This window comes from Planococcus citri, chromosome 2 (assembly GCF_950023065.1).
Source record: "Planococcus citri chromosome 2, ihPlaCitr1.1, whole genome shotgun sequence".
NCBI classification, from domain to species: domain Eukaryota; kingdom Metazoa; phylum Arthropoda; class Insecta; order Hemiptera; family Pseudococcidae; genus Planococcus; species Planococcus citri.
In genome coordinates, this window is record NC_088678.1 from 58452940 (window position 1) to 58593961 (window position 141022).

General features: G+C 33.5%; 17 protein-coding genes across 30 annotated transcripts in view; 8 read left to right on the top strand and 9 right to left on the bottom strand.

The window, feature by feature from the left end:
* Positions 1–782: 782 nt before the first annotated feature.
* On the bottom strand, positions 783–5766 carry LOC135836721 (uncharacterized). 2 transcript variants are annotated; one of them, XM_065351719.1, is made up of 5 exons: positions 5464–5766; positions 5221–5361; positions 5023–5143; positions 4683–4806; positions 783–4571 (listed from the first exon to the last, which is right to left on the bottom strand). In XM_065351719.1, exon 5 carries the CDS (start codon positions 4400–4402, stop codon positions 1082–1084), a length of 3321 nt encoding a protein of 1106 aa, XP_065207791.1. In that variant the 5' UTR covers positions 4403–4571; positions 4683–4806; positions 5023–5143; positions 5221–5361; positions 5464–5766; the 3' UTR covers positions 783–1081. The 2 variants fall into 2 exon arrangements, with proteins under 2 accessions (XP_065207791.1, XP_065207792.1); XM_065351720.1 differs by having other exon boundaries at positions 5217–5361.
* A 2387-nt stretch (positions 5767–8153) lies between these two features.
* Positions 8154–70789, top strand: LOC135836723 (G-protein coupled receptor dmsr-1-like). 2 transcript variants are annotated; one of them, XM_065351721.1, is made up of 3 exons: positions 8154–8559; positions 68639–69217; positions 70043–70789. In XM_065351721.1, the coding sequence occupies exons 2-3, from the start codon at positions 68646–68648 to the stop codon at positions 70716–70718; spliced, it is 1248 nt and encodes a 415-aa protein (XP_065207793.1). In that variant the 5' UTR covers positions 8154–8559; positions 68639–68645; the 3' UTR covers positions 70719–70789. The 2 variants fall into 2 exon arrangements, with proteins under 2 accessions (XP_065207793.1, XP_065207794.1); XM_065351722.1 differs by having other exon boundaries at positions 8154–8255.
* A 30-nt stretch (positions 70790–70819) lies between these two features.
* LOC135836724 (DNA replication complex GINS protein PSF1-like) lies at positions 70820–72163 on the bottom strand. Its single transcript, XM_065351724.1, has 6 exons — positions 71954–72163; positions 71812–71876; positions 71640–71735; positions 71338–71428; positions 71147–71263; positions 70820–71074 (listed from the first exon to the last, which is right to left on the bottom strand). Exons 1-6 carry the CDS (start codon positions 72026–72028, stop codon positions 70928–70930), a joined length of 591 nt encoding a protein of 196 aa, XP_065207796.1. The 5' UTR covers positions 72029–72163; the 3' UTR covers positions 70820–70927.
* Positions 72164–72661: 498 nt separating this feature from the next.
* On the bottom strand, positions 72662–77634 carry LOC135836734 (NF-kappa-B inhibitor alpha-like). 3 transcript variants are annotated; one of them, XM_065351740.1, is made up of 7 exons: positions 77429–77634; positions 74492–74912; positions 74306–74411; positions 73979–74231; positions 73694–73782; positions 73330–73603; positions 72662–73241 (listed from the first exon to the last, which is right to left on the bottom strand). In XM_065351740.1, the coding sequence occupies exons 1-7, from the start codon at positions 77454–77456 to the stop codon at positions 73192–73194; spliced, it is 1221 nt and encodes a 406-aa protein (XP_065207812.1). In that variant the 5' UTR covers positions 77457–77634; the 3' UTR covers positions 72662–73191. The 3 variants fall into 3 exon arrangements, with proteins under 3 accessions (XP_065207812.1, XP_065207813.1, XP_065207811.1); XM_065351741.1 differs by lacking the exon at positions 77429–77634 and adding an exon at positions 77218–77362; XM_065351739.1 differs by lacking the exon at positions 77429–77634 and having other exon boundaries at positions 74492–75228.
* An 11257-nt stretch (positions 77635–88891) lies between these two features.
* On the top strand, positions 88892–93512 carry LOC135836728 (protein arginine N-methyltransferase 9-like). The gene is made up of 7 exons (XM_065351731.1): positions 88892–89231; positions 89299–89425; positions 90324–90560; positions 90641–90808; positions 91032–92216; positions 92460–92610; positions 92697–93512. Exons 1-7 carry the CDS (start codon positions 89066–89068, stop codon positions 93078–93080), a joined length of 2418 nt encoding a protein of 805 aa, XP_065207803.1. The 5' UTR covers positions 88892–89065; the 3' UTR covers positions 93081–93512.
* On the bottom strand, positions 93180–96239 carry LOC135836736 (serine hydrolase-like protein). 2 transcript variants are annotated; one of them, XM_065351743.1, is made up of 2 exons: positions 95988–96236; positions 93180–94641 (listed from the first exon to the last, which is right to left on the bottom strand). In XM_065351743.1, exons 1-2 carry the CDS (start codon positions 96052–96054, stop codon positions 93764–93766), a joined length of 945 nt encoding a protein of 314 aa, XP_065207815.1. In that variant the 5' UTR covers positions 96055–96236; the 3' UTR covers positions 93180–93763. The 2 variants fall into 2 exon arrangements, with proteins under 2 accessions (XP_065207815.1, XP_065207816.1); XM_065351744.1 differs by lacking the exon at positions 93180–94641 and adding an exon at positions 94765–95818 and having other exon boundaries at positions 95988–96239.
* A 309-nt stretch (positions 96240–96548) lies between these two features.
* Positions 96549–98201, top strand: Hyls1 (Hyls1 centriolar and ciliogenesis associated). Its single transcript, XM_065351746.1, has 7 exons — positions 96549–96776; positions 96847–96969; positions 97032–97109; positions 97181–97273; positions 97356–97478; positions 97557–97715; positions 97806–98201. The coding sequence occupies exons 1-7, from the start codon at positions 96680–96682 to the stop codon at positions 97811–97813; spliced, it is 681 nt and encodes a 226-aa protein (XP_065207818.1). The 5' UTR covers positions 96549–96679; the 3' UTR covers positions 97814–98201.
* A 137-nt stretch (positions 98202–98338) lies between these two features.
* Positions 98339–106585, bottom strand: emb (exportin-1 emb). 3 transcript variants are annotated; one of them, XM_065351728.1, is made up of 20 exons: positions 106439–106576; positions 105653–105791; positions 105372–105507; positions 105130–105304; positions 104938–105044; positions 104633–104863; positions 104304–104552; positions 104077–104232; positions 103796–103993; positions 103472–103714; positions 103161–103395; positions 102214–102377; positions 102004–102138; positions 101301–101591; positions 100967–101215; positions 100759–100884; positions 100557–100683; positions 100194–100447; positions 99945–100114; positions 98339–99858 (listed from the first exon to the last, which is right to left on the bottom strand). In XM_065351728.1, exons 3-19 carry the CDS (start codon positions 105480–105482, stop codon positions 99968–99970), a joined length of 3198 nt encoding a protein of 1065 aa, XP_065207800.1. In that variant the 5' UTR covers positions 105483–105507; positions 105653–105791; positions 106439–106576; the 3' UTR covers positions 98339–99858; positions 99945–99967. The 3 variants fall into 3 exon arrangements, with proteins under 3 accessions (XP_065207800.1, XP_065207801.1, XP_065207802.1); XM_065351729.1 differs by having other exon boundaries at positions 105653–105786; positions 106439–106494; XM_065351730.1 differs by lacking the exon at positions 105653–105791 and having other exon boundaries at positions 106439–106585.
* Positions 106586–107766: 1181 nt separating this feature from the next.
* On the top strand, positions 107767–110577 carry LOC135836732 (inner centromere protein-like). 2 transcript variants are annotated; one of them, XM_065351736.1, is made up of 10 exons: positions 107767–107984; positions 108063–108195; positions 108316–108425; positions 108507–108642; positions 108713–108899; positions 108969–109107; positions 109188–109375; positions 109446–109695; positions 109770–109878; positions 109955–110577. In XM_065351736.1, exons 1-10 carry the CDS (start codon positions 107895–107897, stop codon positions 110152–110154), a joined length of 1542 nt encoding a protein of 513 aa, XP_065207808.1. In that variant the 5' UTR covers positions 107767–107894; the 3' UTR covers positions 110155–110577. The 2 variants fall into 2 exon arrangements, with proteins under 2 accessions (XP_065207808.1, XP_065207807.1); XM_065351735.1 differs by having other exon boundaries at positions 107771–107984; positions 108966–109107.
* Stip1 (Stress-induced phosphoprotein 1) lies at positions 110578–114164 on the bottom strand. The gene is made up of 11 exons (XM_065351734.1): positions 113922–114164; positions 113637–113849; positions 113254–113555; positions 112977–113163; positions 112771–112897; positions 112561–112703; positions 111705–111882; positions 111470–111631; positions 111283–111386; positions 111040–111203; positions 110578–110964 (listed from the first exon to the last, which is right to left on the bottom strand). The coding sequence occupies exons 1-11, from the start codon at positions 113928–113930 to the stop codon at positions 110892–110894; spliced, it is 1662 nt and encodes a 553-aa protein (XP_065207806.1). The 5' UTR covers positions 113931–114164; the 3' UTR covers positions 110578–110891.
* A 209-nt stretch (positions 114165–114373) lies between these two features.
* On the top strand, positions 114374–121337 carry Rab3-GAP (Rab3 GTPase activating protein). 2 transcript variants are annotated; one of them, XM_065351726.1, is made up of 25 exons: positions 114374–114549; positions 114665–114870; positions 115057–115158; positions 115225–115303; positions 115376–115505; positions 115581–115782; positions 115860–116025; positions 116089–116250; positions 116325–116402; positions 116475–116603; positions 116672–116986; positions 117062–117297; positions 117381–117529; positions 117603–117813; positions 117892–118101; positions 118167–118292; positions 118381–118504; positions 118569–118660; positions 118730–119107; positions 119180–119361; positions 119432–119668; positions 119741–119902; positions 119974–120126; positions 120195–120338; positions 120417–121337. In XM_065351726.1, exons 2-25 carry the CDS (start codon positions 114801–114803, stop codon positions 120573–120575), a joined length of 3996 nt encoding a protein of 1331 aa, XP_065207798.1. In that variant the 5' UTR covers positions 114374–114549; positions 114665–114800; the 3' UTR covers positions 120576–121337. The 2 variants fall into 2 exon arrangements, with proteins under 2 accessions (XP_065207798.1, XP_065207797.1); XM_065351725.1 differs by having other exon boundaries at positions 114375–114549; positions 118378–118504.
* LOC135836735 (transcription termination factor 4, mitochondrial-like) lies at positions 121315–122632 on the bottom strand. Its single transcript, XM_065351742.1, has one exon. The coding sequence runs from the start codon at positions 122373–122375 to the stop codon at positions 121371–121373; it is 1005 nt and encodes a 334-aa protein (XP_065207814.1). The 5' UTR covers positions 122376–122632; the 3' UTR covers positions 121315–121370.
* Positions 122633–123120: 488 nt separating this feature from the next.
* On the top strand, positions 123121–128225 carry LOC135836726 (tyrosine-protein phosphatase non-receptor type 23-like). Its single transcript, XM_065351727.1, has 12 exons — positions 123121–123577; positions 123666–123868; positions 123946–124123; positions 124198–124342; positions 124419–124528; positions 124604–124789; positions 124890–125131; positions 125203–125335; positions 125409–125543; positions 125616–125853; positions 125941–126137; positions 126206–128225. Exons 1-12 carry the CDS (start codon positions 123488–123490, stop codon positions 128177–128179), a joined length of 3831 nt encoding a protein of 1276 aa, XP_065207799.1. The 5' UTR covers positions 123121–123487; the 3' UTR covers positions 128180–128225.
* Positions 128226–130161: 1936 nt separating this feature from the next.
* LOC135836733 (uridine 5'-monophosphate synthase-like) lies at positions 130162–132663 on the top strand. Its single transcript, XM_065351738.1, has 7 exons — positions 130162–130575; positions 130661–130921; positions 131231–131353; positions 131428–131533; positions 131618–131897; positions 131978–132183; positions 132266–132663. The coding sequence occupies exons 1-7, from the start codon at positions 130435–130437 to the stop codon at positions 132553–132555; spliced, it is 1407 nt and encodes a 468-aa protein (XP_065207810.1). The 5' UTR covers positions 130162–130434; the 3' UTR covers positions 132556–132663.
* A 2-nt stretch (positions 132664–132665) lies between these two features.
* On the bottom strand, positions 132666–137168 carry LOC135836730 (uncharacterized). Its single transcript, XM_065351733.1, has 10 exons — positions 136775–137168; positions 136258–136414; positions 135702–135925; positions 135224–135474; positions 134901–135118; positions 134645–134800; positions 134206–134440; positions 133915–134127; positions 133587–133836; positions 132666–133517 (listed from the first exon to the last, which is right to left on the bottom strand). Exons 2-10 carry the CDS (start codon positions 136361–136363, stop codon positions 132771–132773), a joined length of 2400 nt encoding a protein of 799 aa, XP_065207805.1. The 5' UTR covers positions 136364–136414; positions 136775–137168; the 3' UTR covers positions 132666–132770.
* A 594-nt stretch (positions 137169–137762) lies between these two features.
* On the bottom strand, positions 137763–139498 carry inc (BTB/POZ domain-containing protein inc). The gene is made up of 5 exons (XM_065351747.1): positions 139214–139498; positions 138923–139031; positions 138651–138841; positions 138451–138576; positions 137763–138375 (listed from the first exon to the last, which is right to left on the bottom strand). Exons 1-5 carry the CDS (start codon positions 139394–139396, stop codon positions 138346–138348), a joined length of 639 nt encoding a protein of 212 aa, XP_065207819.1. The 5' UTR covers positions 139397–139498; the 3' UTR covers positions 137763–138345.
* Positions 139499–140520: 1022 nt separating this feature from the next.
* Positions 140521–141022, top strand: part of CadN (Cadherin-N) — a 108598-nt gene continuing 108096 nt past the window's right edge. For all 5 annotated transcript variants that reach the window (XM_065351753.1, XM_065351751.1, XM_065351754.1 and 2 more), the window contains exon 1: positions 140521–141022. This exon is cut by the window's right edge and continues 32 nt beyond it. The gene's annotated coding sequence lies outside the window, so the exon portion shown is untranslated.

Here is a 141022-nt window from a genome sequence, read left to right on the forward strand (position 1 = left end):
CAGATGAGGGGTGTAACAGGGTACAATGAGACAGCTGATTTGAAAAGCGGAGATGGAATAGACTGGGGGTATAGCAGGGTACAATGAGCGGCAGGTGTTTTGCAAGTCCCCTTTCTCCTTTTTTAGGAATTTATGCATTAAAATAATGAACTAAAATTGCAATTACTCAGCAATTACCCATCCGAATTGAATGAAAAATAATCTATTCCCTCCGCCTTAATGATTCTCAAATGGTGTCCAATAGGTACAAAAAACAGTTGGATAGTTTAAGAGAACATTCATGTATAATGAAATTTCATTTCTCAAAGCGAAACCAATAGTGTGCTACGCACACTAATTATTCAATATTTCTTTTGAAAATGCTACGATGAAATTATTTTTCAACCCAAACGATTTGAATCAGTTTCCAATCGGTTTGGTGGGTCAAAAATGGGGTATATCCCAAATTTCAGATTTCTAGGTCAATTTAGTACAATTTTGATTTTATTCTTATTTTCGGCCTGATTTTGATTTTCAAAAATCTCTCCCCCACCCTCCCCCCAAGGAAAAATTGCACTTTGGAACTTGAAATTTTAACTGGCGATGTTCATTACTCGTATTTTGCATGCTTTTTCGGTCTGGCATTTTGTTCAGTTCAAAAATTGTCATGCGAGTTGGATACTTCCCTCATATGACGAAAAATTTATCCTCAAAGATAGCGGTTCATTTTCTCTCTAAATAAATTAGATACTATACAATTTTCATCAGTGAAAACTTTCTTCCATCTGAAATAAAACAAATGGTTCCAATTTCAATCGATTTATTGAAAATTCAAAAAAAAAAACAACAACAAACAACGAAACGAGTAACAAAAATAGGAAGTTTTGAAATTTACATAATTATTTACAAATACACTATGAAAATAAAACAAGGGTAGGCAAATCAAAAATAATTTGATCAGAACAGAAAAAAACCTTCATTTTCGTACATTTCAGATGTTTGATACTTCAATTTTAAATAGCAATTCCTCTAAAACCAAAAAATAACACGAGCGTTCTACCAAAGAAATTTCCAAACCTAAATTATCACAGCTTGAAAACGATCATTTACCTAAAAACTGCATATCTTGAATCACTTTTAATTTATCAAATCCATAAATTACGTCTACTATTTCATCAATATGATTCATATCAATTCCGACCATTTTATCGTATATTTTAGACAAACTCTCATCAAATGCTCCTTCTAAATAGTGTCTATCTTCCAATTCACTGACAATTTTCAAAAGATTATGCAACCCAGTCAAAATACTTCCTCGAATCAAATCTTTCTTCAGATGATAAGATCCGCATTTCTTCACATTATTACTTAAGCAACACATCAACGAAACCAGTAATTGATTTTCAGACAGAATAAGATTTTTAGACTTGAGCTCTGGTAAATCATTGATAATTTCAACTGCAAATCTGATATTAACGTCGGGTTTCACCAGATTCTGTTCATTTCCAAGGATGAGAATTCGATTTTGCAGATTATTGACGAGATCTTTAAATATATTAACCTGTTTTAAGTCGAATTGGTCATTTTGAAGAACATTCAAATCAGATATCGTTCTGTATATTCTTGAAATATCCTGGAGGGTGTGATTATTATACGAAGCATCCAGACTAGAAATACTGACAAGGAAATTCTTCAGCCGGTTCTGTTCATCCGGCGTCCATTTGTCTTTACTCAGAATTTTCAGTTCTGAAAAAGCATAGAATATTTCAGCGACGCTTCGAGATTCAAACTCGCCGCATATTTCGGTCCCTTTTTTGGCAAGTTTGATAATGAAATGTTTGAAGTTTTTCGACTGATTATCGTTCCATTTCTGGTCATCAAAAATATTCAATTTACATAACGAGCTCAAACTGCTGGAAACGTGTTGAGGAATAAATTCATCAACAATAGCACTTCCACGAGTGATTGAATTTACGATAAAATCTGCAGCTGCTGGAATGTTATCAATATTCAACTTGGATAGAGCATTCAAGCTATTAGCGACCTCTTGTGAATCGAATTCACCAGAATTTGAATTCCCTTGTTTGACCAGTGCTGCAATAAATTCTGTAGCTCCTTCTAATTCATTGACCTTCCACTTAGAAAGAGCATTTAAGCTATTACTAACATTCTGGCAATCGAATCTGGTGATCATTGAATTCCCACGTTCAATTAAACGAACGATGAATTCTTCACTTCCTTGAAGTTCGTTGATTTTCCACTTGGACAACGCATTCAAGATATTTGCAATCTCTTGAGCATTGAATTTGTCAATTGAAAAATTCCCCTGCTTCAGTAGCTCGATGATAAACTCTTTGGCACCTTCAAATTCGTAGATATTTAATTTACTGAGAGCGTTCAAGCTGCTGGCAATGCCTTGCGAGTTGAATGTATTCATCAACGAACGACCGCGTTTTATTAATCGAGTAATAAATTCCCTGGTTTCTTTTAATTCATCGATATCCCATTTTGAAAGAGCATTTAAGCAATTACTAACGTTTTGGGAATCGAATCTCGTGATCGTTGAATTCCCACGTTTAATTAAACGAACGATGAATTCTCTACTTCCTTTCAGCTCGTTGATTTCCCACTTGGACAACGCATTCAAGATATTTGCAGTCTCTTGAGCATTGAATTTGTCAATTGAAGAATTTCCTCGCTTCAGTAGCTCGATGATAAATTCTTCGGCTCCTTCAAATTCGTCGATATTTAATTTACTGAGAGCGTTGAAGCTGTTGGCAATACATTGCGAATTGAATCTATTGATTAACAAAAATCCACGTTTTATTAATCGAGTAATAAATTCCCTGGTTCCTTCAAATTCGTCGGTATTCCATTTCGATAGAGCATTTAAGGAGCTAGAAATACTCAGCGAGTCGAATGTATCAGCAGTTAGAATTCCACATCTGACCAATTGAACGATGAAATGTTTACTACCGTCCAACTCGTGAATATTCCATTTGGACAATGCGTTTAAACTATTGGAGATCTCTTGAGAATTAAAACCACCGGCTGTCGAACTTCCTCGTTTTATTAAAGAAACGATGAACTCTTTGGAACCTTGTAATTCATCAATATTCCATTTGCAAAACGCATTTAAACAATTACTGATACCTTGGCAAGTAAATGTATCAATGATAGAGTTTCCATTTTTGATTAACGAAACAATAAAACCTCTAGCTTCTTGAATCTCGTCGACGTTCCACTTGGACAAAGCGTTCAAACTGTGCGCAATCTCCATTGAATTGAATTTATTCGCTAACGAAGTTCCTTGTTTCATTAAGTAAATTATGAACTCCTTGGATCCTCGCAATTCTTCGGCATCCCATTTAGACATTGCGTTCAAGGTTCTGGCAATACTCAAAGGAGTAAATCTATCACCAGTTGAACTTCTTCGTCCAAACAGCAGTATGATGAATTCTCTGGCACCTTCGAAATCGTCTATATTCCACCCAGATAAAGCACTCAGGCTCTTTGAAACAGCTAAAGAATTGAACTGATTAATAATTTTGATGCCTTCTTGTACCAAGCGACTGATGAATTCCTTGGATCCTTTTAATTCGTTAATGTTCCATTTCGATAGAGCGCTAAGACAATCAGTGATACGTTGAGAATCAAGTTGATCAGCTGTTTCATTCTCCAGTATCCACGTTCCTCGACATATCAAACCGCTAATCAGAGATCCAAATAAATCAACCTTGGATATTTCCTGGTTACTAATTTGAACAGAACCTTTCCATACATTGCTATTCAGCACATTCCATTTGGATAACGCTTTCAAACTGATAGCAACGTGCCAGAAGCTAAATTTAGAAGAAGCTCGACTATTTGGATCTAATAACCGGTCTCCTTTGTCAGCCAATTTAACGATTAACTGCTTGAAATTTTCTCGATATTCGATATTCCATTCAGAACTAAAAATACTGTATTTTAATAAACTATTAAACGTGCCGGAAATTCCACTAGCTTCAATTCGGCCCAAAGAATCGAAACGTAAGAGCCATTCTCGCACCAAATCGCCAACTTCCTCGGTCGAGTTTTTTTCTGTAAATTTTAACTGCTTGGAGAAATCAGCGTGTGTTCTGAAGTCGGCGATTTTCGTATGCACATAACGTAATTCCTTGGAAAAATTAGCGCAATTTGATAAGGTAAGAAACGCCTGTTTTACATTGGAATTACGACTATAACGAACTCGTTTTGGAAAATCAACACTATCTTGTACGTCAGACAGTGCTGTTATCATTGTTTCTTGCACGTAATACGATGATTTTTTTGAGAAGTAATTACGACCTCGAAGATAAGGAAACAACTTCATTGTGCTACCTTCACGGAAGTAATATAACTGCTTCGACAGATGTGTGTGGCCTTTACAGATGGAAAACATTTTCACAGCTTGTTGAACTTGGTAACACCTCTCGACCAACGAAATCTCAGCAAGCGTTCAAATTCTTCATCCACAGTAATGAAAACTTATCAACTTAGGTCGATTATGACAAGATCAACAGCATCGCTTCGCTTTCTCCTTGTTATGAACAATACACTGTAAGAGATTCCTGTAAAATTGGGTATTCAAAATAATGAAATGCGTTAACACAGAATAATTAATTTTCATACAATATGCATGGTATTGGTAAAAATGATTTTCAATGTACAATTCCACTCACCAATTTGAGTTTTCTTCGAGTTAAGAGGCAAATGTGGAATTATATATCTTGCTTTCTTGATGTATAAAACACACTGAAGGTTTCAAAGTACAGCACCATTTGCTACACACGTCTATAAAAATTTCTGAAACAGTAAAACACAAAGCAATAAAATCAAATTCAACTACATACGTATAAGAATAGTCGGATGATTTAAATCACCCCGAAGCATGAATACCGAAGTTCACAAGCATAGCTTGTTTATTATTACGGATATTTGAAAGCATTTTCACAAATACAAAGTAATGATGTAATAATATGAACAATATACCTAGAAAATTATCTAAGTATTCAATAATACCTGCTAGTGAACAAGATTTTTTTATTGTAACTTCGGTCTTCGATTATTTATCGTAGGATAGTAAAAACTGAATTACACAAGATGCTGCTGAATTTAGTTTTAGGTAACTACTGAAGCAAAGCTGGAAAAAAAATATACGTAGTTAATGATTGCATTTGAACATCTGTGATGACATTTTCATGATGAATACCTACTCACAAATTGGAACATAATGAACGACGACAACTTCTAGATAGATAAAGTAGCTCGTGACTCGTGATCTAAGGAAGAAACTATCGAAAATACAATCACCGTTAGTATCAATCTTAGAGCTCACGAGTAGTCTGCGATCGAATTCAGCTGCAATAGAAACAGATTTCAGCAATCACTCAATCATATAGTCATTCAAGTAATGGATACATGTATGTTAATAACTGTGCATTTTACTCGAACAACACTTACTCGTCAGTTATTACTTTCGAACATTTTATCTGATGTATCTGATGCATCTGATGATATTCTTCATGAAGCAAGGTCGGTTCATTATCATTACCGGCATAGGTAAAGTGAGCTAATTAATATTGCTGCTAAGCTTGAATGCGATGATTTGGCTGAGTGGAAACTAGAAAGCTGCAGAGCTCCACTATTATTAATCAAACTGATTTGAAAAGCAAAAGTTTAAAGGTTTAAAGCTTATCAAATAATTAACAACTTTGATATTATAAGTCCTCAGAAAACGTTCGAAATTTCAACAGCACAATATGTGACAAGATGTGGATGAAGGTGGGATGAAGATGTCTTCACGCACCTGATTGGTTAGTGATAATGAAAAAATGACAATGACCAATCAGATGAAAGATTCGAAGACGAAAAATTTCATTTTAATTAAATTGATCATCTTCATTCTTCATCTTCAATCTTCATCTGTTCATCTCAATCTCAAATCTTCGTCTTCATAACCTCGAAGACGAGTCACTCAAACGAGATTGAAATGGAATATCATTCTAAATCGATAAAGATCAGTATAAACAGGTACCACTGAAATAATAGTAAAAAATTACCAAAAACTAGGACAAATTTAGTAAAATTGAGTGAAATTTGGGCAAAAATTAGTTGAAATTTAAAACTTCTTATATGAAATGATTATAAAGTACCTAATAATGCAAGAACTATTTCGAATTTCGATCAAAAAATTAACAAATCATCATTCCTGATCACGTCGTTCTGGCGAATTTCCGAAAAAATGTCTCAATCAAACATACGTCTTACTTCACAAAACCGTCTTAAGAGTCGCGAATTTCTATCAAATTAACGTTGTTTTCAACTTTTTTATGTGATGGGTGGATCAGATCGAAAAAATAAACCAGTACCCAACGCAACGTTTCAAAATTAGTATAATATCAAATATGACACTCAAATAGGTATTAAATTTTTTTGCATTTCGATCAAGAGTGAGGGCCGTAGTATCCGTTGAGCGTGTCGAGATTTCATTTTAAATATGACTCATTGTCAGTTTAATGAGTAAAAAAAGGGAGGCAGATAAAACGAGGCGAGTACTCCCTGCAATTGGTTTTAAACTTTGAACGGTCAAGATCAGTTTTGAGCAGTTTCACTAGAATGACGAAGGAATCCTCTAAAAGAAAAAAAAATTGGCGAAATCAAAGAATCTTGGTTCAAGACTCAAGCTTACACACGGTATAGGTCGAAATCAGTCGAAATTACACAAATACGGCGGACTAGTTATGCAAATTTATTAACATGCAGGGAAATCATGCGTCGGGTCGGCGCGAAATTACGGCAAACTGGGTATGCAAATTAATTAACGTGTTGGCAAACCATACCAATAGGAGGTACATGTTGCTCTTCAAATCAAGGAATTCACCAAGTCACTATCCATATCACTCCTCACGTAGGTATAGGTAAGCATTCATTTCAATTTTTGATATCATAGGTAAGGAAAGAAAGTTGATTAGAATGAAATGTAGGTACCTATCTAACAATAATTTTTACACAAAATTTATTTCAAAATAGAAACGACTGAAATCAAACTATTTTCTAGTACATATAATGGTCCCAATACAATTTACGTTCAAATACAATGCCACATCACTTAAACTTTTCAACGAGTTGAATAAATTGCCGAACTATCGCTGTAAATACACACTCGTCGAATATCCCAAATCTCTCGATACTACTTAATTAGATTTGACCCATCTTCACTCCACCGAGGAATAGCCATTTCAGTAGGTAATGTTGATTACCTAATCTATAAAACGCCTCTTCTGAAATTTTGGTCACCTTTAAATAAATTTATTAACGTTCATGATCATCAAAATAATACAAACTGAAATGAAACGTTTTGTCATTCGTAGATCATTCAATTAATTCTTTTCGAGTAAATCTACAAGGGAAAAAATAAATTTAGCTGTAAACCTTATGAAAAAATTTTTCGGGAATAGTTAAGGTTAAAAGTTTTTTTTTCACGTTGATGATTGATTCGTAAAGGTTACGGTTACAAATTTTCTGATACATTTTTTTGATTATTGAATTTCAAAATGGTTAAACGATGTTTACCTTTTTCCGGTTATTCCCAAAACACGGTTAAGGTTACATTACCGGTTAACAGCCCTGCTATTTTCTATCTTATTTTACAAATAGAATAGAACCTTCATTAATTAATTTTGAAGTTGAATTGAACGGATGACTTCGAATAATATAGGCTATCGTCGAGCCTCTCTTTCCCAAAATATTATAACGTCAACTTTGATATTTAATTAACGCTTTCCATTTGCATGATTCCGTTCTCTAAAAGCGAGCACGCATCTATTTTCACAGCATATTGGCGGTGTGGAAAAACATTTTTCAAACCTCAACCGGCGAAAGTTTATTCAATAACCAAAGTAAACTGTACGAAATACGATAACCGGCATTCTATTAATTAAAAATATGGTTTTTCGTGGGCAAATCTTGCCTAAAAAAAAAAAAAAATGAAAAATAAACGCTGCTCTCGCCGATAATTTTTTTCTAAACGAGAGCGACGTACTGGAAGGATATTTCGACGAAAATAAATCACAAACGGGATGAATACAAAACCGCGTGAGAAAAGGAAAAGTGTGAGGGTCAAACGGGAAAGTCAGTAAGAGAGTCAGAAATGCGAAGTTTTGTTACACAGCTTGTTGGTGAGTATCATGTTTCACTTCGCTAAGTTCAGACTTTCACAATGGGCTGTTTAATTTCGCAAAATCAACAGTTCGGTGAGTTTTAAAAATTTTACACTTTTTTTTTCTTTTTTTAAATCGCTGCTAAAATGAACGCGATTACGTATTTTTCCGCGTTCTTTTTAAATAGTGCGTTTTTTACTTGTTTTTTATTCGCGCGTTTTATTATTTCGAGTCACATGTTGGATGTCATTATTCGTGAAGTATACATTATTTACATTACGTACAAAAATGTTAACCACGTGATTTTTTGATGAAAAAAATTTATCCAGCGTCGAATTTAATCGAGATATTTATTCGTTCGCCGAATGAAGAAAGATTTACTCGTATTTTTTATATGGTAATTTTTATGTTTTATATTTTTCTACTTTTAAATTTGAATATTTTTGCATGAAAAATTGATACGCGGATTCGATTAGATTTTTTCAAATCCATATGCTTGAAAAAAAGCTTTAGCCTACCAGTTGATTTAAAATTATTATAATAATTTTTTTTTTAATATTTAATTTTAAAATTTTACGTTTAAAGTTGAACTATAGGCGAAGTTTAAATTTCAACACCGAAAAAGACACCTGTTATGTTGAAATGATTTATTTTTTATTTTTTATTTTTATACTTAAAAAAGCACTTTGGACAATACTTTAAAAACATTTTCCTCGATGTTAAGGAACAATGAAAAACGAAAAATTAGGAATTTTACAAGAAATTTACCACCTTTGTATAAAGTTCTTCCTCCGGAGTGATTATTTAATATATTTACTCGCACGGAAAAGGCGCAACAATTTATCGCTACAATCAAATTTTAACCTGAGTGCTTTCGTTTTCAATTATTACGTTCATCGTCGTAACTTTCATTTTCTAATTTATTTCCAACTTAGAAAATACTTAATGAGAGAAGATTTCGCCATCAAAGAAGAAATATTCGCGAAGTAGGTAATTACTAAAAAATGATTTAATATTTCATCGCCCACGAAAAATGAAATTAAAGATAATCGAAAACGTAGGTAGGTAGGTTGGTAATCAATTTCCAACATTTTATTCGTGTTTATAAAAATTCGGCATTGTTTTTGAACCCGTATTAATACTCGGTTAATATTTACTTTTGATACAAGAGGCGAAAATAGGTTATAAAAATACATCTTGCGATGAAATTTTTGTTTAAGTATAGGTACATACTATAAAAGGCAACTCTCTGCTACGTTAATGGTTTTAGGTAACTATATGGTAAAATTTACCTTATTCGTTACCTATTCACTTTTGTTATAACGTTTCGCGTGATGGATAAAACAATTCGTTATGTAAATTTGTCAGCCTTTCAGGACAAATAAAAACATAAAACATGTCACTTTTTTCTACCAACAAAATAACCAACCATAAACGTTCTATAAATTTACGTAATCCAAAAAATTTTACTGTAGATCTAGATTTTTCCATATTTCCATAAGTACCTACCTATGATGGGTATAAGTGTCATTGTACCTCTACCTACACTGTACTCGCAAGTCTTTTATAAAGTTTATTCCAACTTTCGATAAACACGAGTAATTAAGTATTCGCAGATGTGAAAGAAAAGACCCGTATAAAAATAAACCAAAAAAATTCCAAGTCAAGAGTTGAAATTCAATTACGAAATTCATTAAATTCACGTTTTAAAAAAAAAAAACTTAACCTTCCAACACGTTGTTGTACTCGTGTTTCCCAGTCCCACTTCATTAAAATTTAAAAAGTATCTCCAAAGTTGAAAGATTCTAAAAGTAGTTGATTTTTTTTATTGAAAATTCTAAAAAAAGAAATAAAATCGCAATATTTTTGAATAATTTCGTATTCTCGACAATTCTTTTCGTTTTTTCAATCGATCTACATGGGAATTTTTCTAAGACTTCTTTCAGAGGTGTTTTTTTTTCGAGTTGAAACGTCACGTGTTCTTACTCAGGCCATAGGCATTCGTTCGATTGGCTAAGTTATTAGAATGTTTGCAAAATGTTTATTTAGGTACTTAAAGAATAACAAAAGACGGATTTCTTCGCTAGAAGCGTCAAACGCTCAATGCATCGTGCGTCAAAAGTAATCATACAAAGGGTTTTTAAATTTGAAAAAAAAACTATACCTACATTATTCGATGGTTTTTCAACTTCACATGTGTTAGTGTTAGATTAGTTTTGCGAGTCTAAATTTTTCGAATAAGTTATGAAATGTCAAAAAAGCTACCTACATTTTTTTTCGTGTACTGTCAATCACCCCAACTTCGGACACTTAATTTTTTTCAAATTTACCGACGGTGAAAGATAATCTGACATAAAAGTATAAAGTAAAAGTAAACACGTTTTCTGATAGCTTGGATTATGGGCTTTCTCTGTGATGCAAAAAGTTTTCATTTTATGTCACCGTTTACAATGATTTTTCTAAACGCTACGAATTCAAGTCCGATTAAAAATTCATCTACGGATCGTGGCCAAACAGTTTGAAAACAAAGAAAATAAATTTTATCAGAAAGTGATTCTCAATCACTCAATGTAGGAAAAATTATTCCGTACATTTTTGCTAACTTAGTTTATAGGTAGTTAGGTACCTATTCAAATTCATAAACCGTAAAAACGAAAACTTCCTCCTCATTTCAGAATATTATGGGCTTTAGCTACAGGGTGCCCAGAAATATCGTGAATCCCTAAAAAAGTTTTCTGCTAAATGTTTCGGTTGGTCACAGTGAATGATAATAATGATACATATTTAGCGCATGATTGGTTGTGAGACTGAAATGATAACATTCCACCAATCATAATGCATCTATTTCGCATTGCCAACATATATTTTTAATAAAAAACTTTCTTAGGGGTTCACGATATTTCTGGACACCCTGTACCTACTACATAATGTACATTGAATGATTTACTGATAGATACTTACTTACTTACCATGTCTTCTACTCATCCGTAAATCTTGATTTTGACCAGGAAACATTTTGTAGAATAAATTCTACATTTTAATTAATACTTACATTTTATTCGATTGATAACTTGATAAGAAACGAAACAGGGATGGCAAAACCAAAGGAATAAGACGTAAAGGTTTATTATGTATTAGGTATACCTATTTCAACATTTCTTAAACATCTTTTCGTGCATTTTTCGATTCAATTTCACTAAGTTTTCAATACTTTTTGTTGATTTTAATGCATTTCTTCAGTGTTCTTGCAACATTTTAACATGTTTTCAACACTTTTTCGAGCATTTGTGGCGAATTTTATTGAAATTTCACTTCTTTTTCTTAGTGAAATAATTTTAATGCTTTTTTTAAAAAATGTTTTCACACATTAATTCAGTTTTACAGCATTTTTGCATCTTTCAACAAGTTTATAAATAATTTTTTTCATAACTGAATTTTCACCTTTTTTTGTAATCCTCCAAGATGTCAACGGTTTTTTGAATGTTTTTACTTGATTTTAATACGTTTATAACGTTTTCTCGGGCATTTTTGGCAAATTAAAAAAAAAATTTCATTATCATCAAGTGATGATGTTTCGTGCAATTCTTGCTAAATTTTTCTGTAATTTTACTGAAATTTTATCACTTTTTGGTAATGTTTGATGATTTTAATGTTCTGTCGAGAGTTTTTTTCACCTCATTTCAATAGGTGGTCAACACTTTTTCTTGAATTTTTTGCAAAAATCAAACTTTTATAACTTTGGTATTTTTGATGTTTTCGCATTTTTGGCAAATTTTACCAGCACTTTGTTACTTTCTGATAGTTTTTACGGTTTTCTGAGTGTTCATTACACCATTCTAACACGTTTTTTAGCCTTTTTTTCATGCATTTTTATCGAAGGAGGAGTATCGATAAGGCCATTTTTTGGCACCAGACTGTTATCGACTGAACCACTCTTAAAATGTTGTAATAAATGCCCCAAATACAAATCCGCAGTTAATTAACCCAAAATGATCATTTTTTGGGCTCCAGTGGTCCCCAAAGTGACGAATTGAAAAAGAATTTTTGGAACTACTGAGTATTACTTTCAAAAACTTTTTTAGCCTAAAATATCTGCTTGAACCTGGTAAACATTATACGAGGCAATTTTTCTATTTTCGATCTTCGGGGGTAGAAATTATGGGGGTTTAATTTTTGGAAAATTTTAGAACCACCATTTTGAACCTACCCCTTTGAACCCCGCTAAAAATCTTTTTACAGTTTATTAGTGTTCAAAAGACCTCCATCCTACCAAATTTTGAGCTCAATAAAATTTTGCGCTGGTGCTGGTACTAAAAAATCCGATTTTCCAATTTTTCGTAATTTGGATATTTTGGGAACCCCTGGAAAACTGGAAACCTGCGATTTGCGCCAAACGTAACATTTTGGAACATATATTCAATTACCAAGGTGAAAAAGTTCAATTAAGCTTCCTGTATATTCGTAATTTTGAACCCTTTGTTTAGCCCCCTACTTTGGGCACCCCTAAAAAAGGCGTTTATGCATATTTTTTCAAATAAATTGAAGAATTTCCATTTGAAACACACTAGCAAGTGCTCGATCATTTTTCATTCAATTTTTCCTGTAACTTTCATAATTGAGGTTTTTTGGGTGAAATTATGAGATTTTACTTCATTGAAATCGTGAAAACGTGACTTCAACGTTTTTTTGGAAGAGTAAATATCTCAGAATTCGGCACAAAAGGGCTCAAATATGAAAGTTACAGAAAAAATCAATTGGAAAATTATCAGACACTTGCTAGTGTTTCAAATGTAAATTCTTCAATTTATTTGAAAAAAACATGCATAAACGCCATTTTTAGGGGTGCTCAAAGTGGGGGGGGGCTAAACAAAGGGTTCAGAATTACGAATATACACTATACAGGGAGCTCAATTGAACTTTTTCACTTTGATAATTGAATATATGTTCCAAAACGTTACGCTTGGCGCAAATCGCAGGTTTCCAGTTTTCCAGGAGTTTCCAAAATATCCAAATTACGAAAAATTGGAAAATTGGATTTTTTAGTACCAGCACCAGTGCAAAATTTTATTAAGCTCAAAATTTGGTAGGATGGAGGTCTTTTGAATACTAATAAACTGTAAAAAGCTTTTTAGCAGGGTTCAAAGGGGTAGGATCAAAATGGTGATTCCAAAATTTTCCAAAAATTAAAACTCCCTTTTTGAAAATAATACTCAGCGGTTCCAAAAATTCTTTTTTATTCGCCACTTTGGGGACCTCTGGAGCCCAAAAAAAATGATAATTTTGGGTTAACTAACCACGGATTCGTATTTGGGAGATTTATTACAACATTTTAAGAGTGGTTCAGTCGATAACTGCCTGGTGCCAAAAAATGGCCTTATCGATACTCCTCCTTTCACTTCACTAATACCTATTTCACAACCTTTTTTTGGTAATTTTTAGTTGTTTTAATACTTTTTTTCGATGGTTCTTTCAGTAGATATTTATGATGATATTTTCTGAGAATTCTTGGGTAAATCACCTCCATAAAAAAAATCCATATATTTTTGTTTAACCTTCAAACTCACATTTTTAAAAATTATTTTCAAGTTGGGATTTTTAGAAGTATGCAGTACTTTATCTACCGCTAAATCATAAAATACATCTGAATTTTTGAGAACTCTCCAACCAATCATAATCCAAGCTGTTGAAAAAAACACATCCACCGAAAAAACCGAGTGAGTCCATCGGGAGGTTAAAAAACTCATATTTCAACACCGACTCGATAGTTTGTAACATTTAAAATTTTGAGTCAAACTCTCCCATCTCCCCCGCAGCACAGTATATCTATTGGGTTTGAGGTCAAAAATAACCTATCAACACTCTAAACGATACCTTCAGAAAATTCTCAGCCTTACCATAGGTAAGGTACATTAAAATCCACAACATTTCACCGAACAATACCACGAAAAAATCAAGCCATCGCAGTATGCAATTTACAATACTTCGTTGTACTCGTACATATGACCTTTCAATATTCTTCGACGACGTTAAAAAGAGCTTTTGAAAATTGTCGTCCGGCGGCGCGGCGAAATAAATTATCCAGAAAAAGTAATAAATCTACCCACACAATATGTTTCCAAACGCCACATCTTTCAGTGGTAAATTTTTTCATTCGTTTTAGAGATTTTGACATCCTACACTGTAAAATACCTACTTTCATCTTGAAATTAATAAAAAGAGAAAATAGGTAATTCAATCGCACGTGGACAAACCAAAGTATAGTACCCAGCTAACGAGTAGGTATACCATACAAATAGTACTGTGCATTACACACAACTCACAAGTACATAAATATTCTCAACATCTAATTTGAAAATTTTTTAACTCAACGTAGAGGTAGGTACCTACTGTATTTTTATATCTCGAGGGACCATTTCACCTTACAGTATAATATAAACATAATTTACATGATAACCCTTTGAATACCAGTATACCTATGTTTCTTTCTTGAAAAAGACAAGACCGTTGTATAAGTTTATGCAAAATTACTGCACTATAATACTAATACCTACGCGAGTATTATTAATTAAAATTTACAAACGCCACGTATATCTAACGAGCTTAAGAATGCGCGTATTCGCATATACGAATACGATGAGCATATCTATAATAAATTACAAAAGGTGAATATTCTGATGATTTAATGTACTGCAAAATGATAATCTGCTGTTGCGTTGCACAGGGATAATTTCACTCCAACATACGATAGCGATACCTACCGATACACATGCGATTAATATGTACACAGCTCGATAACGATGAGAAAACTTCGCCAACTTAAGCTTCTCTCTAGTCGAATACATTATAAAAGTTTGTTCTCAAGTGTTGACATTTTGACATAATTATGAAAAAAAAAGCTAGCAAAATGGTGAAAAGTCGCGATGCATCAGCGTAAACATGGGCGAATGTAAAGAGAGCATAATGCTTTCAAATATCCAAAGAGAGCGATGGTAGGGGGTAAGAGAGTAGGTACCTGCGTTCTTTTATGAAACAACACACGATTTTACGCGAATGTATAAGTATGTTCGCACATGAATATATACTTTACTTAACACAATATACTTACCTACTCTCAGAAATACTAAAAAAGAACGAAACAAAAATCAATACTTTTTAGCAAAAATTGTTCTTATTTTTATATCGCATTACATTGGAAAATGATACTTTTCGCCGAGAAATATTCCTACCTATTTTCGAAGTTTACATAGGTACCTACAGGTGCACTTAAAAAGCGTGTGCAAGTTATTATACCTACAATGTACCTAGTCGATAAGCGACTGGACGCCCTGGACGCAATAAGTACATGTTACAAAAAACATCTGAATTTTTCTCACTGCTATAGAATCCATAAAGAATATAACGACGACGAACGTACATATAGCGAGTGTTTCATGAAAAATACTAAACCAAACGGTAGAAGAAAAATTCATTAATTAAGGATTTACTTAAACATGTTCTCAGTAATGTACATGGTGGTTCGTCGTTGCTTTTTTTTTTTATATACACGAAGAGGATTATTAATTCTGTATATAGGGTATCTATGCGCGGATACGAAACAAAGCAGCCAGCGGTTTTATACGTCTTATATGATGGCAGGAATTTTTTCAACAAATGCCATAAAGAGATTACGAATAATGATAAAGGCTAGAGAATTGCCGAAACAAACCAATACTGGATGAAATTATATAGCCGAGAACGAGTCCTTAGAGTAAGTGTTATTATTGTGCATCCAATAAAGAGCACCGATGTATAAAAAAATAACGCACTGGAATTTTTTTCTCGCTGTTATCACGCCGATGATCGCTGAAGTAAATAGTTTTTCTGCAGGCTAAATAACACGAGGTATTGCTAAAAATTCACTTATATCCAGCAAATATTTTTGTCTATGTGAAATCAAACTGAGGGTATATTTATAACCCACGACATACCGTAGTTGATGATGATGAGCATGTCTCGATTGATTAAAATTTCAAACATAGGCCTTATTACAAATTATTGCTTCAGGAGAAACATCAGATTAAAATTTTGAAAATTTACAGCACGTGTAATACTGCTGTCTCAAAGGTTACACTCTAAAGCTGCTCACCTTCGAGATAAAAAATGAACAAATTTTTCATTTTGTTTTCCTAAAACGAAAAAATATTTCATCATTATCACTATTATGTCTCCTTTTTGTGATGGAGGGAAGCAAATAAATATTGAAAATAGAAAAATTTCGATTTAAACGTCCATCTGATACAATTCTTTAGTACTTAGGTACAGTGATTTTTCAATTTGAATACCTCGAAATCAGATGGCATATCAATTCTACAGATCGGTTAAAAGTAAAAAGTTTAGTTTTTTAGGAGATTAATCTTCACAAAAATTGAATCTACTTTTAAAATACTTTTACACTCAAGACGGATCATTTTGAATAAAAAGATGCAGTTTTTGAGAATTTGTTCCAATTTTTTTTTGCCTTATTTTGAATTGATTTTTGTTACTGAAAATATCGACGATCTGAGTAGGTAACTATTCACTATTTTTCACTACCTACTTAGTTTCTTTTTCTTTGATTTCTTCTCGATTTCCCTCAATTTTTGGTGAATTTTAGCACTTTTAAAAACTTTTAAACTCATTTGCACTATACCATAATTATTTTACAATATTTTGTTGGTAATAAATTAATTAAAGTCGACTAGTTGTCTACCTGTTGTGATAAATGCTGCCATTTTTGTCAATTTTTCGTTCAATTTTTAGAAATCTTGCTGTAGTCTTTCTTATTTGACGACATTTCGACAGTACCTACCTATTTAAGCGCTATCAAACGCGTTTTAAGTGCTATATAAAAAAGCAATAAAAAGAAAAACCTAAGAAAAAAGCAAAAAAAGTCGTAGCAGTCTGCCGCTACGTAAGAGCCCAATTTTTGTGCCAGAAACATTGAGGACTCTTGAACTACACGCACCCTCGCTTCGCTCGTGTTTGGGGTCTCCCAACACCCCCTTGGGCTTCACCCAACTCTCTTATTCCCCCTTGAACAAACCTTTTTTGACCCTGAAACGAGTCAAATAGGGTTGGAAGGCTGAAACCTGCAAAAGGCACTTGGGGTACATTCTCCCATTGTACTGTTAAAATTTGGACCCTCTAGATCAATTTGAAGAAGCTACAGGGTGTTCTAAAAGTTGAAAAAAAAACTTGAAAATACATAGCTGAAAAATCCACTTTTCTCGCCCTGGAGAGTGGTCAAATGGGTTTGGAAGGCTGAAACCGGCAAAAGGCACTTGTGGTACATCCTTCCGATGTACTGTGAAACTTTGGACCCTCCAGGTCAATTTGGAGCGGCTGTAGGCTTTCCTAAAGGTCGAAAAACATGTAAAATGACCAAAAAATCCACCTTTTTAACCGTGGAGAGGTGTCAAATAGGGTTAGAAAGTTGAAATCTGCAAAATGCACTTTTGGTATACGCTCTCAATGTACTGTGGAAATTTGGACGTTTTAGGTCAATTTAAAGGAGCTACAGGGTGTTCTAAAAGTTGAAAAAAAAACTTGAAAATAGCTGAAGATATAACTTTCATTCAAAGGTCAATTTGGAAGGGCTGTAGGCTTTCTTAAAGGTCGAAAACACGTACAATAGCCAAAAAATCCACTTTTTTGACCCTGGAAAGAAGTCAAATAGGGTTAGAAGGTTGGAACTCGCCAAAGGAACTCAAGTAGCATCATCCCATTGTATGCTGGACATTGGGACTCCCTAGGGTAATTTTAAGAGTGAGGTGGGGTCAAAATAGGGTCAAAATCAGGTTTTTTCCAACCTTAACATTGAGTGGGGATGACATAGGAATCTGAAATTTGGATATGTTGTTTACAATAGCGATACTCACCAATGGTATGAATTTGGACCATTTTCATCAATTTGGGGCCAAATTATGCTTCTCCAAAAAAATGACCTTTCTGTAATTTTCAACTTTGATCCTTCAAACTGCAGGGGTCAATTGTAGCTTCCAAGAGAACCCCATTCTCTAAGTTTGACTTTATTTGATCAATTAGAACAGGCTCCAGGTCATAAAACGTAAAAATCACCATTGTGCTGAAACTTATAAATTAAAAACTGCTGGTCTACCGCAAATAGCTCATTTTTTTCAAAAATTTGGCTAAAAAAGTGCTATCAAATCCTACCATGTTATGTTTCATATCAAAATTAAGGTTTTTTCAAACCCAGTAGGATACCTTAAGGCTTAATACGTACAACTAGAACCAAAATTAACTAAAAGAAGAAAATGAAAAAAAAAAGAAAAAAAGAACTAAAACTAAAACTGAAACTAGAAATTAAAAAAAAAGAAAACATAAAAACTGAAAATTGAAAAATTGAAAATTGAAACTGTTATAGTTTTTTGTCCCTTGTTTTTTTAAACATAATTTATGTTTTGAAATTATTATTATTATTATTATTATTATCTACCTTAATTTCACAAGATTTTTGCAATATTCGTGATTTATTTTTTATTTTCGATGTGCTCTTATCAGTAAAAGTGTCGTGTGCCCTGTATACTCCGATTCAAGGCTTAAGATCTCAAGTTTCCTTGTACCGATTTTTATTCGGATTGTTTTATTGAGTTAGTTATGACTTACAGTTTCCGGCTTAAATAGTTAAATGGCTAATTTTTGTTTTGTTCGTGAGAAATATTCATTATTTCGTGTGTCAAATATCTCGGACATTGAGTTGTAGCTGTTGTTGGATAGCAGACAGTTTGGAACCAGTTGTGACGTCATCCAGACTTGCGCCTGGTATTGAGTTCTCCCAGCAGGTTCGCTACCTATAGTGTTGTATGTTCTGCATAACCTGATAATGGCAGGAACTGATAAGTGTGTCATTTGTAATGAACTTCTTGGCAAAGTAATATGCCTTTGTACCTTATGTGCTGGCCAAAGTCATCCAGCTTGTAATGATGGTATGGCTGACGAGTCCTGGAAGTGTAAACCCAAGCAACAAAGAGCTACCTGGAGGTGTGTTCCGTGTAGGAAGGAACGTAATTCTGATAGTCCTGAGGAGGGTCATTTATTCAAAAAGCCACGTAATTCTTCTCGCAGTCGTTCGAGCTCAAGATCACGTCGTAATTCTATTAGCAGTCAGAATGGTGTTTCCGAACTTGAGACTGTACACAATATTGATCTGAACGGACCTATATCATTGAAGAGTATCCAGATTCTGTTGAGTGGTGCCCTTAACCCAATCCAAGATAGGTTGAAGAATCTAGAGACTAGTGTCCGCCAAGTCTCAGAAATTGGCATTAAATTGGACAAAGCTTTGAATGAGGTCGGTGAACTGAGGACCAAGGTTGGGGATTGTGATAATAGGACAACGCAATGCGAGCTGAAGATAAAAGCACTGACAGACCCTGATGGAGGCCTTGTATCTCGAGTTGAGCAGCTAGAGTCGAAAGTATTGGCTGATCCTGCGGATCTTGGTCCTGTTGCCGCTGGGTTGGCTGACAAACTTGAGACAGCTGAAAAGTATAGCAGACGGAACAATATTGTGATCTCTGGTGTTCCTGTGTGTGCTGATGAAGATATTATGAAGGTGTCTCTGGACTTTTGTGCCAAGGTTGGTGTTGAATTGAGTGCAGCTGACATCGATGCCTGCCATAGACTGCCATCAAATACTTCCAACAAGTCCATCATAATCAAATTTGTCAACCGTCATCGTCGTGATCGCGTTATTCGGCAGGCAAAACGTGCCAAGCTTGATGCTTCTAGTTTCGGTGGTGATTCTAACATCAAGATTTATGCAAACGATGACTTGACCAGGCATGCTGGCATGATTTTGCGCGAGGCAAAGAAACTGAGGCAGTGTGGCTTCTTCTTAATGCAGAGAAACGGTAGTATTTTTTGTAGAAAGGGGAGAGACGGGGATTCTGTTGAGCTGAAGTCTATTGAGCAGGTAAGAAAACTATTGGAGGGTGCTAACAGTACCTGGAGATGTTTCTTTCCGAGTGTCTTCAAGTTTTATGTGATATAAATTAGCTCAATTACGTTTTCCTGATATTTATATTATGTGTACCTTATTATTTATTATGTATTTATTTATTTATTTATTTATTTTTTTTTTTACTCATTAATTTTTTCAATTTACTATGCCAGCTAATAATTGTATAAATATTTTTTCTTCTAATGTAAGATCGCTTAGAGCTCACTTTGATGATCTTTGTAGGCAGTTGGATGGGTGTGGCTGTAAATTTGACTTGTTGGCGTTGTCTGAGACCTGGATTTCCCAAGATGAGGTGGCGAGATACAGTCTACTGGGGTATAAGACCTACTTGGAGACTAGAACTGTAGGAAGATCTGGTGGAGTGGCTCTTTATGTCAGAGAAACGCTGAATGCTACTGTTGTTCCTGTTGGGCCGTCTACTTTTAATGCATTGAAATGTGATATTGATTGTGGTGATGGTGGGAAAATTTCTGTAATTGTTGTTTATAGATTCTGTACAAGCTCTATGACCACCTTTCTTTTTGAATTTGAGGAACTGTTGAAAGGACTCTCTGATAGGATTGTCATAGTTGGAGATTTCAATATTAATGTTAGCCCCAGTGGAGGATCCTACATGTGTGATGATTACTTAGATCTGTTATCCAGCTATGCATTTAAACAACTAGTTTCTGAGCCTACTCGAATTGGACCAGGAGTTTCCTCTTGCTTAGATCATGTGAATGTGAGAGGTCTTCATTTGCCTTCAGAGGAGAGTATACATGTTGAGTACTCAGTAGTTGAAGTTGATTACTCAGACCATCATGCTGTTTGTGTTTCTATTGGCTTGTCAGGGGTGCATGAGATGTTGGGGTGGAGTAAAACCTATATGGATAATCGAATGTTAAGTGAGGAATTGAATGCTGTTGATTGGCTTAGTTTAATCTCTGGGTTGTCTACTGCCTCTGCTTTTCAATGTTTTGTTGATAAGGTGGGGTTTTGTATAAAAAAAGCTACAAAGAAGTGTAATAGGTTCAGAGGTCAGACAAAAAGAAACCAATGGGCCTCCTATGACCTGGTTAGGACTGCAAGGAAGAAGAAGGAGTTATACAGTTTACTGTGTAAATATCCTGGGAACTTGGAGCTTAAAGAGAATTATCAGCTGATTTCAAAACAAGTCAAAGTATTGTCTAGGAGGGATAAGACTAGGTTTTTTGATGACCAACTGAATCAGTGTGAGACTGCTAAAGCTTACTGGAATTGCTTAAATAGACTCTCTGGGAGAGTCAATAAGGGCATTGATAGGATTGATATTGAGGGAGTGCCATGTTTGACTAACTGCAGTGATAGTTCTATTAGAATTGCGGAGGAGTTTACTAAGAAGTTTTGTAATAGTACTATTTGTGATTTGGGGCTAGATTGTAGTGGAGATTTGTGATTTGGGGCTAGATTGTAGTGGAGATAGCTTTCCCGAACAAAGTTTGGCCAATTCTTTTGCTTTTCCTGATATAACTGAATGTGAGGTTCGTAAGGAGGCTTTGAAACTATCTTCTAGTCCTTCTTGTGGTGTTGATGGTATTTCCTCTACTATTATTAGGAATAATATAGATACCCTTGCTGAACCACTTGCTGTACTAATGAATAGTTCTGTCACTTCTGGTACCTTTCCTGATTGTCTTAAAATGGCTATAGTTGTTCCTGTATTCAAAAGTGGATCTAGGTATCATGCTGGGAATTATAGGCCTATTTCCTTATTGTCTACTGTATCTAAACTCTTTGAAGGTGTTATAAAAGCCAGGCTCTTGAAATATTTTGTTAAATTTGGTGTTTTTTCTGATAGGCAGTATGGATTCTTGGCTGGTAGGTCAACTGAGTTAGCAGTCTCAGACCTGGTTACTGAGATTACTGGTGCGCTGGAAAAGGGATTTTGTACTGCAGCTGCTTTCCTAGATGTGAGAAAAGCTTTTGATTCAGTTAGGCATAACATCTTAATTGCTAAACTGCAGAATTTGGGAATCAGGGGTTTTATGGCAGATTGGTTTTCTTCCTATCTAAATGGTAGGAAACAGTCAGTGAAAATTGGTAATTACCTAGGTCCATGGACAGAGGTTTTGTTTGGTGTGCCTCAGGGCAGTGTGCTAGGACCTATCCTCTTCCTGGTGTACATAAATGATCTCCTGAGACTTCCTATGTCCAGCACTCTTTATTCCTTTGCAGACGACCTAGCAATGGTTATTTATTCTAGACTCCCTCAGTCAATGAAAGTCAATTTAGAGTCTGATCTTGCATGTGTTGGTGCATGGTTGAGGCAGCATGGTCTACAGTTGAATTCGGATAAATCAAAGGTTATGTTTTTCTCATATAAACTAGTTTATGACTGGCGTTTTAGTGTGATAATACACTCATGTTTAGATTCTACCAGTGGCTGTAATTGTCCTTGCCTAGAGATTGTCACCCAGTAAGCATTGGAATGTCACAGTGACATCACATAATATCACTGCGGAGATGTGTAATATCACTTTGTGATGTCTCTGAGATTAACTGGTGATATAAAATGTACCCATCAAAATGGTCTCACAGACATCACTCAGAAGGGCCCAGTGACATTTTTTAATGTCACAGAATGTCACAGATATGTCACCAGGAAATGTCTCTGCAATATTGATGTAAATATTTCTAAAATATTCCCATCGAATGTCGTTGAAATACCAATTATTGGAGTTCATTTGAATTGTGAAAATAATAAGATGTATTTTCTGCAAAAATATTCTCTTCTCTCAACTCCTGAAGTTTGGAGTTGAGATTTGAGGCTGTTGACTCCGCCACATTCGGCAAAGTCTCCAGCGCCCATCATTAATGAGGGTAAAGTCGCATGAGGCAGTATCTTTCTTATATACTAATTGTCAACATACTTTATCTGTGAGAAGTAAAAATGGTATAGTTTGAGGCAGAAATGTCACTGTAATATCTTTTAGTGATATCATCAAAGTTATATTTTTGAGACATTGCAGCCAAATATTTCTTTTTCCATTCCAAAGCAATGTCGCAAAAATGTCACAGAAATATTACTTTGTAATGTCCTATACACATCACAAAATTACATCACTGTGATATTAATGTCACAGCATGCTTACTGGGCAGAGACTATAAATATTTAGGCATTTTTATTGATGATGGTTTATCATGGAGGGCTCAGAGTCGTTATTTACAGAGTAGGCTTAGAAGTTTAAACTACTTACTGTATTATTTGGCCAAGTTTGTGGTGGGGCTCCACTTACGTAGGTTTTATGTAGCAATATATGAGTCAGTCTTGAGGTATGGCCTAGCTATATGGGGTGGATGTGCTGACTATTTCACTGAACCAGTTATAGTTCTCCAGAAGAGGGCAGTTCGCTGTGCTGCTGGTCTTGACTGGGATGCTCCATCTGCACTGGCCTTTAGTCAGTTGCATTTGCTTAATTTTGAAAAATTATATTCTCTAGAGCTAGGCTGTGGATTCCGTAGGTATGGTAAGGGTGTCCAACAACCACCCAATTGGAAAAAATATCACTCTCGCATACAGTTTGGGTTCAAGTCTATTTCATTTTATCTTAGTTTGCCAGAGTCTGTTAGGTTGTCCTCTAGGTGTAGGTTTAGGAAGGCTCTAAGGCTGTGGTTGCTTGGTGACAACATTGATCCAGAGTGAGTTTGACCTGCCTCTTCAGTACAGCCGCACCTTGTCCACTGTCTCTTAGATTTCAATTCTGTTTTTTTTTTTGCTCTCTTTTTTAGACTCTCGGTTTATTTTATTTGATAGTGTATTTATTCATTTGTTTTAGTACCTGTGTCAACTTCAGCTCATCTCTTGGTGGGGAGGGGGGTAGTAAATATTTCTCGTTTTTTTTTCTTTTTTATTTTTGTATTTTTCATTCTTTTGTTGTATTTTGTTCTTCTTGCTGATGCTCTGCATTATTTTCTCTCGCTCTTTATGATTATGTGATATTATTATTGTTACTTTTTTATTTGTTATTAATAGTAATCCGGCACTCCACTCGCCTATAGGCATAGGGGTGTCGTCAAGCATATGCGTGATAAAAATCTTGTTTATTATTACTCAAATAAATTTCAAATTTTTAATGTGCAAAAAGTTTTTGAATTTTTGTATATATTTGGAACTAATTTCTGCAATTTTCACCAATTTTTTACCCAAAAAAGCGCTAATAACGACGAAAAAAAACAAAATGAGCAACATTTTTGCTACCTATCATAAAAATCCTAGCTCTAATTGTTATAAACAATTTTTACAATACCTATTTTGATTTTTGAGCAAGTTTCAGGGACATGATTTTATTCTTTTTCAACAATATTTCATCTTTAATAATTTTTTTAAAACAATTCATATCAATTTAAGTTTTTTTTCCGAATTGTTTTGAAAAACATGTATTTAATTTTCGTGCTCTTCTATCATTTATTTTTGTAATGCCTACCTGTAATCACTGTTTTAAATTTAAGATGAGAAATGCCATTTTGTTTGCAAAAACTTGATTTCATTGTGTGTTATTTTCAAAGGCAAACAAATGGCAGTGACACGAATATACTTATGAATTCAGATGCAGAATTAAATGGAATTCATTAAACGTAATCTCTCGTGGAAAAATTTGCATTAACAAAAAAAGTAGGTAACTCTGCATACAAATTAACATGGAAGCTACAATTTTAATTAAATCAAAAAATGGATATTTTGTACACGATAGCTGATATGCCATCACATATCAATAGGTTTTAATCTTCTAATGTAGGTAAATTATATTTATTTTTTACGAAGGGAATACTTGGCCACCCACTATAACTAACTACTACTTAAAATAACCCATCCTAATAAATTTTCTGCACATAATATTTTGTTTCGTTTCGTTATATAAGTTCATAATAATAAATTACGAGTTTGTAAACAATGTGATGCTGAAACGAACAGCATGTTTTTCATCGTTCAATGTAACCGGGGTATCTAATAAAGGGGATTTTAAAAGAAATTAACTACGTATCAAGTCGAATTATTTACCTAGTTTCTTTATGAAACTATGAAAATTCGAGTATGGAATTTTTAGTGAACTGTGTACGAGAAATTTATAGGTTTCATTTTTGAAATTTCGAAAAATCGAGTAAATGAATGTATAAAAAGTTTAAACTTTTCGTAAAAATTACCTGCCACTTGAAGAAAAAAAAAGTTACGTCATCTACTTAGACACTCACCAAATTTTATACGAAAAATTTCGTTATTCTTTCAATAAAAAATCATCGTCAATTCAAAAATTTGGAATACCTACAAAATTTGTTTCGAATAGACTTGAATTTGAAATATATTATGTATCCAATAACGAACGATAAACGAGATAGCATAATTCGTTAGCTTTGTTCCATGGCATACACGTGCCAGATAAGAATAAGTACCTATTTTCAATTTTTGATGAACGCAAAATCTGATTCGTATTTATACGTTTGTTTACTTTAGGAATGTATTCATTAATTTGAACCGTATAGAATTTCATTTCGATTGCGTGAAAATCATTTAAACACATTTTCAGTATAATCTTCGTTTCAGGCCTAAATATGTACTTAATTTAAAATTACGTATACGATATTCGAACTTGGAAACGCGGCTCCAACTCCAAATTTCGTAAACATTATAAATTCTAACTCAGCAAGTTTCAAGTTTGCCTATACGAGCAATACATTATATCTACTGCAGTGCAATATAAAATAAATACAAAATATACGCGAAACCAAAATAAACGCGGATATATTAATTTATTTGATTAAAATCCAACATTGTCGAGCGGATTCTGGGGCAAAAAATTAATATATAAAAAAAGGTAGGTAGCTTCGTTCATCCGAGCAACTCAGCTAAAAGAATCAAGAAGAATTGGTCGTTGTCAATATAAAAAAAATGAGATTCCATTGTTCGGTATCCTGCTGTTTTAAAATTAGGTAACTTATTGTCCGGTAATAGTTTTACAAAAAGTGGGCAGCGGACATTTCAGCAACAACGTTTATTGTAGGTACGTTCACTCTGGTAAAATGCATTTTTCAAAATGAACAACCACGTAGGTAGTTCTAGCGTACCTGTACATGAGGAAAAAAGATTTGTGTGGACGTGCTTTACATTATAAAATGGTTTGGTAAATTCCACGGCACATTCAACTTGAATTAAGGGTTACAAATGTTACACGACGTTGTCGTTGTCGTATAAAAAAATTTATAATTCGATTACTCGCCGGCAAAGAAAGGCTTTTACCTTTTATTTATTTTCATTTAAAAATTTCTTGCCTGATATATGTACGAGTAGGTATTTTAGAGATTAAATAAAACGTTAATACCTAGGTATATACCTACGTACCACGTACCTATAGCTCCTTAAGTAAAGAACAAATTCTATACAAACCACGAAAAACAATGAGTCGGAATTCATTTTTGAATAATGTAAAGTGTTATTTCTCCAAAAAGTACCTACACATTTGTACACATTTGGTTTCTTGTCTGCACGTATGAGATATGTCAAAAACATTGCTAAAAAATACAAAATTACACGAATTGCGGCACGTTTTTTTTTTCAGTTTACGTGTTAAGATATAAGTTTATTATATGCTATAATACTCGGCCATGGTAAACATTTTTCAAGTGCTATAAAAAGACACGAGTTTATAATTTTTGGGGGAAAAAAAGAAAAGAAAAGAAACTATAACGTGTTTCATCAAATCGTCTCTGGTATACGCGAACTTCAGCACACCGTCTACTTAGGTACTTGTATTATAGGTACCTATAGTTTAATTAATTAATATTTTCACCACGATGTCGCGTTTCTTTTCGTGTTTAATTTAATAGTTTTCGGTTTATCCCTCTTGAACATGAAATATAAACATTTTTTTTCGTCCGGTTTTCCTTTGTTAATGATACAGTCGCAGTTTTTTTTCCTACACCAAACAAAACGTATATTTAAAAATTGTTTTCTATTATAACATTTGCAAAATACCTTTACTTGGCATAGTAAAAAAAAGTATATAGAAAATAACACGTTTTTGTAATTTAATTTCGTGTACACAAGACGATCGTTAATTGTATTTCCTGTTCGTTTTGCAAATTACACTTGTCGTTTTTGCAAAATGAAAGTAACTAAGTAGGTAAGTAACGAAATCACCAGCTACAAGGCGGGTACACGTTACACAATATTAAGTAGATATCGGGCATTGGAAAATGATAAAAATTCTTATTCGCCATTTTGGAATACAGCAATGTTTTCAATTCAATTCGCAAATGTGCACTAAATGCTGAATCGAATAAATAAAGATCTAATAATAGCGAGTAATAATGTATTCGATGAATTTGGATTCCTGTCTGAATTCATTCGAGTTGTTTACTTTCTGGGTTTTATTGAAAAATATACCTACCTACCTACACGTAGGTAATATCGGATTCGGAGAGCGGAAATAAAATGAGAGTTAACTCGATTTAAAACGATAGTGAAAATGTTTTTACTCTGGAAAATAATGCGTATTCGAGTGAGTATTACATCGAATAACGAAAAATTATAAGAAACTTTCATCTTTTATTTTTCGTTAACTCGTATACTTTTTCAGTTATTCTACGCAGATATTTTTCATATATCGAGAGATATCGAAAAGTTGATCGCTATGTTTTACGTTTCCGTGTTTCTTTAATAAAAATTACTTTTTTTTTGCCTGCTTTTAGAGGTCGGAATATCAATACAAATTTCAGAAAATGGTTGATAGATAAGAAAATGGAGTTTTAGCAAAAAGCATTAGGTACCTATCTGCAACAAGAATACTTTTCGCAGGTATAGGTACTTTACGACACGTCTGAACCACGACAAAGACAAAATCTTGGCAATTTTCGTAAAGCTATTTGAAAAAGAGAATTGTTAATGAAAGAATTACCTAAAACCTAATCTTGTTCACAATTTATGAGGCTATGCCCTATGGTGTGTGAGGTTCAAAAATATAAATGAAATAAATGATACAACGACTTTGGTAATATTTAGGGGGTTTTCAAATGTCACATTTTGTGTAGATTAAAGTAGGTACCTTAGGTAAAAATATTTCTCAACGATGAATTAAAAATGGTAAAATAAACAGATGACTTTTGATAGGTACTCAAATGGTTTCCCATTATTCAACTTTATATTAATTTATGTACTCGAATCTAATCTAAGTTCTTGAAACTCAAAAGGCTCAACGTGTTTTTTCTTGATGTTTAAGGGTAAGGGCACCAACTATGGACCAGTCCGCAATATGGACCAGCGCCCGAAAAAACTGTTTTGAGACACTGAAATTTTTTTTTAGTGTGTTGTACAACTTTTGTTAAAATATATAATACATGTGGTGCAATTTTCTAAATGGTATTGACGTTTATACCTAATATCAAAAAAGGATGTAGTTTCTGCTGGACTGGAGTGATCAGTTTTTGTAAAAATGAGTGTGTGTACTAACATTTTTGGTGCAAAGTTTTCTTTATGGAGTGCGCTAGTATGGAGCACCTGTGATATTGAATTTTTTACTCATTTTCATCATTTCTTACAGCCGATGAAAAGGGGAATGCTGAAATAGTATATTACACAACGAGGGCTGAAAAAGTGATTTTTGACGAGGGTGAGGTTTGTGACCCGAACGAAGTGAGGGGAACAACTCACACGAGTTCAAAATCACTTTTTCTCCGAGTTTAGTGAAGTAATTTTTCCTGAACGAAGGTGGAAAGTACTTATTTTTACATCCGAGCGATCATCGCGAGGTTGGAAAAGTAGTACTTTTCAGCCCTAGATAGGAAAATACTTTTTTTTGTTCATTTCTACAAATAAATATGATGTTTTGAAACATAAAAATATGTTAATTTTGAAATACTTTAGGTGGTCCATAATTATTAGGCGTCCAAAATTTTGAACTGTTATTTTGACACTCGTCATTCAACAATTGAAGGGCTCAGTTCCAAGTCGGCCTAAGTCCATTTTTTCCGTTTCGAAAAAAACGCAAATAACTGTTTTTCTCGCCCTTCCGCTTCAATAATAAATGATGTGATTATATGGTTGTGAAGCTTGATGTTTCTGCTTTAAAGTACCATATTGGTATTTTTTTAATTTTGAGTATTTTCAGCTCCAGAGCACGTCAAAGAGTCAGAAAAAGTGGACTTAGGCCACTTTGGAATTATCTGATGTTAAAAATTTCGAAAAAGAGCTGAAAAATTCACGAATCATTAATTTAATACATTTCTGAAACAATTTCATTCAAAGCACCTATTTGTACATAGCATGATGAATAATACATGTGAAAACGCCTTCACTCGAAAATCGTTGAAAAACTTCTGAAAAACCGCACTTGTATACAAATATTCGTTAAAAATGTATGATTTAAGGTAGAGTGGGGTAATTGCAAAAACGGGGTAATTGCAAAATTGTGACCTCATGCAAACAAATATCAATTTTCTGGTTGTGCCAACTAGGGGGTGTCGAAGCAACGACCTTTACCGACATATTCACCTGGTCACAACTCGCGGGGTTCAACTTGTCGCTCAGTAGCAAACACTTTTATCAAAGCATGTTGAAACCACTCATAAGTAAAGTGAAAGGTGTTTTTTAAAAAAATGCATGTGAAATAGAAAAAACTGTCGATTTATCTGGAATTTTCGTGATTTAGGGTCATGAAGGAATGAAGTTTAAGGTAAGATATCGGAATTTGAATTCTTTTTTTCATTTTGGCCGTAAACTGCGTTTTTGCAATTACCCCAGAAAAAATCGACTCGGGGTAATTGCAAAAAACGATTTTTTTTTTCATTTTTGCACTTACCACAAATATTTTTTTGCTCCAAATAACTTGAAAATGGTTCGAAATAACAAAAAAAATAAACTTCCACGGTCACATGATGAGTTACATGTTAGAGAAGTGATTAACAGTTTTACTGAATTTTTAAATTATTGCTCCTTTTTGATGTTCTACTGATATATTTGACGAAAAATGTATTTCTATGACGAGTTTTTTACATAAAAAACATCAGAAATGACCAATAGTTGATTTTTTGTTCATTTTAACGAGTTTTTAAAAAAATAATTTTTCAACATTTTTTCACTCTTCTAAATTTTTTTTTGGGAAGTGGAAAACTTATCAAATTTTTCACCGAATCAAGACCACGAATACATCAACAGTTAGCAAATGACACGTAGAATACAGTGAGTGTGTTGAAAATGAAAGAAAATACAAAAATAAAAAATATATTGCCCACTGGCCACTTTTGCATTTACCCCAACATGGGGCAAATGCAAAAGTCGATTTTCAAATTTTAAAATTGCAATTTTCTCCACGATTTGTGGACCAAATTGTACCAAAATTTTACCATTGATAGAGAACCCCCTGAAGTATATGTGGTACAAATTTCAGCTTCATCCGTGCAATAGTCTTCTCACAGCGCCCTCTCAAAGTGTCACTAATCAAAAAGTGCTTTGCAATTACCCCACTCTCCACTTTGGAAGTTTGGAATAATCAGTTTTTTTTTCGAACCGGAAACAGCGCTCCTGAGCGAAAAAAGTAACGCCAGGGGTTGGGACAAGGTGGTAAAGGTGTTAACCGACCTGTACCACCAGATGGCGCTGCTAACTCAAAAATGATAAAAATGGACTTAGGCTTAGGCCGACTTGGAACTGAGCCCTTCAATTTAAAAAATATATTCAAAATTAACCTGCACTGCTTAGAATACGTTTTTTTTGTTCGGTGTAGTGGGTTGAGCCACGGCTTTCTGAATAAGAGGTCGTGGGTAGTGTTGGCCTGAGAATATTCTCAATGCGCATAATCTGAGAATATTTGCGAATATTCGCAAATATTCTCAAATGCCTGGAGAATATTCTCTCAAAAAAATAAAAATCATTACTTTTTTCAAAAAATTTGAAGATTTTTCTACAATTTTCCACAATTTAGGTACAAGTTTTACATCTACTTTTCTTCATAAATTTCCAATTTTCCTTAATAATTTGAAACCTTTTCAATGGAAATTTGGAAAGTTTCTGATTATCTCTAAACTAAGCAATAATGTTCTAATTTTTTGAAAAGAATCTGCGGAATATGCGCATATTCTTGCGCATGCGCAAGCAAAAAAAAAATATTCGCGAATTTGCCCAACACTAGTCGTGGGTTCAACCTTCAAATCCCGCTAGAGACGCAGGCATTAACGTGTAATGTATACATTGTAGTGCATTTAACATCTATTACACGTTAAGCTCCGAGCACCAGAACAGCAGAGGCAGCAGAAATGCACGCAATCTGTTGCTGGTATCAAAAAACTGTAACTGGTTGAGTGACTATAGGTAGCAGTGATTATGGAACTCAGGGTTGTAAAAACCCGGCTAGTCAGCTAGTGATGTATGAGCTACTTTGTAGATAGCGTAGAAAGCAATGGGAAACTACATATTAGGAAACTACTATTCGGACTGGGCACTCACATAGAGGCGCTAGTGAGCTGGCCAGAATGTCATTTTTCAGACAGGGCTTTCTTATCAGCGTTTACGAAAGCATTAATTTCAAGTGTTAAAACTGAAAAATTAATTTGATGTACCATTATTTTCACGATTATTATTGCATATTATTAATCATGACCGAATCATATTTTCATTTTTAACTCGTAAATCCAACGTTTTGGTAAAATACAATTGATACAAAAGGGTTAAGAAAAAAGCCCTGTCTGAACTCTAGAACAATGGGCACACTAGCGCCATCTATGTGATAGACCGGTCAACTGGTCCAAATGTGAAAGACTGAAAGCTCAAAATAATGTCGATTCCCTAGAATAATGGCAGTGGCAATAGGCATTCGACTCACCCTGTTAGGGAACCACAAAACTGTGATTTCCAATGTCCTGTAAAGGACAAGGAACCACGACGACGACGACGACGACAAATAAATAATATGACGTTTTGAAAAATGTGAAAGTATGTTTATTTTAAGATTTTATAGGTGGTCTATATTAGGCATCCAAAATTTCGAACTGTCGTTTTGACACTCATCACTCAACAATAAAAAAAACATGCTTAAAGTTGACCTTCACCCCTGAAGTTTTGTACAGTGTTAGTGGAAGGATAGAACTTCATTTTAAGCCTTTGTGCAGGTTTCTACCCCCTATAGTTTTCAAATGGCAATACACCAAAAAAAATTGGTCCATATTTGGTGCCTCTGGCTCTACCCTTACACATGAAATGACACAACTTACTGATAACAAAAACTTACCCCTCTCCCCCAAGGCCCCAAAATTATAGGTCCAAGAATAAGGAAAGGCGGTAATGAGCCCAAATGGGAGAAAATTTCCTTATAAGTATCAAAATTGAAAAATTAATTAGCTATAGAAAAATTTGCGTTTGAGTTTAGTATTGTTCCAATACAAACAATGCAAAATGAAAACTTTTCTCATGCTCCGTTGAAATAATGGCTCAAACGCCCATTTTTACCCATGATTATTCAATTTCTCAATTTTGACGGGGAGAAAATAAAAAACGTAGAGAATAAAGAATCAAATCTTTAAAAAAAGCTGATTTTCTCGTTAGTAGGTAAATGTGGGTAGATATAAATAAACACTTTTTATTCAATTTTCAAACATATAGCATCAAGTTTGCAAACTTATTATCTTTCAATCGTCTCTGACTTCGCGTAGGAATACTTATGAAAAGTAAGAACCTATTCTTAAATTAAAAATCCGACTTTTCGGGAATACAATAAGCAGGTACTTATTTACTTATATACTCAAGTAGCTATACTTACCTTACCCTCAAAAGTCGTAGATAGTTGAGTACATCATTATCGTGAATCGTTAAAAATTGTAGGTATCTACCAAATTCTCAACACGTGTGACATCTGTATACTTATACAGGGTGTTCCAGAATAACCTTTCACTTTTGTTTTATTAGTAGCTCTGAGAGAAAAATGGTTACGGAAATTTTTTTATAACCAAAATGAAGTAGAAATGTGCCGTTTTTAGACCATATATTTGAGTTTTCATTATAAATTAAGTTTTAAAAATTATTCCACCAAGATGTTTTCCATCATTTTTGACACAATCGACCAAACGTTTTTTAAAATTATTGAACACTTTGTTGAGCATTTCTCTTCTAATCAGTCTTGATTCACGAATAATATTATCTAGGAGCTGTTTCAGAGTCCTAGGATCATCTTGATATACTTTTGACTTGAGGTAACCCCATAAAAAAAAATCACATGCTGAAAAATCAGGGGATCGAGGTGGCCATGAAATTTCTGTGTTCAGCGAAATTATTCGATGACCAAAATGCTCACGCAATAAAGAAATCGTGTCCGTTGCGGAATGACAGGTAGCGCCATCCTGTTGGAACCAAGTAACTCTATACTTGTGTCTGCGTTTCAATTCAGGAATGAGAAACTCGTTTAACATTTTGCGATACCTCTCACCGTTCACCGTTTCATCAAACACATACGGTCCCACTATACCGAATTTAGCCACGCCCATCCAAACAGTCAACTTAGCGGAGTGTAGAGGTTTCTCGTGTATTATCATCGGATTCTCTGTCGACCAGTAGCGCATATTTTGTTTATTCACATCACCGTTTAGATAAAAATGAGCTTCATCAGTAAAGAGTAACGAGTTCAATGGAATCTCACCAGTATCAATTCTTGTAAGCATATCCTCGGCAAATGATTTTCTTCTCACAAAATCAGTTTTTTGTAACTTTTGAATGATTAAAATCTTATATGGATGGAAACTGAGGTCTTCAGATAAAATTCGTTGCAGAGAAGTTGGTTTGATTTTTAAATTTAACGCTCGTTTACGTATTGAAGTGGTAGGGGTAGTCTGTACTGAATGCCTTACTCGGTCCGTTGTTTCTGGCGTTCTTACTGATCTTTTCCGACCTGTAGGCTTATTTTTACAAGCATGAGCGGTTTTCTCGAAGTTTTTTACCCATAATTTCACTGTTGGCCTCGATGGCACTTCACTTTTACTGGTAAGTTTAAAATGTTTGCGGAAGGCACGAATTGCACTAATGTAAGAGTCATTATTTTTGAAAAAGGCCTTTACAATAAAAGCGCGCTGCACAGCCGTCCACTTCTCCATGGTAAAAAATTAATACTGAAACATAATTCGGCATGTGTTGGCTACCTGGAACCGCTTTTACCATTCCCCTAACACCATTTGAACGCAGATCAGTGCTCACCAAAATGTGAAAGGTTATTCTGGAACACCCTGTACCTCACAATTCACACTTTCGAGAAAAGGAAAACGATACGATTCCTTTTCGAATATAAAATAAGTAGGTAGGTAGTAGGTACCTACCTGAAAGAAAAGAAATATTTCGTAGCAAACAATAAAGCGAATAGAATACACCTTTATTAATAAATTTTGTAGAGTGGAACAATCTTGTTATGGGTATACAGCTACCACATCCTTTAGAAAAATTCTAGATTTCTAGCATCATTTCGCTTTTGAAATAGTGAAAAAAATCGCGTCGTTATTACGTAACAAACGAATGGAAAATTGGAAAAGATAGTTTGGCTATTGTCAATTTCTGTAAATTTGTGTTTGATGAAAATTCCTTCGCTGTTGATATGCGGTACCTACAATATATATGTCAGCGAGAAAATTCTTCGCAGTAGAAATAGGATAAAATGAGTTTTTTTTTTTTGAACTCGACGAAAGTTACAAAAACACGGTACCAACCTACTACGTTAGATGATCTATGCCTTATAAATTAAACGAAAAAAAAAAAAAATCATTTCTGTGTAATAAGATGCCATAAAGAAAATCATATTCGTGTTTTCCCATGAAATTTATACAGTCAATTCGAATTGTTGAATGAAAAGTCTTGTTTCAGTTCACAAATAAGTAAGTAAATAATGTACTATCGACAAAATACCTACAAACATTTTCACTTTTTCGTGTAGGCATCTACATGCTTCGCCTAGTATCTTATAGTAAAGTATAACATTTGTAACGGCCTAATGCAACGTGTAGGGTAAATCTAAACCTATTGAATCCGTAGAACGCGGTCACAGTTAAAAGGAAAACAATAATTAATCAGAAATGCCTATCCTCAAATGGTTTAGGATATAACACGATATTATCATTAACATTTGGACTTATAATGAAAATTAACGAGCCGGTTAGTTTTTTCTTCGTAAAGAGGGAACTTTTAATTCGAGCCTAATGAAATCACTTAAACTGTTTGACTTCATTAAACGTTTGGTCTTTATTTTTCTTAATCAGTGACTTGGAAAAGCGTATAAACGAGTAAGATGATGGTTTTTAAAAGGATCTCGTGGTTTTTACAAGAAATCCGAGATTAAAACCACGCTCATTATGTACCTTTAGGTACGTTAGGTACCTAGATAAACATTCAACGACAAAATAGGAAGCTCATATCACGCGATGTTGAGTGCAGCAAAGCAAAACAATTACTCGAATATGAAAATCGGACGCGTAGGCGTAAAAGTAGGTTTTGCCTTTTGAGACTTTTTTGTAATGGAATATCTTCATCGAAGATGAATAACTATCGTGCTTGACCAATACTGTAGTTGAGTTTTACAAATCAACTTACAAGTTTTATTGAAGAAAAAGTTTGTCAAAGATGTGATAAGTGAATCAAACTGATGATCTAATCATTCTGCGTTTAATTTCGACTGTTTACGTAAAATATGTACTAGGTATGTAGACACATACCTACTCACCTATATTGTTAGGTACGCAAATTAAAAATTTCCTCATACACAACGTTTCCGGGTTTTAATTACTTTACGAACTTCGTCAAGACATCAAGGTTAATTCTGAACTTCTTCGATTCTACCGTTCACCTCAAAAGAAAGCTGCAGTGGATGACGACAATAAGTAAACTAGGAGATAATTTATTACAAGGACGAACTAGATAGACCAAGAATTGAATTCTCAAATGCTTGTAGATACTTACAAGTAAAACAATTATATTAGATTAAGGGATGCAAGAGTAAACACTTGATGATTGATAAGGTCCCAAAATAGGTTTGCATCCGAATTCATTTTTAGACCAAGTTTATTCTATCGCCAAATCGATTGTTATACTATCCCACTCCCACAACCGAATGAACTTTTCAAATTAACAAATCAAATTATCTTTATGGCTGGTTATCGGATTGCATAAGAGTACCGGAGGTCGTGAATAGAAAAAAAAGGGTGCCAAACGTTGTAATAATAACAATACCGTATATTTTAACGTCGTCGGTAATTTTTCACGCGAAGTTTACAAATGTGGTCAACATAATTGAACGAATATTGATTCGCGGAAATTCGCTATTGCTTGTAAACAATTTCACCAGCAAGTAAATATACCTATACGAGTAAGCTCGGAAAATCTATCGGAAAACCGAATGGTATAAAAAGTAAACACACGGAGTGAACGTTAAAGGTTTCTGGTTAAGTATACGAAGATTAATTTTCATTATTTTCATCATTCTATATATATCTATAATACACGGTTTAACTAAACAAAATAAAAACATTTAGACGTGTATATTCTGTACTGTACCACAAGTTTTTCCGGTATATAAATAAAAGATACTTACATGTACCTACCTTATAGTGAGCGTCGAGTAATTCTTGAATGTTTCTAATCGTTTCAATATATCTTATCTGTGTGAAGATACAACTGTGGAATAAATCACCATCAGCATTTTTACTATGAGTAAATCTTCATTTGATGAAGGTTTTCTGTCGCGAATTGGAACACCTTTTCATGTCGATTCGATTTCACGAAGAACACCGCTCCTTATTCAGGTCGAAATCTAAACGCTTGCGAGATTGTTGAATACGATGAATAGAAAAAACACTTCTTCAAAACACTGAAATAGAAAAGGTTTATGAAGAATAGTTTACAATTTAAACCAGAAAAAAATTTCCAAAGATCCAAGACAATTGATAACTTTGAATAATTAGAACAAAATATTCAATTTTCAAATTAGTCGAATATGTAATTAATAGGTAAGTGATGCAACTGATAAAGGATTTGAGCTTCACAATTTCCAAAGTCAAAGAAGCTAGCATGGAAATCCAAAAATAATAAATTTTGATAAACCTGAAAGACCATTTCGACCAATCAGGATTCAGAATAGAAACGACAATTTTTATTACAAGAAAAATGAGATAGACAAAAGATGATTTAAAAATGGTAGTAAAGTAATACCGTATTGAAGAAATTATATTTTTTGATTTTGATAATTCAACCAATCAGAACGCAGCGTTTGAGAAATTTGGTTTTCTCACGTAAGTAAATGATGTGAATACAAGAGTTACATAATTTAACTTGTATTCATTTATTCATTTCATTCAAAAGAAAACCAAATTAAATTTCTCAAACGCTGCGTTCTGATTGGTTGAATTATCAAAATCAAAAAATATGATTTCTTCAATACGGTATTACTTTACCACCGACTATAATTTTCATGTACCCATGTCCAATGCCCACTTTTTTCGTAATCTACGTGAACTTTTGCAAAAAGTTGAACTTTGAATTATTACGTAGTAGTAGGTACCAACTCATTTAGAAAAAGTGTACAAAAAACACCACCGATAAATTTTAGATTATTATCTACATGATTTTTTTCATAGTCTTTATCCATAAATAGAAGGTTTTTCAATACATTATAGCTTTTAATAATGTTTTATTTATTGTTTTAATAACTCGTAGCGTAAAAGCTTTGAAATAAATCTCTTTTATATTACTTTCTGTTAGGTATATTGTTATATAGGAACGTTTTATTTAGACAAATTATTGTTCACAAACGAAACCTTAACCATTATAACCATTAATTGAACAAAGTAAGGGATTTCTCATTTTTTTGGTTTTCCATTTCTATGTTTCCAGTTTTCCACATAATGCTATCAGTTTCATTTCCTACAAGTTGAGTATCGGGATTGAAAATTGAGGTGAATTTTACTATTCCAAAGAAATTCAAAGCGTAATTAATATTTCACATTATTCCAAACGAATTCTACATAAGTGTACTGAAGATTCCAAAAAATAAACTCAACACCAATAAAAATATAGGTACAGCAGAAATTTTATTCATCATCTAAGTTTGGATCCATTTGCCTCATATTTTTATATTTTCCTGTTTCAAGTGGTATAAGACATATAAGTACCTAATCAAAATTTTAAAAAAATTTTAATAATCCTCAATTCGCGATGCGTTAATCGCAAGACGACAATTTAAAAATTAGCTTAAGAGAAAAAAAGTTCATTTTATGTAAAAAATAATTAATTTGAAAAACTTAATTGTCATTTCGAAGAAACTTTTTAAGAGAAAGATAATTTGTGACAAGCAAATGGTAATCATTTGGGAATAGGTAACTTCACTCTTGTAAAATATCCATAAAAATTGGAGATGATTTTCAACGAGAGAGTGATTTGGTTTATGACTGCGCTTATTAGTTATTTTATTCTTATTTGTTGGAATTTCAATGTCGCAGGAGTGATTCCATCATTAGCCTATAGGTACATACAATATAATCTCACGATTAATTCCTTAACTTGCGAGTTGAAGAATTCATACAAAATCTCGCAGTTAGCTCGAAGTAAATGGAGCAGATTACGACGATTTCGTACTTCGATAATTTCTTTCGAACAGAAATGTTTTAGAAAGTTAAATGTACGGACCACATGTTGGATAATGTTTCTGGTCCATTTTGCATGAAGAATTGCGATACAAAGGATTTCATTCGGCGTAAACTACCTACGTACGTATTACGTAAGTTGTATGTGGGATGCGATGTTCAGCGAGAAAATGTCAATTGATTTGTACAAATTGGAAAGGTCTTGATAACGTCATTTATTTGAAATAATTTCAATGGGTAGTAGTTCTTCTGTGCTTATACACTTTCAAATTACATTGATTTTTCTTCGTCTTTTTCAATTTTACAGTCACGCACGCTGAATTAACTCTAAACAGGTGGTTCGGTTCAGCTGATCAGATTTATCATTTAGGGCGCGGCGATGATTCTTTTATTCTTTACAAAACTTTCTCACTGAACTCGACTCATTCATTTTTTGGAGTTCTGAAGAAGTTTACTAATTACTATCACATTCACAATTCAAAAACATCTTCCGGGATAATTGAAATCCTGTAATTTAATTTTTCCTACTGTGTTCTGAAGATCACGAAACCAAAAACGTGCTTATTTGGATATCAAAAGTCATGAAAATAAGGTTGTTTTGTTTTACATTATTTTTGACCAATCAAAAACTAAGATTCGTTATACTCATTTGTAATTGGCTAAAAGTTATTCAAAGCAAAAGAACGTTAATTTCATTACATTTCCGATTAGGATAGCAATTGTTTTTATTCATTATTTATTATTATACTGAGTTTTGATGTCTGAAGGAGCTGGACAGTGGACAAGTTTTCATCCAATGTTCTTTTCTCACCTAGTTTGATTTTGACCAATGCTGACTTGGGGGGGGGCAGGAATTTGAAACCATGTGTTCTGAAGGTCACAAAACCAAAAACGTGCTTATTTGGATATTAAAAGTCATGAAAATAAGGTTGTTTTGTTTTCCATTATTTTTGACCAATCAAAACTAAGATTCGTTATACTCATTTGTAATTGGCTAAAAATTATTCAAAGCAAAAGAACGTTAATTTCATTACATTTCCGATTAGGATAGCATTGTTTTTATTCATTTATATTATTATTATTTTGAATTTTGAAATCTGAAGGAGCTGGGCAAGTTTTCATACAATTTTCTTTTCTCGCCAGTCGCCAACGCCAATTTTGATTTTGACCAATAGTCCAATACTGATGTTTTGGGAGGGGGGGGGGACAAGAAGTTGAAACAATTTAAAAACAGCTTTCCCTACTGTGTTCTGAAGATCACAAAACCAAAAACGTGCTTATTTAGATATCAAAAGTCATGAAAATAAGATTGTTTTATTTTACATTATTTTGACCAATCAAAACAAAGATTCGTTATACTCATTTGTAATTGGCTAAAAATTATTCAAAGCAAAAGAACGTTAATATCATAACATTTCCGATTAAGATAGCATTGCTTTTATTCAAAGCCTGAATGGAGCTGGACAAGACTTTCATCCAATTTTCTTTTCTCGCCAGTCGCCAACGCCAATTTTGATTTTGACCAATACTGATGTTGGGGGGGGGGGGGGGCAGGAAGTTGAAATTGAAAAAAGCTACGTTACTAAAAAAAAAAACTGAGAAATAGGCTATAGAATTCGGAGGTGTTGAGTTTGCGGCGTTCGAGTAAAATGACTGGCAAATCAATAAAACGAATCAACTGCAAGCAACCCAAAAAAAAACAGACATGCTGGAGAATTAAATAAACGAATAACTCGATCAATAAAATTTTCAGTCATTTTCAGACGAATCAACAACTCTGGGTAGCTATTCCCGAAATTTCGGTATGCGTGATAAGCGAGTTATAAGAGTTTCAAAACGGTTAACAAACGCAGTTACCACAATTACGGATCGGTAACATGTCGGTAACTTACTTACGTTAACTCCAAAGTTAAGCTAAAAAACAGACAAAAAACTAATGGTTGCAGTCTTGGAGATGTAGGTAAATGAAGTTTCTTTATTGCTTCATTTTGTTTTAATTGCGAGTTTTCAACTATTTTGATTAAAATGTAATTTTGCTATGGCACCTAAAGTATTAGCAAATGATGAAAATACAAAATACGGATTAAAAATGTTAGTTCAATTTAAAAATATGAAAATAGTTTATGACAGTGCGAGTAGTGTCCATTCCATTATTCCGAAAACTTGTGGCTACTCATCAGTTAATGTCCAACGTTACGCGTGATAGTACGGTGATAGTAAAAAAAAATTCCGCACGTTATTTGCGGAACTTAACCATCATAACTGGCTTATCACGCTTACCGAAATTTGAGGAATAGCTACCCTGGTATGGAAATTTTTTTACTGGGTGTAACTTCTGGTATACTTTTTTGAACACCCGGCACAATTCCGGGTACACGATATCGTCTGTTTGGCGCAATTGTAGGGTTCCCCCTTAAAAGGTTATAAGTAATACGCAGTTCTTATCAAAACAAAACTTGTTATTTATTGTTTATAACGATATTTCATGTAGCGGTGAAAAATATTATATTCTTTTAAAAATCAATTCATATTTTTCGGAAAACATTCAAAAAATACGCGATGTTTTGTGGTTGTATCAAATAAAAACTCTCGAATATCTTTTTAAAAAAGTTTCTTTTGTTGAGTCTCGTTTCTTCTATAACGCCTGATAGAGCTAAAATACGTTACTTTGGGAGAAAAAAATCTCATAATATGAGATACTTACACAGTATATATACTTCTACCTACTTATACGTAGTGTTGGAGTGTAAATAATTTAATAACATGGCGTGATGTTAAATTTAAAGACGAGAGAGAAAAACAACTCTAATATAACTTTGTGTGAAATCTTGATATCTTCAATTTTGATGAGATATCGCTGAAATCCTCAATGTATTTCGCAACGCTAGATAGTTTTTTAGTCGTTTTCACAGATTACGTGCGATGATACAAAAGTCAGTCGAAGTTTTGTACTTTGCTCTGTTTTGAATATATATATCCCTTAAGCGATGACTTATTTTTATGCTGACATCGCTGAGGAAACCTCCGGGTCAAACCCGGAGGTTTCCTCAGTGATGTCAGCACGTAAACTTAATGTACTGACATCACTGAGGAAACCTCCGGGTTAGGTTAAGTTAACAAGTAAAATTAAAATACTGACATCACTGAGGAAACCTCCGGGTGCTGACATGGACCCGGAGGTTTCCTCAGTGAAGTCAGTACCCGGAGGTTTCCTCAGTGATGTCAGTTCTCGAGGGATATACGATAGCGATCACGTCAATCTAATTTAACTAGGGATTCGTCAACGTGTACACATGTTCCCCATGGTCTCGTGGGATACGCCGCGCCGCGTTTAATTATTCTCTCATCGTGTGCAGAATCAGTACCGAAAAAAAGGAAATTGGAGGGCGGTAATTACACGAAGATAGATAACTTTCCGTCGTGTACCGTTTACTCCTTACTTTAAGCTTCTTATGCATGCAGTCTTTTTCGTTATTTACGCGAATAACACGAAAGACAAACATTTTTAAGGCTTTCATCGTATCAGCCTATATCAACTTACTTTCACTAGCAACTCGCAAGATGAAAGTCTAAAATTGAAAGTCGCTTTGAAGTCATTTCTGTGTTAAAAAGACTCCTTACGAATAAATAAACCTTTTTAAATCGTACAATTTCACGTTTCGCTGCACATGTAAGTAATACCGAATATCTTATCTTAAAATACACAAAATCAAGTTAGCAGGTAGGTACCTACCTACTTCTCACTATATAGGTAAGAATTTTTCTACTTTGAACGAGCACGAGTGTACCTTTACCTATACAGAGACAGACCCGCATAGCAAGACTAGAGGTATAGGTATACAGACGAATATACAGCAAAGGATTAAAAAAATCGTAAAAAGTTTAACCTACATATATACACGGAACACTATTTATAAAACGGAAATTTGAATTCTTTCTATCATTCGAACTAAACAACTTTTAAGCCTAATTTTATAACATCTTGCAGCATTAGAGGAAATAGGCATTTGACGATAAGTTGCCGAAATTGATCGTTCGCCTATCCGGAAAGTAAACGCGACTTCGTTTCAATTTAGAATTGCAAATTGTTTAAGTTGCTCGGTATGCGCACGATACTGGTAACAAATTTTTAAAATTAAATGTTTTCGGTTAACTGCCAAATTTGTATTCATTTTGCGAGCGTAGTTAGAATTCCAAAGAATAAGCTTTCGCAGCGAATTTTACTCTAAATTATGAAGTTTTTTTTCTTGTTTGATACTTTAAGAAAATACAGTCTATTTACAACAACGAAAGGTTTAATGTTTATTAATACGTGACATTTCGCTTTTGGGAGTCGTGGAAATTATTCTCAAAGGATTTGAATGAAAAATTGAAGCTCATGAGGAGGCTTCAAGACCCAGTTTATGCCGAAGAGATGGGCTATTTCTCTTACAATAATACGTTTTTGTGTTGGCTTTATCTAAGAAATGACTTCGGGGAATTCGAACGAATAATTTTATAACAAGCATACACAATCTTGTATGTACTTGGTCACACAGTAAATGCTTTATGGCCCAAATTTTCATTGTTTTAAAAATTCATTGGAAGAATCTCACGATTTTTCATCAGATAAGTACCCTAAGCATACGTAATTCTTGCTTCAGTCAGTGTAGGAGAAGAAATCAAAGTTCATAGGGGAACAAACCATAAGTATCTTCAGTTTATCAGTTTTTTCAAGTTGTTGTTGTTGTTGTTTTTTCAAAGTAAGTGCATACCTCTACCTCTTCTGACATAGAAAGGTGAAGAAGAATTTTTCTAGTTCTTACCTTCTTATTTTCAAACTAGCGAGAAAAAACTGGAAAGTTGTTTTCAATTTTTTGACCAATCAGAGACAAGTATTTGTATTGTTTGATTACATTCAACTTTCAAGCCTTACATCGAATAGTTACGAGTTGGTCAATTGTTACGATTTGTTAACCGGACTAGATCGGTCCGTTGAAAAATTTTTCAGCTAATCATTAGATATTCGATAACTGGGACATGTACAAATCAAATTCGTAGGTACGCAGTGACATAAGCACACGTTTCTGATGGGCCAAAACAAAAAAAAATAGAAAATCGATGATATTTAGTAATCTCATGTCCTTGAAAGTAACTTTTTTTAGAACATTCTTCCGTGGAAAACTTGACGAGTTTTTTCAGAAGACATTGATACCTAAAGCATAGAACTTGGAAGTCGCAATGAAACTTTAATTCACGATTCACTAAAAACAAAAATATGGTATCAAATCAAAATGATATATCTTCCGACACAAATATACTCGTTTCTGATTGGTAAAATCTCGTACGTGCAGTAATTCAACATTAAAGCAACTTTAAAATCAAACATTAAGTATTTTGCAGAAATCAAATTTAGTAATTTACCGTGTGAATTGATTTGGAAGCCGAAATCATGTAACCGAACACAATCGAACAGAAACCAGTTGAAACGATACGAATACTCGCTTCTGATTGGTTAAAAAAAATGAAAATCGTTATAATTATTTCGCGTCCATAAAATCAACTTTCTTGATATTATTCAACGAATAAAGTATTTTCAGGAAACCTTAATAAACTAAAGAGGACATACAGAAACGTTAATTCATTAATTATGATTAATTAGAACTTGGAAGCCAAAAATAAGATGTTCGTATTGGGAATTATATCTTCCGACAAAAATACTCGTTTCTGATTGGTTGAAAAAAATGAAAATCGTTTGAAAGCGACTTTCTCAACAATATTCAACGATTGAAGTAGATTGAAATTTTTTCAGGAGACCTTGATAAGATAGTATATAGAGGACATACTGATACAGAAACGTTAATTCATGAATCAAGTATGATTAATTAGTTAGAAGCCAAAAATGTGGTGTTATTCAAAATGAAAATCTCCGTTATAAATACTCGTTTCTAATTGGTTAAAAAAAAAGAAAATCGTTATAATTATTTCGCGTCATCGCGTCCTTAAAATCAACTTTGCTGATATTATTCAATGAATAAAGTATTTTCAGGAAACAATAAACATTAATAAACTATAGAGGACATACAAAAACGTTAATTCATGAATTATGATTAATTAGAATCCAAAAATGCGGTTAAAAATTTCTGACGTAAATACTCGTTTCTGATTGGTTGAAAAAAAATGAAAATCATTATCTGATCTCAGTCTCACTTCCTTGAAAGCGACTTCCTTAACATTATTCAACGAATGAAATTTTTTCAGTAAACCTCAATAAACTATAGAGGACATACAGAAACTATAATTCACGAATTATGATCAACATAGAAAAGAAAAATACGATGTTATTGGAAATTTATACCTTTTCACACAAATACTCGTTTCTGATTGGTTGACAATGTAAAAATCACATTACAGTAATTTCGCGTCCTCAAAATCAACTTTCTTGATATTATTCAACGAATGAAGTTTATTTTAGGCAACTTTGATAAACTAAAGAGGACATACATAAACATTAATTCATGAATTATGAATTAGAAGCCAGAAATGTGGTGTTATTAAAAATTTTAATTTCCGACATAAATACTAGTTTCTGATTGGTTGAAATGAATGAAAACTAGCTAACCCGTTAATCGCGCATACTGCGCGATTCTTCGAAACGTAATAATATACACTGAAAGAAATTAACAGTAATAGTTGCATTAAAACGATGCACTCAGTGCATTAAAATGCGGTAATTTTGGTATAGGAATGAAACGCATTAATCAGTACACATTTAGAGAAGTAACTATTACACAGAAGTGCAGTAACCATTCCATCGTTTTTATTCAACAGTATTTAAATTTTAAAAAGTGGGGTTAGGTATTTTTTTTTTTTTTTTTTTTTTTATCAATTTCAAGTTTCTCCGCACATCTAAATGTTTTTCACTGCACCGAATTTTTCAAGACCTAATATCCCTACGAAAATTTTCCTACCTAACCGGGATTCGAACCTGCGACCTCTCGTTCTAACTGCCTGCACTTAACGACATGGCCGCGAGTAGAATGTTTAATTCAGGCCCTAGAAAGTATTTATAAGTTTTTCACTGTTTGGGAATGTTTACCACTGACGATGTACTGAGTACATCGTTTACTGTATTCAGTAAATCACTACATGGTTCTCAGCCATGTTTAAGGAATGTAATCATTGCTTACTATACGATGTAACTATTACCCACCAAATGATGTTCTGAATACCATGTCTGCAGGACTGAGTCCCCCAAGAAATGTAATGAGAACACAGAAATGAATTTTAGAAGGTGATGCAATAAATCCATCCTGGCGATGTACTCATTCCATTATTTGATGCATTCTCTGATTTGAACTATGTAATCATTACATCAAAATGAGGTAACTTGAAAATTACTGTACTGTGCAGTAACCATTGCATCAATTTCGAGACTGAATACAGCGTTTTGAAAATCATTTCTTTCAGTGTACATTTTAAAAATTCAGTAACTACACAATAAGTAGGCACCTACATAGAATGATCACGATTTTTTCATTGTTACTTATTGGGAAATTCATTTTTTAAAATTAGTATTATAGGTATCTTTATTTTTCAACAATTGAAGAAAAGTCCTGGTTTCATTTCTTAAAAAATTTACAAAAATGTTCACTTTTTGGCAGCATTGCAAACTCTTAGCAAAAATACCAAAAAAAGAATTGTTTTTTACCTTAAGCGACAAAAATAATTGCAAAAAAATGTGGACTACATAATTTTTTTTGTCAATAACCACCAAAGTTGCTACTTTTTGCTAAAATTGACAATGTTTCTTGTTTTTTACCAACTCAACAATCTTAATTTTTTTTAATTTACATCAGAAAATACCAAAAATCTTAGTAATTACCTATTTTGCTGTTTGCTAAGGTTGTTAAAGTCTCGCCTAAAATGACTCGATCTGCTGCACCCTCTGCATAAAGTGGTGAAAACTTGCAACCTTGGCTATATATAATGACTCGATCTGGTCAAATATCACATGTCACAAAATTTTGAGCTTTCGCTTAGCTTTTACCATCATTTTTTGAAAATTTCTAAAAAAAAAAAAGCTAAACAAAAGCTCAACACTTCGTGACATGTGGTATTTCACCTGAAATAACGAACTCTTGATAGTAAGGCCTCAAAGTGTAGATGTGTAAGTTTATATTGTAAGCTCAGAAAGTTGTTTAGTAAGCTGAAAAAAGCTCAATAATGAAGCCATATTTGATTGATAAACAAAATTCCTATGTTGTAACCTGAATGATCTAAGTTAAAAAACTATTTTTGACAGAAAAAACTCAAAACTTGATGGTACGTAAAATCTCTGTGAAAGCTTACAACTTTGTGACAGGAGGTAATGTTGACGATGCACCCTGAAAGCTTTTTTTTTATAAAATCAACTTTTTGTCATACTTTTGTTTCACATTTTAAAATAGAGTAAATGTTTTTTTCATCTTTTTTTAGCCCATGGTGAAAATTGTTAAACTTTCAACATAAACCTGCATATCTACTATTTAAAACCTTTCTATTGAGTGGCTGTTTATCAAAATCGGTTCTGCTGTTGCAGAGACCTTGCTGTGACAAAAAACTGACTTACTTATAATAAACTTTCAAACTTTTCCTGAACTTTTACCGTTAATTTTTTAAATTTTTTTACAGTCTAGTCTAGAATGGTTTTTTCGCGGTGATCATTCAAGGTACAATATGTATATTTTTTTTTACACATCAAATAAGATCAAATACTACTACATGACCAAAACTTTCAAGCTTTCACTTAGCTTTGACCGCGAACTCTTGTAAGCTTTTTTCTTCGAGATTTTTCTTTTTGTGAAGATCTTTTGAGGGACAGTAATTGTATGTATGTACTTCTTTGTATACATCGAATGTGGCTGAGTATAGGTTAAATAAATGTACCGTATTATCACCAAATTTTAAGCTATCGCTGAGCTTTTACTGTCAACTTTTGAAAGTTAGCTTTAAACTTTTGTAAGCTTTTTTTTCTTTTTCAAGATTTGTCTTTCTGTGAAGCTCTTTCAAGGCACACTATACATACTTCTTTGTATAGGTTTGTCAAATGGAATGATTATAGGTGGGTCATTCCACGTCAATTTGACCAAGAAGTGGTAGGGGGGTTCGGCGATTTTTTTGAAATTTTTCCTGTGGAAAGATCTTTGGAAGGGATGACCAATGGCGCAAATCGCAGCTCCCTCTAGCCCATTTTTAAAGGCAGCCAGGAGGTGTCAAAGTTTTCAGTGAACTTGAAACATCATCAATTTCAGCAGTGGATTACTCGATACCGCGGTACCTACCAAAATGGAATTTTTTCCCATGATTAGGGGTTTTGAAAGGCTTTTTGGTGATATCATAAAAATCAGTGTTGCCACTTTGTTTTGCGCAAAAAATTAGTTCAAAAAGTTTCAAAACATAGTTTTCATATCGATCCGACTCTCAAAATTTCTAAAAAAATGTATAATGGACAACTTTTCATGCTGAACAACATATTAAAAAATTGAGATGGCATTATTTCATAAAGTCGATTTTAAAAATTGAAAGTTTGTAAAAAAATTCTATTTTTTGATTTAAAACTTGAAAAGAAGTTTTGACTGGTGAAGTTGACCCATTTGACCCTCATTTTTATGTAAATGTTGAAAAATTTGAAAACCCCCTTTCACTCAATGAAATAAACTCCTCAAAAAACAAAATTCGAAAAAATTCAATTTTCAATTTCAAACATCATAAAAAGTTTAAATTTATTCAGTTGTTTTATTTTGACCTCTTTCTGACGTATTTCTTGAAAAAGTCGATAAAAATTACACTCACAACAAAAAAATAAGAATTCGTTCATTTTTTGAATCTTTTCGAATTTTGATTTTTTTGTGAATATTTTTTTCAGAATTTGTTTGAGAGTCGGAACGATATAAAAAATAAGTTTCGAAACTTTTTGAGCTAATTTTTTGTACGAAAAAAAAGTGGCAACACTAATTTTTATGATATCACCAAAAAGCCTTTCAAAACCACTAACTATGTATAGGAAAAAGTCCCATATTGGTAGGTACCACGGTTATCGAGTAATCCACTGCTGAAATGGATGACATTTCAAGTTCACTGAAAACTTTGACACCCCCTGGCTGACTTTGAAAATGGGCTGGTGGGCTGAGATTTGCGCCATTGGTCATCCCTTCGGAAAATCTTCCCACAGGAAAAATTTCAAAAAAATCGCCGAACCCCCCACCACTTCTTGATTGAATTGACGTGGAATGACTCAGGTTAAATACTGCATATCACAAAGTATCGAGCTTTCACTGAGCTTTTATCACTAACTTTTTTTTGTCAAAGTTTGTTTTTCCGTGGAGATATTTTGAGGTACAATTTTGTCTTTTTGTGATGCTCTTTACTTCTTTATAATATGTATACGTCGAAGGCGTTGAGTATAGAGTTAAGATCAATTATTGAGGTTTTTTGAGCTCATAGCACAACTTTTTCTGTAAACTTTTTTCTTTGACATTTGACTTCTCTTGATGCTCTTTCAAGGTATAATATACATACTTCTTTGTACATGTGGAATGCGCTGTGTATAGGTTAAAATCGGTTATTGAGCTATTTTGAGCTTTACAGTGCAACTTTTCGGACTTTCGATAAAAACCAGCCGTGGATGAGATCTCAGAGTCAAAAGAATCTGGCCATAATTTTAATATACAGAATCAATTATTGAGCTTTTTTGAGCTTATGGAAAAAAATTTGTTGTAAATCTGTTTTCTTTGACATTTGACTTCTTTTGATGCTCTTTCAACGTACCTATAATATAAGTACTTCTTTGTACATGTGGAATGCGCTGTGTATATGTCAAAATTGATTATTGAGCTTTTTTGAGCTTTACAGCACAACTGTTTTTGTACACTTTCTTCTTCAACATTACACTTCTTTTGATGCTTTTTCAGGGTATTATATACGTATTCGCCTTACATGTTGAATACACTGTGTACAGGTTAAAATCAATTATTGAGCTTTTTTGAGCTTACGGCACAACTTTTTTGTTAACTTTTTTCTTTGACATTTGACATCTTTTGATGGTCATTCATGGTATACTATACGTACTTCTCTGTATACACTAAATGTGCTACATATAGGCTAAAATCAATTATTGAGCTTTTTTGAGCTTTTTGGCGCAACTTTTTGAACTTTTGATAAAAACCTGCGCATCTACGGGTCAAATGTTTTTTTTTTTTGAAACATCATCAAGCAAAATCAGTTCAGCCGTTGCTGAGATCTCAGAGTCAAAGTCATAATTATAATAGGTATATAGAATCAATTGTTGAGCTTTTCTGAGCTTATGACAAAAAATTTTTGTAAGCTTTTTCTTTGACATTCAACTTTTTTTATGCTCTTTCAAGGTATAATATATGTACTACTGTGTATACATCGAATGCGCTACGTATAGGCTAAAATCAATTATTGAGCCTTTTTGAGCTTTATGGCGCAACTTTTTTATGAACTTTTTTCTTCGACATTTGACTTCTTTTGATGCTCTTTCAAGGTATAATATACGTACTTCTCTGTATACCTCAAGTTGGCTATGTATACACAAAAATCAATTATTGAGCTTTTTTGAGCTTTAAGGCACAACTTTTTTGTGAACTTTTTTCTTCAACATTTGACTTTTTTAGATGCTCTTTCAAGGTATAATATATGTACTACTGTGTATACGTCGAATGCACTACGTATGGACAAAAATCAATTATTGAGCTTTTTTGAGCTTTAAGGCACAACTTTTTTGTGAACTTTTTTCTTCAACATTTGACTTTTTTAGATGCTCTTTCAAGGTATAATATACGTACTACTGTGTATACGTCGAATGCGCTACGTATGGACAAAAATCAATTATTGAGCTTTTTTGAGCTTTACCGCGCAACTTTTTGAACTTTTGATTAAAACCTGCACATCTACGGGTCAAAAGCTTTTTTTTGAGACTTCGTCGATCAAAATCGGTTCAGCCGTTCCTGAGATCTCGCTGTCACAAGAATCCGGTCATAATTTTAATATATAGATTGTTTTAATGATCTATAATGATCTCACATCCTTGAAAGCGACTTCCTTAACATTATTCAACTAATGAAATTTATTCAGTAAACCTTAATAAACTAAAGCGGACATACAGAAACTATGATTCATGAATTATGATCAACTAGAAGCCAAAATACAATGTTATTATTGTTATTAGAAATTATACCTTCCGATACAAATACTCGTTTCTGATTGGTTGAAAAAAATGAAAATCACATTATAGTGATTTCGCATCCTAAAAAGCAACTTTCTTTACATTATTCTGCAAATAAAGCTTTTTTAGGAGAACTTGATACACTATAGAGAACATACAGAAACTTTAATCTATGAATAATGATCTACTAAAAGCCAAAAATATGACATTGGAAATTGAACTTTTCACAAATACTCGATTTTGATTGGTTGAAAAAAATAAAAAAAACTTTGTTACACTAACTTCGCGTTCTTGAAAGCAATTTTCAACAAAAAGTTTCACCGATGAAATTTTTCAACTTTTAGGAGACCTTCATACACTGTAAAGTAGAGGTCACACGTCACAGTCACAATCCATGAATTACGATTCTCAGAAGCCAAAATATGACGTGTTGAAACGATGCTTTCCGACATAGGCTAAATACTGCTTTCTGATTGGTTAAAAAAATAAAACTACTATCCGTAGTTTTTTTGTCTTTGGAAAGTGTTATATTCTTGGGAAAACTCTTCGTCTTTTTTTTTTTGACAGAGTTGATGCTGATGAAACCAAGAAATTGCAATAAAAACTTCAATTCTTGAATTATCACTAATTTAGAGGTCAAAAATGTTATCAAATGAATTCGTTTCTGATTGGTCGAAAGAATTAGAAAGTTGCAACAGGTTCTCTTTTGCTTTTCTTTTAACTTCTGACAGCATAATTATTTGTATTTTCTCAGCTCTATTTTGGAAAACTCGTCAAGTTTTTGAATTTAGGATTGTTCAACTTGAAACCATTTGAAACTATGTCAACTTGTCAAGCTCTTATTCCTTTTTTTTTTTTTGAAAAGGCCTGGCAGATTCATGAAAAATGGCAACTAGCAAGTAAGCATGCAAAACTGTTTTGTTTTTCTATTTGCGTTCGAAGGTACAGTTATTTTTGAAAAAGTAAAGTAAGTAAGGCAGGTATACATTATGTTTCAAAACAATGGTGATTCGTTCAAAAAATCAAGGCTCGATTATGATTCTGTCAGAAGTTGCTACCGAGAAATCCTAAACCGTAAATAACAAGTTATTCAACTTTTCAATTCATTCTGAAATGAGTTTCAAACATGTAGGGTGTAATTTCGGATCCATCATACTTTTGTTATAGAAAATTTCTCGAGAAAAATTCAATTCACATCAAACCGCAAATACTCGTTTCTTATTGGTGCAAAAATAAAAGGTTTTCAGATGATTTTCACATGCGATTCAAACGCAGTTTTTTTCAACTTATTCTTTTCTAAAACCCAAACATTCTTTCTGAAATAAACGTTGATAATATCAAAAGTTTGAATTGAAGCTTCTGTTTTCGAATTATCATCTATTCGTGATTTTAAAAAACGTTATATTTCGAATTAAAATCCTGTAAATCAAATACTTGCTTGTGATTGGTCCAGCAAATTAAAAATGCTTCGTTGACTTTTCTATGATGCTTTGAAAATTTGTTCGACATTTTTTTTTGCTCAACTTTTCTTTTTACTGAAAGATGTCAAGCTTGGTTGTTTAGCGTCAACGTTCATGTGCAAAAGCAAATCGCAATACAGCGAAAAATCAAGATTTGAAGAATACTCGCATCTGATTGGTTCATTTTAATTTTCTACTCGTACCATTCACGATAATTTGTTTGATATGGAAAGCAATTTAAATTAGATCCAAGTACGTTAAAATAAAATATTCCAAAAAATTAATTTAAAAAAAATTATGAAAAATTGTTATCTAGATAATAAATATTTGATACCAATTCCACCTTCTATATTGAACGAGATAGTGCATAAAAAAATAATTAAACGAGCTAAACAAGACATACCTACCTTTACAAGAATAAGAAATCGTAATTAAACGGCATTTGTATACGCGAGAGCGAACAAATTTAAAATACCAGCAAAGTGTTCCATTTTTATATTCGTGTGCCCATCTAATTGTTTTCTCACGATATTTTATTACATTTAAAAGCGGGAAACTTTCGTTTAATTTTCCGCATTTGTTCCACGTAGGTCGCTGAAAAGTTGAGAAATTTTATAACGTTTCTTCGTCATTTTGCTCTAATTTAATCCTAAATAAACAAGTTTTCCTTCCAACGAAAAATGAATCCGTACTTAGGCCTACATACCACCTAGTAGGATGAATCCTTTTTCAATAGAGATTTGCATCCGCGTGAATGCAAAATGTTTCCTCATTACCGCGATGATTCGATTCGTGGAAAAATGAAACACATTTTTCAACACATCAACGTTTAAAGTGAATCGTAATTCTACGAAAAAACTTTCGATTAAATACGTATACTATACATAAGCGTGGAGTAGATATTTACGATAGCAAACAGACCTGTTTTTCTTTATTTTATGCGGCAATGTTGAACTTAATTCAGTCGTACACAAGGAAGTTTGCGAACCGAGACGATCGAGAACAAAAATCCACTTCTTTCGCATAAACAAGGTTAGGACCCACAAAGAGATGATGAAAACAGAATATCATCCGCTGTTAGAATATTTATTTCCTTTCAATGAATAACACCCAACACCGGCGCCAATATATTATCCCATGATAACACTTTGTATGGAGGAATGCATGCGTTGGAATGTTATATGGGCATTAAAAAGAACGTAAATACTTAACTCGGGCGTAAATTTTATACTATACGAAAAACTTCTGTAAATTTTTTCTACCCTTGTAATGGCCATACGGTGGCTAAACAGCCAACAAAAAGAAAATACTTATATGAACAAGATTTTCACTTAAGAAAGCATAGGCTACCTATCAATAAATCGGCTCGTGACACAATTAGAAATTATACAACACTTTTCAAATAAGTTAATATCTTAGTTTATTTGAGAAAGTAATAATTCAATTTGAATTACGATTTGGCGAATTCGCCAACTTCTGAATAATCGAAAGATAGGTAATAAATCTCGTTGTAACGTCGTTTCAATTAAAGAGAACAACTCCGAAGGCGTTTAATTTCTCGTTAAAAAGTTTGATTTAAAAAAGAAAATCGCCGTATTATAGCTTTGTGAAAAAAAATTCAAATTTAAGCTAAAACTTGCGCAAAGTGTCGTTCGAATACAATTTCAAAGCTTTTTACGGTAGTTACTTGTTTAGTTGGCTGAAAAGTTTGTAATAAATATACTTATAGAAAAAGTTGTGGAATGCGAATTACGATGACGACGAAAGTATAATGGTCATTACAGTCTATATGGTTGTGAAGTGCGTCCACGTTATTACTTTAAATAAGACAATAATTTTTTACGAGAGGCTTTGCTTTTGCGATCAAAAGATTAAGGAAAATTAAGCGCCCAACGTACTCAGACACGACTTACGCGTTTTGCAGAAAGCCTTTTTATTAGGACGAATGGACAGTATTTAGTACACTCGGATAAGCATTACCAAAGTTCGAGGGTATGGGTCGTTGTGTTATTAGATGCATCAAGTAGCGAGCGTAGTATTTAATTTGTTTCGTTAAATTAAAAATAGGATGAAATAAAACGGCCCTTGTAATAGTTTACAGACTATAAGTATGTGGTAGATGAAAAAAAAAAATACCAAGTTCTACAAACACTGAGCTATATTCGGAGTAAAATTCGAGCGGCAATTGGAAAATTACGACTATACTTTATAGTCGTCTACCTACTCGTACATATATAAAAGAGAATATAGTGAATTTCCACGAATATCAAATGCATTTGATTAAACGTAAAATGTCGAAATATCGCAGAAAAACCGCATAGAAATTCGAATGTCGAGCAGTCAAGAATACCTACGAGAATTATTGGAAAAGGTGAAGTTGAAATGTCAATTTGTTACTGAGTAAATTGACCCGAAATCACGAAACTGATACTCGTGGAACGAAAAAGAACCACAAGACAAATAATGAAAAGTTAAAAAAGTAAAAATTATCGACGGCGTCGACTTCCACTTTTCAGCGAAAAATGCAATACCTATACCTACGTATTTCTCCTATTTTTTAAATCCAAATGGTCAATGTTGATTTTTTTCCAAATGCATTTTTCACTTTATGTATTGATTGCTTTAATATTTAATACTTATCCTATCTGAGTTTTTTTTTTCAACGATCAATAAAACACAAGTTTGATCATCGCCAACTTTCAGAAAAGGAGTATTTTCAAGAGTCTTCGTCCCCTATTCAAGGCTTTCTCCAGTCCAACACCACCCTATTGCATATTAAGTATTTTCAGGTTGGGTTTTTCTAGAGGAATCGATACATATTGAAAATTTACCAACTTCGTTAACAACCAATAAGAAAAGAGCATTTAATACAAAGCAATATACTAGATATTTTAAAAACCACCTTAAATGAATAGACTATCAGAGTATCTAAGTATATGTATTTAAAAAAACGCTTTCAAAGCGGTGATTTTTCTTCCAGCTAATGCTGTTTTTAAACAATGCCTGATCAACTCATAAAACGTGCCTAACAGTTACGAGTTTTCTTCAGCTAATACGTTTTCAAAAACCACTCAACAAATAAACCACATACCACATTAGAAGCTTTAATTTTCTTTCTAGCTAACGCTGTTTTAAAAAAATACGCGGAATTGCCTACAATAACAAAACTGCATCAAGAACTATGATTTGCTGACCAGTTGACATCGTTTTCCGAAAAACTATCCCAAATCAAAGTCCAATTAAGCAAACCGCCTTGAGAGTAACGAGTTTCTATCTAGTTAACGTTGTTTTTCAAAAAGCACTTCATACAGATATTTGAAATGGTTGGTGGCATGTAACAGATGACTGACTTTAACATGGTCAACAAATTTTCATTTCTACGGTATTTCAAAACGCACACGTTATCATATAAAAACGGGAAAATGACCAAAAAATAAAAATTGATTATTAAACCACAAATACTCGTTTCTTATTGGTGCTAAAATAAAGGTCAAATGAATGAAAAAACGTTTCGCCAATTTTTCTCTGATAAACTAGGTGAAAAATTGTAATTTAAAAAACACTCGAATCTGATTGGTTATATTTTGATTTTGCATGAAATTCAAATTAATTGTAAGATGATATCAAAATGAAGAAATGAATTTACATTTAGATATGTATTGAAAATTTACCAATTTCGTTAACAACCAATAAGAAAAGAGCATTTCATATCAAAGCAATATACTATTTTAAAAACCACCTTAAATGAATAGCCTATCAAGGTATCTATAAGTATTATAAAAACCGCTTTCAAAGCGATGATTTTTCCTCCAGCTAATGCTGTTTTCAAACAATGCTTGATGAACTCACAAAACGTGCGTAACAGTTGTTACGAGTTTTCTTCGCCTGATGAGTTTTCAAAAACCACTCAACAAATAAACCACATTAGAAGCTATGATTTTCTTTCTAGCTAACGCTGTTTTTAAAAAATACGCGGAATTGCCTACAATAACAAAACAACTTCAGGAACGATGATTTTCTGACCAGTTGACATCGTTTTCCGAAAAACCATCTCAAATCAAAGCCCAATTAAGTAAACCGCCTTGAGAGTAACGAGTTTTCATCTAGTTAACGTTGTTTTTCAAAAGGCACTTCAAACAGATATTCGAAATGGTTGCAGGTGGCATGTAACAGATGACTGACTTTAACGTGGTCAACTAATTTAATTTCTACGGTATTTCAAAACGCAAACGTTATCAAAAACGGTAAAATGACCAAAAATTGATTGACACAACTTTTAGATAATCACAAAAACTTCGCGGAAATCGCTTCAAAAGATTAGTTGAGTGTAATAACGGAATCATCATTATATTGGACTTCTGCAGAAAATTTCTCGAAGAAACCGCCATTATTAATTTGTCGAAAAATTCAACCTGTATTAAACCACAAATACTCGTTCCTTATTGGTGCTAAAATAAAAGGATTTTCTTCTTGACTTGAATGAAATTCTTTCAACTTATTTCTGAAAATTCTTGATAACAAAATTCAAAAGTCTCAAATGAAATCTTCAAACTCAAATACCTACTTGCTTGTGATTGGTCGAACGAATGAAAAAACGTTTCGCTAATTTTTCTCAAGTGAAAAATTGAAACTTGAAAAGCACTCGAGTCTGATTGGCTATATTTTGACTGCTTGGCGCATGAAAAACGAAATCTTTAAATTCAAATACTTGCTTGTGATTGGTCAAGCGAATGAAAAAACGTTTCGTTAATTTTTCTCAAGTGAAAAATTGAAATTAAAAAAACACTCGAGTCTGATTGGTTATTTTTGATTTTGCTTGGCGCATGAAAAACAAAATCTTCAAACTCAAATACTTGCTTGTGATTGGTCAAACGAATAAAGAAACATTTCGCTCATTTTTTGCTGTTACACTGAACGAAAAATTGAAATTTAAAATTTAAAAAACACTCGAGTCTGATTGGTTATTTTTGATTTTGCTTGGCGCATGAAAAACAAAATCTTCAAACTGAAATACTTGCTTGTGCTTGGTCAAACGAATGAAAAAACGTTTCGCTAATTTTTCTCAAGTGAAAAATTGAAATTTAAAAAACACTCGAGTCTGATTGGCTATTTTTTGATTTTGCTTGGCATGAAAAACCAAAATGAAGAAAAATTTGGAAAAAATGTCATGAACTATGAACTTCTGCATAAAAATCTCTGGAAAGAACTATGAAATTTCAATAGAGGGTCTAAAATTACAACTTTTCTCGCACGTATCAAAATTTGGTCTTTAAAACACTTATAATAACTAATCTTTAAAAAAAATTCTGCCCAATCGCACGTTTTGGATTTTTTTGAAAAAATTGGTACCCAAAAATACCATATTAGCTTGATTAATGGAGTTTTACATAAATTTATGCAATTTTTAGACCATTATTTTAAAAAATTAGAATCCGGGTAAACCCTTAATTTTTCGTTTGCGTTTCTAAAATGTTTTGAATGTTGTTTAGAAAAATTAAATTAAAAAAAAAAATGAGCAAAAACTTGACGGAAAGACTAAGAATAGGCCACTGGATCGACAAGCTTTCGAAGCGGCTGTAAGATGTTAATTATGATACTCATCGTATAGTTAACATACGTAAACTCGTAGGCTACATTGATAGGGTTCGAGTTCTGAGCTTCGGACAATGCTCTTGATTTCGTCAGAAGAGAATTTCCAAACATGGGAAACTTCGGTTGAAACAAATAGATGATATTTTGTATGTATTTTAAATTTATTATGAGATCCGAACTTTAATAATAAAACATTTCTAACTCACAAGCTCGAGCTTGAGGAAATTTTCGTAGTACATATAGGAAACTGTTCATGCAACCACGAAGTTTACTATTTTGAAGTGATCGTAAATTTCAGCTTCTACCGTGTAGGTATTGTAAGTTGGGTATTTGTTGTTATATGTGTATTTCAAGTGTACTTTAAATTTAGTTGTACGCGTATTGTTCAAAAATAACACCAATAATGATTGTACATTGTAGCGAGTACCTACATACCTACCTACCTACCTAAACCTATATCCTGAAATTGTAGTATATACGTAGTATACTCACTCGAAGCTTGAAATAACCTTATTTAAAACGTTCTCTTTCAGCGCGATGGAAAAGTCTAAAGTATTCTCCCTTCAAAAAAACAGCGTATGATATAATTTTCTTACTATGGTACGAAGGAATTGTAGTCAGTTGCCTTTGACACACCTAATATAATATCTCTCGCTGTATACGAACGAAAGTAGGTACTTTTGAGCAGCATAAATGAACTGTAACAGTATTTATAATCTTTTGTATGCGAAATTCTTTCATCGTCGAAGCTCTCTTTTAGTCGAATGAATTTCTCTTTTCTTAAACATCCAATTTTATAGGTCCGTAGGTAATAGGTATTCATCTCGCAAAATAATATAATTCATAGGCGGCGAAGTTGGCAATTTACGAAGCAAATGCCACAGCTCGTTATTTTCAACTTGACGCTTGTCGAGTAATTTTTACTCTCTATCTGCTCTTGATTTCGTATACCTACAATACATATAAGACGTATAACAAACAAAATCACATTTCACCTATCTTACGTGTTGAAAGGGGTAAAAGAGGAGTACTTGGCGGTTCTCATCGTTTCTCTTATATTTTGTTGCTTTATTTAATCAAAGTTTCAATTTTCTGTCTTTTCTTATATGAATTCTATTCAAGTTAAATCCGATATATGTACCTCTACTACCAACGTATAGTGGCATTTGCGTGTGTACGATCCTATATAAGTACGTAAATCGAATAATTATATTGAGTTTCAGGTTCAAAGGATTTTTGCATGAATCGAAATAGAATTTGAAAGATTTAGAATATTTTTTCAATGAAGATTTTTGAAAAATTTTCATGGTGCCTAAGAGCTGAATGCGAGAAAGTGCAATAAATATCGGATTGACATGAATTGAAATGGAGAATTTTTTAGGATTTCACATGAAAAATGTTTGAAAGTTGAAATGAATTAGGTAAAGGGGTTAGAAATTCTATAGCGAAGTCAATAATGGAGTCAAACAAGAAAATATACCTACTTACCTATTAAGTAGGTACGTTGAAAGTAGAAATCTTGAACTAGGAACATAGAAGTTGGAAGAAACGCAGATGGAAGTGGAGAAAACCCTTGGAAAGTTTGACTTACAAACGGAAAAAGAATAAAATATTAAAAGAGGTGTGTAATCTTTGATTATTTTTTAGTAATTTTTCAATGTTTGCAGAAATGTCGTTTTTATTTCGGATGTTTTAATTTTGGATATGATTGAAATTTATATGATTTTATGTTGGTATGGTGATTTGAGTTTTGGATTCGTTGACTATCAAGCCTGATTGTTCTTGTTCTAATATCATAATTTAATTAAACGCTCTAAAGTACCGTAAAGTCTAAACTATAAGTATTAAAATTTTATGTTCATTCAAAGTGAAAGTTAAAGGTGGTAAAAAGTAAGGAATTTTAGCTTAGAGAACGTCGAAAAAATAATTTCATAATAAAATAGATTACGAGTCGAGTTAATAAACATAAACGTATATATCTGTAATGAAAGTTTAAACTTTAACAAATACCTTAACTATTATAACTTATACCGAAACAATAAATGCTTAATGAGAAAAAGTGGAAATTATTTGTTAAAAACTTTCCATTGTAGGAAATCCATTAGTTAGATGGCCCATTTTTAGAAATATACTACGACGAAATAGCTAAATTCGATTAGGAAAAAATATTAAAAATACTTCTATGGCGACTATAGTTATTTATATAATTTTTTTTCTTTTTTCAATATCTATACCAATTGTATTGGAAAAAAGGCTCATTTTATGTTTAAACCCAAATAACGCGAAATATTTAACGAGCTGAATTGTAAACAGGAAATAAAAATCACTATCGTTTTGACGTATCGTTCTTTGAATTTAATATTGTGCTATTCAATCTATTTATCGAAAGAATATCGCATGACGAAACTGGTAGAAAACTGCCTAATTTCGAAATCGCAGGAGCTGCCATGCCAGTGTCAGTTTTTTTTATTCAAGTTTATACGGTTAGTCGCAAGTTAAGAATTCTTTTTCCTGATAAATTGCAATTTAAGAATAAAAAATTGAAAAAGTTTTACATTCCGCGGGGAACACCATTTTTCCACTTTTCTAGGAGCATAAGAGCATAAGGTCGATAGAAAAAAAGTAGAAATACGAAATAACGACGAGTCACGGGATTTTTTTTGAACAATTTAATTACGAGACGAGTTTATCGAACCGAATTTGTTTCATAGAATTTATACGAAACAAGAAATAATGACTCGAATCGTTCAAATTCTGGTATCATAGACTTATATTAAAATTGTAAATGTAAATATTTTGCAAAGAAAGTACAAACATCGCATTTTTGTCGAAATATTTTACGTTTTTTTCAATATGTAGGTATCATTTTGACTCTGACAGTTTCGGTATCGTAGTCATTGACAAGGTTTTTATTGGCGCACTTATACAATTGGTCTATTTATATTCCTGATTAAATTCATTTAAGCATGGAAAAAAAATAAATTAAGTAAATAAGAAGGCTGCAATTTTGGTCGTGAAATACACACGCGAGCTTCATGTTTGCAAAAATCCCGAGTAAATATTCGTCAAAAATCAAAAACAATACTTACATTATACAGTCATATAAACAGACCTATTACTCAAACGTTAGCAAATTATTTGAAAAGCTGTTTCGAGAAGTTTCGCAGTTTTCGGTATTTCTTTTTTTTTCAAGGTTTATTTTTATACGTCACTTTCGTTTTCTTTTAGTAAACATTTCCCTATTTTAAAACAAAATATAAATTCCCCATGGGATAAAAAGTGTACTTACTTATACCTTTAATATTGACTAGACCTCGTATTTCGTTTCTTTATTTTTCAACAATGTATTTTTTTCTGTATAATCATCGGTATAATTTTTATCAACAATCGCTTCACATGTTTAATTTTTTTTCTTATTTTTATAAAGCAACCTATTTTATTCCCAGGTTGACACTTTTTTTAGGTGGCAAACATCGACATCCCTGAAATCTGTAACTTTGTTGGAAAATTCGTACACATATGTGACATGAATTGTGACACTTCTGAGATCTAGGGATACGTTCTTAAAATTATAACAAACAGATGACGTGAAACTGAACGAATGTCAACTCTAATTTCATGTCCATTATATTATGGAAATTGAGTTACAAGAATTTGCGCGAATTTACCTCCTTTTTAAAAATTTATAATCAAACAAGCGATGTGATTGGTTGTTTCTAACAAATTGATAATACCTACCTATCTATGAAAAAAAAGCTCGACTGTAAATTTGTTGAGAATATTTTTCAATAACGCGACATCTGAGAACACCTTCTGTGTGTGTATCAGACAATTACGAATGATCGGCGAGAGATGGGAAAAAATAACTGAACAATTTAAATCCCTGTTTGTAATTTTCGGTATTTTTAGAGTCGGGTCACGAGTAGCAAATGTCGCTAGTCACGTATTTGGTAGATTTTTCAATTTTCAGTCATTCGCTTTAAATATGTTGACTTGATGTGTAAAAAGATGTCACAAGGAAACCAAAAAAGTGAACAGTTCGTGTATTTTCCGCACTTGGAAGATTATACATATATTGATACTTCTATCCATATGTTTGTTTTTAGTGTTTTCTTTAACCCTTAACCATATTTTTCATCATGTGTCGAGAAAAAACGGATATTATTTTGTCGCTGAAACCAATTTCAGGTACACGTTTTTTTGCACGAAAAGAAAGAATGATACGAAATTTACGTGTAATCTGATCATAGTTGAGGAATACGTTTTGTTTATATGTAGTTACTCTGTTACTTGTAAGTACCTATATATTTTGAAGAGGAGTTTGGGAAATTATGCTCATTTACTGTCTTCCTATTTCAAATGTAATTGACCTTTGCTCTTGCTTACTAGCGACAAACATCATGAGTTCATGAGGTTGGAAAATAGGTAGGTATTCGCTTGTCTGATCGGTTAGAAACATGTCGTAAACTTTGTAAAAGTTGGTATCTCGAAATTTACATAGAAATGCTGTGTTCTTTTTGGTTTGCACTTTTTCGCTAATGTAGGTACCTTTTTATGTCTACACCAATCATATTCAAAGCGAACGACAACAAAATGTCAAAAATATAAGTAACTTTAGAAAAACAACTCATAGCTTCAAAATTTGATCAGCTCTGACGTGAAAGAATTCGCAATAAGAATATGAAATTCAAAATTCATCGAATTTAGCCCAACATGTAAATTATTGAAAAAATATTCGTCTCTGAATTCTGATTGGTTAAAAACGCTTTATGAAATTTAATCTTGTATTAGATACGTAGTACGTACGTTACCTGCAATTTCTTAGCAAAAAATCTCGCGTAATCTACTTGAACGAAAAACGATGTTAGTTACGAAGGAAATCATAACTCTTAAGATGGTTTCGTTAATTCCGATACTTATTTATTAGAGGTAGTTTTTAAAAACAACGTTATCTCGCAGGAAAGTCATCGCTCATAAAGTGGTTTTGCTATGCCTAATATTCATTCATTCATTCATTCATTCATTCATTCATTCATTCATTCATTCATTCGGGGTGGTCTTCTAAAACGATGTTAGCTGGTAGAAGAATCACAGCTTATAAAGCGGTTTAGCTGTTATCCTTACTTATTCGATATAGTTTTCAAAAACGACGTTGACTAGTAAGAAGGCCATCGCTCGTTAAGTGTTTCTTCATTAGGTTTGTTCGTTTTTATTACTCGGTCTAACCGGGTCTACACTTTCCTTACTCTCCTTACTCCGCTCTCCACTTTTTACCCCTGATTTAACCAAAGACCTATAACAGGTCTCTGGATTTAACCTTACCCGGGTAAGAAACCTGGTTAAAACACTGAACTCTATACTCTTACACTGGAACGCTTACGATACCACGTGACCCGATCGAGCGCGTTAGAAAGAGATAGATATATGTTAAGACGTTCTTGTCCTTGTCTAGCGCGTTGGTAAGTATTGCGTATTCATTTCATCCGTACAGTAGCGTGATTTTTTTTTTGTTTTTTGTTTTAATTTTTGCAATTTTTTGTAGAATTTTTTTATTTTATACGAGTATTGATGTTCAAGATCACTTTTAAGACATCGGCGATCGTAGGAATTGAGAAAATTGCTTTTAAAAAATGAATTATTTACAAAAGTGTACCAGATACTTCAAGTTGAAATATTATAATTTGTAGCAGTACTTATTCAATAAAATTTAAAAACTCATGATCTGGAAATTGAAATACTTAATTGAAATAAATTTAAATTTTCCAGCAGTATCCCTCACGGAAAAAAATAGTACTTTCTGAGTAGTCGTTTTTTAACGGAGTAAAAAGTACTACTTTTTAACACCTTCATGGAGAAATATTAGTAGTTTTACATAAAAACTACTACTTTTGTCTGAAAACTAGTTCAAATTACTACTTCGTAACATCGTAAGTAGTAGTTTTGAAGTAGTAATTTTAACTAGTTTTTAGACAAAAGTAGTAGTTTTTAAGTAAAACTACTAATATTTCTCCATGAAGGAAAAGTAGTACTTTTTACTCCGTTAAAAAACTACTACTCAGAAAGTACTATTTTTTTTCTGTAAGGGATATTCTATATTTATGTACTACATTATAATAAATAAACGAAATTACCTATTATGCAGCTGTGTTGTGTAGGCTAGATACATGAAAAAGTGACTAAAAAAGGAAAACAGGTACATGATTGAAAATTTTTGAAGAATTTATCACTCAATGAAGCCTCAAACTCAAACTCATTCAAGAGCTGCACAAGACAAAGAATGCACAAATACATTTTTAAAATTGAATGAAATCGAAAATTTTAAATAGAAGTTGTTCATTTTCCAATTCATTTATCAAATAGGTTGAGGTTGAACCTAATTTAGTAATTTAAATCAAGTTTTGAGGGGAAAAAATGAACTCAGATTTTTCAACTCCTTCATTTATTTATTTGTGATAAGATAACGGATAATACGGATATATTTTATTTTTATTCTTCAAAAATTTTCAATCGTGTACCTGTTTTCCTTTTTTAGTCACTTGTCCAAGTACCTTCCCTACACAGCTGCATAAGCACTTTGAATTTTTTTTTACCATTACATAAATGTCTATAAATGTCTCCGTTGTAATATATGAAATGAATTTTTACCGTGAAAAAAAAAACGTGAAAAGTTAGGGTCATTATAAAAAAGTCTTAAAGTTCTGTTACGAAACATAATTTCAACTTGAAATACCTTGTTCACTTTTGTAAATAATTCATTTTTTAAAAGCAATTTTCTGAATTCCTAGGATCGCCGATGTCTCAATTTCATCTTGAAATATTAATAATTGTATAAAATAAAAAAAATCAGCAAAAAGTTGCAAAAATTAAAAAAAAAAAAAAAAAAATCACGCTACTGTATGAATGAACTGAATACGCAACGCGCTAGACAAGGATAAAAACTTCTATTCATATAGCTATCTCTTTCTAACTTGCTCGACCGGGTAGTTTAACATTGGACCATATGGAGCGTAAGCGTTCCAGTGTAAGAGTATAGAGTTCAGTGAGGTTTGTTCGTTTTTAACCCACTGAACTCTATACTCTTACACTGGAACGCTTACGCTCCATATGGTCCAATGTTAAACTACCCGGTCGAGCAAGTTAGAAAGAGATAGCTATATGAATAGAAGTTTTTATCCTTGTCTAGCGCGTTGCGTATTCAGTTCATTCATACAGTAGCGTGATTTTTTTTTTTTTTTTTTTAATTTTTGCAACTTTTTGCTGATTTTTTTTATTTTATACAATTATTAATATTTCAAGATGAAATTGAGACATCGGCGATCCTAGGAATTCAGAAAATTGCTTTTAAAAAATGAATTATTTACAAAAGTGAACAAGGTATTTCAAGTTGAAATTATGTTTCGTAACAGAACTTTAAGACTTTTTTATAATGACCCTAACTTTTCACGTTTTTTTTTTCACGGTAAAAATTCATTTCATATATTACAACGGAGACATTTATAGACATTTATGTAATGGTAAAAAAAAATTCAAAGTGCTTATGCAGCTGTGTAGGGAAGGTACTTGGACAAGTGACTAAAAAAGGAAAACAGGTACACGATTGAAAATTTTTGAAGAATAAAAATAAAATATATCCGTATTATCCGTTATCTTATCACAAATAAATAAATGAAGGAGTTGAAAAATCTGAGTTCATTTTTTCCCCTCAAAACTTGATTTAAATTACTAAATTAGGTTCAACCTCAACCTATTTGATAAATGAATTGGAAAATGAACAACTTCTATTTAAAATTTTCGATTTCATTCAATTTTAAAAATGTATTTGTGCATTCTTTGTCTTGTGCAGCTCTTGAATGAGTTTGAGTTTGAGGCTTCATTGAGTGATAAATTCTTCAAAAATTTTCAATCATGTACCTGTTTTCCTTTTTTAGTCACTTTTTCATGTATCTAGCCTACACAACACAGCTGCATAATAGGTAATTTCGTTTATTTATTATAATGTAGTACATAAATATAGAATATCCCTTACAGAAAAAAAATAGTACTTTCTGAGTAGTAGTTTTTTAACGGAGTAAAAAGTACTACTTTTCCTTCATGGAGAAATATTAGTAGTTTTACTTAAAAACTACTACTTTTGTCTAAAAACTAGTTAAAATTACTACTTCAAAACTACTACTTACGATGTTACGAAGTAGTAATTTGAACTAGTTTTCAGACAAAAGTAGTAGTTTTTATGTAAAACTACTAATATTTCTCCATGAAGGTGTTAAAAAGTAGTACTTTTTACTCCGTTAAAAAACGACTACTCAGAAAGTACTATTTTTTTCCGTGAGGGATACTGCTGGAAAATTTAAATTTATTTCAATTAAGTATTTCAATTTCCAGATCATGAGTTTTTAAATTTTATTGAATAAGTACTGCTACAAATTATAATATTTCAACTTGAAGTATCTGGTACACTTTTGTAAATAATTCATTTTTTAAAAGCAATTTTCTCAATTCCTACGATCGCCGATGTCTTAAAAGTGATCTTGAACATCAATACTCGTATAAAATAAAAAAATTCTACAAAAATTGCAAAAATTAAAACAAAAAACAAAAAAAAAATCACGCTACTGTACGGATGAAATGAATACGCAATACTTACCAACGCGCTAGACAAGGACAAGAACGTCTTAACATATATCTATCTCTTTCTAACGCGCTCGATCGGGTCACGTGGTATCGTAAGCGTTCCAGTGTAAGAGTATAGAGTTCAGTGACAAACCTTTTATGTAGTAACTTACAAATGCATTTCTTCAAGTTAGCTTTTGAGAACCACATTAGTTGATAGGAAAATGAACGTTTCTGATGCGGTTTAGTCAATATAAGTACAGTTTCATATGTATTTAAAAAAATCATAAACGAGTCAAACAATTTGCCTTAAAACTTGAAAACAACTTTTCTGAATTTTTTAAAATTTACCAAATATCCGAAAATAACTTCAGAACTTGAAATATTGGAAGCATACTCTTCAACCTATCCAAGTTTTGTTGAAATAAAAACGTTTTAGTTCGAGTAGTTCCCTCCAAATTTTTAAAAATTATCAGAATTAGAAAAGATTTTAGAGTTTAGAAAATGTAAGAAAAATTTTGGTTTGTTTTTTTTCTCGATTTTGAACCTCTTTTCCTCCACAGCGATGCGCTTGTTTGAAAGTGAATTTTAAGGTCGCTGTTGAGGTAAAAATAAAGAAAAGTTCAGGGTCAGGGTCATTGCCCTCTGTTACCTCCACCTTCATACCAAGACGTTTCAAGTCAATCCGTTGAAAACACCCGGAGAAAATAACGAACCCTCCCAACACATTTTTGGTGGCACCCCCCCCCCCTCGGAGAGCATAAAAAATCATAATCTCTGGTAGTAGGTAAATACTAAACGAAAAATACTAAAAATAGCATACAAAATTACATTTCGGTCTATTGAAAACAAAGAAAACAGATTTTCAAATTCATTCAATATCACAGAATGACAAAACCGCCTTCAGAATGATGATTTTCCTATTAGCTAACGTCGTTTTTCAAAAACTACTTCAATGAGCATTGACATACAAAACCACCTCTAGAGTTGTGGTTCTTCAACTGGATAACGTCGTTTTCAAAATACTGTAGGTAGTAGGTACTACCCCTACTGAAAGTTATTGTATACATGACTGTAATAGTTTAGGTCGTTTTCAAAAACCAACTTGAATAGAATCCATATAAATAAAACCGTTCAATGTGTTCTGATTCTGTTTTTTAAAAAAATATCTCAAATACATACATCTAATTTTGAAAAACCACTTTAACAGTTATGATTTTCCCTTTACCAAATGTCGTTTTCAGAAATTAATATTAAAAATACATGAATACTTACAGAAACAAAACCACTTCATGAGTGGAGATTTCCCTACAAGTTAACGTTGTTTTTAAAATTGACCCACAAAACGGGCTTCATACTAAACTTTGCCAAAGAGACATTCAATTTTTGTCAAGAGATTATGTCCAAGTAGGTACCTAGTTACCAACTTGGAAAAGTAGAACCCAAAAGTTCTTTTTTTGTATAAAGTTGGCGATCGTACTTCAAAATAGCTATACGCTTTAATGGAAAATTGTTATTTTTAAGAGATTAACCAAAAAAATACAAACATTTTCATCGCTTCTTCACGCAGTACGAATGTGTTCTCTTTATACAGAACGATTCAATCCTGAGCTATTTAATGTTCGATGAGCTCACAGTTCGGTAACATTTGAAAAAAGTGGGTAGGTAAGCTAAAAACATTAAAAATTGGAACATTTTTGAAGAAATTATGTTTTTCAAATCCTGAAGTAATCTACGTAAAGAAAATCTCACATTGATATACCTATTTCACTTGATGATGGGAAAATTTACCCGATAAGAACACCTATCAATAAGTACATTGCTCTTTTCGTTTTCTTTTCACACTTTATCAAATAGTATCAAAACAGATACATACTAGTAATAGAATCCAAAAAATACACAACTTTGAAGTTCGAAAATGAACATAAAATGTACCATAACAGTGAGATCGATTCAACACGAATGACCAAACTAAAAACACTTTTGTATGTTTTTACAGAGATCAAATGAAAGCGGATGAAATAACAACGATGAACGAAGTTTATCAAAACATCATCGCTGCCAGCAATAACGGAACACTTTGTATAAACGATTGTCAATGGTTACAGCAATTCAATTTAACCTATCAAGATGTCCAATTCATAATGAATCTGACATCGTCGATGAGAACATCGAGTACGAAAAGTTCGAGCAATTCGAACAACGTGTGTTATTGCAACGGTACAATGCGAAATATAGCGACAGAATATAGAAACGTGCACGGTTACGTGAGCTTATTCGTGTGCATATTCGGGACACTGGCGAACTCCTTCAATATCGCCGTTTTGACTAGAAAACAAATGAAAACTGCTCCGTTCGCTTACATACTGACTTGGCTGGCCATTACCGATATGTTATTAATGATCGAGTACATACCGTTCTCATTATATATGTACATAGATTCGAACTCGAAAATAGAACGATTTTCTTACGGAGGTGCGATTTTTATACTCATTCATACACATCTGTCGCAAGTACTGCATACAATGTCGATTTGTTTAACGCTGACGTTAGCATTTTGGAGGCTAAACACGACGAGGTAAATATTTCGCGAAACTTTAGTACAAATTTTTCTTGAAGAAAAAAATTTTTATAGCAGCCATGCAGCACGCTCCGTAGGCGAAAACTTTGAAATTCCATTAGATTTTAAAAATTAAACTATTCTAATTCAACTTTTAAAATAGTATTCGAAAAATCTTTATAAAAATAACACTATGACTTTTTCCGTAAGCTATTTTTATGACATTTTTAGAAATAATTTTCAAACCATAGTCCAACTTTTATTACAAATTTTTTTTGCTGGTTTGTTAATTTAAAAAGTTTTTTTCTTTCTAATTTTACTTCAGATGACGAGTTCATAACATGCGCCATCGCCAGTTTAATATGAAAAAATTATTCCAACTTTTGGATAAAAAGAAGAAAACTGATTTGTTTTTTAATTTTTAAAAATCGTCCAGCTCGACGTAGTCTCTTCAGTAGTATTTAGTCCGGTTTGAATGAAATTTCCTCACGACGTGCTTTAAATAATTATACCTACTTATACATGTAAGTTCCTAGGGAAAATCCGCCCTAATGTTTCCAAGTTTTACCATACATTAAAAACTTGCCGGATTCTTTACACATATAATTTTTTTCTTCTCGAAAAGAATTAAAAATCGATAAACCTTCACTACTTTAAAAATAAGTATCTCTAAATCGGTACGAAGTTATTCAAAAAACGACCCTTGGGCATAGTTGAATAGAAAAAAAATCGAAGCTCGAAAAAAAGCCTTTTTGTACGGTCTCATTTATTAAATACTTTTCAATTGCGAACTCGACACAACCGACTAATACGAGTTTTCTTTTATTTTTTTCTGTACAAAAGGTATCCGGAAAAATGCAGCACATTGTGGTCGAAGAAAACTTGCGCTTCAGCTGTAAAAGTTGCCATGGTGGTACCAATTGTGATATGTATTCCTTCTTATTTCATGTTCGGAATTCATTCGACCGTACTGTACGAGAAAGGAGAATTCCACGAATTATACCATTTAGACTTGAGCGATTTAGCCAAAGCTCATAACGAATTACTTTACATAGGTAACCTATGGCTTTACGCGGTGGTCATTAAATTACTACCTTGCATAATATTAGCAATAATCAGCCTCGCTTTAATAAAAGCTCTGCACAGTACGACGCAAAGGAAAGAAAAACTACAAAATTTTACAGCCAATTTGAACAGTAAGAAAAACGCGAAGTTAAGAAGGATACGAAGACGAGCAGACCGAAGTAGTCATATGCTGATAGCTATTTTATTTTTGTTCCTTTTAACCGAATTTCCCCAGTGTATTTTGGGATTATTGAGCGGAATTTTGGGAAGATGCTTTTTTAAAAATTGTTATCATTTGTTCGGCGAAATTATGGACATATTGGCTTTACTCAATGGAGCGATAAATTTCATTTTGTATTGTACCATGAGCAAGCAATTCAGACAAGCGTTCGCTGAAATATTCCATTACGTCTACTTTTTAAATAAAAAAAATACTCACGAATATCATATTTAAAAAATTTTTATACTCGTTTGTTTATTATTGTTTGTTTTTTTTCATAATAAATGCTGTGTTGTTGCGTGTTACTTAATTTCCGGCGATTAATAACAGCAAAATTAGGTACTTCGAGATTTAATTTCAACGTATTTACAATCATATAAAAAGGCCTTATTTCGACTTACTTCTTAAAATACTTCAAATTCACAACCGTAATTGTATTCTTTTCACGAATGATGGACGTGTTGTAGGATACCTTGATGAATTAGAGATTCGCATTGAGATCTAAGCAGCATGTATTGCGCATCTTTTTTCAATATAATAACTTCTCCGTCGTCAAGTTCAATTTCACCGATATCGACTAAGCTACGAACCTGAAACATGGAATTATTGTAAAAAAATCTGTAAATGAGAGTTCATTCATAAGAAAAATACCGAAATTTAACCTCGATAAATAAAGATTTCGGTGGTTTCAAATCTTGTAACAAATTCAATCCTCCGTCTGGGCCGATACTTCTCATATACGATGCCAACGATTTACAATAATTACTAAACCATTGTTCCTGAAACATCGATGAATAATTAAAATAGATTCAAAATCAAGCGAAGAAAGTATCACGAGAAAAGCGTTCGTTACTTCTGCTGGTGAAAGACTAAATTTTATTTCCGGTGGTAATATACTTCCTATCTGCCAACGCATTTCTTTGATTCTATCAATTCTGTTCCATCTGAAATGAAAAAATTGCAAGGGTTTGCTTTAGTTACTTTCTAGACTTTATGAACTTCTTTTTATTAGGGAAACGAGTTTTTTTTTTGGCCAGAGAATTTTATGATAAAGCGTCTTACGATTAGAAACACAGTTTTAAAACGAACGCCAGCCTCAAAGCCGGTTGATCGTCGCACATCATAAATGATAAGGGCAGTACATATTATACTTACAGATACGCTAATAAACATCGCCTGTTTCTTTTCAAAGCTTTATGTCGAATTTTCAAAGCAAACATCGCGTCTTCGATATGATCACGAGTTGAATTTCTGTAAAATTACAACGATACTTATCAGAATCATTTCACATCAACAATAATCGAGGATGTAGACTTGAAATACGAACACAGTATCGACATTTTCATCGTATAAGTTCTTCATTTCATTTAAAACTAATCGTACTCCATCGGTCTGGAAAGATAAATCAACGTGACAATATAAATGCGTTTGAGAGTGTAAGAGGAAATCATTGAAATACTACAACTCACGTTATAAGGAGGTAGAACATCTTCACTGGATCTATCTAATTCTTTGATTAGTTCGATTGCTTGAGAACACAACATTTTATTTTCTTTAATTAATCTTTAAAGTTAAAAATACCGCAAAACTACGAATTGACAAACTTTTGCAAATATTTTCATTGTTTCTAATCAATTTTTGTTATCAATAGAAAACAAGCGGGGAATCTGAATTCTGATAATTTACTCCGACCAATAGAAATAACGCGTTCAGTAAGTTTCCCTCCCTCAACCAATCAAAATACTGGAACGAAAACAACATTTTATTCAATCAAATTTTTTGAAATAATTATTTTCAAAGTGATTCAATAATTTTTAAAATTAAAATACAAATTTCCACCCATGAAGAATGCGCATATTTCTTTCTGCTTCTTTGAGAGCGCATTGGGGCATTTCTGATCTTCTCTCAAAATACGAAGTTTCGAAATCTTTTGCCTTTTGCTCTCTTTTCACTTGGACCAATTTCTTTTTTCTTTTCCTAACTAGAAAATTTAATATTTGAATCTTCCAAAAATTCAGAAAATAAAATGAAAAATTCATCGTTTTATTAGCCAAAGTAAGTATATTTCTCTTATATCAATCGGCAAATTCAAAGTCAACATGGAATCGGAAATTCATTTTTGTTACTTCAGAATTATTGCAAAAAAGTGAAAGGATCACAAGAAAAATCACAACGAGAACATTATTGAAACATTTATTCAAAAAATTCACAAATTGCAATTTAAAATTAGTGTAGGAATACTCGATTGGTCTATACATATAATACAAAAAATATACACAAAAAGTATTATACAAGAATACAGGATATTTATAATACACAGAAATAATACATACAATCAATGAATAAAATGGTACCTAGACCTAGTTTACCAATCAAATGCAACAAAATTGAAAAATATTAAAATCACATTAACATTAAGAAATTATTCACATTAGACTAAAACATTCACATTTGAAATTAGGAAATTAAAATCATGCTAGGGCATGGACATCTCACCAATAAAAAGAAAACAATCAGTTAAAATTTAAAAAGTGTAAAAAATTACTAAAGATCAAGGTATGGTATTATAAATGGATTTTAAAGGTAAATTGAAAATGAATAATTGTTTTTACATAAATGCTGATCATACCACCCAGATACAGATGCAATTTACATAATCATGAATGGAATCAGTACAATTATACTATATGTTACACATAAATGAAGCTCAAACGACTACCTCGCTCCTCGCATCAGTGAAATTTCTAATAGGCGAATCTGTTTAACAAATCATAAAAATTTGCCATCAATATTCTGTATAAGAGCAATAAACAATATGAGAAAATTCATTAAATTCAATACATACCATTTCTAGAATGAAAAGGGTATTCATCATCAGAGTCACTTTCATCTGAAGATTCATCCTCAAGTTGGTATTCAACAAAATCTAGTTTTGTGGCATGATTTTCCAACAGAAGTTTCGCAATTTTTGGATGGCTCCAAGATAATTGATATGCAGTATGACAAGAGTAATTTTTCTGATCTATGTTCAAGTATGGATGTCTAAGAATTAATCTGATCAAGCTCATAGAACCAGTAGCTACAGCTTCATGTAGTACAGTACAACCAGCTTTATGTTCCTAAAACAAAAAGATACATTGTATATTAATGATTTGGCAAATAAACAACACAGATCTCAGATCTGTCCCAGTACACTAAACAATACACACCTTTATATTAATATCTGCTCCAGTCATCATTAATTTTTCAAAAATTGAATCTTGTTTATTAATTGTTGCTATATGTAAGCAGGATAACCCTGAAAAATTACACAATTTTGATTAGTTCATACACAGTAAACCACATTTAATGACGAGATCAAAATAATAATGATATAGGTAATTATATTCACAGGAGTATATCTAGTAAATGACAGTAGAAAATATAATTTTTCCAAGAACTATTTTGTAACCATAAACAAGTGCATGTACACATTACATAGATGTCCAACTCACCATCATAATTTGTTTCATTGATGTAATCTTGTGGTGGCATTATTATGGGAGTGTATTTAAAACGATAATAATTTCTATCTGAATTTTTGATTTCATCACAAAGAGCTTCCACACATCTCAAATTTTTCATTTGACATGCCAAGTGCAAAGCAGTATTACCATTTGAGTCTACAACGAATGGTTTAGCTCCACCTAGCAGTAAAAATCGAGTGATTCTTGGCTGATTTGTCAGCACAGATAAATGCAAACACGTCTGTAATTTGTAATTAATTGTTAGTTATATAAAAATAACAAAAATGTGAGATGTTCAACTCAAAATGATCATACTTGAGCATTATGGTTCCTAATATCCAATAAATCTGAGGCAGGTGTGTTGAATGTGATGTATTTGATCAAAATTTCATTTTTACTCATGACAGCGTGATGTAGAGGCCTAACAACATGAATAAAACATAATAAGTGATCTATTGTTACAGACATTATGCTCAAAATTTCTGATTTTAAATAACTTACGTATTTCCGTCATCGTCTTGGTGGTATAAAATTTCCCATGGAATAGACAGCTTTGGTTCGATAACCTTTAAAGGTGGTTCTTTCTCACATTCGATACTTTTTGAAGAATATTGGATATTCGCCTCAGAGATGAATCCACTATCCAAATTCATATCCGACCTCGTTTTCACATCAATTGCAGAATCTGAATATGAGTCTTCCTTTGTCTCCTTATCAAGAATGGAATCTGTGCGAGATGCAGTGGGTTTGCTCAATGAATATTCGTCATTTCCAATATCACCTTCCGAATATTGAATACTTTCACAACTCTCTGATATGATTTCTGATATTACTCCGGAATCGTAGTTGCAATCTTCTTGTTCAACGCATTTTGTATCTTTCATATCAACTCGCGAGTTGCCACTATGACTAGATTGTGTATCTGAAAATTTCAAATACATTTCGTAAATTTTATTGTCCCGCGAACTCATGGTTTTTAAAACTATTCAAAACGTCAATAAATGTAAACGAAATAAAATTATCGCGTCACACCACAAGGCAATAAATGAAAGAGAAAGAATAAAACTGAAGACTTGTGAGATGTGAGAGAAAATTTTAGTCAATGCAAAGAGAGAAACGAATCGCTATGGCCTCTGGGATTTCCCATTGAACTTCACCATTATCATTACGTAGATACTTCGCATTAGGTTAGGCTAATCGAACAATGCCAAGTTGGCTGAATCGACTCGCGCCTAGCATCAACTTATCATAACTAGTGGGAGAAATCCTCTAAAAATTTGTATTTTTTTATCATTTTTCAAATTCCTAATACGAGTTGACTGCTGAGGAATTTTATTTGCAGATAATAATTCAAAATCGAATAAAATTTCCCACTAGGGAGAAATTATGACGGCAACACTGCACTATAAAAATATAACCACTTAGGATGATGCGGTTGTAGGGAGGTAAGAGAATGGAACATGGAACATGCCAGCGTTTTTGTGTTATTGCTTTGATGAAGGCAACAGGAGGAAGTGAGGTGGTCTGGGTGGGTGGTCAGTTGGTCACTGGTCAACAGTGCAGCTTTGAAAGTAATGAAAGTACTGTAATATCTAATATTTGTTTCGTTTTCTGGGGTTGCGTTACGATTATTCATTCCAAAAAATTTCTAGTTCAATAAAATGTGCAAGAAAGAACTTTAGGTACATACTTAGTACTTACATTCATCCATTTTTAATAATCTAGCGTGTAATTGTAAAAATTCTTGGAATGAAAGTCAAATTTTGTTAATTTTTCATTTTTTGAATCTCAACAGTTAACAGTGCCCAAATTGTTACTTCTCGGCGAAAACTTACGACCAGTGCTGGAACTGGAAGAATAGAACGGGATCGAGAACAGAGGAACCGAAAAACACCCAAAATTTTAAAAACGAAGGCACCTTTTGGAGAACAGAACCAAGAACAAGAACGATAGAAAGAAGTTCTCCTAATATTTTCATTTTATTCAATTATTTTATTCTCATCTCTACAAAATGGAATTAAAAATAGGTTTACAGTGGGTATAGGTAGGTACATATTTTGTGTTATAGGCGTAAGAGGAAAAGGTAGGTATGTAGTAGGACCACAGGAAAAAGAATAAGGAATAGGCCAAGTCTTACGATAATTAACCAATTAATAACGTTAATGATCAACCAACTGTGTCATTCTTGTGGTTTGACACGAAATTAATTATCTCGAGAAATTGCCTCCGTAAGGTGGTAGTAAATGGTGTGTTCAAGATGAATTCGCCAAAGTACGTAATTTAGACATCAATCTCCTACTAATTATTGTAATCTTGGTAATTTGATCAATCGTTCGATTGATTAGAACAAATCATTCAATTTTCAAGTCCAAGTAAGTACATTACATTTACGTAAGTTTTTGCACTATCAGTCAAAATGAAGGTCAATCACCGCTTACACAATACCGCAATCGAGCCTAATCATAATTTTTGTCTTTTCAACAGAAATTGTGTAATCGGATAAATCAGATAGGTAGTTAATGGACGAGAGATATTCGCGTATTTATGGTAGAAATTTCGTTTTTGAGCACTTGAACTCATTCCACAATACTCAGTATCAAATAACGCACGATACGAAAAGTGACTCATGCGGACCATGGTTCTTTTCGAACATGTGTCTCGAAAATCATCTTACAATATCCAAGAATTGAACCGAGTCAACCTACCCCGAGTACGAGTATATGTTCAATTGTTCAGTTTACTAGAAGAATAAATCATTATAGGTAAAACCCAAAGCGATAATTTGATCCCTTTTTCTAATGAAATATTCAACTCAACGGATTGAATTTATTTCATGAATTTAAAGTGATAAGGTATGCTAAAATCCACGTGCCGTTGATTCGCTATTAGGTATGTAAAATAAAGAAAAATTCGATATCCTTGCTCGATGAACTGGTAAATCGAATCTAATCAATGCTGGGCAAGTAGGTCTGAGCACCTGCATTTTGTATTGACTATTGAGGTGAAAATTTCGGCGAAGGTGGGTAGAAGATTAATTAAAATTTAATTAAAATTTAATTAATCTTCTACCCACTGCAAAGTAGGTAGGTAATTCATCTCAAAAATGTACATTGCTTCTTCATATAGTCAACACTTCACTTTTCAAAACAGACGCACACGAAGATTTTATCAAACCGATAGAACGTCGACAATAGGTAACTCAAAAAATACGAAAAAAAATTACACACCATTCAACACAGAATTTTACATAAACTGCGGTTCCACTTCACATACTAATTCGAATAATTTGAAAATTTTCAACATTACGAAAAAAAATTTTCACGAATTATAAAATTAATAAAAAAAAATCACATTTTTGAAATACAAACGTGAAATAAAAAAGATTATCTACGAATAATAAACACTGTACAATGAACTAGAAAAAAAACGTCGACTTACTTTGATTAGGTTTGTGATCGAATGGCATTATTTTAAAAATGAAAATTTACAACTAGACAAAATTTTTTAAAACTGAGCAAGTTCAGACTCGAACGTGAGAATGAACACCAATAAAATAACCAACGAGAGCTTCGCATCAGGTAAAAAGGTAATTGATACGGTGACGCGAGAGGAGTTCGCTTCGTTTTACTACCCTAATCGAGTAATCACCGACTCGCCGTACGCTGTGTCACTACGGCGCGGCTCCGCGGATACGAAGGGAAAACCCGTATGCCGTATGTTTATTGGCGCTGGCAGAATGAATGCGTGCGTCTTGGTCTGGCACGGGATTAGAGGAATAATTGAACCGAAAGCGTTAACCGGGAAACCCCTTTCGTTTGGCGGCTCTAAAAAAGCAACTTGTAGTATAGGTGTTATACTTTGTTTGATGAGAAATTAACGTCTTTGTAGTGTGTACTACGCCGCCATGTGCCATGTATCTCTATGTACGTATGGGATATGTCATATGTAGGTAACGGTAATCCTGCTGTGATGCTGACGAATCAGTCTACTTTTTATTCTGCAGCATTCGAATTAAGACTTGATATTCGTTGTCAGAAGTCAGATGTAAGTAAGGTACCTATGCAGATGTATTAATCGTGTCGTAGAACGTTGAAAAATCGCGAATATTGAATACTCGGCACTCAGAATAAATTTAAAAATTTTGATATTACTCACTGAAAAGATCAATATTGCTCTCAATAAATAGATACATATTTTGATTCGAACTTCGAAGTACTCGAGTTCAACTCCCGATCGGTAGGTACATGGACATACCAAAAACAGACAAATTCAATAATTAAGTAGAGCAGAGCCGAGCGAATTACAATAATTTCGTGATTCAAAGTTCTTTGTCTTTTCGAAAAATTAAAAATACAAAATGTGTACCTACTTACGAGGAAATTTGATGGAAATTGACAAAAAAAAGCCTGTACGGTTATTAAAGCTATACCTAGTACCTATACCCACACGAGATATTTGTTCATTTCTACGTTACACTATAACACACGCACATACAAAATTTTGTTGTTTCTAAATGACAAAAATATACATCGTAAGCAATTAACCACTTTTCATACTAACACATGCAACTATGCAACAGTCGAAAAAACACAATCCGAAAAATTCTCAAAAGCACTTCGAAAATTATAGATAGATAAATTACCTTCCTCTACATGTTCACAATTCACATTCACAATTTTAGTACCTAGTTGAACTCAGGTTCGGCATGACCTGAGCTTAAGCTTAAATTAAAATTGAACTAGAAAGCGACGATCCACTGTCCCCACCACAACTCAAGCCAAGCTTTCAATTTCATCAACTTCATCTGGTTGGCATCTGCAGATCAGACTCCTAATAAAAACAATATTAAGTATTTCCGATGGTAGGCAATTTATTGCTGTTTCGTATTGCATGTTTTTGGACCAATCAAATGCGAATACAAATACAACTGCTCTGTAATTGGTCGAAAGTAATTATTATACTCCAGTTGATGCGAACTTCACGATTTAATAATTCAGAAAGTTTGCCTTTGCTGATTTTAATTTAATTAATAATTGTTTTTGACTTTTCAACTTCATAAATTGGCACCAAAAAAACTATAGAAGGAAGTGGAGATGAGGGAGAGACAGAGATATCGGATTTCCCAACGTATCAGTGCGCTGCGTATTGTGAAAATTTTTTCTTGAGTTACCTAATTTGAAGTAGGTATAGCCAATCGCAATGTGTTCATTCCGTTTCCGTTCAATAAACGTATCCATTAAGTGTAAGTACTCAACTACTCATAGACTCACTTAAGGATAATTTTCATTCAAATTTTTTTTCTTTCGCTATTTTTTTATCATTTTTTGAATGATTATTTTGCAAAAAAGGGGCTAGTCTTATTGGATTGTAGATTAAAGATCAAGAAAGACTTTCAAATCTTCTAGTAATTGTTTGTGAATATAATCGATAATTTTTAATTTTCCTCAATTATTGCTTTGATTTTCAAAATGACCTCACATGAAGATACCAATTAAATATCTCACCTTACAAGAGCTATGAGTCGACCAATCACAAAACAGATATGTCTTTTTCAATCGCAACCAAGCTCGTAATCGTAACCTAAAAAAATCTGAAAATAAATGTTCCCATTTCTGGATTTAAGTTTAGTAATGAATAATGATCATTAAAACACAGGACATTGAAAACAATAATGAGGGTTATTTGACAAATTACCAACGGCTACCAACTCTTCTCTCTTCTCCATCCCCTCCCCCCCCCACCATTCACCGATTTCCACATAGAAAAAAAGAAATGGGAATTCCAAGTTCCTAAAACCAACATTTGAAAAATCACCGGAAAATGGGCACACTCTTTCAATTTTCATGTTATTACCCCCTACCCTCATTGTTTATCACTGATTTCGTGTTTCGACCAATCAAATTCAAGCTTCAAGAATTACTGCAGTTACAGATACCTAGTCAGGTAAAATACTTCCTGCAGCCGTTCTGTTCCCATGATGTCCGAAATAGTAAGAAAAAGGTAATCTTTTATTGCAGATGTTTTCCTGTGAAAAATATTAATAATTTCAAATTAATTTTTAATATTTTCGATCATTCTTGGAAGAAACGATCAATAATACGATAATGACTTCTGTTCATTAATGTCTTTAAGGTTGTTTCTCATTACATTTGTCTGCACCAATCAGATGCGAGTACTACGCAAATGTTCATATTTGATCCAAAACGATGCCTAAACCTAGAATAATTTATAGGTACTTATATTAAAATCTGGAAGTTCACTTCTTAAGCGTTAGCATTTTATTTAATTAATATTTTCGACCATTCCTGAAAGATACAATCAATATAAACGATAATGACCTGTGTTCATCAATGCCTTTAAGGTTGTTTCTCATTACATTTTTCTACACCAATCAGATGCGAGTATTGCGCAATGTTCATAGTTCATCCAAAACGATAACTATGCCCAAACCTCATCTAAACAGCTGCAACTTGGAATTTAGGTAAATGTTGAAATTTGGGGCAAATACAAATTCGGCACATTCTCACTTCTTGCATACAAACTCGGCACAATGCTAGAAATCGCTCCCTAATGACACATACAAATTCGGCACATACAAACTCGGCACACAAGAAAAAAAAGAACGAAATTAACACATACAAACTCGGCACATAGGAAAGAATAAACCTCGCATTTAAAACTTGAGTGTAAAAAATTTTTCGCACCTAACCTACGCATAAATACGCAAGTAGGTACCTAGTTTAGGTACGTACTCTAATACGGATAATAGGGATGGATGTAATTTTAATTCTATGTACCTAACAAGGGAGGTGCCCGAGGTGATTTCAACAATTCTTGCACCATTAGATAGAGGACATTGAATATAGCATAACCGCAAATTTTCAGCTGCTGAAGTTGATATTTCAGCCGTCCAGGGCGATTTTTCGATTTTCACATAAGTATCGTATGTACATACTTAGCAATTTTGAAAAATTGTCCAAAAATAGTTGGCCCAGGTCGCATATCAATACCTCTCATATTATTTGGGCATTTTAATACATATGATGAGACTAACCCACAGTGAAATTTTCTGCTGCTGAAGTTGATATTTCGGCCATGCAGGACAATTTTTCGATTTTCACATTGCAATTTTGAAATAAAAATTGGTCAAAAATTGAAAAATCGCCCTACACCGCTGAAATATCAACTTCAGCAGCTGAAGATTTCACTATGGACTAGTCTCATCATAATGTACAAACGCCCATGTAATATGAGAGGATTTGGGATGCGACCTGGGGCGACTATTTTTGGTCAATTTTTCAAAATTGCCATGTGAAAATCGAAAAATCGTCCTGGATTGCTGAAATATCAACTTCAGCAGCTGAAAATTTGGGGTAAGGCCATGTTCGATGTCCTCTATCCAATGGTGCAAAAATCGTTGAAATCGGTGAATGTCACCTGAGGCATCTCACTTGTAAGTATTGTAGGTACCTACTACCTACATGAATTAACAGAGTACCTAGCTACTTTGTTGATAAGTATGTATGTACATATCTGCCTTGGATGAAATCTATTGAAAACATAATGTGTGGATACATGTTCTATCTATTTTACCTATTTGACTATTTTCTAGCGTGTCAAATTAGTATCTATTTGTATGTGCTCTTTTCGGTTTCGTTCATTTTTTCCAATGTGCCGAATTTGTATGTGTTCTTTTCTATTTCGTTCGCTTATTCTAATGTGCCGAATTTGTATGTGTTACTTTCGTTCTTTTTTTCTTATGTGCCGAGTTTGTATGTGTCATTACTGACCCCTGGTGTGCTTCCTTATCTTGTGCCGAAATTGTATATGCCCGAAATTTGTGACAAATTCAATAAAACCAACAAAATTGCAAATAATTCATTTTTGTGGCAGTGTTTCCAGCTGTTATCTCTTTCTGATAAGTTGAAAAATTGTCAAACCACTCACTCAAATGAAACACTAGGTAGATATAATTGGAATTTTCTTCCGCGAAATTCAACATCTGTGCTTATTTATGAATCGAATAACACGGTCCTCAGAAAAATGAACGAGTATACGAGTAGGTAGTTACGTAATTGAGAAAAGCTAACCGCATTTCATAGCATTCCCCTGAAACGTTATCAAAATGGGAAAACTAACTGATAAGTATATTTAGAAAAAAATCAGGAAAAAAATATGATAAATATTTTCGCTGGTAGGCCACGGTATTTCCCATATGAGAAATTTTGATAAGAGTGTATATATCATGTGTGTAATAACTGTATCTTCTAATACCGATTCATCGCAATTGTTAATCACAGCGCAAAGAGCAATGAGCAAAGATAACCACCAGCAAATCCTATGGTATAATATTCCAATCCGACGTACCTCCTGTATCATGACAGTATTGTATCGCTCGTATAATGTCACCTAATAATGCATTTAACATACCTGCATACATATCTAATAATAATAATGTTTTCCCCCGAGCTCAGTAGGTCACAGATCATACAACAAACATAACCCTGAGAGAAAGTCCTACGATCAATAATATCTCAGTTCTCAGACATGATTTCTATTTGACAGCTTACTGTTTCCGATATGGAAGTATGGAACTGTATCTACTATAGGTGTAGTACACCCACCCTGTGCATGATGTAACTTATTATAAAGTTATAAAACTCATAAAACTGTACTCATAAGTCATAATACCTATAGTGCCTAAAAATTCTCCTAGTCGTATGACCATTTTGAATTCCTACGGTAAAACCGAAATTCGGTACCGAGAATTTTGCAAAACTTTTCTTAATGAGTAGTTTGCGGTTTTGTAATTTTTATCTATCACGTTGTACAAAAAAGGTATCTACATCTACGTGCGTCGTGCATAGTTTGTTATACACACGAATAGCTACATAAAAACGTATATGTATAGCCTATATCCGTAATGTTACTGGCCACGATCAAGGACAACGTCTTTCTTAAATTCAGCAAATTTGCGAAACGGAAATGCTGAAATGAGTACCATACCTGGACCGGCATGAGAACCTACTTATTTACGTTTAAACTGTCGTGCGCAGCATTAGAATGTAAACAAACGTCGCGCTCTCAGACTTTTTAGACTTGTTCGTTTTTTCAAAAAACGTGAAAACCACCTACATCGAAAAAACCAAATGAAAAAAAATCCATTATTCAAATAAAAAAATCAAATCGAAGGTAAAATCACCTGCCGATGCCGCCACGCCATTAAAAGTGTAATATGTTATCATCAGAGATTACAATCCATTGTTTGTAATACAACTTGAGGGGAATTCCGACGTATCGAATAATTGGCGACGTTTTATAATGGTATAGGTACTTGGTACACATGGGTAGGCAAATTAGGCACCCACTACCGATAAATTTACCTATCGAATTAAATTTCATGGGAAATGAAGTAGATAGGTAGAGGTACCCCTTTTTTCGAACAAAAACCTACGGTTCGAGTTTTGGGTCTCGTTAAGCACACCTATACCTATCTGGAATTCATTGTAATTATACCTTTCACTTAATGCGATCTTGTATTATCGTCGGTTAGTTGCATTGAAAATAGTAATTACTCGCGATGTTCAAGTTTATGGGAAATCCATTTTTACAAAAATGCAAACTAATCAAATATTAACGATGCTTACATATTCGACCTATCGCAGAGCAGCAAAAGTATAATGTCTCGCTAAACGATTATAACTATTATTCTGAAAATCGTGTGATCGCGAGCACGTACGCATTGCGTTAACGATTATGGTAATTAAATAAAATATTGACGATTGTCACGTAGATACCATCTAGATAAAAATGCATGCGACATTTTATAGATTATGAGGCATTTAATGATACTATATTTATCTTCCATCACCAATAAGATATACCTACCCTCGCGTTAGCGAGCCATATGTGCGACGATACGAATACCAAGTAACTTCTGTATTTAGCCCTTGTTTCTAAATTTAGGTAGGTAAAGCATTGTGGTAATTTTGATTGTTTACAAAAGAGTAATTACCATATCGCAAACATTCATTTTGGTGGTCGGTACTGTTGTATAGAGAGACCTCCAACGACGACGTAATTCTTATTGACAAAAAGAAAGGTTTTCCCGTTGCGTTCTTTTTCATCCATTCGTCATTCTAATTAGAGCGTTTGAACATTATGAACGAGAAATTGTAATTATTTTGGGTAAATTTATTCTAGGGAATTTGCGAAGGTTTTTCTCGAGCATTTCTTTTGATATCGAACAGCTGCGAATACCTACATTGAACGTCGTTGTACAGATGCGAAGAAAAATTTTAACACAAGGTTATGTGTTTTTTTAATTTTTTGAAAAAAATTACTCATTCGAGCGTATAGAAACGCAACCCGTGTTAAATTACAACGTTTTACAAGTCTTCGATAACAATTAACATTTGCAAAAAAAATACAAGTTACAACAATCAAAACAAACGCATCATACCTTTCAATTTACGTCATGTCATTAGACATCCTAGTTGGATTATTTAATTTAAAACAACTGGTTTTCGATTCAATCCGTTTGAAAAATTGGCCCATACGTGACGTACCATTATACCAACGAGTTCAACCAGAAGATGGAAAATTTTATTATGAAAGTTTCTTCTTCATGTTTTCGCCACGAAAAAAAATTGCTTTAGGGCTTTGATTCGGTTTCGTCAAATTTTACCATCAAAAACAAAATGTTTATTTACGTACGTAGGTATACTTACGTCTAGATATCTTATTCTTTAGACGTACGCTATACGTTTATATCAAACGAAATTGTATCAACTGATACCCAAGACAGATACATATGAAATTAAACACTCGAAGAAATCTATAAAATTAACGTTTTTACTGAGTTATAACATAAATATATATGTAGGTAGGTACCTGAGTATGTATTTTAAGAAAATAATCAGCTTTGAAAAAATTTACTTAATGTTATTTTAAAACCAAGGGTGTAATAATTATTTAATCATTTTTAAAATTTGAGAAAATATTCTCGGTTACCTTTATGCAGATAAATGATAATTAATCAAAAAATATTTCAGAATGGAATTTCCACTCTCGGTATAAATTTGTTCTAGGGACCAAAAAAAACGCTAATTTTAACACAATAAACATTTAGAATTTACATGCAAACAATACAAACCAGTAATTATAAAGATATATGTATACCTATGATAAAAATGTTTTAAATCTTATATACACGTACTTAATTACATGCCTAATACGTTATAAGATTTAATGATCAATGAGATAGGTACTTAATGGCTAATCATATTACATTACAAGTAAGTGTTCTATGCTTACTCGATAATAATTTCATTATAATTTTATTTTAGCTGCCGATGAGATAAAGTTTATCTATTCCAAATAACCATCTTAAAATTTGTTAAGCTGCACTTGAATTTGCCAGAAAAATGAATTGCCTTTTACAAACGGTTTTTACGCTAGTGATTCCGCTTATTAATCAAGTAGGTACTGGTACATATACATATGTACGTTTCTATGTTACTCACAGTTTCACGCCCCCAAAAATATGAGTCTATAGAAAATCCATCAAACAAAATTTTGATCCATGTGATGTACATCTGGTTGTACACAGTGGGGTATACATGTCACCAGACAATACCCTCCGGGTATTTACCACAATGACTAAGAAAATTTCTAGAAATATAGCGTAAAAATGTGCGAACTTTCTGCACATTCTCGTAAATTCATGGAAGAATGATAAGAAGTGTTTTCTGACAGTGAATTCGCACTTAGTTATGAGTTTAGGTACCTACGATGTAATAAATGAACCGTTAATGTCCAATGAATCATTTTGAAAAATTAAATAGACATTTTGCAGTGGCAAATTATGCATATATGTAGGTTAGAGAGGAAAAAATCCATGTCCGACGAGGAGATATGACACATTAACGGTATTGCTATTTGCTACCTAATAGGTACCTATTAAAAATAACAAACGGTTTGTTATGACGGTGGTGTTTCAAAAAGTTGGATAGATAAATGAACTTAATAGGACTTACATATAGGTACACATTTTTCCTTTTTGTAAACTAAAAAACCATCAACAGTCAATGTACAATTTCCAAACTAGGCTAAGCAAATGAACTTGAAACACAATAATTATTTTGATAATAAATTATTTTTTTCCATGAATTCGGGTTTTAAAAAATACACAAGGGAGATGATAAATTTCCTAGCGAATGAGTCAAGCAGATGATTTCAAGAAAATAAACGCAACTGTTACGTGAAATCAGGATATGTTTTTTCCAATCACATTGTAGGTAGGTAATTATTTTACGAGCGAACGTAATCTACAAATTTTCATTCGTGGTTGACCAACATTATAAAAAAAAGAACGAGAAAATTGTTCTTCTCGTGGTTCTCAAGGTAGCTTCGACTCCAAATGTCAAGGTAAAATATCTATTAAATGTTTATCAACAAGATTTTAGAAAAGCTGCGAATCTTTGCAAGTATAGATATAGTTACTTACGAAATAACAAGTTTTCTCTACGATGTGTCTACTTGTTGAAGTACAGTTTTTATATCGTTTTTATTACCTGTAGGTACTTAAATATTCACTACGAACAGGACATGGATAAAGACATAAATTTAATCTAATTGTCATCGCGAATGAAAAAAGATTCATTGTAGGTACCTAGGTTTGAATTCTTGTTGGATGTTCAATGCTCGTGTTATGAGATTTTTTTGTAGCAGTTAGTTCCCAAAATACAAAAATTCATCAACTTTTGCACATTTTTGAAAAAAATAAATAATTTTTGATAAAAGATCAGTTTAAAAAAAACAAGGGAGAAAAAACTAAAAAATAACAGATTCAGTTTTCATTTTTCAATTTTTATTATTTTTTTTTTCTAATTTCTAGTTTTAGTTTTTTCCTTTTTTTCCCCTTTTCTTCTATTTCGTTCATTTTGGTTCATGTTGTACATATATTTAAGAGAGGTATCTTGCTGGGTTTGAAAAAACCTTCATTTTGATATGTAACATGGTAGGATTTGATAGCGCTTTTTTTTGCTTTTTTCTTACATTTTTAATGCTTTTTTATAGCGCTTAAAAATCCTAGCCCTAGAGATGACATATTAAGTCTTGATTTTTTTGAATGCTGAATGAAAAATACATATATGAATTATTGAAATGATTGGACTCAAATTTTGAGTGATGAATATTTAGCTAGGTCGTGTTTCTGATGCCAAAATTTTGATGCTTGAAAATTGAAAAAGGTCAAGATGGACATGAGAAGTGGAGTTCGCATCCAACTAAAAATTATCAAAAACGTATACTAATTGTGGTGGTTTGGTCGAACTGCAAGTATTCAAATAAAATTATTTTTCATTTACGAAAATTAATCTTCCTTAAATTTGCATACACGAACTACGAAGCTATGTATACTACCTACTCGTAAGTAGGTAGGTTTCTGTGTCTGTTGGTTAAAAGTACCTATGATGAAGCAAAACCATCATGTTTTTTTTTTATTCATTTCCAGTATTCATCAAATCAAGAAAAAAAATAGCCTCAGACAAAATGACTCATTTGGTAACAAGTTACGAATCAATCCATTTTGGTCCATGAGGTGTTTCTCGTGATCTCGTGTATGCGGAATTGCGGATTGCTAGACGAACTTCTCTCCCCCTCCCCGCAGATTCTTTCAATCTGGCTTTCACTATAGTGATTCAAATATCACGGTGATTCCTTATGGCTTATCGATAATTATTATAAAATCAATAATTTTTTTAAATTCTAAAATGAAAGTGAAATGGGTGAAATAATGACTATTCAGAGCCGTTGTGAAGGTGGATATCAAACTTTTCCTTCTCCCAGTTGTTTTTCACTTTTTACAGTTTTTACTTTTTAGTTTTTTCAAAGGTCAACGTTTTCGACTTTCGTCAAAATTTCATCCAAGTTGACAAAATTTTGGAAGTGTAAATTGTTGACTGTTGAGTTTCACCAGAATGCCAAGTTTCTCTTTCTCCTTCTCCTAGTAAAAGTGTGCGTGATTTAACGAGCAATAAATTTGTACAAAAAACACTAGACGTTAAAGTGCACTAGTTTTTTTTTCCGGTGCAAAAACTCGGAAGCCGTCGGGTATTGTCGGCGGTACTTCGTTCAACTTGTATTTATCATTTGATCGTCAATTCGTCAGATAATCTTCCCCGACACTGGTTATTCAAATTCAAATTTTTGATGTCAAGTATTTTTCGGTTTCTTTTTCCAAAACTAAAGCCTAATACTAATGATGTTCATATGAACTTACTTGATAGTTGATGTTGATTGAAAAACCACGGTCACTACGTACAGAGGCGAAGATTATTGACAAAATCACCGCGAACATAGAAAGAAAATATGAAAAAACAGTAAACAAGTTGAATTAGGTAGATTATTACGTATTTCCGAGCTTTTGACAATTGTTTTTCAACTCATATATTCCAAATTTGCGTACATATGTTTTGTGGAGTATGTTCAGTTGATGAATGATATGTATCAACACTATCAGGCTTAACTTTATTAAAAAACCACCTTGAAATGATGATAAATGATCTATATAACGATTAATATTATGGAAAATGCATGCTGAATAAGTAATCAAGTAATCATATTACGTAGTTCATAATGGTATTTTATATTTTCACCTTTATAAAGCAGAACAGAGTTACAGAGTTATCATATCAGTTATCACACTAGAGAAATAGAACAAGTCGAACGAAGTATTTCCGACTGTACCCGATGACTTCCGAGTTTTTGCACCGGAAAAAAAAACTAGTGCACTTTAACGTCTAGTCAAAAAACAGCAATAAACAACTCGATGTCGATTTTGTTATCAGTAAAAAGCGTTATCACCTGCGCGAAGCAGATGGCGCCTTGGCGCGTTCTTTTATTCAATTCAGATCGGCATTATTTATAATTAATTCCAATTCTAGTTGTATATTAATCACTATAAGTGAATTAGCGCCTTCGTTTTTCGCTGTTGAAGGTTCAGAGATATCCTGTTATTCGTTATTTTTACTGCAGAAATTTTCACAGCAGGTATGTACATGAGACAGCAATATGAATGATTCAAGAAAATTCGAAGTTGCTTTACAATTCAGACAATTAGCCGAACTAAATTATCAAAACGAAAACATATCGGATGCCTGTTTCTATTATATCAATGCGTTGAAAGTTCGACCGGAATGGAAATCAGACTTGAAAGATAGACTTCTAATCGTACTAAGTAAGTCAACCATTTGATGCTTCTTCTATATTGTGAAGCAGAAATAAACATGTAACATTGTTCTCAGGTTGTCTCGGTCAACTCCTTGAAAAAAAGAAACAATTTTCGGAGATATTCACTATCTACGAAGAAGTCCTGAATATATTTAACGAAAGCGAAGAAGTGCATCACAATTTAGGAGCTCATTTACTCAGGTATGCGTAATATCGACTTATTATCCGTTTGCTCGACATTTTACGAGCATTTACCTAAAAAACAATGGAAACAGTATGCCAAAATTATCGCATGTAACATTATAAGCCTCTGCGTTGAATGGAAACCGAGCTATATATGGGATGTTGGACCTTCTCCAGACATTTATTCTGTTATCAATTTAGTACGAGATTTGAAGAAAAATAATCCTATTTTTGGCAACATACGAGTGATTTTGATTGAGAACGAAATCATTCTGATCAATTATATGCACTTGAGCCGAATTATTTGCTCAACTAATAACATTTATTGTGATATAAGCTCGGATATTGATCGTGCTAAGCTAGTGAGCAACGACGTTTTGTTTGAGATTAATGAGATGAAAAATAAAATACTGGATTATATTCGTTCTGGCGAAGAATTGATCGTTATTCCTAAAGAAGAGAAATGGTGTATCCCGACGCTTTACGGAATCCTGTTGAATTATCCTGTTGTTTATTGGTTTCAAAATGAAACACGTGTTACCAGTTTGAATTATTCTGATGTGTTTTCCTATAATGTTACCGTTGATGTAATTCAAGAACATTCGGTTGAACAAATTGCTCTGTACAGTTTTAGTATTCCTGTTGTATTGAAAAAAATTAACGTTAAAAAATGGTTCGATCAAATCAAACGCGAATTTATTCGATCGAGTGTGGAGAAATTTCAAAATATAAAATTACATCGTAGACTCGTTACCTTGAAATCAGTTACATTGTAGTAATATCAGTTACCTACCTTTATCGTTTAATATGTAGCTGTGAAACCTTCTGTTTTTCTTGTTCATTGTTCAATTACACTTGTTGATTTGTATTTTGTTTGTTTTCTTCATTTTATTTCAATCGTTTTCGTCTTATTTAGATTGGGATTTCCGGATAAAGCTACCTATTATTTTCGTGAAGCGCTCAAAAGAAATCCATACTATTTTCCAGCCTTTCGAAGTATAAGTTCGGCTTATTGCGCTTTAATTGAACGATGGCATTATCGAATGCTGAATGATTCGTACAGAAATGCAGCCTATAAAGAAGCTATATTTAAAAAAATCGATCAAGGATTCAATAGAGTCCTGGATATCGGAACGGGAACCGGATTATTTTGGTATTGAATATTCACCTACCAACATTTTAAGTGAGATGCCTCATTCGAATTTCTTATTGTCGGCTTGATTTTCGTTTTAGTTTATACTCTCTCGAAGCTTCCGCCGAAAAAGTTTACGCTTGCGAATGTAATCCAGTCATGGTTTCGATAGCTTCGAATGTATTTAGTCAAAATGATGTTTTGCAAGTGGTAACCTTAATTGATAAACACTCGAACGATATTACCATTCCAGATGATATGCCTAATAAGTGAGTATTGTCAAAATACGAATTATTCGTTGAATTGATCGTAATTGAAATAATTATCTCTATCCGTCTAATCTAATATAATCGTTGCATTTGTACATATAACAACCGATAAGATAATTTTCACTTACTACGAATAGTTGGGAATTCACTTCGGCAACTCATTTTTTTGAATGGAAATCCCAAGCTGTTCGTTTATCATTATTGTATGTTTTTTTTTTTTCAGGATCTCATTAGTGGTAACTGAAACAATGGACGCGTGTATGTTGGGTGAACACATGCTTCAATCGTTGAAATACGCATGGGATAATATCCTGTTACCTAGTTACAAATTCGAATCTAATAAACCGATAATGAACACCTCTAATAACGGAATAGTAATACCACACAGCGGTAGTTTGTGGTTTTCGGCCGTCCAATCGAATTTATTAGCTAAAAAGTACATCTTCCCATTAACCAGTATTTCGGCCGATGACTGTACTAACGCTTTCGCCAACGTATCTCTGAAAGAAAGTTTAATACCGGAAAATTTTCAAACGCTGTCGCTAAATCTTTCGTTGTTTGCATCCCTCAACGAACCCTATGATACGGAGCGTCTACAATCCGTTCCAGACTGCGTGTTTATCACGGAACCGCACGAATTATTTCACGTTAATTTCAACGATCCCGCCTATATCGAGAAATTCCTGCACAACGAGAACCGTTACACGTTCGAAGTTACTTGCACTCGTAATGGGTTTTTCCACGCTATAGCTGCCTGGTTTAAAGTTCAGCTAGATGAAAGTATCGTGCTGTCTTCGGCACCCGATGACCTGAACTCGAAAAATTGCTGTTGGGATCAGGCGATATTTCCTACTTTTAAACCGCACCGCGTCGTGCCTGGCTCCAAGATAACGCTGCAGACTGGCTGGACAGATGGCAAGGTTACTTTCGATGTGAACAACATAATTTATCCGGATGGTTCGATTCTACATGAAAATGCGTTACCATTTCCAGCACCTTCGAATATCATATCGATGCTGAACGATACTAGTCTATTAGAACATTTGAAGTTGGCAGCTTTAGCTTTCATCAGTGAATACAAAAATAGGAAAGTTCTTAGGATAATGGATTTATACCCGGTGCCTATATTTGGATTAATCGTTTTACGTAACAAGCACTTGTTGCGGTCCAATTTTCGAGACGTCGAAGTCGTCTGTTGCGTATCGTCCAAAGAAGAAATAACTGTGATTAAAAAAATTGCTCAAATTAATGGTTTACCCGATGAAAAAATAACCTACATTTTGGCTGACGAATTCGACGACACTGTGGCTAACCTGCAGTCATTCTCATTCGACGTAGTTTTAGTCAATTTCATCGAGAATACCGGTGATCTAAACGAAGAAATGATTGCCCGAGTGAATACATTGAAGTAAGTGCAAAATCATCGTCGAAACTAACCGGATATTTTATCACTCGGGAAAATTACTTATTAATTTAATTGTAATCCTAAAAAAACTCGATTTACCTACGTTTACTTTTTCACACACACCAGACTAAGTGAGGTTTATGACCTTGCGGTTAAACAGGAATCCCGACGGTGATAAAATTCGCCGGTAATTCCGAAATCATTGTATGTAGTCGACAGAGTAATCATTGTATTGTTTTATCGTAGGCTATTGTTACGCGAAGGCGGGTATTTTCTCCCTAAAACCGTACAAATTTGCGGTCAACTGATTCATTCTGATTATATCGAAGAAAGTATGCGTGTAGTAAATGACGACGTACGTCGTTACCGTATTAGCGACATCATTAACGAGTACCAGGTATCTCGAGAATTTTTCTACATTGGCCTCATGGCCTGTCTATATTTAAACGGTCATTTACCCGAACCTTTTTTGTTTTGCCGCAGGTGTTACAAATGCTCGAACTAAATATAGCTACGTTGAAATTTGAAAAGTACTCGAACCCGTTCATATGTCACGAATTTTTTTCACCTCAAGAGTTGGACTGTCAGTTCGAGAAACAAATTTATACGCCGACTATTCGACAAGGAACCATCAATTCCATATTATATTGGTACAACGTTAACTTTTTCAGCGATCAGTTTATTTACGAGTATTCTTCGTTGCACGAGTTTTCCTACGTTCATCAAGCAGCGTGTTTAACTAAATCCCCTATTGCGATTTGTGATAATTCTAACGGCTTTGTAAGTAGAATTCATTATCATCACGGAGCTATACTAATTGCAGATTTAAATACGTTACCATTTATAAATACGTCTCCTCAAAAGTGAAATATTAACTTGAGAGATTACATTTTTACTTACTTTTTTTTTGTAGTGCTGTGATATGATTTTGTATATTTATATATGGATTTTTTATTTTCGTGCAAGTTACAACCTAGTAAAAAATAGAATTTCCAGAAATAAAACTTTTTACTTTTTATTGTATTGAAAATTTTACTTAATAATAGAAACACGTAACAAGAAAATCATTCGGAATACTTATCACATTGCCAAGTTATGACAAAAAATAATCGTTCAAATACATTCAACAACGACAATTTACATATATTTTAAACTTAGATTTTTTACTTAATGAAACCTTTTTGAATCATTAATGTACTCGCTAAGAATAATTAAGTATAACGTTCAATGTGTTCTTTTTTTAAAATAATTTAAACATTTATTTTTTAAACAAATAAAAAGTTCATTACTGTTTGATAATTCTATTCAAGTGAAGTCATTCGATGTGAATTTGACATTTTTTTAGTTTCGCTTGAAATTTCGAAATCCTAGAACGAAAATCGTGAATGAATAGGTAACAAAATATTCCTTTAGTGATTTTTGAAACTAATTAAACTTGAAAGTTTGAACAAAAAAATAGGCCAGATCAACGCAACAATTTGTGCAAATAAGAAAATCACTTCTTCACCTTCAAAATTAAATTTAAAAAAAAATCAGAAGTAATGTTGGATTTAAAAATTACCATTATAAGTATAAGTAACATGCTCAACTTTACTATTCAATCTCTTGGATATTAAAAATTCGTCAATAAGATGACTAATTTTTTCAGGGTAGTTTTGATGAATAGCGTGATCGCCTTTCACAATGATAATTGTGTTATTTATCTTACTACAATTGTATTCGTACATCTGTTTCAAATATGTACTGTATCGAGCCATATTACCATCAGTAAGAATGAACAACACTGGGCACGAAATATTTTTCATTATTTCTTTTTGTTGCTCGAAAGTTAACAAGGGCCTCATAGGAAACTTCAATCTTTGATCGCAAGTAAACGTGTACCCATTTTGATGCGATTTAACGGCCCTCTTCATTAAATCTTTCGCTGCTTCGTCGGTTAAATTCCATTTATCATTTTTTTTCACTTTTTCATACGCTTCGTCGTACGTGTAAACTGGAGGCGACTTCTTGACTAATTTTTCTTCTAAATCGAGTTGTTGATTTAGAACCGTTTGCAAATGCGTTAATGTATCGTTTAATGGAACTGGTCCAGGCTCCATTGAATCGATAACAACCAAAGACTGAATATCCTGAGGGTAAATGGCCGCATAATAGGTACTAATTTGACCTCCGAAACTATGACCTACCAAGCTGAATTTAGTCCATTTTAAATAGTTGCTAACCCTTTTCAAAGCGAGCACGAATTGGATTAGATTTAAAGGCGATCCTTCGGGGAAATGCGACGATAAACCGTGGCTGGGTAAATCGATCGCTACTAAGTTATAATTATTTTTGAATAATGGAATCAGTCTATCAAACGCTCCGCAGTTGTGTTGCACGCCGTGTACCATCAGAACATGGTCTTCGGAGTCTGTGTTCCACGAAACGCCTGAAAATATTTATGGTTATTGGACTATGCTGTCAAGAGTATTGTTTAATATTTTTTAGCACATAGTATATTTAAATAAGTTGAATTTATACATCATGATGGAAGTGAGAATTGTGACGCGTGTTTGGGTATTATAATAACAATTGTAATTGCAATAATTGACACTCGAATATAAAATGATCACCGTAATCCCTTTAATCAGTATACTTACATTAACATATTACGTATAAAAATAAATAAATATTGTTCGATCGAAGAAGTTGCCAAACGGCTGCCATATCAGAACGTAGACAGCTCACCGGAATTTTCGAGAATTTCTAAACTTAGAGTTTTTGGTAATTTTATAATTTACTACGCTCTTTAGAAAAAAATTCATCTATCAAAGGGGCAATTCTTTCTGGATGATTTTGATGTAAATCATGATTTCCGTGAGCGGTCTTAATGGTAACATTGGGTTTTTGTTTGATTAATTTGAAGCTGGAATGAAACATAATTTCATAAACGGACAGTCGTTCCGATGAAAATATGTACAAAGTTGGACAATTTAATTTACGTAATACATTGTTCCACATTGTAACAGTGAGTGATGGGAATGAATGAAGTTTTATTCTTTGATCCATGCAAAACGTGAATCCACCATCGATCTTTTTCAACGATCGTTCCAAGATTATTTTAGCAGCGTCATTAGTTAATACTGATTCACGATTCGTAAGCTTCTCCAAAGCTACCTGGTAACTATACACGGGCGGTTTTCCATGTTTCATTTTCTCTTCCATTTTAAAAAAATCGTCGAGATTTTGTTTAAAATAATCGACGGCAGATTCGTCTTCGGTATAAGACGGAGCAATATGATCGATAACGATGAATTTATCAATGAGGTGCGGAACTAAAGCATTAAGGAACATCCCGATTTGACCTCCTAAACTATGCGTTAGAAGATGAAAACGTTGCCATTTCAAGTGCTTAATGACATCTACAATAGCGACGACGTAATTTATCATATGAATGTATAATCCAGGAGGAAAATGTGAGGAGAATCCATGACCCGGTAAATCTATCGCGATTATGTAATAACTTCCTTTCAGAAGTTTAATCAAACGATCGAATGCTCCGCAATTGTCTTGTTTGCCATGTATGGCTAACACTCGTTGATGCGAACTGTTGCCCCAGGCTTTTCCTGAAATTTATGCGAATTTTAACTTCTCTGTCACTGGTTTGCCGACATAGGTAAATGATGATAAGATGTACGGATTCATTATGAATATAGAGTAGGTAGTTTTAGAGAGTTTAGAGTGAATGTAGTTAATATATGTGGTAGTAAAGTACTGAAATTGAATGTAACTTACCCGCTATATGTCCCCAAGGTACAGGAATACTAATCTCAACAGGATTTGTCATGTTTTTGTCGGACATGGCTCAACAGATCAACTGGTAACACGAATAGAGAACGCTTTGAAGAGTTTTGTACGTTCACTGCATTATCTGAACCTTGTATCACAAAAGACTTATTTCTAATTTCGTAATTTAACGTTGAACTTTCATTTTTTTCATTTCTCACGAATGTGATAATTTTGATAAAACGGCCACGGTTCAAATACAGGTTAGCCGAGTTCAAAAACATTATTTTTAAAAAAACAAAAAAAATTACAGCAACATCAACATGGCATCACTGAACTGAACTTAAATTTCATTTTTTTTGTAGAAATTTAATGCAAAATTGATCTATTCTTATTTAAGGAAAAGTAAAAAGTAAAATTAATGCAATGCATTCATATTCCACATTACTTTTTTCCTACGAAAAAAAAAAATTAAAAAAACAAAATTACAAAGGGGTGCAAACTTTATCACGCACTGAAATAATCAGTGTTGTAGTTTTTAGGGTTGCTTTTTAGGTCTGTGTTTTGTGTTTTTGTTTTGATTATTTTGATTTCAACCGATCGTTAGATAACCGAAAAATTCGATTGAACTTGAAAATTTTAAGACAAACAGTGAAATAATTCCCTAGTTATTGATATAATTTATAAGATATCTCATCGAAATGTCCATTCGCATAGATTCTTCTGAAGTGCTGCATCATTTGAACAGCTATGGTATTCATTCCATAGACGATAATTCTTTAAAATCATTTATAAAAGGTAAGAAAATCCTGCTATTGTTTTTTCTTCAACCGGTTCTCTAACTCTGTTCAACCTATATTCTTTTCAGATCTGAAAAAACTAATAAAATACGAGCACTACAAAAATGTGTCTGATGTTAAATTCGAAGAATCTAATCCTCCTCACGAGCGAAATTCTTTGACAAAAGGTGACCTATCATCTGTTGTACACGGTGAGTATATCGGTCGATATGATACAGTTTTCGTTTCGTTTTTCATATCGTTTGAATTTCAGACAACCGACGAAAACATTCTTGCTGTAGGAAAAAACTCAAGGAGAACGTTCGTCCGATATATTCGGAAGAACTTCCAAGTATGTGTTATCTGCAGAATGAACGTACATATGTGTATTGCAATATTATCTTAATCAATTATGCATTTCAGATAACAACAGAGTTCATTATCAAAAAATAAAATCCATTTGTCCTTGCAGAACTACACCGTCTCAACCGGCAATCCAGTGCAGCGAAATCACTTGTGAGTTCTTTACATTTGAGTGATTTTTTTCCAAAAGCAAAGAGATCATTACATTTACAATAATAATACGTATTTAATGTAGCTCCGAAACCATCTTGCAAGTGCAAACATGATGCTGATCTTAATGACGATAATGTTAAATCCACCAACGATAAATTACGAGAGGAAGCTTGTCATATAAAACGTCCAACATCTCTGTTATCAAGTGTGTATTTCATTTTTGAACATAACGTACTCAATCTGCCAATATTTTTTCTACTGTTCTCGTCTTAATTTATTGCAGGTACAAGATCTCAAGCGACCAATGTGAGAACTAAGAAAGGTCACTGCGATCCGGTCGAATTATACCATTATTATCAGTCGTTTTGGAAAAATCACAAACTTCCGGGAGAAAATGATCACGCTCAGTTAAGACTTGCTATTCGAAAACGTCTAATGAACGGTAGGTGACCCGAGTAATAAAACCTTCACCTAACGTGTTAAGATTATTGATCGAAAGTATAAAAACTTTTATATTTACTTTACTTTTCAGTCAAGTGAAAAAGTGTGACGTCAATGATTGATGATGAGTTACCTTCGACGAATTTTTGTATAGCTTTTTGAAGTGCTTTCATTATGAACTGTTCCATTATCATTTTTTACTTTTAGAACTTTTTTTTGCCTATTGTAAGATAAATCAATGTAAATAATTCTGGGTTGATTTGATGATCCGTATTAATGGTCATTGCAATAATAATGCGTTTGTAAATTAGTCAGTCAATTTATTATAAGACTGTGAAGATAATTTATGTTTCATGTAAAGCTGTGCAATTGGATTTCACCATTCGTGACTGATCGAAGTATATCGATATATTTCATGTAATAATATACGTTCAGTTTCAAAAGTATGCATAAGTTAATTTCACCGAATACATTCGATTTCACTTTTTCTACTCTTTAATTCATTCAATTATTTTTTTTTTGCTCAAATGACAAAAATTTATTTCTTCAGAAATCATGCTCTTATGTGATTTTTCAAAAAAAAAGCTCGAACCGTATTACCGAACTCGTTGAAAAATGAAGTAATAACAAATTAAAAATACAATTTATTTAAAATTATCGTTATAAAAGTATAAATCAAGTCCACAAACTGGTTCTGTTACTAACACTGCGTAACATCCTGAATAAATTCTCCGTAATTTACTTCCAAAACGATAATTTAAAAAAAAAATAAGAACAACGCACTATACAAGAGATATTTTTCTTTAATTTTACCTTAAAAAAGTAAAAATTCTAAAACCAACCACTTTTGGTTATCTAACTTAACACACGTTAACTACAATACAATAAAATAGTAAAATATGCGAAACATCCCTCAAATGGGACATGAAGAAAAACGAAATTCACATTAATGTGATTCAGAAGAAAAAAAAAAAAATTAAAAAAGAAAGAAATAATACATTATAAGTGCACGCAATCATTTTTTCATTCAACTCAAAAATCGCAGAACATAGTTTTAAAACTTAAAAAAAAAACAAAATCTATACATAATAGGAGCATTTTTGACACCGTTATAATTTAAAATAACGCTTAAAATTTTCTTTCAATTTCACACAATAGGTACACTATTTTAAATAATCTCAAATACATACAATCTGGAAACTTAACAACATTACGACTAATTTCATCGGAAAAAGTTTACGCCGCGTAACAATTTACAGCCATGTTTGATTACCTCGAAAAAATTCATCTGTAGTGGCAATGTAAGAAAAAATATATAATTTTCGAAATCGCCAAAAAAAAAGTAGGTACATAATTGTCATGGAATTTTCAACGTGAATTTTTCCAAACCCGCAATTTTCAAAAGCTAAATACAACTGTAGTATTTATAGGCCTAAAAGTTTACTAACCTCCGTTAGTGCTGATAATAAACATAAACGTGACCCGAACACCCTTGACTAAGAACAAAAACATTTTATTATTTACTACGACGGTCACTAATCAAATTAATCGACCTTTTAATTGACCACTTCGCATTACCACTAAACAAGAATGAAAATTAAACCAAAAAATATATAATGCAAAAATACAAAAAGAAAAAAAAATGAAAACACTTAAAAAAATCTCATTTCCCTGAATTATTGTAAACGTTATTAACGCAAAAATTCACTCTTTTAAATAAATAATGAAAAGAAAAACAAAATTCAAAAATTTCGAATATTTTACACTGGCAATATCACACAAACATCGTTTATACTTTCAACAAGTTATTGCTAAGTTACACACGTTTATTTTATCCGTTTTCTTGCATTATCATCATCATTATTGGTATTATTGTGTAACATACACTCACACTTCTATTTCGACATATCCTTGATTTTTCCACCTCAATTTTTTTTTCCATTCGAATAAACACGATAAAAAAATAATAAATATGAAAGTAAAGAATACGTATATAGAACTAATCAACGGTAAGCAAACATCGCGTAAACTTTCATTAACAGGAGGTCAATATAGTAAAAAATGAGCCGGAGAGATTTTTTTCAATGGCAATAAACATACGCGCGCGGATGCGGAGATCAATACGAGTAAAATTTTCGTAAATTCTGAAAAAAATTACAACAACGATGAGATGAAATCGAAAGCAAAATAAAACATACATTTTTACGCGAAATTAAATTCAGAATCCTACCAGATTTTTTTCCCCTCAAAAATTTAATCTTGCATATCTTCAGGCATTTCGTGCGGATTTATTATACCGGGTACGGTCATTTGTTGTTTTCTCTTCTCTTCTTGAGCTTGTCGAAGAGCTTGCTCTCTTTCTTCAAGATAGAGATCCGAATCGTCAGCACCAGTGTATTCCTGCGTACGAACAATTAACGCGATTAATTCAAACATCGTATTAGGGTATTATTTGGGTGATTTTCAAAACGAAATTTACCATAATCTGTATCAGAAAATCTCTCAAATGATTCTTAAATGCTGGTACATCTTCGTTAAGGTTGAACATTCCTTGAACTATGATTTTAATTTGGTTTTCGGTTAAATGCGAGAACGCACTGGAGAATAACGAAGCAACGAATTCGTGAATGTACATAACATTATCGACATTCGACGGACCTAATGGACTCTTGATTTTGTTGCCTTCCACCAATTTGAACATATAAGCTAAAATGGTAGCGTGCATCGCTAATCCTGAAATTTATACACAATTGTATTAAAAATTCAAGATCTACATCGAGTATTCTGTACAAAAACTCGCAGTTTGGTTTCAAGATGACAGAAGTTGCAGTTGATAACTGACCTGCTGTATGTGAAGTATCAGTAACGACGGTAAAAATATGCTGTAAAATATCGGTAAAGTAGGTAGCGTAGAAGCTCTGCGCAGCTTGTTCGTGTTGTTGCAAATTCAATAACAATTGGTACAAAATCTGAAATACAAAACACGTTAAATCGTTACTAGGTTGCTGCCTTTCGTAACCCTACGGTAATTTATCACAACTTACTCCTAATCCGGTATCGGCGACGTTTCGCATTGTATGCTTAAACGCCCATATAATGGAATCCAGCACCAATTTAAACTGAGGAGGAGGGATATGAAGAAAAGCCGGAAAACAATGCATATTAACAGCCTGCAAGAAAACAAGCGGTTTAATTTCGATCCTAAAAAAAAAATCATACCGAGCTATCATTTAGATCAATAGTTTTCTTTACTTGAAGTAATAAGAAGAAATTTATTCTGTGTTCCGGGAACTCTTCGAAATCTTTGTTAATCATATTCAACGTGCATTCGAAAACAGCGTCAAATATCTTAGGAACTTCGCCGGTGATGTGACTTTGCAATTTATTTACTATGCTGGCCATCGCGGACAACACCTCTGGTTCTCTGGCAGAAGGTACGTTCGTTTTATTGTAATCCAAAAGCACAGCGTCCAAAAATGGAGGTATGAAGTTCTCTAAAACCTGCGACAAAAATTCGAACACCGAACGTTAAAATATCCAGTTTTGAAAATATTCTCTCGAGGATTTTCGTGAAATAAAATTTTACCAGTTCCGGTTCGTTCGATTTGCTAATCCAATCCGATATCAATTTCAGCGTTTCTTTTTTAATGCCTCGCATACTCTTGATCAATGGTTGTTTCAGGACAGATTCGCCGTTTATTGAAATAGCCGCCAAAATATTCGTGCTCATTACTTTGTACACGTTCAGCATATCCAAAAACATTCGGCCTAATTGTACGACGTACTGATGACCTAAAGATCGGCATGCGCTTTCGTTTGTTTTCAGTATACTCGCCAGTTGTTTGACAACTTCGGGACTTTTTAGAATATCGACATTCTGTAACAGAAAATGATTTCAAATTTATGATAAATTCCAATAAAAAAGTTGGGCCATTCATTAACAAAATGTTTCCGATTGTTTTATTTCACTCAAAACCTGAATATAATTATAATTGTAAAAAATATTTGAGAGAACGAAAACTTAACTTCATTGGAAAAAATTGTACACCAAAACTTTTTTTTTGAAAAATCTGCCTTATCGCTAATCATAATTGAAAGGTGGATGATTTTGCTCGCAATTAAACAAGAATTTGAGGAACCCAATTTCAGAAGTTGTTCCAGATGATAATTTCGATTATTTATCGTATTAAAACGTTTCTTTCGTATCATGCATGATAAAATGCCATCAGGTAACGATTACTGCAGGATGCAATAATTCTTAAATTGGAATCAATGTAGCATCATCTTACTTTTGCCGCAGACGTAATAATATCATCCCACACTTGATTCGGCAACATCATGTACTTTTCTATTAATTGATCCTGTACAACTTGATCAACTTGCGCGCTTATCATTAAACCGACGGCTTCGTAAAAAGTATGCACCTAAAAATAATCACAAATTAGTCATCTTATCGTTTTTCATCGTTTTAGCATTATTTCTACAAAAGTTATTCTTACTTGTTGGTTGTTAAGATCACAAATAATCGAACTAATGCTGGCTAATATTTCATCAATGAATGGTACGATTTCGCCAGCTTGAATTGTGACGAAATGTCGTTTGCATTTCTGAGCTATCTTAATAAAAGTATCACAGGCCATATCTTGCACACCTTCGTGAGTTTCTGTAAGATTCACCAGAAAAAATTGAATACAATTCAGAAAAAAAAATTTCTTGATAAACGATTTCATTAAGATTAATATTTTGAATGCCATCAGGAAGACTAATCATATCATTTTTAATCAATATGATGTTGAAGCCATTTTTTATCATACAAATGGTAATAAAATGACGAATACTCCGATCAGGAAGACTAATCGTAAAAAATCACTGCAGATCAACAATACGAGGCATTTGTCATCATTTCTAAGAGTACTCATATGCAATAAAGATTATTGATACTTCAATCAGAAAGACTAATCGTTAAAAATCACATAGAATCAATGGTATAGGGTATTGTTTTCATCACGAAGTATTATAAATAATTAAATCAGAAAGACTAATCGTTAAAAATCACATACAATCAACGGTATAGGGTATTTTTTTCATCACGAAATATTTTAAGTAATTTTAGAAGATAATCGATACTTCAATCAGAAAGACTAATCAATAAAAATCACATACAATCAACGGTATAGGGTATTTTTTTCATCACGAAATATTTTAAGTAATTTTAGAAGATAATCGATACTTCAATCAGAAAGACTAATCAATAAAAATCACATACAATCAACGGTATAGGGTATTTTTTTCATCACGAAATATTTTAAGTAATTTTATAAGGTAATCGATACTTCAATCAGAAAGACTAATCAATAAAAATCACATACAATCAACGGTATAGGGTATTTTTTTCATCACGAAGTATCGAAAACCAAGAAGAAAATGTTTACTCGTGTAAACCTACCGTGCATGAATTCAAACAGTTTGTTCACCACCGTTTTCAAAAACTTCCAGTGCGCGCGTAAGAATCGCGGATATTGTCCGACAATGTACATTATATTGGAGGCAATGATAGCTTTGTTATCTTTGCCTTTTTTCTGTTCGCACAGCCCCAGTAAGTCCTTGATAGCCGTGACTAAAAACCGTTTCTCGTCTTCTTCATGCATAGCGCCGGAGATACTACCAATAGCCCAACATAACTGAAAAAAAATCAAACATCGCGTTATTCGAGATCACAGATGAGAAGTTAACGCGCCTTAATAAGCGGATATTTACAGTATTCAAATTCTTCCACGACCATTCGGTACCATTCACTTGATTTAATAACTTTTCCGTCATTATTCGTTCGGTATCCGCGTAATCCAAATGGGTTAAATAAACCAACGTTTCGCGCATATTTTTGTATAGATTAATGGAATCCGTATCCCGCATGAATTCTCGTACAACTTCGCCGTTCTCATTTTCAACCACCAATACTTCCTCTGGTTTAGCCATTTTGCTTATCATTATCAATCTTACCTAAAATTGAGCGAAAATGAAATTAATTATTCGATACGTTTTGGAGCAATTATTACTTCATCAACGACGAAAATTACTCACTTGAGAGAGAACAGGACGGTAAAATTCTCGTCTTATTTGAGATATAGGTGCCATTTTGAAAACTAATGATTGAGTGTTAGGAGGTTGATATGGATTTTCTCTATATAAATCAGCACTCAATGCATTCCAGTATTCGAGACATATTTTAAATATTTCCACTTCATCCACTTCCGAAATTAACACCAAATACGCTAAAGCCTGAAAAAAAACAACAAATGACGTCATTGATTTGTCGCACATGATGAGAATTCCAATCGAGTGTTGAACACGTGTGTACGTACTTTTAAAAGCACCTCGTGATGATCTTTCTTTTCAAGTAAAGTTCCGTGTTCTTTTAGATATGTACACAAAAACATGGCTAGATTTTGGATGAAATTTTGCTCTTGATCTACACCCGCAGCATACGCCAACTTGATGTTAGAATGTAAAGGTAACATCTAAAAATTGAAAATAGTATGTTAATCGACGTCTAAACCTGAAACAAGATACATGCAAACGTGCAACTTGCCTCTTCGAGAGTCATCATGGTTTGGGTGAATAAAATAATACACATTTCTTCGTAATTTATCACCGTCACTCCGGCGATTTCGGTTAGACATTTCAAAGTTACGTTTCTGAACATTGGTACATTCAAAAACTTGGTTATTAATAAAGGAATAAGTTCAGTTTCGAAAATATATCCGAGTGGTATCCAACTGAGAAATCTTAACAGAGTTTCCAACGTTGCTCCTACTAGAGCGGCGTTCTCAGAATTTTCCTGAACAAAAAATAATAAAAATTATACGTGATGAATTACCTATTCGAGTAATTTCTCCGCATTATAACGCGATTACTTACGAGTACGAACTGACACAATTGAAATATTTGAGAAAATTCCGAACACATGGTGTCCTTCAAGTGTTTCGTTTTAGTTTGCGTCATTTGTCCGGTAGAGAAATCAAATACTTCTTCACTTAATAGCTTCAAAATGATCATGTTATTTTGACATAAACTTTCGTTAGTTTTACTAGCACCGACAATATCCGGGATAAAGGATTCCCAATTTTTGGGCCATTCTCTTTTCAGTACCTAATGAAAACCCGTTTACATTAGTTGATGCGCAATTACTTCGGAGTCGAATTTACATTCTTCTTGTAACTTACTTGAACAAGAATCATGTTCAATTTATTGAGATACATTTTTTCTCTTTCTAGGGTCACTGGATCGGAAGAAATTTTTATAATCAAACTCACGATATATTTCTTGATACCTACGGAAATAGAAACAGAAGTATTCGTTAAGATTGGTTCATCGTCTACGAGACATGCATAATAAGCTAGATGATGATGATTTACCTTCGCACTGATTCCTTGGTAAAACTTTCCATCGTGTTTTAATGACTTGTTCCAAAATTTGTAAAGCGTAATATTTCGTTTGTAAATTACTAGAATATTCTAAAATCGTATCCACTCTGGTCCAAGCATCTGGATGTTCTTTCAAAGCAGTCAGCACTTCTTGGGCAACTTTTTGCTATAAAATTCATCGAAATTAATCATGATTCACGACTGAAAGAATACACAAAACGTGCGATTGTTACCTGATCTCCGATTCCAGTGTACATACAACCGATTACATTATCTAACAGCGTTATGTCTAATTTTTGACTGAAATCCAGTAACTTTGAAGCTTGTTCCGTAAGGGTAGCCATACTGAAATCTTATATAATAAATCACCTGAGAAACAACCAAAAGATGAGAATTCTGTTCATATGCAAACCGTTGATACAACGAAGCTTAGAAGCAAGCACTATTCCCACTATTACAGCGATCGATTAGAGCGAGCTGTAAATTTTACGAAATTGAGTAATGTAATACTTACACTTAAATAGTAGGTAGTAAAAAAACACACACACGAACACACACCCAAGCACTCAAACACACGTACTCAAATAAAGCCTATGTGGCTCTTATCCCATTCAAACCGCAATTTGAGGATGAGTCAAGTTATTCCTCCTAACCTAACAGAAAAAGTATCACAATACTTTAGTGCATTCGATATTGAAACACATACAATGTATATAAAATTATCTATGTGGTAAAACCAAAACATCTACAAGATAACAAGTTCATAGCATAACATAATATGCTCTTTTAATTATTAATTTTGAACCGAAACATAGTTGCTTCACGTATTCGTTCAAACTTGAGCGATTTCCCTCAGTTCAACATTCAATTTCACTCAACAAACTCAAAACTAAGAGAGATATACCTCAAATACCTCTAATTGATTTGCACGTTATCTATCACAAATATCGAATGAATCCATAATGCTTCGACAATGTGATAGCGATGTTTCGTAAGAAAAACAATATTACTTAATAAACACACGGTGCGGTTAATTACTGAAAATAACTAACTTTCGATCAAGCCTTACACTTCAAAAAGATAATTTTCCAATTTATGCGCAATTACTAACAAATAAAAGGAACAATCGAAAACTCAGAATGTTTCAACGAACCGTTGATCTATTGTTACGTTATTGCCAATTCAGTATTGAAATTATCAAAGTTTAGCGATTCAGTAATTAAAATTACGTTAAAATATTAACATTTGACTAAAATAAATCAGTAAATTAATGAAAAATCGAGCAAAATAATGAACTTACTCATTAAAAACTAGCTCACACTTCACCTCTGTTAGTCTGTTACTAAAACCTCGTTTATAATGGCCGCGGAATTGTTACGGAACGATTCCGCGAGAAAGTTGATGCTAGTTCTTATCACGGAGTCGTTTTTGTTACAATGTTGCCATGCAGTATTACGCATTTCATTTCCCCGCGCATTTCCCACATGTGTTTTGGTGCATGTATCCAAACCCTCACACATTAGAGCACCTCCTAGCGAAAAGTATGGAAAATATCGTTCTCCGCTGAATGCGACCACCCTAGAGCATTTTTATCACTTATCCTATGTCCGATGCTGCGTTTTACTTTACAGTGTATACAAATTAAGTCACCAGCTGACCTGCAATGGAATTTACTTAATTAATTTCGATTTTCGATAGAAGGAAATGATTATTAATAAAACTGTGGATAATAATATCATTTCGTGGTGTTCTTCCTTTGAAAAGAATAATACTCCTCCAAATAGAGAGCAAAATAATGGTCAGCAAGTAGGGTTTTTGTTTTTTCAACTTCTAAGTTCTACGTACATCAGTACATCACCCCATGTCTTTCACTTCGATCAAAGTACAAATATTTAGCAATTAGCATCACAAATGGCGAACAGTACTGCTTCTTTCAGTTGATGTATCGAACGAATTTAGCGGAAATATTACGCCAACTACGAGTACAGTAATCTATAATTTCAATAGTTCAATATATTATATATAATAATATGTACCTATAAACGGCCAAGTGCAACAATAGCTGAGTACCTTTTCCTCCTGGTAAACTTCATTTAATAATCTACGTAATATTTCGATAATTTTGATTCATTGGTTGCGTAGTGTAAAATAGAATAGAATAGTAGCCTAAATTTGAGTATTTCGAGTGTAAAAAAAATTATAACTTCGCTGTTTCATAGCAATAATTATTACGTGTGTAGGCTATCATTGAAAATTTTCGAGTCTATAAAATAAAATAATTAATAATTTCGCACGCAAGTTGCTGTAAAGTAAAAATAATTTGTGTTATGATTTATGAATTATGAAGTTATGATAAGAACTTGAATCACGTTTCTGAACGTTCGTTCAGTGAAGGTGCTCTAATGTGTGAGGGTTTGGATATATGCTGTTTTGGTATACATTGTTGTCGCATGGATCATCTCGGCCAATCAGAAACTTTGTACATGTGTTGAAACCGGATGTGGAAATTGCAAAAAAAATTATTTCATTAAAAATTTACGTGCCTCCGCACTTTGCTTTTAAAGTAAAATTTGTATTGGTCAAGTGTCTGCACTGATGATTTCTTTTCTTTTGTTGGTTGGTTGTTTTGAATGTTACCGCTTCGAATAGAAAATAACGATAAACACCGATTTATGAATGGCGTCGTCATGTGTGTGATTATTTCAGCAATTTAAAGATTTAAATTTGTATAATTTCGGGTAATTAAAGTTGAAAAAATGGAAGTTGCCTTCAAGAGTATCGACAATTATTTTGAATTCTTCAAAGATGTGGACGAAATATACAGATCCAAGGAAAATACCTTGAAAGTAAGTCTTGTCATTGATGTTTTCAGTTCGCTTTGTGATTACTAAAAATTGACTGTTGATGCAAATTTTTACATGTAGTCCATAATCTCAGAGCTAGAATTCAAGTACGCTGACCTATTGAATGATAAACCAAAGAAACAGGATGAATTTTTGATCCCTGAAATACCCAAATTCAAGAAGGAGGTTAAAGATAAACGCGAATCATCCCGAGGTTGGTACAGTAATAATATGCTATCGGAACGTATAGTTTTACAGTTCTTGCCATTTATTTGAGTGGCTAACGTTCTATTGAATTATACAATGTTGAGTTGACGTCTTTGTGTACATGTAGCTTCAAGACGAAACCCTTCGGAATTGAGTAAAGTGAACACAACCCAGAAAGACCTATTCAATTCGAATGACTCGGAGATTATCAGAAGAAGCTCTAGGATTGCGTCCAAGGTTTGTTCATTCTACTATCTGTTGTGGGATATTCTGTTCCCTGTTTGAAATTTCATTTCTGCTTTTCCCGTCCGTACCTAGACGAAACTCAAACCGAGTAATGTTATTCCGCAAAATGGAAAATCCGAAAATGGTGTTCAAGATTGTACCTACATTGTTTCACCGAGCCATCCTCCTACCAAAATACGACGTACCAGTGATATCGAACAGAAGAGAAGTGCGTTTTGATATTAATCGCGTATGGTCATTTCACGCTCAGTTTGAATTTACCTAATTACAACTTACAGACGAAGATAATCGTTCGGCTTTGGAAGAATCAGTTTGTACTGCCGATATGAAACAGCCACTTGGTGCATCTACGCCTACATCGCCACCTTTATCTACCCCCAAGGCAGTTCGAAAATCCACGGATATGGCTGCGAAAAAAACGAATTCAGATGAAGAAAACAAAACTCCTACCAGCGATGCTGCTCGGTAAGAATTGCAGCATTTAAATTTCCTTTCTGTTGATTTCGTACTGTAGCTAAACACGATTTGCAGCAGCGGAAAAATAGAATCGGTCAAGAAACGCATTGAAGAATTTGAAAAACGAGCTAAAGGACACCTTCTTCCCAGTAAACTGCCAATTAAAAGTCCCGATAAGAGTAAACTCATGTCGCTGATCAAAAATACATCTTCAAATGTAAATGATTTACCACGTAGCATCATGAGAATACTTGGCTTTTATAGTTCTTGTGCTCAAATTTTTTCTCTTCTTGACAGGTTAGTAACACGAAAAAAGAAGTATTTACTGAAGACGAATCCTCAGTTTCGGAAGCGCGAGTGTTGAGAGCAAACACGAAGGTTCTACAAGAGAAAAATGCTAATGTCAAAATATCGAAGGAGAAGGTATTAGAAGCTCAGAAAAAGAAAGCTGCCATGATAAGAGCCAGTACCGAAGAAAAACAAAGGTAATGAGTATTTATGAAATTTAATTTTTACTACACGAGCAGTTCATTTCAACGATCTTTTGCATATTAGAAAAAGAGAAGAACGAGGTCGTAAAGTTGCTGCTCAAAGAGAAGCCGCCGAGAAAGAAAAACAATTGGCTGCGATGAAATCAGAGAAAGAAAAGGAACAAAAACTGAAGCAGATACAGAAATTGAAAGATGAGAAATATAAGGAAGAATATTTGAAGAAAAAACAACTCGCAGCTATGAAAGCTGCCGAAATGGAGGAGAGGAGAAAACAGCAAGAAGAAGCTGCTAGGCTAGCAAAATTGAAAAAGACGGTACGTTCTTTATTCCATTTTTTTTTTCTAAAGTTTTCATACCCTACTCACATTTTGAGAATATTTCACTGTAGCAAGCCGCTAAAGAGGAAATTCCTCAATACGGAATAGACAATGTATTGGAAGGCGATTCCAGCGAAGATGAAGATAATCCCAAAAAACAGATACCTAGTTGGGCTTCAAGTACGTGTCTAGTGTCCACTATATTCACCGTAGTTTTTCATTTCATATCATAATAACGTTTATTTTTTGTTTTTAGAAAAAAATCGCGAATACCCTCTCATGGTCCAAGGCTGGTTAAACAAAAGGGAAACTGTTTATCCTTGGTTCTACAATAAAAACCTGAAGTACCCTAAGCTTGAAGAATTATTCTCTATTGAAGTAAAATCCCGTCCCAGAACATCCAGCGCCTTTTGGAATTCGAGAATATGTTTCAATGAGTCTTTCCCTCTTATGTAGAATTTCGATGACTAATGCACTGATTTTGTCTTGTTCGTACTTTCGTGATTCGTATTTCGTGTCGAGTTATCATTTAAGAAATTTCATTTCGCGTTATGGAATTCGTGAATGTGTTTCAATGTACATATCTTTCTTTTTTGTATAATTTCGATTATCAATGTACTGATTTTTTTTGTTTTTTAAGTTCCATGATCAACGTTAAATTTATACCTATTCTATATTTATTTCGCGCGTGTGAAAATCTTTTCCTCTGTACGTAGGTACCATTTCGATGATGAATGTACTAATTTTGTTTTGTTTGACATTTCATGACTCGCGTTCAATTAATAGACATATCTACCTTGATTTCATTTCGCATCATACTGAGCTTAGTTGAGTTATTGTGTTTTATACCGGAAGAAAATAAAGTAATTTCTAGAAAGATAGGCTATTACATTTTATTTTTCGAAAATGGAAAATTCAAATTAAGTATTAGGGTTACATAAATACATACATTGTTTATTTCGCTACCATTTAATCGATAGAAACGAATAACTATATTTTCATAAACAGCACACACACTCGGAATATACTCAAGAACCCTCCCAGCAAGAAAATAATGTCCACCAACGACATAAAACAAAAAGAAATACACTACTTAATTTATGAATGTAATATGTAAGCAAAAAATTAATACGATACAAAATTTCATTTTAAAAATAGAAAAATTTTATCCGTACGAATGAACAAATGCTACATTAACGAATAGCGATTAAACCGGCGTCCATCAATTTTTGAATTTTCGAAGCAATATCTGGGTTTTGCAAGTGACTGAAAACAAAAAAGCCAAGGGTTAGCCAATCGAAATATAAATTTCGTACGACGTAAAACAGACTTGAAACTTACTCGTATAGTGCTTTAGGGTCATTTTGCATTTGTTCGAGAATCAAACGCATAGCGGGATCTCTAAGAATCGATTGAACTTCAGGATCTGCCATGGCCCGTTTTCTAACTTCTTCAGGATTGGAATTGGCAGAAATGGAACAAGATCTATAACCTTCTAGTGCTTCCTATAATTCAAAATAGAATTTAGCAAACGCATTCAAATTAAATTTACAAACTTTCTTTAAAAAAAAAAACCGAACTTACGGCGTTGGAAGAATCAAGTTCGAGAGCTTTCTGATATGCTGAGGCGGCTTTACTAGGCTGTTGCATTCCTTGTAAAATTTTTCCTTTTCTTATCCATCCTTTCACTAATTAACACGCATTAAATTAGAAAATGATGTGTTTAGTTTTCAAATTCAAAAATTAAGAAAACACGAGAGACCGAACTTACAAAATTTGGGATCTAATTCAACGCATTTGTCACAGTCTTTAAGTCCAAGATCAAATGCTGCTAGTTTAGTGTAACACGCTGCTCGATTACTGTAATATTTAGGCTCATCTGGATTACGTTTAATGGCTTCTGTGTAAAATTTAACAGCTTCAGCGTAATCACCTAAACAATGAAAATTAGTAATTAGTAAATTGAAAATGAATTCGAGTAAATTTTTCTGTCTTAATCAACTGACCTTTGTTGAAATAGTCGTTTCCTTTTTCTTTTGCTTCTTCTGCCTTTACTGGATCAATATAGGCTTTAATTTCTTCTTCTTTGATTTTCTTATCTAGTTGAGAAATGATAGTTTTTACTTCCGGAGTTCTGTGTTCGGACATGGATTTTTCGAAATAAACTTTAGCTGTTCTCAAATCCTGTAAATTGATACAAGAAATATTATTATACATGAAAAAATCGTGTTCACAATTCAAGCAAGGAAATAAAAACATATATCAGAGGTTCCTTAGATGTGAGAAATTCAACATCAATAATTCTGGCACAAATTATCATCATTTTAAAACGTATCAATAATTGAAAAACATATTCAGCGGTTCCTTAGAAATACAACATCAACATTATGAGTCTGTGTATTCAATTTTCATCATTAAAATACTTAAAGGTACTGAAACGTGCGTTTCTCAGTGAGGTTTATCTTTCATTACTCGTCAGAGAACAAATTAATCGCATCATAGAAAAGGGTAAAATTCTCGATGTAAAATTATCAGGAGGATCAATTGGAAATTGCGTAAATCACATAAAATCAATGTTCCGATTTTCATCATGCACAACTAATCGAAGAATAAAGTAAAAACGCTTCGAATGATTCGTCAGGAGGATCAATTGGAAAATATTGCGTACATCACATAAAATCAATGTTCCAATTTTCATCATTATTTCATCAAAGCGAATTAAAGTTAATATACGTGTATAATACAGAAATGAATCGTCAGGAGGATCAATTGGATAGTTGTTGCGAAAAATCATGTTGCATCATTCATCCAGATATTCATCATCCGATTGATAAACATTAACTTATCAGCAAAGTCACTTACTTCCATCTTTTTATACGCGTTACCAATCCTAGCGAAAGCTTTGGCGATCAATTTGAAATCAGCACGATTTTCACGACCAATTTCGATAGCTTTTTCACAAGTTTCAATACATTCTTTATAATTTTTCTGTTCGAAATAAACGGCTGCAAATATTCAAAAATTAGTCGTCTCGAAAACATAGAATATGCCATAAAGAAGATTGATCCATACCTGCAATATTCGTGTAATAAGTCATATTAGTAGGATCCAATTCCACAGCCTTGTTATAATGTTTGAGCGCGGTTTCGAAATCTTTCTTCTTGTAAGCGGCATTTCCCAGCTCTTTTTCATTCTTAGCCTATGAAATATAAAGAAATACTTTATTCGACACACCGAGACGTTAAATCCTTCTGTGGGCAAACTTCAAGATGATTCACCTTCAATTCATCATCGGTAAGATTTTCGGTGGGTTCTGGTTCGGGTGCTTTTGGTGTACTGCTTGGTTTAGGTTCACTTTGAGATGCGCTTGGTGGATCAACATCCATGGAATCGCCAGCGGAAGTCATATCGACTCCAAGAAGTACACTAAGGGTTGTTAATATTCTGGGATCTTCTATGTACTGTCTTCACGAAACAAAAACAAAAATTAGTTTAAAAGCCAATAATTTGTGACTGACATACGTACGAGAAAGGAGTGATAAACCATCAACTTACTGCAAATTTTTAGGGTTACTTTGTAAATTCTTGATTATTTGAACATATCCGGGATCATTGAGAAACTGCCTCGTTCTAGGATCAGCTTGTAATTTAGCAAAACAATTAACATTATCGAACAAATTGGGAATTCCACCAGGCTGAGGGAATCCATTGTTCATCGAAAGTCGAGATTCGGCGTCTGCGAGGGCGTCTCTCATTTGCACATTGGAAGGATCATACTTCAACCCCGTTTCGTAGGCGTCAACTGCTTTTTCAAACTGTCCTAGACTGTAATATGCGCTACCAAGTCGTGAATAACCCTATAGGCACAATTACATCAAGTGCGTGATAAGACGAAATTCGAAAAAAAAATTTCAACATGAGCATAGAATACAACTCACTTTTGGCCAGTCTGGTTTTATAGAAACTGTTTTTTCTGCATCAGCCAAAGCTTCGGTGTATTTCGCACATTTACAATACGCAGCTGATCGGTTGCTGTATAGCACATGATTTTTTTGATCCAAGTTTATGGCTTCGGAGTAAAACTTGATAGCGTCGTCAAAATTTCCCTGGTTCAGGGCGGCATTGCCCTTATCCTTCAGAACTGCAACTTGCTGTAAAACACAGAATTGAATAGAGAAACTTACGTGTTTTGTAGAATAAGGTAGAAATGGAAAACCACTTACTTCACTCATGCTGTATCATTCACTCTTGAATCGGGCAGAAGAATTTAGCTAACTAATAATGTTACAGGAAGAATGAAAGCGTTGAATGGCACAATCACGCGATAATTTGCGACAGATTATATATAAAAAACGTTTTCACAATAGATAAACGCCGGCCAAAATAGAATATTCGATCACAAATTTCAGTTGTTCATTGTTGAATTCTAGAATTTTCTCAATCCCTTCACTCCCTTTTTCCCCCACAAATGACACACACACACACGCAACGAGGATGAAAAAAGCGAATTTCCAAGAATTTCCACTTTCAGCGTTTCAGGCAGCATGAAAGCACGTTGTGAGATATTCAGAGTAGCCATTTGAAAAGAAAAAAAATTACAAGCATTTTTTTTTACGTTTGGAAGTTAAACAACACTGAGATCGCGTTCTGGCCCTCCCTCCCCCTTCGTCTGAATTTCGACCCTGAAATTTATTTTGTTTTGAGTTCAATCTCGAATCTCAATTTGAGTTATCTTTGAATTGAAAACAGAAACTTAAAATCTCAAATTTGTGGCTTTAATAATATTGATTGCTAATTATTACGCGTAGAAAAGTGTTGGATGACGGTTGACGTTGTAACTTATAATTTTGCGTAAGTAGACTATTGTTTGGAAAATTTCCTGAAATGAAAATCGATTTTCCGTGTTTCGTTATCATATGTATTTTCTGATAAAATAAAAATCAATAACTCATTAATTCATTGGCAGAAATACTATTCCATTTGCGATACATTTGGCCCCGGATAAGATGTAGAAGTGCCATTCAAATTTGATCAATCTGTAGCTGTACTCGAACTACGAATGATAATATTTTCAATTACCTGATTATGTTCAAATTTGTACGATGTCTTGTGAGCTAAGAACATTTGCCAGGATTTTGGAATTGGATAAAATAAAAAAGTTTCTGTTTGGCGGTAAGTAATTCCAATTTATTCGATTTTTTAATGTATAGAATTAATTACCAAAGTAGAAAACGTTTCTTTCATCTGTCAATATTCCAACAAATTGTTTTTTTCTATGCCTTTTTTGAAGTACTTGATCAGATACCTAAGTAAGTAAATTGCTAATTTCAAAGTAAAAATCGTCATCTTTATTTTCAGATGTCGTCGAAACGAATTGGTTACCAAAATGTGCGATATCATACTCACCTGCTAAGGATATACTGGTTATTGCCTACTGTAATAAAATGGTCGTAATGGAATGTAAGTAGATTTATAGTAGGTATATCAGTGTGTTTCATCAAATTTTATGATCCGTTATCTTTACAGCGAAATGGAATTCTAATGATGAAGAAGTCAAAATGACCTATCATATTGTTTGGCAGGGTATACCAGATAAATGTGATAAGTAAGTTCTGATATTCGGATTTATTGAATTTTGTAATTCTGAATTTTATATCAAATCATTTTTTTTGTTTAGGGAACTGATTACATCAGTGTTATGTTTACCCATTTCAACGGCGAAGAAAAGAAGCAGAACGCAGACCACACCAGACTGGACTTGTATTGTTGTTGGTTTCACGTCAGGATACGTTCGATTTTATACTGAAGTAATTGATGAAAATTTCACATCGCAATCAATGTGCTGTGATTTTGTTGATTATTCATCACTCGATGTGTTTTAGATGGGATCATTGCTTCTTTCTCAACAGTTCCATGATGAGGGTGTTCTAAGTATTACAATACAAAGTTCCACTTTATCACAGTATTATAGCAAAGCGGAAAAAAACGAAGATCTCCATATTTTATATAAAACGGTTATATGTTCCATAATTGGGTTTGTAGTATTGAATACGTTGAATGCGTGCAGAAATCATCTCGCTCGAGGTATTGAAATGATCTAAGAATCTGAAGTTTTCTAAAACATTTTCAAATGACACATTTTTCAAAAATTCATTTTCCAGTACATTCAAACACTGCTAGTAACGCAATAGCTCCCACCCTCACATACAGAAAATGGGCTTTTTCGAGTCAAGAAAACATTCAAGCTTGTGCAGTGGCTGGTCCAGTACCTACAAATATGTTCGACCATTTGTTTACTGCTTCTTTAGTTGGAGGCTTCAATGCAAAGTAATCAAAATATTATCAACGTCCTCAGTTTTTTAAATGTACGTTAATCGAGTCTCATATTAGGTATCAAAATAATCCGCCACATTGCCATCTGTTTGCGGCTGTTGGCAGTAAACCATTTATTGGATTTCATTATGCTTTTGAAAATGATTCACAACCCATTTTATCAGAACTTACAAAAGCTGTAGCCACTAAATTAAAATCTGCCATTGAGCAGTCTGTTCCGTGAGTATCAAATTTTTGAATCTGATGTATTCTAACGGATCGGCACGATATTAATTGAAAAATATATTCTTTAGTAATTGGTTATTGGGAATTCGACCAAATCCTAAAGTACCTGAAGTTCGAATGGAACCAGCTGAAGAAATGGGATGCAGGTTAGTTTCATTCTGCTAAGAGAAAATCCTTTTCAATGAACAATTTAGAATAATAATTTTTTTTGCGTTTAGATTTGGCTTGGCTGACGAAGGACGTCAAGGTACATCGATAGTTATGTCCCCATTGGGCGATATTGCTGCAGTTACTGATAACTATGGACGTATTTGTATCGTCGACTTGAACTATGGAATAATCATCAGGTATTTTTCAGTTTTTAATTGATTTTATTTTATTCTGAATTTTTCTGTAACAATATTAAATTTTTCAGAATGCTGAAAGGTTTTCGAGACGCTCATTGTGGCTGGTTACTTGTAAAAGAAGACGTAGATAAGAAAAGACAGCCTAGAAGAAGAGTACAACTATTAGTTATTAACATTCCAAAAAAAGGCATCGTTGAAATATGGACAATGCAATTCGGTCCCAAAGTCGTATCATTCAACGTAAATAAAGATAGTAGAGTGCTTAACGCGAATTATGGAATTATTGGGCTATACGATGGGAAAAATGCTCACAATACTTGCGTGCTTATAGAACCTAATGGCGAAATGAAAGAAATCGTGATTCCGTTCTATTGTTGTTTGAAGTAATTTGTTTAAATCTAGAAGAAAAAAAATCCTAGAGGCTTAATTTTGTATTAATATTTTTTTCATATTTGCAGTAGTAGGAATAACGATAAAATAAGGGATATTCACATGTTGAAGAACATAACGAGAATTCTCAAAGATGAAAACGAACAACGTGATAAATTAATTCAGGAATCCATTAATTTGGCTCAAAACTTGAGAACAGCCGACGTCATAAAGCAAGCTGTCGATTCCTTATCTTCTAATAAATACATGTTTTCCGACGTACTGCTCGCTTTTTTGCAGTCTTTAAAAGATAGACTTTCAGTCGGTATGTAACTAATATTCGCTATTAATATTCATAATTTTTGTTTGGTGTATCGAAGAATTAATTATTACTAATTTAATTTTCAGAAACCGATTTATTAGAACGCGATGATCACTTCTACATAAATTTAGAAAGTTTAGAACATCTGTCGAAATTATACCAGTTTGTAAATAATATGTATCAGTTACCGCCGGATTATTCTACCGTTGTAGATGATTCAGAAAATTTGATTCAGGTACACCTAATTGTCGAAGTTTCTCCTTTGTATTGAATTATTTCATTTCACTTAATCTTTTGTACGTTTTCAGGAAGCCTGTGATATTTTACATTTGAAAGAAGACGAATTAGATAAATTAATGGCATTGTTACCCACTTCACGTAATAAACAAAAACGTGTTACGTTTTCCGAAGAAAGTGCTTCCAAAACTAGAGAATTCTCTATGTTTTTATCGTCTTTTGACAAAACTTCCAATCTAAAACTGAATCCTAATCTTTCCAATAAAGTTTTGGATAAAATAAGTAAGTCGTACTCGTACTAGTGTCGATTGAAGAAAAAAACAACTCGGGGTTCAAATTTTGATTTTTCATTTTGTACAGGTGATCTGATGTGTAGCGGCGTCATGTACGGTAAATGTGACTTGGACGAATGGCGAGAAGAATGCGAACATTGTAAATTCCCTCAACACGATTTATTATTCTTGATATTCCGTTATTGGTTGAGTAAACCTCTCAGTTTAACTATGGTCAGGGAAATGTTGAATTTATACAGAATCGTTAACGCTGTTCTTCAGATTTACAAAGCAGATGGTAAACTAATTTTTATTCAACGTCAGAAATTTCAGTACAATTTTTAATTGGTTTCGTTGATTTAGATATCAAAACTGACTGGCGCCGAATTCGATCTCAGTTAGCAAACAGCGAATGTCCTTTAACTGCAATTACAGCTGCTATTGTTTGCCGAGCCATTGCTTCGAATATTCAAAATAGTCAGATGAAAAGTACGTCATTGGTGTTGCAAATTGATTTAAATTCGTTTTGAGTAATTTTCATCTATCAATTTAATTTTCATTGTTCGCAATAAAGAAGATAATGAAAACGAAACCGAATTCACCTCTCATGCAGATTGGGAAAATGTTACCCAAGAAGATTGCGACTGGAATTTATTGATTGGTCAGCTAGAAGACATCACTTTCTTGGATTCAGTTTTAAAGTACGTGGGTCATTTTTACTCTTGATTATTTCCAAATTTTAACGAATAATTTATCGTATTACAGACAACAACCTTCAAGACTACCTGCTACTTTATTTTGTGTCCCGTACGAACCTCCGAATGTTGTTTTATCATCAATTTTGAAACAAGGCAAAGGTAAATTTGTCACAGGACACGAGTACTCTTTTCTGAAAGGAGAAAAAATTAATTAATTTTTCGTTTCAGGTTCGATATCGGAATTGGTCGCTAAATGGATCGTTAGCATGGGATTGAATCCCGAATTACTATTTTTAAACGACGTCAGTGTGCTGATCAATGATAAATCATCGCCGAAGAAATCTCTCCTCGGAATACAAGAAGGGATCGCCTTGACCATCGATCCTAGCGTCGAGGCTAGACCTTTAAAATCAAATGAAAAAGAAATACTCGACTTGTTGGAGAAATTGGTCGCAATTTTCCCGTATAGCTTAAACGCCAATTCATTATTAGCCAATATGACTTGGGAATATGTTCTCACTTGGAAAAAATGCATCAACGATCTGAGGCCTTTGGAGGCAGCGATTGCTACTTTACAAATGATTCGTTGCCCGCATATCAAACACGGTAATTATATACACATTTTACTAAAATGATGAAATTTCGAGTCATTTTAAAAGTTCATAATTTTGTTTATAGGATGTTGTTTCTTAATATGGACCACTCACTTGTCGCTGATTTGCGAATCAGCCGTCCGATTAATTAATAAAGTTGGTAAATTGCCGAAAGATCGATTGTGTAAGCAAGAAGTTGGAATAGCTGAAGAAAATCTCACTGCGTTTTTAAACCTATGGGTGAAATTTATCGATACTTTTATCGAGGTGAGATTTAATGAAATTTTTCTTCAATCGATGAAAATTTTTGCTTCATTCATCGACGTTTTTTCTACAGGCTATTTTCGATATGGAAGTGGTTTCGAAACCTATTCTGAAGTACGAACCTTTGTGGGAAGGTAATGCTTTCTCGCCAAGAAGTACAACTCCACCTTTGATCGAATTAGCTACTAAACAAAAACCAGCCAATGCAGATTTACTCTATTTGCTGTCTCAGTGCGCCAGAACTCTGTATTTTCTAACATCATTCCCTTTGAGAATTACTCATCCGATTGATTCTTTGTTTCCGTCTTCGGTTAGTTATAATTGTTGATTGTTTAAATTTTTGAGAGAATCAAAATTTTTAAATTTTAAATTGTTTTTGCAGAGCGCTGAAATGCTTTTTACCAACGTTCAGTCAGAAGAAGGATATTATCACCCGAATCCGGATGAAAAAATCATTGTTAATCGATGCAGCTATTTAAAGAAATTAATAACCAATGTTATCAATGAAATACTCAAACCTTACGTAGAACCTACAACCGTTCAGGTGAGACTCTCGTTCGACTATAAGAAAAAATGCACTTTTGCAGAAATACATTGAAATTTTTTTGCCAATAGGTGTTAGAATCCGCTGATAAATTGAAACCATCCGTCGATTGGATTAGTAAAGTGTTTACATTAGCTCACGATTGGTCTGTTCCAGTAGACCCGTTGAAGAGACACCAGATATGCGAACTGTACACTTACGGTTACGATAGGTTGGCCGAGGAGGTTAGTTTCATCATTCGTAGTGAATGCTACCGTTATTCGCATCATTTCATTTATTATTTTGTATCTAGATAATACCGTCCGTTAATGAGAAAGAACAGTTAGGTCATCATTTGCTAATAATTCTCGGACACAGAATCAAAGCTATGCTAGATGAAAATGTTAGTTATTATTCCGAATTCACTCCGGTAGTTACGACGTGGATAGAATCTTTAGTAAGTAGTCGTGATTTTTGATCATTTTTAGCATGGGTTCAAGGAAATGTCAATTTACTTAACTGTTTTCGATTTTAGGATACCAGAAACTCTGTTGTACCAGTTGATATTAATGACTCGCTGCAATTAGCCTTAACCGTACATAGCCTCATATCTGAAAGTGGTAAAGATGGAAATTTAATAGGTCATTTACTCGATTCTTTGGATTCAATCAATTCACGATCCAGTCTACGCTGATTTTGAGTATTATTTTTTCGGCGTGTATAGATTATATATATGCAGTATTGTTACGTATGACAATAAATTCCATAACCAAATGTTTAATTTATTTTTATATTAGATTGATGTTGTTGGTGTTACGTAGAATTATTTCATTTTGTGAAACATTTATAATCGTTAATCATTTTAGATGTTTTGAATACCTACCTATTCGATTTGAGTTACATATATTGATGTTGTTAGTTTTATCATTATAAAAAATGTTCTATCGATCGAGTAACTTTTAAAACTAATTTCATAAGCGAATATTACCTTTTTAGCATAGCATCATCGTAGTGATATAAGTATACTACATCATTTAATTGACATCGTTTTATAATATACATATGTAACTTAAGTAGTGCAGATGGCTGTCGTGAGACATTAAACCGTATACCACTTTATCCGATGTTAGCAAGTAAAATTCCGTTTCTGCGTATTTATCTTCAGTATACTGATTGGTTACCTTTAATTGAAATAATAATAAGTTTAGTTTGTTATTTTATTTCAAAAAACTGTATTTATCGAAGAGCTCAGGTTTTGCATGAGATCTATGAAATCATTTTTAAATTGAAATATTTGTATTCTTGGTTCTCCTTTTTACTAACAGCCTTATTGTCAATTAGAATTTAGAATTATTTTCGTTGTTACGTACGTATACACATATATGTTTACCATATTAGATGGAATTTTTAAACGTGATTATATTAATCATGAATAAAAATTTTTAGAAATGGTTTATTTGGAACATTAAAACATTTTCACAACAATAAACTACTTAGATTCTGCATCAAATTCGCTAGATAAATTTAGTTCGCTATCATCATCTTCGTCATTTTCCAACTCATCTTCGTAATGCATAAGGGTTTTGAAAACTTCAAATTCAGCAACTGAAACTTTGGCCACTCTTCGCGCAAATTCCGCATCGTTCGTATCAACTATATCCGCCAAAGATGGATTTTTGCGATCAATCAAACCCTTTTTTTCATCCTTCAACGTAGGTCTGACGTATACACCAGCTCGATCGAGAAACGTGTGTCGAAGTATGGTATGTGATAGTGGTAAAGTCAGCGCTTGCGATCTACTAATATCTTTTTCAACAACACGCATCGTTTTGTACAAATATTCGTATTTTTCTTCGACCTCCTTCCAATCGCAACACATGAGCGAAGGATTACGCAGTAATAAATTAGTTGTTCTGCTGATTCTATTTTGCATCAAGTAATTGATTCTACTAAGTCTATTCATAATTTCCTCATCACTTAGTGAAAACAGCAACGGATACGAAACTAATAGCTTGATAATGAATCGTTCGCCAAAATGTTTTTTTCGGTAGGCATCCATAGTGTTTGATAAATCATTTTCTTTGTATTGCAAGACGTGAGGATATTGCGAAATTATGGTTGAAACAGCATTTCTACCAAAACCGAGTTGTTGGAATTGATGAAGAATCACCGAAATATTCGAAAGGTCAAAATCTAATACATCGGGATTTCGTTCTATCGCACCCATGATGCTTTCTTCATTCAGTTCGTAACTTTTACATATATTCAGAATAGCCGTTGCTCTAGGGAACTGCTTTACAAACGTTTCTCTGTCGTACTCCTTTCTCATGAATTTATTTTGATTCATCGATGCTTCGGCTATAGCTTGAGCGAGATGGTTTTGATTTTGAGGATTGAATTTCGGAATTTTCTTAAGGTTAGTTGGTTGAGCTTGAGCTACACCTCGGCTGCTGTGTTGCTTCAAAAGCTGAAGCGGTGTGAAAAATCTTCTCATGGTATTATGTTGAAAGTGAATTCGCTGAACTACGAAATAACGATAGTGAAGTGTTCGGCACTAAATGTTAGGCACATTTAAAAGCGAAAACTGAAAAATCGGAGAGTGATGAAGTTTTTAAAAAAGTTTTTACCCGGATTTTCACTTTTTAATCACCACTTTTTTCACATAGTGATAACGAAGAAGAGAGAGAGAGAAGACGAACGAAAATAAAAACACAAAAAGCTCTGATTCGAAGAAAAAAATTCTAATCCCTGAAAAGAACGAATTTGTTGAGGCCTTTGACTATATATACATGGACTGCTATCTCCTATTGTTGTTGAACGGAATCGTGAAGCCAAAGCAATAGAGGTACTAGATCGGGACATGGGCTCTGAGCATGCGCGAGATTTCGTTGCAACGAGCGAAGCGGTCGTTGGAACGTAGGAGGGTGTTCGTCGCTCCGTGGTTCACCGTGATTGGAAGGTGTGAGGGTGGGTGGGATTCCTGCGCGCGCATGAAAATTCCCGATGCTCCCGATCTAGTACCTCTATTACTTCGGCTTCATCGGCGACAATGAAGATAGTAGTCCATGTATATATAGTCAAAGGTTGAGGCGTCAAAAATCGAGAATCGAATGTCAAGCGAATCAACCAATCACAATACTTTATTTTTTGAATTAAAAAATTACTACCAATTAAAATGGAGCTTTTTGTAAATACAAATATTATCACTGATCCGAGTGTTCGATTCAGATGAACTTTTTACACAAAAAGGAACCATACTGATTCTTGAACCTGATTAAATAAAAAATTAGGTCTGAATTGAAAATTTGCTAAATTACAAATTGAATTGTGATTACATTCGCGTATGTATTTGAGTTATTGTTGTACTTAAATTGTTACATGCTATTATTGAAGTTCTTGATGCGCAAATTTTCAAACAATGTATTAGAATTATATCGCGTCTGTGAATCACCTGTTGTTAAAAATTCCGATTAGGTGTATTTAAAAAATTTGGCGAATTGATTGTCGGTACTCGTAGTGATATGGTTTTGTGTTAGATATATCTTAATCCATTCGATAAATCGCATTGTACTCGAGTGTTTGAATTGGTCGCTCGAGTGGTGTAAGATGGAAGCCGTACCTAGGCTTCCTATGCTCTGTTTTGAGCTTAAATCTAATCCACAAAAGCATGCTGAATTTGGGCCCGATTTGATGAACGTAAGCTATACATCTACATATTTTGTCTGATTACCGACTAACGGAACCCAGCGAATGATTGACTGATTCTTTATGTCCTGTCTCTTAGTTGATACGGTTTCATTATCAAGAAGATCCTAGCAATTACACCAATGAAATCCAATCATTGGAGAAACTTCGACAACAAGCTATGAATCCGACCAAAGACGTTGATGGATGTGCCATACTGAAACGTTATTTTTGTCAATTACATTTCTTACAAAAAAGATTTTCAACGTTGCAGTATGGTCCGACTGGTAATGACGCTTCGTGGTACGTTCATTAATCATCATTGTGCGAACATTTGGTTGTTGTTAACAATTGCGCAATAAGAATTAATTTCTGTTTAGGAAACCATTGATACCGTTCATGTCTAGGAAAACTGTTGATTTTCGCTTAGAATATATCATCACTATGTATAATGTGGGAGCACTTCATACTCAACTCGGAGCTGCCGATGATAGAACTACGAATGAAGGCTTGAAATTTGCTTGCACTCATTTTCAGTGCGCCGCTTGGGCTTTCAAGGTTATTTTTAATTTTTAATAGCTCTTACATTCACGAAATATTGGTACTAATATTTTCATTTATTGTTATTTCAGCATTTGGAAACTATAAATTCGATGAAATCTAGAGCTGATTTCGATCCTGGTTTCTTTCAATTTTTGATTCCTCTCTGTTTAGCTCAAGCTCAAGAATGCATTGCTGAGAAAAGTATCACTGATAACAGGAAACCTAGTATAAGTGGTAAATTTTTTATTTGGAATTCATTTTTTACTGTTGTGAAGTACGGTTTGTTACTTATGAATAATGTTTTACTTAGCCAAAGTTGCTGCCCAAATTTGCGAATATTATGGACAAGCTTTAAACGCGTTGACTCACGGAAAACAAGAAGAATTGCCCATTTTTGACGTGAATATTAAAAATTCCCATGTAAGCTGAAATTTTTCATCTGAAGTGAGTCTAGATGGTTTATGAATATGAAATTAATAATTTCTCAATTCGCAGGTTTGGATTAATTACGTGAAATACAAAAAAGCTTATTACGAGTGCGTATCTTATTTATTTATGGGTATGCAAGCAGAAGAAGATGAAAAATGGGGTGAACGAGTTGCATATTTCGAAGCATCCGCAGAGAAATTGAAAGTTGCTGTGCAACATGCAAAATGTGTCGAGCTCCCACAACTATACAAGGTATTATTTTGTTTTACAATATTTTTTTAAATCGCAAGTACATATTAATTTTTGAATTATTGAGAAAACCTAATTCTTCCGTATTGTGATTATTATTTAGGGACTAGACGAAGCGATGAGTTTCACTGGAGATGTTGTAGAAGGTAAACGAAAAAATGCTGTGAGTGAAAATGATTTCATCTATCATCAAGAAGTGCCACTGATAGATAACTTGCCAAAAATTAAAGGCGCCGTGTTGGTAAAATGTATAGAATTCGATTTCAGTGATCCTGAAATCTCAGGACCAGATATTTTTGCGAGATTGATTTCTTTAGAAGTTCATCAGCTATCCTCGGTTTATAGGTAAATAATATTTTATTTGCATTTTATTAAAAACTGGTATAAAATAACCTACCTATTTGTGTTATTTACAGCGAAGAAAAAGCTAAACTTTTGAGAAGTGTGAGCTCAGCTGTTGAGGAAAAAGATGTAGAATTGGTTTCTTTCATGCAGTCTCTCAAATTGGATTTCTTGCATCCTCATGAAGATTTGAACAGTTTACCGGAGGTATTCTTTTTCCTTCAGTTCCATTGAAATGAATTCACGGAGAAAAGTTGTTACATGTATTTCTTATTCTTAGGAATTGGTTGAAAGATGCGCTGCATGCGAAGCAAAACCGACTCTAATCCAAGACTTGAACGAAGCGATGGATAAATTGACACAAGATCAGTATCAAGTTGATTCGTTAATGAAAGATGTTATAAAATTAATTGCTGTAAGTTTTAAACTGCTAGACATCAAGTTCTTAATTGTTAAAACCTGTGATAAATCCTTGATTTTGATCCAGGATGAAGAAAAGGCTGACGCAGATTATCATCGTATAATGGGAACCGCTCCTCAACCTTCGATTGTCGTGACTGAGCTAAAATGCGAAGCCAATAGATATGCAGAAGCATTGAAAAAAGCGACGGATTCGAACGAGTCTTTAAGAAATGCTATTTCGGCTCATGTTAACAACTTACATATTCTTACTTTGCCTCTAGAAGAATTGGAACAGCATTTACCGCGAGTACTTACTGAACTAGGTGAGTTGATTTTTGAGGGACTGAGTCTATCGTGTCTGCTAATTATCTCATTCCAAATTATTTATTATTTTTATGTATTTTAATCAGCTCCCGAAGAGGAAGCTATCGTCAGAGAATTACGTCGACTGGTTGACAAAGTTGAAGAAATGAAAAATCAAAGAGCGCAATTGATGATGAAATTCAGGGAATCTTTGAAAGATGACGACATCACTCAAAAACTCGTTTTAAAAAATGATAAATTTACTAAAATGGTCGGTCAAGAAATATCCAAACATCGAAGTGTGGTAAGTAATGTTTGAAAATGATATTTTTTTCTTCAGCTATCAGTTCTAATAAATTCTTGTCATTTCAGAAAAACGTGATCGAACAGAATTTGACCGCTCAAACTAACATATTAAACGCTCTAACAAATGCATACGCTGCTTACGCTCCGATTCGTAAAGCGACCTATGAAATTATGCAACAGAGAAGTGCGCAAATTAACGCTCTTATCGAGAGTTTTGACGTATCTGACGATGTGCTTAAGAAAGCATCGAAAGGTTTAGAATTTTACAGCAAACTCGAAGGTAACGTTAGAAAATTACTGAGTCGTCTTAAAGGTACGTGTAAAGTACAAGAGGATAATCGTATGCAAATGTACGATAAAACGAAGAAACCTGTGCGTACTCCTTCGTTGTCGGATGCACCTTCGAGTACACCTAAACTAAAAGATTACATCGGTTATAATAAACAATACGTGAAGCAAGATAGTAACGAAATGCCTTTACCTTATAATCCATATTACGGTTTATCCGCCGGATCTGCCACCATTCCAAGAAGTGATGTCGCTGCGAACGTGTATCCTTCTGCTGCGCCTAATATGAACGTCGCCGCGTCGAATCAGTATTACGCTACTATTACAAGACCGCCTCCTGTTGGCTCTGAGGCATCCGCTTTGAATAAAACTACGACCGAACCTCCGACTGATACGAAAAATCAAATCGCTTCTTCTCTACCGACGACTAATTACGGTTCAACGTATCCTTCTTCTTACGCAGGATATTCGTACAGTCAACCTGCGACTTCTTATCAACCGCAAACAACTTTCGCTTCAGTAAATCAGCCTTCTACTGCGTCTACGTATTCTCAAAACACTTCGAATACCGCCGCGTATCAGCCATCTGTAAACTATGGTGCTGGTAATGTTGCTCAGTCGTACGGCGGCGCTGCACAATACAACGTCACGGCGACATATCAACCGACTAACTATCCGAATCAGTGGTATCAGACGAATGCAGCGTCAAATTACCAGCAACCTTATACGACGGGCGCGGTTCCTCAAAATACAACTAATACTCCGCAATCATCGACGCAACAGCCAGCACCAGTTGTACCAGCTCAACAGAATACCGCGTTGCCTGCGAACAATACCCAGCCTCAATGGTACGGTAATTACAGCAACGCTACGCCAGCTAATTCGGCGACGAACAACTTGCCAGCTTCAAACGCCGCAGCTATCGTTAATTACGGTTCAAGTGCGGTCAATCAAACACCTTACGTTGCTGGTGCGCGTGATAATTATAATATGACTTCGGCTTATGCGAATGCTGCTACACTTGCATATAACACTGGCACCCAAAACACATATAATCCTTCGTCTTACGCTTATCCAAACGTGAATTACGATTCGTACGCTCAGTCGCTCAATAATACCGTTCAAAATACCCAAAATCATTACAACAACTATTCGATACAGAGTACGCCAAATTCTGCCGATACCCAAAACAAGCCCGATTTTAATTACGTAAGCGTTGATGCGTCCACGTACAACACGTCGCATTACTATACCAGCGCTGGACAGAATTGCACCACGAATATAGAATCAACTTCGAAAACTTTAGACGGTAGGAGTTACGTGGTGCAGTATAATACCGCTTCACACGATAACGTCGATACTGCCAATGGTGCCATTGTCAACGACCAAAATGGACTGCAATATTATAACAACCAATACGGATACCAATATAATGATCCTAAACTATGCCAAGATACCACCCAAAAATTTGTTCCAAAAATTGACGACGAAGGTCAACGTTTACAAGCCAATCGAAATTCAATGACTTACATGCAAGCGTCGTCGAATAAAGGTGGCGGTGTGTCAACATATAGCGTTAATGGTAGCGCATCTTCGTCTGAAAAGAAACCCGAATCTAACGTAGATTTATTGGCTGACTTAGATTTTGATGTTTCTCATACGCCACTAGTAGCTTTGCCCGAATCTACAGATAATCAGATGGCAGAAAAAATGCAAAATTTAAATGTAAATATTAATAATACCTCAAATTAATTCGTATTCTAGAAAAATAATTAGTAAAATATTATTTATGATACTTTTTACGCGTTTTTATTTTTGTTTTTTTTTCTTCTGGTTCTAAACGAGATCGTTAATTAGTAGAGATATGTTCGAAATTGAAGGGGCATTCGAATAAATATTGAAACTATCCCACCGTTGTAATTGATTGAATGGTAAGTTTTATTCATTTATCTACTTATTTTAATTTAATGAAACTATTATTTTATTTCGTCTGTGCACGATTTTCTACATTACATTAAAAAATATTGTTAAGTACAGGTATCGATATTTTGTTTTGTACGTATAACAAAAATCAACATACCTACTTTAAAAATTGAAGGGGCCATGATCGAGTCATGGTTATGTGGTTATGTGGTTAAAATAAAAAAAATTCTTGCTTCGTCTTCGCTCATTCCTTCGAGAGCCTTGAAATATAGATGTTCATCACCTTAGGCTCTGGGCATCGCTTACGTATTTGCTATTAAAATAATTTTTATACAAGATTTTATATTTCTGTCTAAATCTGGAGTCCAGATCACATCCATGATTTAGATTTCCTCGGACAAATTTTTGAGGATTATTGTGATGGTGAGGGGAAAATTTATCTGTCCATAATTGTAGTTGAAAATAGATTTCAAAACCATTATTTCAACATTTTAATAGATGAAATAGTAATATCAAATAATATGTATTTCTCTTGTGGAGGTAGTCAAGGTACTTGTAGTAAAAATGGTATTGAATTTCATTACATTCCTATGATTCGTGAACGATCATCTTGAAAAAAATTTTGTCTTAACTTTTATACATTTAATTTATTAAAGCTATTGTTTATTTTCCCAGTGCGTGATATTTTATAAAAAATATACATGTATGATTGTTATTCAGTATTTCATTTCGTTTTTAGTAAGTACGATCCCATGTTTCTTTACGATTAAGAGTCCTACCTAAACAGAAAAGCACAAAGATTTCTGTAGCTTGCCTAACAAGGGATGAACCGAAGGAGGAGGATCATCATTTAGTAACATTCGATTTCATTTTTATAAATTGAATTTTCTTCGATTTTTTTCTACTTCATGGTACATTTTTTGTACTTTTTCGATGTGACGATGGATTTTTCTCACTTGTAGAAGTATTCTAATAGACATGTTCCTTCATTAAAAACCGAGGCAAGAATTTCTCGTTTAATGATCAAGTTATGTGATGGTATACGCCGAGTAGGCTTGCATCTTGTTCATATTTACTGAGTGGAATATATGTATTATGCTGATGCTCAGTCTATAGTTCAATCCCATGGACCTGAAACTGTTTCAAGTGTTTTTATGTTCATGGTTGTGATTTTGATAGCTCAATACATCTTCGTTCTTCAAAATTTATTATCGAGTTTTAATTCTGAAATTTTGATTTTTTGGTGAACGTAGAAAACCAGATTTTGATGCGTTAATTTTTCAAATTGAATAAGGCTTTTGACGTATTGCGGGTTGCATATCGGTTTGCCTGAACTTTATCGGTTTGGTGGGCATGCTTATCAGTGAGTATCAAAATTTCATATTTTGAGCAATTTTCACAAGGTGTTTTTGAAATTTATAGTTTTTATTTAGTTTTTTCTTCAATTTTAAACACTGTTGAATCCTGTGATGGAAAAAGATCCGCTCTTTGTCGAGGTTCAAAGACGTTTTGTCAACTTCTTTAAAACTCGACGAAGAGAGGATCTTTTTCCATTACAGGATTTAACAGTGTTTAAAATTGAAGAAAAAACTAAATAAAAGCTATACATTTCAAAAACACCTTGTGAAAATTGCTCAAAATATGAAATTTTGATACTCACTGATAAGAATGCCCACCAAACCGATAAAGTTCAGGCAAACCGATATGCAACCCGCAATACGTCAAAAGCCTTATTGATCATATTTTACTACATAGGTAGGCAGGTACCTAAATAGGAAATATTTCGTGCAACCTCGCTCTGCTCAACTTCGATCAAATTAATACGTCGATCGTAAATTTTCTTTCCATCACTGGTCACTGCCTATAAAAAAAAAAATTGGCAGCCAGCCTAGCTTACCTGCGTACTGCGTAGCTAGCTGTCAACCGGCTAGGTAAATGGAACTAGTTAAACCATCTCAAGGACAATCAAGGGCAGCATGGTAGTACTGATATTGTGATAATAACACCGGCGAATCACGCTCGTAATAATTGTCGTAAATTTTGTGAATTTCCTTCAATTTTTGGCGAATTTTTTATTGTTAAACATGGATGACAAATTGACCAAATTGTGCGCCACATTCGTCGATATCGGATGCTTGAAGTTTGGTAAATTTACTCTGAAAAGTGGTCGCGAGTCTACTTATTATATTGATCTTCGTCTTATCATTTCTTATCCTTTGGTATTGGTAAGTTTTTTTCATCATTTATCCAACTAATCTTATTGGTGTAGACTGTCTAGTTAAATCTTAAATTCTGAATTTTTCTCCACAGAATGACCTATGTACCGCATTGCACGAGTGTTTGAAGAAAGAAGAAGTAACCTATGACAATATTTGCGGAGTACCGTATACAGCTCTTCCTATGGCTACGTTGGTCGCTAATAAAAGCGATAAGCCGATGGTTATGAGACGTAAAGAGCCCAAAAGCTATGGCACTAAGCAGTTGATTGAAGGAAGTTTCAAACAAGGAGACCGCTGCATTATAATAGAAGATGTAATATCAACTGGAGCTAGTATTTTGGAAACCATTGCTGTAGGTGAAATAAGCATTACTTTTTAAATTCTATTGCATTCTTTAATAATTAATCTGTTTCAAATCTATGAATTAGATACTACTTATGGGTGTTTCAGTCAGATGTAAGTACGATTTCATCACTGTACGAAACAGGTTTCATTCTACATTTTGTTTCCGTGTGGAATTTGTAGTTGTCATTTTTATGTTTACAGCTTTTATTTGTCATTCCATTGTTGCTGTTGCTTTTTTGGACTAATTTGTAGTGTCTTTTGTACAGCTTTATCCGCAGCATTTTAGAATCTTATAGAACCGTGTTTCTTATTACAGGATGTTGAAAAAGCTGGCTTAGTAGTGAAAGATGTGATCGCTGTTTTCAATCGTGAAGAAGGAGGAGTCACTAATATACAGAATAAGGGATACAATGTGCATTGCTTATTCAGTTTGAGTGAGGTATTTACCATTTACTGCACTTTTTTTCTTAAATTCTCGTTTTATGGTATCTTAATTGAAAATTTTATGTTTAGGTTGTTGATGTTTTAAGCAATAAAGGCATCATAGATTCTGAAACCGTTCAACGAATTATCGAAGGACACAAAGAAGTAAAGAGATCTGCTGTCGATGTTGTGAAATGTTAGTTTTACTAATACAACATACTTGGACTCTCAAAAATTTGCATACCTAATACTTATTTCTTTCTTTTCTTTTTTTTTTCAGCTGTGAATCGTACCGAATTAGCGTTTGAAAACCGTACAGAATATTGCAAATCCAAAGCTGCGGCTAAATTACTCTCCGTTATGTCTGAGAAAAAGAGCAATTTATGTGTTGCTGCTGATGTCACCGATATGAATGCTATATTGAAGTTAGCTGATGAAGTTGGCCCTCATATTTGCATTTTTAAAGTGCATTTAGATATTGTAAATTCGTATTCGGATAAACAACTCGAAGAGTTGAAAAGCAAAGCTGTCCGTTACAATTTTTTGCTCATGGAAGATCGGTAATTCAAAAGATGCGCATTGAAAAGTGTTTTTGAATATTGTGTCGCTATTCAATGTTATTTTTTTATCTCTTTTCTAGAAAACTCGCCGATATTGGAAATACGGTTCGTTTGCAATTCAATCAAATTTCCAAGTGGGCAAATCTAGTTACAGTGCATTCGATACCTGGGTTCGGTGTTTTGGAAGCTATCAAAAATGCCGAAACTTTTAATGAGAATTTCGGCGTCTTCTTAATCGCTGAGCTGAGCAGCAAAGATAATTTGATTACTCCCGATTATACAAAAAGTAAGAAAATTAATCTCTTTCAGCTACTTTCTTGAATAATTCACATCATTGATCTCACATATTAAATATGATATTGTTGTAGAAACTGCGGAGCTTGCTAAATCCTATTCAGACATAGTCTCTGGTATGGTTTGTCAATCTGCATCAACTGTCAGCGAACCAGGAATGATTCAGTTGACCCCTGGAGTCAATTTAGAAGCGAAAAACGATAATCTGGGACAACAGTATAACTCCCCAGAAGAAGTAATAACAAATCGAGGAGCCGATATCGCTGTGGTCGGTAGAGCCATCATTACTGCTCAGAATCCGTCTAAAACGGCCGAAGAATACAAGAAGCAATTGTGGAATGCGTATTCGGCGCGTATCAAGTAATTTAGCAGGTCTAAAATGTGATTTTTTGTTACCTCATTTCATAATGCATTTCCGCATATTAATCGTTATGTTTTTTTTTTACCAACAATTATATATTATTGATTTGAAGCTTGTAGTTTTTGAAAAAATTTATTTATGGTAGGTATAAACGTAAAAATATGCAAAATGTTGGTTTTTAATGAAACTACGCGCGTGAAATTGTACAAAAATTATTTTTAATTCGTTTTGGTTTTTACAGAACCGTCGGCATTTCGCGGTAAATGATGCAATTCTGACCACACAATTTTGAAACTCGCTCTGGCTGGTGTAGTATGTCCTATGAAATGGATTTGAACGTAACGATTATGATCTGTGGCCAGTTTTGGTGTAATTTCTCCCATCGTTATTATTCTGAATCCTCTCAAAGCAGCGCTTACGTTATGGCCGCAAATTGTCAAAAATGTTTTATCCATTGAAGGTAAATGTATCTCTAAACGTCCGTCTTGGCAATCTCTAGAAACAAATTTAACTTTTTCGAAGTGTAGAGATAAGTCGTGATTTCTATTCACTTGAATATCCCATATACAATGTACACTTCGTGGAGATTCGATGAAACCTAAAGCTTCGAAGTAAGGAAAATGCAGCTCTCCTTCGATAGCTGGTTTATAAACAGCGGGCCCACATAGCGGTCCGTGAACAAATTTATACGTAGCTTCGAATAGGGAAAAATTTGCTTTGAAATAGTTAGCCGCTGAATATGACGGCTCGATTTGCATCTCTAGTGCTGCACTCTCGGTTAAAGATACAAATGTCGATCGTTTTGTGACTCTTTCTGTACCATTTGTACATAGGCAAACGGATTTGGGTGAATTTCCTTCAATTAGTCTGGTTTCATTAAGTGTTAATGAAGGTTCCCATAGGACAAGTTTATCCGTTTTTTCAGTCCAGCAATTCAGGCAAGATGTAGTTCGGTATGGATGAGGCTGAAAAAGATTTTTAATTAGGTTTTTAAATTTTTAAGATTATTTATACAGGTAGTAATTTGTTGGTACTTTGAAATAATACGAGTCTACTGTGAGAAGAACCCGGGCGAAAATTCTACGATCGGTGATGAATTTATAACGACATCGAATTGTATCCGCAGTGATTTTTTTATAAATTAGCGTATTGACGGGTGAACGAAAAACACCGGATTCTTTTTTCCACGCTGAAAATTCTTCATCGCAATCAGTACCCGGTACCGGAGTTCCAAACTTGGTATTGTTGAAAAAATCATAATGAGCCCAATAATATATCGAAGAACTGGCACGAAACAAACGATGTGTCAAATAATGAAATTAAATTAAAAATAAAGGTTTATAGGAGAATGACGTTAATTACCCGGAATAGCTTCCGGTTTTGCTGTCAAAACTGACAAACAATGAGTTTTTAGTTGAAATAAAGTCGTGTTTTTCCATCGCACGTGAAAACGTATTGCAAAATGTTTTAATAATCTTCGAATCATCTGGTTGATCTGAATCGTATAAGGTTAACGATTCTCCGCAGTCGCCGTCGAAAGGTTCGATTGGAGATTCTATTTTATTAATTCTTAAGCTGCGAACAAATTCAAACGACTTTAAGTTTCCATTTTACAGATAGGTAATTTAATTGAAGGGAAAATGACGAATTTACCTAGGGAAATACACTCTGACTATTTGATTAGGTGAACCTTGAATTAAATACGTGCATCGCATACGCGGCGGGTACCAATGCACAATAGAGAGGAAAATACCTTCGGTTGTGCCCAATTCATTTAAATCTTTACTCGATAGTACCCAGTTACAGGTTCCATTTTTTACTCCCGCTGTTTCCACATGTCCTGGCCAGTTACCAACGTTGAAATGAAATCCGGTATTCAGCAGCGGTCCTGTTATGTGAAAATTTTCGAATTTTATTAGAAATAGGTAAATTAGGCTACCTACATTTAAAATTTAATTATATTCGACTCGACTCCTATACGTTCATTTATTTACTCGTGACACGAAAGTTTTCTATTTTGTCTCGTAAAAAATCTAATAAATTAGTATACTTCAACGTTCATTAGTAATTCATAAAAATCATAAAAGCTTACCAGCCCTCGAGGTAATAAATTCTACGAAAAGATCCTGACTACTTCCAATAATGGAAAAAGGGAATTTTCCCATTCCGCAAAATGTTCCGATTTCTTTACTGTTGGCATTTTTACCGTCGTAAATTCTCAAATAGTCGTAAGGGCAGTGTTGTATTCCTGAAATTGCGATAACATCGGCATTTAATTTTCGCTGCCGAGGTGTAAAACATTTCGTTTGTAAGTGTAATAAGCATATTTTTTATTTTCGTATATTTACCGGCTGAAATTGGTCTCATGGGACAAGTTATAATGTTTTCGCAGCGTTGACCGTCTACGTTGAATTCTTCGTTTTCTATGTACAATTTAATGAAAGGTAGTCTAGTGCTGAGTTGATAGGTACAATGTAATCCTCGAGGATATACCCCGGGGTATGCGGGGCTTTGAACGTAGCATGTTTGCAGTTTACAGTCTTTGAATAATCTTTGGCAGTAGGTTCTAAATTTATGGTTACAGTTTTTTTTTTATAATATTGTTGAGTATGAGTAGCTTGAGCTATATTCTTGAATTAATCTATCCAAATTCAATATCTACTATACCTACCCAGATACAATTTGACCCCTTCTGTTTGGATACAACTCCGGATGTTTGCCATAACGCGGATACAAATCAAATTCTTGTTCTGCTCTGGTGTCAAAACTATAATAAGTTTGATCAGTAAAATTATCAGTTTGAAATGATATTTTCACAAAGCTCGTTTCCGAAATGAATGTTTGCATTTGTTCAATTTCTCCGCAGAACATTCCTGGATCTTTTCTATTACTGAGGTTTGTTTTCGCGTTACCATCAACTATCTAGAAAAATCATTCAAAAAGTAGGTACCTAGGCATAAAAAGTTATGCGTATATTGTTTTCGTTTTTCGATGTGCGACGTGTTATGTGTTATTGATTTGATTATTAAATCGGTATACATAAGTTAGGTAGGTACATCTGTTTCAGAAAATCGTGAGTTGTTAATGAAATAGCGCACATGTAAGCCTTACTTTCATCTATAAAAACAGATGTATACCCTCTTAATTACCTGCATGAATCCACCGACACAGCCTGTAGCATTTACTAAAGTACCAAACTTGAATTTTTTGAATCGTATCCGAAGTACCCATTCCCGGGGAGTGGTGCCTCGAAATGATCGGAAACGATACCAACAGTGCATAGGTTTGCCATAAGTTTCGGGTGTTATTTTTGGACTCAGGATATCATCGTAAATATCGACTGTTTTATTGCAGTGATCTTTACTCGTATCAGCTGGAAATAATTACATTTTTAGATTATTCGCCTTGAATTCTGTAAATGATGAATGCCTTACAGATATTATGTCTATGCGGTTTTAGTTTATAGTTTTTACGAATAAAAAAAATTATAAAATGATGACGTCATTCGTTATTAACGTGGGGAACTTGACATCTCGACTGAATTTTTTTGAGTTATTACCTGCTCCAATCTACTTTCGTTTCGGAGTTTTCTTCTTCGGGAAATGATGCCTATTACCTAAAGCTCATACTGAAGGGCAAACGAACGCATAAAAAACTATACCTACCGACTTTTATAGGAGCATATCTCAAAAAACATAAACTTACTACTATTTGAGCGTGAAACTGGCGAATTGGACGCATTTTGATTAAATGTGACATCGACGAAAACGAGAAAAAATAGCAGGCCGGCTATCTTACTTGGAAATGACATGTTGTGCGAAAAATTCCACGTCGAGATTTTCAATTATTTTGTCATTCCATCCTACAATAAGAATTCATAAAAATTAATATTTTATTCGCAAGAACTGACGAGTTGAGAAATAATGTATTTTGACTGTATGAAGAGATTATTATAGGCTGTGTAAGGTTAATTAATTCAAATTATAAATGAATCGATTGTTTCAGATTTATTGTTATCATTAAAATAAAAATGGTCATCTTTTTTTCTCACAGAGGTACCTGTGGAAAAAACCCAATAATTTCGTTTAAGGATGCCTACTTAATTCATATTATATTTGTAGTTATGAAATAACATTGAACTAAACGAGATGGAAATTACTTTCGTGATCATTTTGAAAATAAATATTTCGTCTAAAGAATTAAACTTTCATAATCGGCTTACCTATCTCTCAACGTAAAGTATTCGTTTATCACACAAACAACGTTTTTAATCGCGAGATCATCCAACATAGTGTAATAAGTAGACATAAATTGTGACAGCATCACCATAATCAAACTAAAAGATGTATGGTGAGAACGAATTCAAACTCTAAACCGTTTAACTAAGGCGGATCTCCTCCCTTAGTAATTCATTTATTACACTATTTTTAACGAATGGTTGATGAGGATTTCGTAGTGGATAGTTAGATAGGTACTTATAGATATTGGGAATAAATTCAACGATTCCAATAAAATCATCCAATAAACCCATAGTTTAGGCGAAATAACACTGCCAGAATAAAAATTCTAGTACCTATTTAGATAAATAATTTTTGTTCAGGAGAGACGAACGTATGTGTAGTACTCGTCGAACACAAGGGAAAGTGAATATTACAGGGAACGATACGATATGAGTTGAAAAACACATACACGATATACCGGAACAACGAAAAATATAGCGCCTTCCTGTAATATAATAAACATCTGTTTCGACGTCCTGTTTTTAAATTAACGTTACGCATAATGGTGAATAAAAGATTTATAATTTACCTCAATCGTAGTCATTCACTTTTTTACATCAGAAAGGTAAATATTCGCGTGTCGAAAGTAATAAAAAAATTATGTTCTGTTTTTAGCAAAAAAGCAACCGAAAAGATGTCATATAAAATGCAAATTTTATACCTATTCGTTGTCGTTTTTTCAACAAAAAAAGAAGAAGAAATGTCAGAATTTTTTTTTAATTTGTGAATTGCACAATGGAAGCTGTAAAAAACTTGATGAACAAACGTTCGCGAATTTAGGTCAACTTTGATGGCACTCTATTCAGAGTTCGTCAGCATTTAATCATTTTGAAAGCGAATAAACGTCGTTTGAAATTTATTATCATAATTTCCACAATAAATCATTAAAATAGTAAATTCACAATGAGCTTAAATCGAAAATAGAGCAAATAAAAGTGACGAAATGTATTTTTTAAATAATTACAAAATACAAAAATATTACAAAATATGATTAAAAAGTTACTGATACGACGCATAAGGCACAATTATTGTTATTGTGATGGCATCGACTTATACGGTGGCGCACCCAAATTTTTCCGTTGCACTGTTGCGGGGAGAGGACGCTTCAAATGAACGATATCTAGTTGAAATTTTTTTCCTAAAACGGGGAGAAGAACACCGAGAATTTGAAAAAAGGAATGAACAAAATCATGAACTTAGAAGCGAAAAGAGAGCAAAAATTTTCGTTTTTTTAATAGCGATTTTCAAAGGTTTTGAATTCACCGATGGATGGTTCCAAAAAACAATTGAATTTTTCAATTCAAGATAAAATTTAATCCAAAGAAAAATTTTGAGAAAACGTTTACATCTATCATTTGAAAAATGCAGCGAAATTTCTGAAGAGAGGGTCTACTTCTAGCTCTCTAGCGTGCGCCACTCGACGTATATTAGCGCTCGCACTATAATGCATGTACTTTGTACACAGGTACATTTGAAGGAGAACAAATATACACTATCGCTTGCAATTTGCCATTTAACTTCTAGAAGCTTTTTGCTGCAAAACCTGCAAACGAAACAATCATCAGGTTATTCAAAATATTACATAGAATGAAACCGTAACAAAATGAACTGGACGAACCTTAGCTCTATCAGTAGATTCTGTTTCTTTATAACTGCCTGATACACCGAATTCTCGTGACACTACGCATAAAAACTCTGAATGGCCATTATTGCCGTAATTATATTGTGAACCTATATTTATCAACTGTAAACGAGAGAAAAAAATCATGATTTATACGCCGAAGCTGATGAGTCAATTACTACGAAGAACAAACTCACTTGCTCAAATTTCCATCCATCGGAAAGAGTCGATAACATTTGCGTTAATTCGTCTTCATGACATTGTAAAACTCTATACACTCTTTTCTTTAATTCTTTACAAGGTCCACTAATTTCTCTATGATATATCCGTTCTTTAATTAATTTTATTAATTCTGTTATGTTATAGAATTCTGCCTCCTCCAAAACACCTATATCGATGAAACACAACTCGATATTAGTCACACGTTTGATAAGAAATCATACATCTACGTATAATTTGAAATACATACCTTCTTCGGCCAAATCTTTATCAATGACCAGTTTTCCATGTCTTAGGTAGTTTAAAATAGGACTGAAATAAGCTGGATCACGATCAATTAGATATGCTCCAGTTTCATCCTGTAAAAATGACAAAAAACACTTGAAAACTTTCAACTTCAACTTAGGTCATCCGCCCAACAATCCAAAAGTAATGATAAGATTAGACGTTTAATTCAATGTTTCGTCTTATGTAACGAGGAACGATTGAAGTACCTAATTGTTGGAATAATTATTAAATTTTTTCATAAAAAATAACTTACTCTGTCTGATATTAGAGCTGTGTTTTCTTGACAAAGTCTATACAAAAACGAATTAGGGTCCCTTGATAAAGTTGTTTTGGTAGTTAAAAAACAAGTTCCACCGACATTCAATTTAACCCACTGATTCCCATTGAATCCAGCTTCGGTTGCTTTATCACTATCATTTATAACGGCATCAGCCATGGTAAAAATTTTAACATCTTTTTCGGAAAATTTTTTGAAAAATTGAACCCTTTGGTTTCAAAGAAACACACACGCAATGTTGTTTACCTGACGTAAATAAAATGTTCTTTGACCCGTAATCGCGATCAGTGTTACCGAAAAACACATCGTAAAGAATGTTCATATTTTCAAAAAATTAAACGAAAACGAAAGAGAGCTGATTTTTTGCTTCAAAAAATATAAAAACGATTAAGATGTATGGAAAAATTTTAATTTTCGTAAAATTTTATGCGAAAGTGTTTTTTTGAATAAAAACTTTTCCGAATTTTCCGGGAAGCTATTCTAGAACGGCGAACAAGTTCGAAAAACACAACACTCGAAGCATTTTACCATTCCCTACATGCATTTCAGCAACAAGGGATATTTATCACGTATATATTGCTGTTTTTAGTGTTGGGGGGCGTTGTGTCTGCTCACCTCGGCTTCGCCTCGGTTGCGCTGGTCGCTTTTCGTTCATACTATGTCGTTTAACTTCCCTCGGCCTTCGGCCTCGGTGAGTACAATTTTTTTATAAACAACCGCAAGTGCTACATACACGGTAAATGTCCAGCCTCCGTCTGAACTCACCAAGGGGAGTAATGCCGATCGAGTGAAATATAAATTATGAACGGCTCGGCTTCGCCTCGCCTAATTCGGCATACTATTCGAAAAATAAAAACAATATTAATAAAATACACTTGAAAAAAAATTTATGGCAAAAAAAAATTTTCAAAAATTTGGATTCGAGCGGGGATCGAACTCTGGACCTTCCGATTACCAAGCCTTCTGTCCTGCCACACCGCCATCGCTGCTGGTTGCTAGAACTCGTTTTCGAACGCTATAGAAGCAGCGGAACAACGACGAAAACGAAAACTACTTATATACGCGTGCGCGCGCATGTACGCGTTGCTGAAACGATGTAGGGAATGCTTAAATGCACACTGGAATGGAACAAAAGACCGAAACACCAATACACCCAACACCCAATAGTCAACGCGAGAATTCCCCCCTTACACTTGCGAACGATTTTGTTGTGGGTGCGGGTGCAAAGCGAAGTGAGAGGGAGAGTAAAAGGAATGTTTATACTCTTCGTTCTCCGTTGAAGCAGCTTCAGCTTCTGTTTTTAGTGTGTACCCAGTGCTGGTTACGGTTGTGTTGTGCGTGTGTTTTTCCGTTTTTTATAAATGGAAAACTTGAAAAGGATTATGTAGGAAGCTGTGAAAATTTTGGATGAATAGTTTAATTTGAAAATTGGTGCTTATGGTGATATGTAGATCTGTATGTCGTCGTCGTCGCGGTCGTCGCCGTCGCCGTTCAGTTACCAGCAAAATGTTGATTTAAACTTGAGTCGATTTCCATTACCCATTTTTGTGATGAATTCTTCGTAAGTAAATTTGTATTTCGAATCGTAATTCGTCGTCGAAAGTTTCGTTGCAGTTTTATTTCGTAATAATGCGGTCTGTAATTGTTCGATTTTTTACGTATTGTGGTATAACGTTGATTTAAAATTCGCGTCGCTATGCCGGTCAATGATGATGCTGAATTAATCAATATCGCAGTGCTATAATTGCGCGGGGATCGATATTTCTTCCAGCTACACCGTTATTC

What these genes read in the sequence shown, in the direction of transcription:
- LOC135836721 (XM_065351719.1), bottom strand. Translation starts at nt 4,402, where the DNA reads ATGTTTTCCATCTGTAAAGGCCACACACATCTGTCGAAGCAGTTATAT.
- LOC135836723 (XM_065351721.1), top strand. Translation starts at nt 68,646, where the DNA reads ATGAAAGCGGATGAAATAACAACGATGAACGAAGTTTATCAAAACATC. An exon ending in TGGAGGCTAAACACGACGAG is followed by an intron (nt 69,218 to 70,042) that starts GTAAATATTTCG and finishes TCTGTACAAAAG; the next exon opens with GTATCCGGAAAAATGCAGCA.
- LOC135836724 (XM_065351724.1), bottom strand. Translation starts at nt 72,028, where the DNA reads ATGTTGTGTTCTCAAGCAATCGAACTAATCAAAGAATTAGATAGATCC. An exon ending in ATGTTCTACCTCCTTATAAC is followed by an intron (nt 71,877 to 71,953) that starts GTGAGTTGTAGT and finishes TTATCTTTCCAG; the next exon opens with ACCGATGGAGTACGATTAGT. An exon ending in GATGAAAATGTCGATACTGT is followed by an intron (nt 71,736 to 71,811) that starts GTTCGTATTTCA and finishes GTAATTTTACAG; the next exon opens with AAATTCAACTCGTGATCATA.
- LOC135836734 (XM_065351739.1), bottom strand. Translation starts at nt 74,961, where the DNA reads ATGAGTTCGCGGGACAATAAAATTTACGAAATGTATTTGAAATTTTCA. An exon ending in TTAGGAACCATAATGCTCAA is followed by an intron (nt 74,232 to 74,305) that starts GTATGATCATTT and finishes TACAAATTACAG; the next exon opens with ACGTGTTTGCATTTATCTGT. An exon ending in CCCTTTTCATTCTAGAAATG is followed by an intron (nt 73,242 to 73,329) that starts GTATGTATTGAA and finishes TTTGTTAAACAG; the next exon opens with ATTCGCCTATTAGAAATTTC.
- LOC135836728 (XM_065351731.1), top strand. Translation starts at nt 89,066, where the DNA reads ATGAATGATTCAAGAAAATTCGAAGTTGCTTTACAATTCAGACAATTA. An exon ending in GCCCGAGTGAATACATTGAA is followed by an intron (nt 92,217 to 92,459) that starts GTAAGTGCAAAA and finishes GTTTTATCGTAG; the next exon opens with GCTATTGTTACGCGAAGGCG. An exon ending in ACATCATTAACGAGTACCAG is followed by an intron (nt 92,611 to 92,696) that starts GTATCTCGAGAA and finishes GTTTTGCCGCAG; the next exon opens with GTGTTACAAATGCTCGAACT.
- LOC135836736 (XM_065351743.1), bottom strand. Translation starts at nt 96,054, where the DNA reads ATGTCCGACAAAAACATGACAAATCCTGTTGAGATTAGTATTCCTGTA. An exon ending in ACCTTGGGGACATATAGCGG is followed by an intron (nt 94,642 to 95,987) that starts GTAAGTTACATT and finishes AAATATTTTCAG; the next exon opens with GCGTTTCGTGGAACACAGAC.
- Hyls1 (XM_065351746.1), top strand. Translation starts at nt 96,680, where the DNA reads ATGTCCATTCGCATAGATTCTTCTGAAGTGCTGCATCATTTGAACAGC. An exon ending in ATATTCGGAAGAACTTCCAA is followed by an intron (nt 97,110 to 97,180) that starts GTATGTGTTATC and finishes TATGCATTTCAG; the next exon opens with ATAACAACAGAGTTCATTAT. An exon ending in TCCAACATCTCTGTTATCAA is followed by an intron (nt 97,479 to 97,556) that starts GTGTGTATTTCA and finishes AATTTATTGCAG; the next exon opens with GTACAAGATCTCAAGCGACC.
- emb (XM_065351730.1), bottom strand. Translation starts at nt 105,482, where the DNA reads ATGGCTACCCTTACGGAACAAGCTTCAAAGTTACTGGATTTCAGTCAA. An exon ending in GTGATCTTAACAACCAACAA is followed by an intron (nt 102,139 to 102,213) that starts GTAAGAATAACT and finishes GATTATTTTTAG; the next exon opens with GTGCATACTTTTTACGAAGC. An exon ending in TTATTACGTCTGCGGCAAAA is followed by an intron (nt 101,592 to 102,003) that starts GTAAGATGATGC and finishes TTTCTGTTACAG; the next exon opens with AATGTCGATATTCTAAAAAG.
- LOC135836732 (XM_065351735.1), top strand. Translation starts at nt 107,895, where the DNA reads ATGGAAGTTGCCTTCAAGAGTATCGACAATTATTTTGAATTCTTCAAA. An exon ending in TAAACGCGAATCATCCCGAG is followed by an intron (nt 108,196 to 108,315) that starts GTTGGTACAGTA and finishes GTGTACATGTAG; the next exon opens with CTTCAAGACGAAACCCTTCG. An exon ending in GATACCTAGTTGGGCTTCAA is followed by an intron (nt 109,879 to 109,954) that starts GTACGTGTCTAG and finishes TTTTGTTTTTAG; the next exon opens with AAAAAAATCGCGAATACCCT.
- Stip1 (XM_065351734.1), bottom strand. An exon ending in AGTAACCCTAAAAATTTGCA is followed by an intron (nt 113,164 to 113,253) that starts GTAAGTTGATGG and finishes TGTTTCGTGAAG; the next exon opens with ACAGTACATAGAAGATCCCA. An exon ending in TGAATTAGATCCCAAATTTT is followed by an intron (nt 111,387 to 111,469) that starts GTAAGTTCGGTC and finishes CGTGTTAATTAG; the next exon opens with TGAAAGGATGGATAAGAAAA.
- Rab3-GAP (XM_065351725.1), top strand. Translation starts at nt 114,801, where the DNA reads ATGTCTTGTGAGCTAAGAACATTTGCCAGGATTTTGGAATTGGATAAA. An exon ending in ACGTTCGATTTTATACTGAA is followed by an intron (nt 115,506 to 115,580) that starts GTAATTGATGAA and finishes GATGTGTTTTAG; the next exon opens with ATGGGATCATTGCTTCTTTC. An exon ending in CCGTTCTATTGTTGTTTGAA is followed by an intron (nt 116,987 to 117,061) that starts GTAATTTGTTTA and finishes TCATATTTGCAG; the next exon opens with TAGTAGGAATAACGATAAAA.
- LOC135836735 (XM_065351742.1), bottom strand. Translation starts at nt 122,375, where the DNA reads ATGAGAAGATTTTTCACACCGCTTCAGCTTTTGAAGCAACACAGCAGC.
- LOC135836726 (XM_065351727.1), top strand. Translation starts at nt 123,488, where the DNA reads ATGGAAGCCGTACCTAGGCTTCCTATGCTCTGTTTTGAGCTTAAATCT. An exon ending in ACTGGTAATGACGCTTCGTG is followed by an intron (nt 123,869 to 123,945) that starts GTACGTTCATTA and finishes ATTTCTGTTTAG; the next exon opens with GAAACCATTGATACCGTTCA. An exon ending in TATCCAAACATCGAAGTGTG is followed by an intron (nt 126,138 to 126,205) that starts GTAAGTAATGTT and finishes TTGTCATTTCAG; the next exon opens with AAAAACGTGATCGAACAGAA.
- LOC135836733 (XM_065351738.1), top strand. Translation starts at nt 130,435, where the DNA reads ATGGATGACAAATTGACCAAATTGTGCGCCACATTCGTCGATATCGGA. An exon ending in TGCTGTCGATGTTGTGAAAT is followed by an intron (nt 131,534 to 131,617) that starts GTTAGTTTTACT and finishes TTTTTTTTTCAG; the next exon opens with CTGTGAATCGTACCGAATTA. An exon ending in TACTCCCGATTATACAAAAA is followed by an intron (nt 132,184 to 132,265) that starts GTAAGAAAATTA and finishes ATATTGTTGTAG; the next exon opens with AAACTGCGGAGCTTGCTAAA.
- LOC135836730 (XM_065351733.1), bottom strand. Translation starts at nt 136,363, where the DNA reads ATGTCATTTCCAAGTAAGATAGCCGGCCTGCTATTTTTTCTCGTTTTC. An exon ending in GTGTCGGTGGATTCATGCAG is followed by an intron (nt 135,475 to 135,701) that starts GTAATTAAGAGG and finishes TGATTTTTCTAG; the next exon opens with ATAGTTGATGGTAACGCGAA. An exon ending in TAGACTCGTATTATTTCAAA is followed by an intron (nt 133,518 to 133,586) that starts GTACCAACAAAT and finishes AATCTTTTTCAG; the next exon opens with CCTCATCCATACCGAACTAC.
- inc (XM_065351747.1), bottom strand. Translation starts at nt 139,396, where the DNA reads ATGGCTGATGCCGTTATAAATGATAGTGATAAAGCAACCGAAGCTGGA. An exon ending in TAAAGATTTGGCCGAAGAAG is followed by an intron (nt 138,842 to 138,922) that starts GTATGTATTTCA and finishes TCATCGATATAG; the next exon opens with GTGTTTTGGAGGAGGCAGAA. An exon ending in ATGGATGGAAATTTGAGCAA is followed by an intron (nt 138,577 to 138,650) that starts GTGAGTTTGTTC and finishes TCTCGTTTACAG; the next exon opens with TTGATAAATATAGGTTCACA.